The 104,169-nt window shown below is 51.1% G+C and overlaps 3 protein-coding genes and 1 long non-coding RNA gene across 5 annotated transcripts; 2 read left to right on the forward strand and 2 right to left on the reverse strand.

The window, feature by feature from the left end:
- The first annotated feature begins 27,864 nt into the window (after positions 1-27,864).
- On the forward strand, positions 27,865-36,263 carry LOC122378458 (malonate--CoA ligase ACSF3, mitochondrial-like). The gene is made up of 9 exons (XM_043359553.1): positions 27,865-27,938; positions 30,641-30,946; positions 31,213-31,512; positions 31,912-32,068; positions 32,463-32,663; positions 32,816-32,961; positions 33,145-33,278; positions 33,543-33,824; positions 35,153-36,263. Exons 2-9 carry the CDS (start codon positions 30,643-30,645, stop codon positions 35,357-35,359), a joined length of 1,731 nt encoding a protein of 576 aa, XP_043215488.1. The 5' UTR covers positions 27,865-27,938; positions 30,641-30,642; the 3' UTR covers positions 35,360-36,263.
- Positions 36,264-36,863: 600 nt separating this feature from the next.
- On the forward strand, positions 36,864-56,871 carry LOC122378459 (protein TAMALIN-like). Its single transcript, XM_043359554.1, has 6 exons — positions 36,864-37,291; positions 51,358-51,477; positions 53,149-53,251; positions 53,972-54,099; positions 54,497-54,596; positions 54,923-56,871. The coding sequence occupies exons 1-6, from the start codon at positions 37,193-37,195 to the stop codon at positions 55,531-55,533; spliced, it is 1,161 nt and encodes a 386-aa protein (XP_043215489.1). The 5' UTR covers positions 36,864-37,192; the 3' UTR covers positions 55,534-56,871.
- Positions 56,872-57,072: 201 nt separating this feature from the next.
- LOC122378410 (protein bassoon-like) lies at positions 57,073-98,899 on the reverse strand. Of its 2 annotated transcripts, XM_043359432.1 has the most exons (22): positions 98,250-98,899; positions 91,098-91,210; positions 73,477-74,533; positions 71,977-72,791; positions 71,463-71,539; positions 70,820-70,840; positions 70,205-70,517; positions 69,722-69,874; positions 69,406-69,496; positions 68,917-69,086; positions 68,454-68,591; positions 67,801-67,935; positions 67,268-67,432; positions 66,701-66,754; positions 65,768-66,286; positions 65,297-65,446; positions 64,684-65,048; positions 61,782-61,915; positions 61,281-61,445; positions 59,622-59,788; positions 58,312-58,452; positions 57,073-57,989 (listed from the first exon to the last, which is right to left on the reverse strand). In XM_043359432.1, the coding sequence occupies exons 2-22, from the start codon at positions 91,200-91,202 to the stop codon at positions 57,855-57,857; spliced, it is 5,070 nt and encodes a 1,689-aa protein (XP_043215367.1). In that variant the 5' UTR covers positions 91,203-91,210; positions 98,250-98,899; the 3' UTR covers positions 57,073-57,854. The 2 variants fall into 2 exon arrangements, with proteins under 2 accessions (XP_043215367.1, XP_043215368.1); XM_043359433.1 differs by lacking the exon at positions 70,820-70,840.
- LOC122378411 lies at positions 75,412-90,924 on the reverse strand. Its single transcript, XR_006256020.1, has 3 exons — positions 90,913-90,924; positions 81,719-81,720; positions 75,412-76,167 (listed from the first exon to the last, which is right to left on the reverse strand). It is a non-coding gene; the product is annotated as an uncharacterized LOC122378411 (long non-coding RNA).
- Positions 98,900-104,169: the final 5,270 nt, after the last annotated feature.

Below are 104,169 nucleotides of genomic sequence, written 5' to 3' on the forward strand. Positions count from 1 at the left end.
CCCTGCACGTGCGGAAGGGCGAGAGGGTACTTCCAACGGGCTTGTGCAAAGCACCCTTCTAACCGGCCGCTAGCGGTGTGCCAAATTTGAACGCAATCGGCCCGGCCGTTCCTGAGATCTGGAAGCGGCATTCTGCACGTGCGCACGTGCAAGCGGGGTCCAAACTGACTTTTGCACGGCACCCTACTAACTGGTCCCCAACCCTGTACCAAATTTGAGCGCAATCGGCCCAGCCGTTCTCGAGATCTGGGAGCGCCCCCTGCACGTGCGCACGTGCAGTAGCACCCCAACCTTAACACACGCAGATGAGTTATCTGATGGAGACCTAACTGTGTACCGAGTTTCAATTCAATCGGCCCAACCGTTGTGCCGTTATTGAGGTTGCAATTTTGGGGGTTCTTAAAAAATGTCCAACTTTACCACGCGCCACGTGCGGTGGTTGGCAAGAACGCATGGTGGCCATCACACCAAAGAACTTTTACGTCCAAGTGACATTCAGTAAAGAAGACCGCTTGTCAATCGGATGTCCCGTTCCTAAGATATTAGCTTTTGAAGAGCGTCCCCACGGCCAGCCGGCCGGCCGGCCGGCCGCTCATACTCAGGATTTTCCCTTAATTCAGTATGAACTCGCTCGCTCGCTGCGCTCGCTCGCTCGTAAAAAATTTTGGACAATGTGTGAAATTTTTGACCCCAGGTCAATGTCAGGTCAGGTCACCAGGTCAAGTTAACTGACCAAGCCTAAAAAAAAGTTTGCAATCATGTCCAGCCTGCAGTGTACGTCAAAAAGGTTTTAAATTTGGTGGATTGCATGCTGTTATGAGCGCCTACAATTTGCATATCTCGAATTTTTTATATCCGTGACCTAAGGTCAGGTCAGTGGCGTGACCTTTCCATTACGCGAGGACAAGTCAATGGAGAAAAATGAAAAGGCCTCTAGATCCGTGTGTACGCATTGGAACAGTCCAAATATTTCAGAATCACAATAATTTGGACCACCCGTGATGAACTAGGTGTCATTTTTGCTGATGGCCTCTAGAAAGGTCATCCGAGGTCATTTGAGGCTACAAACAGATTTTTGCCAATAACTCGCGATTGGAAAGAGATAGAACGCTGGGGATGGTCTCATTGTGTTTGCTTTGCCAAGACGCATCGACTGATATGCAACATGACCTTTTCCGGTCAGGTTATGACCTTGACCTGAGGTCAAATTTTTACGTTGACCTTTCAAGGTCAAAGTATATTTCATTCGACGCGTCTCGGCGAGAGGAACACGATTCTGGCAATAGAAATGTCGTGGCTTTTTGTAGTCGAAAGTTATTGTCGAAAACCAATTTTCGTAAAAACAGCTATTTTTGGAGTTTTTGCCCTCTGGAGGCTAAACCGTTGACCTGAGGTCAATTTTGTTAATGACCTTATCAAAAGAAGATTTCAAAAGCTATCGATTGCTGTTCCATGCGTTTTTCTAGCTACCATAGTTTCTGAGATAACGGCATGTTTTCTGAAAAATATAATGACAATTGGCAAATTTTGACCTTTGATGACCTCTGGTGACCCCAATATTGCTCTGAGATGAAAAATGACTGAAATACTTTCAAACGTACGTATTGAGAGCTATCGACTGCTTTTTACCGCGTCTTTCTAGCCCTCTTAGTTTTTGAGTTAGAGGTGGGTGGTAACATATAGCCCCCCCCCCCCAACTAGGGCGAAGTTGGCTGAGACCGCCACTGGGGCGCGGGTTAATTCAGTATGAACTCGCTCGCTCGCTGCGCTCGCTCGCTCGTAATAAAATGCATATCGTTTGCAGGGTTGTGCTTGACTCATGAGTCGAGTCAGAAATTTGACTCAACTCTGACTCAAATGAGTCAGATTTGAGTCGAGTCGGATGAAATGTTGACCTGTTGAGTTGAGTCAGAGTTGAGTCGGACAAAAATATTAAGGCGTTGAGTTGAGTCAGAGTTGAGTCAGTAAAATAACTTTTGACATCGAGTTGAATCAAACATTTAGGAACATGAGTCAGCTGACTCAATTTTACAGAAACAATACATATATAAGCTTTTCATTCCCCCCGCTTAACAACTTAGCCCTGGCCCTGCTGCCGTATTTTTTTTCACCCCCCCCCCGCTCAACAACGTTTTTATCTGAGTCAATTTTGAGTCAACTCACTTGACTCAACAAAAAATTGAGTCAAGTTTGAGTCGACTCGTATTTTCATTGAGCCGCTTGAGTCATAAGTCGAGTCAAGGGAAAAATCAGCTCCTTGTTTGAGTCAGAGTTGAGTCAGGGCTTTCTGAAGTTGAATGATGATCGAGTCAGCAAATTTTTTGAGTCGAGCACAACCCTGATCATTTGTTTAGGGTGAATTCATACTTGCAGAAAGCGTAGTTGCTCGTGAACAGCAAACGTAAAACGTGTCGTGATCGAAGTGATCGAAGAAAGTTTGCTTGTGGCGTGCTACTGTCCCAAAATCAGCCGGATTTTTCCTTGTGTAGAGTTCGTGGAATAAGCGTTTCCTTATCAATGACAAACGTGCAAGTTAAGACGAATTCGAGTCCGAAAGCAGACAACATTGAAAAAGCTGATGTTCCAAGTTCAAGGTTCCATAGGCTGCACGTATCACTTCTCCCTTCCCTCCACACTCACACGGTTCCATGAGCGTCTCGCCGCGTTCCGGGGCAGAAGAACACAGGGTCAGAGCACGTCCGGCGGCGCGGGGTCGCCGCTGGAACGTGCACGGGCACGCCTCGCAGCCGTGCACGGCGCACGAGTACGGCTCGAGGGCGTGCAGAGACATGCCGAGGTGCGAAAACCGTAACAAATAGATTGTTAAGATTCATACCAAAATGCATAGCTTCTCAGGTTCATAACCAGCCAGACTTAAGCTCCAGCTCCTATCTCTATACCAGAGGACACAGAGATATTCTCTCGGGAGGGCGTGGGACAGGGACACGCCGGTGAGAATGCCGCCTGCGGGGCCGCTCGGTGTGCGCCGTATCCGTCCGACGGCTGGCCGCCATCGATTCCGAGCAGGCGGCCGCCGGCTGTGGTAAGGCCCTGCGCGGCGCCCCGACGAATCGATGCCGATGGCTCGACATCAGCGTCCGCCATCAGCCGACACCGCGCGCGTCAGCCCCCACCTGACCGGCGCACCATGGCGCCCGGATGACGCCCGGATGACGTGGGATGACGTGGGATGACCTAGGATGGCATTGGATGATACGGGATGACGTGGGATGGTGCTGGATGACGTACGATGGTGCTGGATGACGTACGATGGTGCTGGATGACGTGTAGGACTGAGAGGACGTCAGGATGACGCATAGGATGACGCTAGATGACGCTTGGAAGACGCTAGTGGTTAAACTTCAGGATTCCTACACCGGGCGACATATGGTATGAGAAGGTGTTGAAATGACGTTGAGTGAGCCGTGACGTTGGATAGCGTCAGAATGATAGGATGAAGCGAGATAAGTGATAACGTTGTTACGACGCGGTACGGACAAGGTGACGATCCGAGCGACGCATGAAATAGCGTTTCATTGAATCCTATACATATATGTATAAGCAAAACTTGAAACTACACAACAGCTTGCAAGACAACTTCAAAATGGCATAAAGGATGTCAAGATGGACTTGCATGCATTTATAGGCGAGTAGAGCTGCAGAACCCGCTAAGGCGAACTTTGGGTGCGCTGCCGTCCAGATTAGGGTAAGGCTGTCGGAGACTCGGGGTGGTGTAACGTCGTGAAAATTCTGGATGATGCCAAAATACCGCACACAAAACGAAATGCTGTGCCTATAAGCGCTACACGATGAACGCAGAATGCTCACGTTGCGCAGTGATGTGCCCTTTTATTGAATCACGTCTTTTACGGACCAAACTAAACACACAATGCCAGACAATGCAAATATATTACCACGACAATCGTATGATGAAATTCCGGAGCTGCGGGGAAGCCCTGTGAGGCTCTGTTTCATGGACAGTCTTTGACTCATGTGAAATTCCAAATGCTTCGGTCACACCATGCCCTCAGAGGCATCCCAGGAACGGTGAAAGGTGAAATCACACCAACGCCTCTCGCAACGTCACTCGCTGCAACGTCCATCATCACACACACACGTCACCACGTCTTCCATTGACGTTTCCCAGACACCTGTGACATCACACCACATTTGGTGACGTTCACAGTGACGTGAGCCCCCTGTGACGCCTGCACGATCCGTAGTTCAGTTCCGGGTGGCCCCCGGCATGCTGGTGACAGTTGGGTCGATTCCAGCCAGATCCGGCCATATCCGGTGTCACCGGCAGCGCTCGATGGGGACCGTGAGCTGACCGGTGACCAGTGAACGTTGACCGGTGAACGGTGACCAATGATCGGTAAGGTCAGTGGTGAACGATCATTGATTGGGACGTGATGATGGGAGCACAGAGGCTATTGCAATGGAACGATGGCAAACAATGAGCACGCCGACACAAACTTCGCTGCGATGGGTCCCTAGAGTTGATCGCAGAATTGTCCTGCAGTTTGATTCAAAACAAACATGATATCGAGGCGAAGTTGTTGGTTGCATAGCATGTGGTACGGTCCACGGTGTCCTTTGCGGCGTACCTACCTAGCTTAGCTCCCGACTAGAAAAAAAAAACAGCAGCGTTGACCCGTTAATTCATAGACGATCATAGACTAGCAACTCATAGACGCTCCCAAAACACCTTGATCTTTATCAGTGTTTTATTCACTCTGCACCGACAAATAAAACATTTATCTTAAATTCCCGTGGCGTATCTTGACAGTATTTGATAATTATTCAGCATGGTCCTCTTTCTCTTTCTTTGTCTCTATTTACGTGACTGATGATTTTATGGCTGCTTTCTTGCTCTCTGTTCGGCTTTTAGCTACTGAATCTCAACTCTCCGAGACCCTGCATTCCTGATCATCCAACTCTACGATTCAAACAAACACTGAAACGCGCCCTTAACCCGCGCCCCGCTGGAGGGGGGGGGGCAGAATCTGCCCCCCCCTCCCGTTTTTCGCCAATAACTTCTAAACGCGTTACGCCAGCGATGTCAAACTTTCAGTACCTTATCATACATCAATTTGACACGTTCCCTGAAAATTTGAACGAAATCCGTCGGAAAATTTTTGAGAAATTGACGTTTTAGTGACGTCATGTTCGCCATTTTCGCCTCAAAAACGGCAAAATCTCAAACGCCGCTAACATCTTCATTTTTAAAGGAATCAAGACGTAACAAAAAAGGTTATACGTGATTTCACGTTGTCTATCAAATGGCTATCTCGGTTTTTTGAAAATTTTGGATTTTGGCCCAAAATTTTTCAAAAAACTGATTTTTTTGGGAAAATAGTTATAAAATCCAAAATTTTGAGTGTATCGAAAAAAACCGGAATATATGTCAGAGAAGTGGTCAATGTGCATCTACATACCTATTTTCAGAAGAATCGGTTCAAAAATGTGGGAGTTATTCAAAATTTTATGACGTCACGACACACAAAATTTTTGAGAAATGATTTTTTTTGGAAGTTCTAGACCTCGTACGGAAACAAAAATAGCACCATTCGATTCGTCGTGAAAAACTGCATCAGATATTTTGGGCCTTAACAACCAACTTCAAAACTTGACCTCACTTGACCTGACCTTGACCTGACCTCGACCTGAAATTCATCCAGAGGTGGTCCATATCACTTATTGAGTGTGCCTATTGAATTCTATGAGTAAAATGAACCATAAAACATGTGTCGCACATGCCCTTTTCTATATTTTGTTTTTGGTGACCTGACCTGACCTGACCTGACCTTGACCTTGACCTTTGAATGACATTGTATGCAACGAATATTGTCTTGGTAGTCTAAGAACACGTTTTGGGCAATCAGTCTCAGTCCATTCTTCGGCAACTACGGTGCAAGGCCGATACTGTAGAAAGTTGCATTTTGTACCTTTGACCTGACCTTGACCTGACCTCTGACCTACTTAAGCAAAAAATTTTGGGCTCTTAAGATCCGCCTTGTTGAGAGCTTTCGATTGCCGTTTTCCCCGTCTTTCTACGACCATCGGTTCGGAAGTTAGACAGGGGGGGGCAGAATCTGCCCCCCCCCCCCCAGCAGGGCGCGTATGGCTGAATAGCCCAGCGGGGCGCGGGTTAAGCATCGTGCTCCTTGTCCTGACGCTCTTCTCCCTGATACCTATTCCTTATCCTTCACCTCTCTGCTCCTTACGTCTCTTACTCCCGGCAATTTCTGATCGACCGGCACGGCATAATGGCTGCAGCAGGCAGGTGTCGCCCGAGCACAGCTCGAACGGCGACTAATGATCGGCTGACTGGTGCCAGTGGATAATGATTAGGCCGCGGAGAAACTGAGAGAAACTGAGGATGGAGAAAAGAGACGAACGGGATAATGCGCAGGAGTGGGTTGGTTAAGTGGCCGGAAGATTTGTATCAGTGCCTAAACTAAAAAAGCGTTTGTTCGGTGCTCCCATTTGAGCATGTTGGCGACGGACAAGTCCGCGAAAAAAATACATGTAAACGAAGGTAAACGGGCATAATACAAGGCTACATTTGATGTTTGGACATGCTCAGCTAATGCGAGCATTGAAAGTACCAATAGCAGTAGCGGCGGAACACCTTCAATTAAGGGGGGGGGGGGCACTGCCGACTTTTGGTCCCATTCTTCCCATGCAACGCCCATAGGGTTAATGTTAAAATGACAAAATCAAAGGGGGCACGGTGCCCCGGTACCCTCCCCGTTCCGCCGCCTATGACCAATAGCTAGTCAAAGCAGTGCGCAAACAACACAAATTCAATAACGGGTCACGGAAGAATCGAATCAGAACAAGTCGATCCCAGAGCGACCGGCAGTCAGTTTACGAACGAAAATAAACAATGAACGGAGGAAGCCACAGTAAGCAGAGCGCAAGACAGATCCACCAAGGCCAGTTGAATGGGTGATGTAGCGGACCAAGACAAGGTTAGGGAACATACCTACGCATGGTATGTTCAAATTATGTTCGCAACAGTAAAAAAAACCTTCCTGTCAACGCGGCTGCGGCTAGCAACTGCAACTAGTGCAACTTTATTTGTCATCAGTTCTTACTTGCACAGACATAAGACAAAATGCTTTAATATCAGCTTTAGCAATGGCAGTTCCACTTTATGTCTAAGCCTGGAAGCTGGCTGAATAGAACCGTCTATGCATGCTGCCGTAACAGTATGACATTGGTGCTGTTTTGCAGGGCAAGCTGAAGCGCTAAACGGTATGGATTTCTGTGTGCGCACTGCGCAGTCTGAATACACAGCATCCGAACGACGAGAGAAGTAGGATGTTCAGACCAAATGAACGTAATACGACCTCGGAACCCGTTATGACATTCGTACCTGAAAACCGTTTATTTTTATCACTGGATACCGTCTGGTCAACGATTTACGGACCAATCTGATCACGAAGGCCATGCACGATGCCCGATCCATTATCGCTTTTTACGGTTGTCGTCCATTGTTCCATTGGTCTACCATATACAAGTAAATATACACCATATACATATAAGTTGCGTTGCCGTTTGAAGCAATGATACAAGATGCATTACGTCGCATTGATGGTGTGGATAGGAAAATAGCAACGCCGTAGAAATGTCATGGTTTTACAATTTTTGTTCAAAGTCATGTCCGATGCTCTGTGCAGCGTGCATTTATTTCAAAGGCCACATGTCCCTGAAAGATGCTCGCCAGTCTAAACATGAAGATCTATAGGCTATTGCGCAGTAGTGGTGGTTCAGGCAGATGCGTGGCGCCTGACTGCAGGTGATTTTCCATTGTAACGTCTGTGCAATATTAGCCGGGACGATATCGAATCGACGACAGCCGCAGCTCACCACTTCACTTGCAAAGATCTACTGATGTATACATACATACATAGTTATTCTGGTATGTAGGCATCTACTGCAAACAAAAAAATAAATGACACATTTTCTAACTCTAAACTCGCTAAACAATAAAAGCATGAACGATTGACCTAGGCAATGAACATAAAAGTGGATTGGAGGAGTGTGCTGTCCTTGCATTCGAATTTCGATTATCAGATTCCTTTTTTACTCATGCTATGATCACGATGCAAGCGTATCGTGACTGACCTTCTGCCATTCATGTAGCACCTTTTATTTCTGTTAGAAAGGCAATAAGGTAATCTATGCAACAACAGCTGAGAGTAGAATCCAGCCTTGGATCGTTCAGAAGGAAGGAAGTCTGGGAGCGGATGTGACAGAGCTAATCCCACAGCTCGGAGCGGCCTGTCGAACGAACAGAGGTGACTGGAGGTCACGCAGCCCGGGGCGACTGACCGGCGCTGCGCTGCGGGTCGGTCCGACCCTGGGCGGGCCGTGGGCCCGTGCAGACCCGCCGGCCGGCCCGGCGCCGCTGGCAGCCGCCGGGGCTGAATTATTTGGACGGCCCGCGGCACCGACCGGGCCACGGACCAGCGGCCGGCCAGCCGTACGGCCCACCGCTTTCTAATCAGCTTCCTGTGCCGGGCCGGAAGCCGAGTCCGTCTCGCGTGGCTCTCTCGCCGAGAGACGGCTGACTGGGCTGGCCGGGAAGGTTCGTTTCGGGGGCGTCTCATTAGCGTGCTGGCGGCCGAAGCGGCGCCGTGCGAACGGGGCGGGCGCGGGGAGCGGGCCGACAGGGGACCGCCCGGCCCGCAGAGCCGAGATCTGACGCAGGGCGCGCCCGCCCGGCGGCCGCGCCGCCCGACACGAGCCGGCCAGGCAATTCCCCACAATCAGGCGAGTCCAAGTGACGGCCGTCGGGGGAGGCCGCATGCCGCCGACGCCAAATGTTACGAGTACACTCTCTGACAACACACCACCACCATCGGTGAATTTCCGAGACGGAAAATAATCCCTCGCCCAACATCTCCACCAATCTATCAGCGATCGAAACATGTCCGAAAATCTGCACAGTGGCCGCACGGTGACCGCTGCGGGCCGTCCGTCTGCGGTCGGTCCGGTCGCGGTGTCGGAGGCTGTACCGGGGGCAGGCGGCTGGGCCGGAGCTGACGCGGCACCGCGCCGCGCCGGCCGGCAGCCGCCCCGGGTCGGCCGGCGCCTGGCGACCGCGGTCACAAACAAGTCCTACGGCCGGCCGCGCCACGCCGCCGTGCTGCTCTCACCTGCCGGAGCAGCGGCCACAGCGGAGCAGCGCCCCTCCCTGCCGATATCCCGAGCGGGACACAACAATATAGCGGGCACCGTGGGACATCTACCGTCCTCCGGGCGTAGATATCGTCCGCACGATGGGAAATAACGGCGTAATGTCTGTTTAGCTGGATAACGTTCCCTGAGCGAGCGTGCGATTCTCTCGCTAGGACGTAACGTTCCCTCTGGGGTTACAGCGTCCCTCTCAGAGAGGCGTAACGTATTTTCGGTGGGTGTAACGTCCTCTCAGCGAAGCATAACGTCTTTGGGCGAATATTTCGTCCTGTCGACGTCCGCCGTCCGGCGTCACGACACGGCCCGTTAGCGACGCTGTCGGCCGTGAGCTCTCCGTCACGTGATCTCACCATGGCCGTGAGCACGGGGTCACGTGATCGTGACACGAATGCCAAACGACATGGTTGTCCTCTCGGTCCGATTAACACCGTGCCCGTGCAAATGCGTGCAAACGAAAATACCTGGGGGCTGGGTCCCATGATGTTCTGAGAGGACACAACACCAGTTAACAGGGCTAAGTAGGCTTAACTCTGCGGGCTCATGGGTGTTTGGACTCCCAAAGCCCCGGCTCGGGGTTGCCCGTTGGCCGTTATTGATGACGATTTACCAAGTTTTAACCCGCGCCCAGATGGGGTCTGCCGAGCAACGCGGTCTGATGGGGGGGGGGGCCATTTTGCCCCCCCCCCCTCAGATCTCGAGAACCACGCAACATAGCGACAAGCGGTAAACGGTGTTGGATAGCCCCAACGGGGAACTACCTTGTGACCCAATTTCATTGACCTCGGTCAAACCGATGACGTCACAGGTCAGGTCAAAGGTCGAATTTTCACCGTTTACAGGCATTTCAAGAAATGCGTTGTAAAATCGAGTAAAATGCATTTCATTGAAAATCATCGGTGGGGAAATGTTCTTCAAACACATATTTTGCTATTTGAGGTCACTGATACCAGGTCAGGTCACAGAGGTCAGGTCACTGGGGGGTCACAATATGAAAGTGTCGTGTGATACATGTTTTATGGTCCATTTTACATGACAAATGCGATTATGTGGGTCAGACAGACTTTAGGGCCAGCTTAGGTCACGTTTTGGTCAAGGTCAGGTCAAGGTCAGGTCAAGGTCAGGTCAAATTAGGTCAAATTTCAAAGTTGATATTTTTGCATAAAATGGGTATCGATTCGATGCAGCTCGTCACGGGGAGTTCAATGGTGGTCTCCGTTTTGCGCTACGAGGTCTAGAATTGCTAAAAAAATGAGTTCAAAAATTTGACGTCATCAATTTTTAACAGTTTTTTTGCTATAACTTGGCCAAAAAAAGAGGTATCGATCTAAAATTTGGTATGTATATCGAAGAGCGTAGGGACTATCACATATATTCCGGTTTTTTCGAAATTCGAAAATTTTTTGGAAATTTTTTGAGTTTTTCTAAAAAAAATCACTTTTTTATTTTTGGGGGTCAAAATCCCAAAATTTCGAAAATCCGAGATAGCAGTTTTGTAGCGCCGTCTTTTCTCTACACAACCACATAAAGAACTTTAAAATTGCTTGTTAACTGTAGAATTGGTGAGCGTTTCAAGATGTCATGTTTTTTGCTCATTTTTGCTCGAACATGACCTCAGTTTGACCTCAATAACTCCTGACCTGAGGTGACCTGTGACTTGAAATTTTGTCCGAAGGTGTCAAATTGATGCCCGGTAAGGTACCCAAAATTTGGCGGCGCTGCGCGCCGCCGTTTTCTCGCTATTTAAGAAAAACCACAGGGGGGGGCCAAAATGGCCCCCCCCCCCATCAGGGCGCGGGTTAAGATACTTGGCCAAGATTCTGATGTAAAACATATGCACACAGGGAGCTGATAGGCAATAACTGTTGCTGCACGTCACGATTTCTTATCTCACCGATCAGCCTCGGTTTCTTTTTACTAATATGAGAACACAAGTCCAATTTATTTTATTAATACGTTAATACCAATTCGTTTTCTTGATTATTATTTTCTTAATATTCAATTTCTTAATGTATTGTAAGTTTGTAACTAATAAAGCCACCCTTAACATACACATCTTCTTCTCAACCATGTCAAACTGGATGATCTTCCGAACTTAATGCCTAACTACTCGGCTGAACAACCGAGCAACCGATCGGTAGGTAAATCTATTTCTGTAACAGCGATGTCGCGAAACTGCTGAACGGCTTGGTCCAATCAAAGACGTCTCAAAGACAAAGAGCGCCAAGGTTTCAGTCGACTCATCGTCTATACGCGGTCCCATCGCAGATAGGGCTTATCAGGCTCACAAAACGACTACGGGCATATATTACCTCCAAGCTCGTCACACGTCACAGCAAGGATCTGTGGTCCGAGGGGCCTGATCTGACCCACTAGAAACGTGAATTATAACGGATCATCTCACCGCACCGTAACGGATTCACGAATTTAGTGTGACGGATTAGTCCCACGCACAGATGAGTCGCCATTCTGTCCCGGTGGCCGTAACGGATCAGCCTTGGTCCCATAACGGGTTGTTTGTGACGAATGATCGCGCGGATAGGATTAAGCCGCATATTCAACGTAAGCTTGGTTTTCATCGTCATGCACTGGTTCAGCAGACATTGGATGGGACAGCAGACTGTTTGCAGGCGGCCTGCCGTGCCTTTCTTACAAAGATCATGATCACATCACGGCAAAGATTCAGCTTTGTCGGAATGATAAGTTCCTTATGTCGTAAATGCACTTCTTGTTACACATGGGTATATTTAAGGTTATGGATATTTGCACTTACTGATCGTAACTATGATTTTCGGCTACTATACGGAAGCAAACTTGATCAATATATTCCATACGCCATCCATCGTTTCTTTTCTTTAGACAATTCAAAAGTGTTCTCGACTCCACTGACCGCGGTGCCGCGGTGCCCCGGACGGTCCCCGTCCCTCGGCCGTCTCAGTTTCGGGTCACAGCACACGGTGATCGCCCTGGGGGCTATATCGGCACCGGCAACAGAGCGTGCTCATCTCCTGGGACCGCCACCGCCCCGCCACCGCCGCCCAGCCGCCGACGCCGCCCGACCCCAGACTGATGACGCACTGACAAAAAAAAAGAACGGCAGCAAAAACTGAAAAGGAGTCAGAGAGAAGTACCTGCGTGTGATTGGCCGGTAGGAACAAAGGGAGGATGGGTGGAACGATTCAGAGGCGTGTAGACGTCATCCTTGTGGGGAACATGTTGGGAAATATCGACGTCATCATCAAAACTTGTCACCGTCGGTAGACGTAGAGGCGGTTCCGAGATTTGGCACGGCGCGGCGCGCCAAAAGGTGACGTCGTCGGCCGTTCGTTTGAGCTCTGCGTGTGTAGACTCGAGATAACGGCTGCAGCGGCTCGCTTGCTATGCATTACAGCGCTTCGGGGAAAGAACCTTGGAATCGCACTGCCCTGCGCTGGTGCACGAACCTGTGAAAGATTGGACTCACATTCAAAGAATCGGATGTAGACCTATATCTACATATACTACGCCCTTCACGGGTGTGAAAGGCCTGTCCCGATGTCAAATGTTCCCGAACTCGGAATGAATTAAAAAAAAACGGCATTGAAAACTGGAAAATGGCAGTCGAACCGTGATAAAAAAACACCACTAAAGCCTTTCCAATACGGGAACTTTCTGAAGGATTGCATCCCTTTCGTCGCCCACCGTCGACCTTGACTGGCCGCCACCGGTCTGGCACTGGGCGAGACATCCGCTGCAGCTGTGGGCCCGGGGCGTGGGACGGTAGCGCTCTGACGCAACTGGCCACCTTCCCACGTTCCCCGGGCCGGTTTGCGCCGAGCTCATGACGGCTTTGTGCCGCTCGCTGCTCGCAAACCGCGTATACACCGAGCGGTGCATTTCCACCCGGCGGCGACCGGTTGCGTCATCAGAGTTCTGCCGTCTGTCGTCCGTTAGCCCGGTCACCGCCTGGACACGTCCGTCCGTCCGTCCGTCCGTCCGTCCGTCCATCGGAACATCGTCCACCGGCCGCCGGCACACGGAGACACCGACACTGCCCCATGTGACCGTCCATATGGGTCGAGCTCCCGTCCGTCCGTCGCCCGTACGTCAGTCTATCCGTGCGTCCATCCGCCCGCCACAGCGCCGCCCGCCGTCCGGCCACCGCCCCGCAGCCGCCCAAATGGGTCACCGGCCACCGCTACCCGTCCGTCCGCCGCCGCCGCCGGTGCTCCCACGTGTCACAGTTGATCCCGCCGACACCGCCAGGGGTCAGGCGGTGGACGGGTGCCGCAGGGGGCGGGGGACGGGGTGGGGTCACAGGTGTCAGGTAATCACGCAGTGAACAGTCAACCAGGCAGCGGCGCTAGAGTATCTGTTTGGCCACCAGAACACACGACACAGGGAGGTTCAAAAGTCCGAGAACGTTTTACAGAAGCCTATTGTAGAAGCCTATTTACGGTTTATTAGAAGCAAGCGACTAACGCCTAGCGAGAGGTTATTTCCTCTTAAGCTCCATTCTAAAAACTTTTGCTAGAACAGTACGACCAAAATAATGATCAGACGGAATGACGTGTGACGGTATAGGACACATGAATGTCAGACAGATACACGTCCAAACGGTAAGAGGAAACAAAGTTTCAAGTAAGTTATTACCACTGGATAGTGTAGAGCTGAGTCACTTTGTATTTCCTGTTTTCAGAAGACGGATTGACCAAGCCAGGGTCTGTGCCAAGCAAAATTTGTTGCACAGACCCATCCATTTGCGAAATCCAGGACTGTCGGAAACATGAAGCAAAAAGCTGACAAAGTTTAGCGTTCCCCCGGGGACGTATGTACAACCAACGAAACCCAAGACGGACAACAGAACCGGGCCCAAATACAGAACCCTGTGGTGGCCCGTAAGCCAAAAATACCATACCATACCAATTACCATACCAGTTTTTTTGGCACAGTTCCATGGCCATAGCCCATGACAGCTCATCCTACTCACTCAATTTAACTGACTGCGAATGCTCTAGGTAAATCAGTCGCGGAACATTCCCGCCAGAAGGGCCTTGGAGTTGGGCATGTATCGAGCGTCGGGGCGACTCGACTCGACTTTTAAGCCTCTGCATCAAGAAATCGACGCTCTATAAAACCAATTGAGCTATAAGACGAAATGTTTATGCTGTTTATGAAAAACCTGAAGCGTAAGGAACGAATTATTTATTGTCCGTTACTTTTTAGAACCATTAGCTGTCTCGTCACCGTATAGCGCCTAAATGTCCTCTACTGTCGATGGGGTGACGACCATCCATCTCGACAACCGACCCGCTATTACGTGATAAGTGGTCAGTGATCTCTTTAGATGCAAGTCACTATCATAATTTTACAATGGTACTAAGAAATGCTCATATTCATTAATCGACAGTCGCCCTCGGGAAATAGTTTTAAGAAGCCACACACTGGAGAGAACGCTGGGGCCAAGCTGACTGATACGACTCCAATGATTCCGAACGAGTCGCGGCAGGCCATGGGAGGGACTCTGGCCAGGCCAGGTCGACAGGCAGGAGGGCTGTTCGGGTCGCTGTCTTGCATCCCTGCCATCTGGCCGGAAGTGGGAGCCGGCCCGGCCTTGGCCGCGATGTAAATCTACGAAGCCGCTGCCACGTCGGCAGCCCCGTAATGACCGGCCGACGCAGGCTGTGTGACGCCGTCGGGACCGCCAACAACATACCGCTCGCGGACGCAGTTGGAAAGCGTCGCCTTTTCTTTCCAAGGTCGGTGCAATCGTCTAGCTTTTCCTCGTGTCCCGCCGTGCGTCGGCCGGCCGGCACGGGGCTCTCCGCTCCCGGCAGTCGCGCCGCCGGTGTCAAAACCCGCCGCTAGATGGCAGGCGTATCAGTCGCCGGCGGCTGACGTCAGCAGACTAGCGGCCGCCTGCCGTTCCCGAGGCGGCAACCCGCAATACACGTTTGCCGTGCGGGATGGGCTACCACGTGTGTTTTGCCGAGCCGAGCCCGTATCAAAGATGCTCGAATCGGAAAGTGTATTGGGCCTGAGCCGAGGAGCCATTCCAAGCATCTGTTTGACAAGGACAGGGCGAAATCAGCGCGTCAGATGACCTATAACCAGACGCCGTATCGCAGGCGGGGCGTCGTCCTCTTTGTCTCCGCTGGCGGCGGACAGACGGACGGCGGAGCATCCTCTCCGCGCGCGACCGTCTGTCCCGTCTGTCCGTCCGGGTCCAACGAGCAGGACAGGCTAACGGAACGTAATACCGTGCTGCCAGAGCTGTGACCGAGACTCCGAGAGGGTGACTTCACCAAGATCCATAATGATATGAAGCCAAAGAGTGCGCTCAATCTGCTTTGGGGACGAATTCCCCCGTTCGCACTGAAGCTCTGCATACTGGCTTCATCCGCGACAAAGTCCGAGATGCTTGGAGTTTGGTTGTTGGGACTTCTCTTGGCCGATGAAAAAGTTTAGTCACCTTGAGCTACGAGAGTCACGGCCTCATGGACGTGCTCGTGTTTGATGATCCCGTATAACACGCCGAGTCTCTGGCAAATAAAGCACGAGGTTCGCTCATGCAGGCATTTGTGCTAGGGAAACATGAGCGCTCGCCTGATATGCTGATAGCTGATACCCGATAAACTGTGTCATTTGTCAACTAGCTTGGTGCTCCATTTTCAAGGTGAAGCTTGGGACAAAGTATGCTGGCATCGGACACAAATGCAGCAGCCAAAACGAGTCTATAATGTTTAAGTTTATGCAGTAGCGGCGGAACACCTTCAATTAGGGGGGGGGGCACTGCCGACTTTTGGGCTCATTCTTTCCATGCAACGCCCATAGGGCTAATATTAAAATGCCAAAATCAAAGGGGGGCACGGTGCTCCGGTGCCCTCCCCGTTCCGCCGCCTATGAGTTTATGTAGCATCGCTAGCCGAGGCCGTGGATAGGCCGTGTCCGGCTATAATGGGCACGTTAATCTTTGTCAGTACAAGGAATTGCGCGATCGCACGGTAGGGGTCGGGGTCTACGTAACAAGCTCTGCTTATGCGTGGGCTCCAGCTCTGTCAATCCATCCATTCAAACATTCGAGCTAAATTTATAAAAAGTGGAATCATGTAAGTTTTTAAGGGGCTAAGAGCAACAATGCGTCATATAAAGAGAAGAACAAAGCAACTCTGAAAGGCAGGACCGAGGAGAAGTTGTTTACATAGAGAAGTTGTTTGTATACTGCTTGCTGGGGAAAAAGTAATAAGGAGCCACCTATAGGCACTGAAGAGAGCGGCTGGGGCCAAGCTGACTGACACGACTCCAATGATTACGAACGAGTCGGGGCCGGCCAGGAGGGACTCTGCGTCGCCACTCTGCCAGGCCAGGTAGGTACGCTAGTAGCAAGCAAGTTCACATGAAAGCAAACAGTCCGATAACAATATCCTGACTTGTAAGAAAAAAACGCACATCATTCACAATATTGTTGGCATAATGGTCTCCGGAGCACGAAAGATCCTTTTTACTTTATCATTTGTTAAAAGTATCTCAACCGTGCCTAGCCGGTTATCCCGTGTTAAGGCCTGGCTATGCTATGCGTTTTCTGCGTGCGTTTTTTTTGCGAGTTTGCGTGTTTTGCGTAGTATCGTTCTGAAAAAAAGGTTATCATTAATTCAACTTCTTTAATATTTATATAAAAGTTAATAAAACGTTTATGTCAATTAAAAGTTTATATGAAAAACATATAACAAAAACGTAATGTCGTTTCATTCTAGAACGATATTCCACAAATCACGCAAACTCGCAAAAAACGCACGCAGAAAACGCATCGTGTAGCCAGGCCTTTAAAGGCCAATAGGTATGCAAGAGCACACGGAACGGAGAGCGCCGTAACTGCTTTCGCCAACAAGAGTCCGTACTGCAGACGAGTTTACGGCCGACGTTCAAAGCAAAATCCGTTTATAATATGCATTTGCTTGTTCTCGTATCTGCGATACTTGAAAAAAGTGCATCTTCCAAGCTATAATTATCTTGAGGAACAAACCACACACAATATTCATAAACAATATGTCCAACACAAAGTGAACTAGAACAATTAATTAAATAAAGCGACGAGAGAATTGACGTCCTAAGTCCATCGGCCTGAGCGACGGCCGCTCCGATCGATCCCTTCATTATTGGCTGTCAGACCAAGACAGGATGCGAGAAGGGTCCGGTTTCCCCAATGTTACAGGCAACAGGAAAGGGCTTCCTACTTGTAGGGCTTCGGTTCATACGAGAAAGGAATCAATTTTCTTACGAGCTGAGAAACGTATCGTTCTGAAAGCCGAGTTAAAGAAAAATCACAATTATCGTCGTTAAAAGGACAACCGAAGCGTTAGCCAACTGTTAGCAGCGTTGTGCCTAAAACAGCCAAGGATTTAAACATTTCAAAAACATTTTCATGGCATGCACATACAAAGCACTCTAGTCGCCGAGAAGAATCATGGGATAAGAGGACCACTCAATAGCCGTTTTCACGACGGGCTATCCGGCGAATGCACCTAATTTGACCAAATGTGCACCTTATCTCTTTTACAGCAAATATCTTTATTTTATGAATTTATTTTAGTGTTTTAATCGATGGTGCTCTCTGATAATATGACAAAGTAGGCATATAAGCACTAGCTACTAAAAGACACACTGAACCTAATTTGACCAAATCTGCACCTAATCTGCACCAGATGTGCACCAAATGTGTACCAGATGGCCGTCGTGAAAACGGCTAATATAAATTACGACGGTTAAATGGGCCTGTCTGGGCGCTGCTGCCCTTGGCGTTTTATCCATCGACAACAGGCAAAAGCACTTAGCAGCCTTTCTTATTCGAGGTCTCCAAACAAAAGTAAACTATGAGCTATACAAATGTGAGCCATGAGTCATAAGTTGAAATCGTAGCAAAATCAATGCGTAGTGAGTTGATTTTCGAATCAAAAGCCATCCAGGCATGGCTCTACAATAAACTTATCTTCATGATACCGAAGATGTTTTCGATTTGAAAACTGCAGGCAATGACTTTTGAAGCTTCCGAAATATCACAAAAATGCTCGCTTAAGAATGGGAGAGCATCCTGGATAACAGAAACCTTTAATTCCGCTGCTGAACCGATAAACCGATCGTCATTTGTATTTAACACTTGCAAAAATGAAAGCATTATAAAACAGCCAGTGAAATGTGCAATGTGCATGTTCCACGCCATTTTTGGCATTACGGTCTCCAAAGCGTCTACCTGCCACGATCTGCGCTGCTACCGGAAAGTAACACCACGTTGCTCGGAATCTCCCCCCCCCCCCTCCCCTCGTCGAACTGACCAGTCGGCCACCCACGGCAGCTGTGCTGTCGGCCAGAGTCCGATCACAGCACCACCGGTGCGGGCTTGGCACCGTCTCGGAGCCGTCAATAGAGGGGCCACCGGACACGGTCTGGCAGGCGGGCCGCCACCATTCGATAGCGTTCGTCTGACACCGGACGGCTCAGTGATCCGCCTAGCCCCTCCCAACGGACGGGAGCGGCTTCAGGGGGTGATGCATGAGATCAAAGACGGATCGTTACATCGTACGGATGGGACGAACATGGATGCACTTGTAAAGAAATAAAACAATTATAGCAGAGCAAAATCTGGCCAGAAATACGTAGTCTCTGCACTGGTCAACTTGGTGAACATTTTTATGTGCTCTGGTGGCCCCATCACTCCCATGAATTAGTTAATGACTCATGCCGCATATATCCGAAGTCATTCTCCTCAACGGGACGGGTTGTGTGTCGTGAATCGCCGTCACAGCTCCATATAAAATCGGCTTATGAGAGCCGTTGCGCAAGGCATCAGACACATGTGTAAGCTCTACAGGGTGTCCCATAAGTTCCTTCTCACCTATATTTTTCTTTTAGAGGCTCTCTCATTTAAAGCCAAGCTTAATTTATTTTGTAACTGAGCTTTTGGGGTTGCCATGGCAACTGTGAATATGCTCCACGGTAACTAATTCGTCTAGACAAAATATTTTTTTGCTAGAGAGTTCACTTCCTGTGGAGACGGCTTACGCCGCAACATAGAGGTCTCCGATACGGGTACGTCTCGGTATTTAGTCCGCACGTGGGCCATTCGCGACGGTTGAGGGTGATTGAGGCCATCCAGTCTGTAGCCAATGTCTGTCGCTAACTGGACGCACAGTCAGCAAGTGACGCCGATGATTTGTCGGGAGTCAATCGCTGCAAGTTTATGCTCTTTTTTGTCAGCTCTCAGGAGTGAGCCATGTGGCCAAAACTGTGTCGCGCCAAAGTGGCCTTCAAAAAGGTCTTAGCGTTAGAAAGTTGGTAAGCAGGCTTTTCAGGATGGATTACCAGCTGTCTAAGAGTATCATTTTGGGGTACATAACTCACGGTCACGTGGGCTTAAACTTAACGGAGGACGCAAAACAGTCGAAAATGTCTTAAAATGGCCAAACATTTGTTTCGTTATGCCTGAGGCTAAAAAACTGGAGGGCCGATGACATCAATGTGGTCATCTGGACTACCTAGTCCGTGGTCGAGATAAAACACCCGTCCAAACCCCAAAACGGTCCCATATGGGCGACGGAAAAGGCCTTCGTGTCAGCCCGCTTTATTCCTATGCAAAAGGCCAGGGTCACGGTAATGTGGGGTAATAAGCGTCCAGACGCTGAACAGGTTGCGATTGGTACTCCAGAAACAGTGTTGGGACGCAGAATGCTTCACCAAGAAGATCTAGGAGGAGTTTCAGCCTTCTAGCTTAACTCGAACCGCAATTATGAACACATTTTTGGAGGAGAAAATGGCATCCGGGAGGTCGTAGGCCCATCTTCAAGCAAGACAGTGCATCAGTGCAGAGGTCAAGCAAAGCTTAAAAGCAGTGCCAGGAGACTGTGATAGGCGTCTGTGGCAAGATCACATCCCAGGCAACTCATCGGATCCCAATTTCAGAAAAATGTGTTGGAAATATTGAAATCGAGGCTCGTCGAAGCGAAGCGCTGTTCCAGCCTCGAGGAGCTCACGGCGCATGTCAAGTCAGTCTGGGCTAACTTCAAGCCTGCTATGCTGCCAAACATGCCGGTTGGCATGCCGCAGCATGTATTCATGTGTTTGCCTATGAAATGGGGAGCACATTGAGGGGTCATAAACATATCAAAACGCAATGTACTGCGTTTTACATGCAAATATAAGGTGAGAACGAACTTATGGGACACCCTGTAAACCGGGGTTCAGACACCATGTCCGTCTAGTCCAGTCGACTTCTTGCCTCCCGCATGTGCAGACGGTAAGTGTGGCGGGCCACAGCCAGCTATGCGGTACTCTTAGATAGATCTCTGATTATCTGAGCTTTTCTAGTTCCGTACGCTATAGCCCGACGGGCCGACGGCAGAAGCTAGCGCAGAAAAACAGACTTTTGAGCCCTTTATCGGTTATCCCTGGAGCTGAGATGAATGAGCCTGAACTTGAGACACTCAGGAGGGCGATCTTTTCAAGTTCTAATTCAACTGATCTATCAGTCGACAATACATACTCAACATATGGTGGCTGGTGCGGAACTTTCAGGGGCTGCTTTTGCTCAAAGCAGTCACACAATTCAATCAAGTGTGTCTTGCTCTGTGAGCTATGTGCATTGTTTCAGCACAAGGTTTATCCTTGCTCTTTTTTACCGTTCCCATCACATCCTCTACTGTCATTTCTTAGTGGTACCGGATATTAATTTACCCGTTCCGAGTATTGTGCAATCGCACTGTGCACCGTTGCAGGCTGAGCCGGTGACCGAGCGGACTGCAGCGGTCACAGAGCGCTGCATCCACTGCGTACCTACTTACAGAAGACTCACAAACGACAATAGGCGTCACGGGACGAGCCGCCACGCGGAGGGACTGGAGAAATCGTCACGCCGGGACGACTCGGCTGCACAGTGGAGCGCTGCTGGGCTAAAGGATGAGGCTGGGAGAGAGAGAGAGAGAGAGAGAGAGAGAGAGAGAGAGAGAGAGAGAGAGAGAGAGAGAGAGAGAGAGAGAGAGAGAGAGAGAGAGAGAGAGAGAGAGACTCTACGTCTACACATAGGAAGTCACGCCCATAAAAGGCACGGCGGAAGACCATTGAAAGTGTTTGAATCAGCTGATAGAAACAGGGAGAGGCGGAGAGAGTGGACCGAATGAGGTAGCCATGTACAAATGTCGTTACAATTTCTTATCCACGTACCTACATAATGCAGAGGCTGATCCGGTAGCAGTGCAGTATGCAGCACACTATACATATATAGGTAGTGTTTAGCCGTGTTTACGCAGCCGTGTTTACATTTGTTTATGTATGTCATTCAGACAAGGCGCTTTGAGTTAAGCTTTTGCTTTTGCGCCTGTCCTATTTTTGTACAATTTCAGCCCGTATTTTTTGTTTAATAAACTTGGTTATGATGATGATGATGATGATGAGGTAGTGTGCTGTTTGTAGCGGCTTGACGTCAGTTTTGGTTTAGTGACGACGGAAAACGTCCAGGCGTCGGGAGACGGGAAATGCCTCGATGTTCGTTCCATGGTTGCGTCATATCCGGTGTTGCATTATAGGCACTTTCTGTCTGGTGACGTCTCTTGCAGTTGCTTCCCGAGCTGTTTGTACTGATTCATTCTAACTCAGAGTTGAAAAAGGGAGCTATTTTTCGTCGTTCATGACTGATACCTATTTATCACACCGTAACATGTATCATATATTTCAGGTCTATTACTTCGCCTGTAAGTGGAGATTGCTCTGTTGACAATCAAGCAAATAAAAAATAAATAAATATCGCGCGCAGCACTGCTGCAAATCGCTACTGCTGTTCCATTCGTCTCACGATCTGCGATGTCATCTCGTATTCACGACTGTCGCCGATGCAGGCTATTCAGCTGCCACCAGCCCAGCCAATATCACTGACATCCACGCCGCGATTAGCCCAGCACCCTCCCAAACTCTTCGACCGTCTATGCTCAGCCTAGCCCAGCCCTCCCAACCCGACTCGATCCGACCCTACCCAGTGCCTACCACCCAGTACCCATTCCCTAACCCAGCCCTGCCAGTCCCGACCCGTCCGTCCCTGCCCAATGTCCGCAGCCCAGCCCAGCCCTACCGACCCGACCCTGTCCAGCCCCCCCCCCCCCTCCCCCCGAGCCGTTCCTACCCACTTCCAAGCCCAGCCTTCTGACCCCTCCCGATGCAGGGAGCGGCTGCCGGGCTCAGGGCGCGGGTCATATTCCACGCCAATCCTCCAGTATAGCCGCGTGACCCCGGCCAAAACCGGCGGCGGCTCCCCAGCGCAGAGCGGCGGCGGCGGGGCCGTCCTCGCCCGGCTCTGTTGCGTCATTTATCGCGGTCTGCCACGTATTAGCTGCTGCCGCTGTCCCCACCGTTATAACATCGCCGCTAACGCCGCAGCATCGGCCACCTCCGCGCCCCCTGTGGGTTCAGATCGCAGCGCCACCGAGGCCGACGGCAACCGCAATGCACCACTCAGCATTGTATGCAAAAGGTCAAGGAGCTTTAGTAAGATCTGAAGAGACAAGGAATTTTTAAGAGTGCTAGAACCGTGCCATCCTAAATGAACATTCAATTTATGCTTTTTAGCCGACTTCGTAACCTCTGTCCCGTCCACTTTGCCCGCGCCTACCGTCCGTAACGAAAATCTTCCAGCTCTTTTATTAGCGGAGCGAAACGCATTCAAATTGGTTATAGAAGGCGTGTACGATGTAACGATAGCCACTCAATGGATGAATGAGAACGCTTGCATACGCTTCCAAACGGTTGTAAAAAAATAACATTTAAAAAGCGTAAGAATAACCCAGGTTAGTTACAAACCTCTAATCTGGGAAGAAGTGCCTTTCCGTCAATCACCGAAAATGGCGACGGGCCGGAAACTCCGGTGAGGCTCACGCGTGTGGCTCATTCGATTCGAACGTCCGCGAAGACAACTATAATTGGCAACCATAAACAGGGGCTGACGCTAGTTGCTAAGGCCTACAACGTGGGGTGGCCACTTTGTCCCGGTCTCCCCTATCTGACCTCATTTGGTCGCTGTACTGACGCGTCCATTCGTGAAGTGTCATGTGTCACATTTAACGTCTCCCTAATGCCCATTTATGCGACAATGTAGCTCTATTCGCTCCAGAGTTTTAGTTGAGCCGATTTGTCGAAAATGTCATAAAAGGCGAAGCTTCGCCTTCAATGACCTGTGACGACCTGACCTTTGATCTGTCCTCAAAATTAAAAAAAGCAATTTATAGGTATAATTCTTGATTCTAATTTGAGCGCCGTCTATTCACGTGCTACTACATGCAGTAGGTGAAAGAGGGGAATGTTCATTTACACTCCCACCCCATGAGACCCCCAACAGGGCGTGAAAATCCAGGAGGCCCATCGGCCATTGCGATCGGGCGTCAGCGTGGGTTAACCCGCGCACCGACGGGGGTCTGCGCCAACTTCGCACCGACGGGGGGGGGGGGCGGATGACCGCCCCCCCCCCTGAGATCTCGAGAATGAAGCAAGATAGCGACAAGCGGTAAACGGCATCGGATACACACGGTCAAGATCTACAATTTTTACTAAGGTCATTTTCAGGTCAGGTCAAAGATGACGTCACAGGGGTCGAAAAATTCAAAATGGCGGCGCTAGATATGGAGAGTTTTTCTCGAATAACTTTCGAATTAGTCAAGATAGGAGCAAACTAAGGGCATCATCGTGATCCTCTCGTCAATCCGCATCGAATGATATATATGTTGACCTCGAAAGGTCAAGGTCAAAGGTTGACCTCAGGTCACGTGACCTCGAGGTCATCATGTATATCATTCGATGCGTCTTGACGAGCTGAACACAATGAGACCATCCACGCGGCTGTATCTTGTTCCTGTACGGAGTTATTGGCCAAAAACCTTTGGTGACCTTTGATGACGTCACATGACCTCACAGCTGCCCAACAGCAAAACAGACCTCAAAGTAGTGAAGGTTGATCGTATATGAAGTCATGTATGGTATATGGGGCCATTCCGACCCGTTTTAGTGGTAAAAATAGGGAGTTGATTTTTCCCCCATTGACTTATAATGGGGAGGTCGCGAAATTGACCTGACCTTAGGTCACCGATATCAAAATTCCGAGATATACAAATTGTAGCTACTAATGACCTTATAACATCCTGCGACTTTCAAAGGCCTCCGACATCTACTGTAGCTCTGGCACGGTGACAAAGTTGCAAAAAAGTGACTTGAGGTTGGGTCATTCAAAGTGACCTGGTGACCTGACCTTAAAAGGTAGGAGGTTCAAACTTGCACACCATGTGTAAAATTGATGAGGGAATAGTCGTACCAAATTTCGCGGCGCCGTCAGTCTTTTCACTTTTATGAGCGACAGCCTGCACGACCCATGGCCCCACGATTACGCAGGAGTTCAGTCCCGTTCAGACTCTTTGTCGCTCTTTCATGGTCCAGTGCCGCCGGCAATTATTGCCAGGTGAGGTCCAAAGAGCAAACTTACCTCTCAATGTCCAGAGACGGGCCATGGTTGAACTCGTCCTTGTCCGTGATGAGCGTTTCTTGCGTTTGTCGGCGCCGTCCCTAAACAGGATCATTGCCGGTTCTTGATCTTTCATTTTCTGGCATTGGCATGCCTCGGTTGACACGCGAGCCGAGCCGTAGAAGAATATCGAGGATCGGGTTCAGGTTGATGCAGGTCTAGGTCAAGGTTGGTGTCCAATGTTCAGTCTGTTAGCACTTATGCTACATCACTCACTACCGAGCGACTGTCCTGCTGCTGCACCTGGTCCCTGGTCCCTGGATGTCACTGCACGGACACACCAGCAAACACCCATCACCCACGCCACGCAACACACACCACGCACAACACACAACTTCACAACGTTCACAACAAACGTAAACGTTATGAGCGCGGAAGGAATTCGAGCCTTCCGCGCAGAAGGGTCGCCTCGGGCGCATCCGCCAACGGCCGAGACACCCCTCTCCCGGCCCCGCCCCTTCCCTCCCGGCATCGTCCCCTTGCTCCCCACTCCCCCCCCCCTGACCGCGTGAGTGGCGTTGCGCCCAAGACCCTATAGGTAGGTGTCTAATGTCTATGCGATAGCATATTGCTCCTATAGGAGCAATTGCATGAGCAATTGCCTATACTGAGCAGCGAGCAAGGATCAAAACAGTGCGTCAACCACTTTGACGAGAAGTCCCAAGAACTGGAAAAATGATAAATTCAACTTTTTCAAATGTGAATTTTGTAAGAATGGGAAAACTGATGCCGCGCTAAGCGGTGCCTTATACATGAGTTATACGTACAGCATGGAAGTTCAAGTGAGGTGCGGTGCCCACCATCGGGCCTTGCCCGCACCCGGTTCACGGATCGGATATTAACCCGCGCCGGGCCGGGGGGGGGGGTGTTTGAACACCCCCCCTGCGGTTTTTCGCAGATATCTCAAAAACGGAGGTGCGGAGCGCCGCCGTTTTTGGCACACCTGTTCGTGCATCTTTTCCGCACATGTTGTGAAAATTTAAGACCCAGGTCGCCTTAGGTCAGGTCACCAGGTCACGCCAAGTGACCTCACCTCAGAAAAATAGGAATGCTCGTCATAGCTACACCGATTGATCGATTGCCTTGAAACTTTCAGCGATTGATAAGAGCAACTATATCTACAAAATGTTTATCTCGGAATTTTGATATCGGTGACCTAAGGTCAGGTCAATTTTGCGGCCTCTCCATTATAAGTCAATGGGAGAAAATTGAAAAGCGTCTGTTTTGCACGAACGCTATTCTAGACACTCTCAAACATCGAGATATAGGTACAATTGACACACTGAACCGGAAAATGGCAACTGTGACCCCTCGTTATGTCCCCGAGGTCATCTCAGGTCACGAACAGAATCTATCAGTTTTTCGCTAATAACTTCTGATAGAGGCGTGCTAGAGCGCTGAAAATGCCTTAGATGTGTTCGGCTCGACGTTGCGGATCGACTGATATGCAGCATGACCTTTTCCGGTCAGGTCATGACCTTGACCTGAGGTCAAATTTTCAAGCTGACCTTTCAAGGTCAAATTATAGTTCATTCGATGCGTCTCGACGAGAGGAACACGATGCTGGCAAAAGTAATGTCATGGCTTTTTTGAGTCAAAAGTTATTGCCAAAAAAAACACTTTTCGTAAAAACAGCTATTTTTGAAGTTTTTGCCCTCTGGAGGCTAAACCGTTGACCTGAGGTCAAATCTGAGAACATTACTCAGAACGGTCTGTAAAAGGGCTATCGAATGCGCTTTTCCGCGGCGCTGTAGCTCTATCGGTTCCCGAGATAGCCGTTGGCAGTTTCCAAAATGTTGAAATAGTCAACATTTTACCTTTGGTGACCTCTGGTGACCTGACCTTTGACCTGACCCAAAAAATGACCGAAGTGTTTTCGTCCTTATTTTAGACGTTCTTTCGATTGCCGCTTACCGCGTGTCTCTACGTGGCCCAGGAGCCGAGTTAGACGGGGGGGGTGTTCAGACACCCCCCCCCCCCGGCCCGGCGCGGAATCTCAGAGCACCGGCCCGGCGCGGGTTAAATTTAAATCGCAATGTCGTGTCGTGGGCGTCCCATACATATACTTATGTACCTAGGCATCGCAGATTTATTAGATTGCGGGTTGCGAGACGGTACCCCCAACTCCCAAGTCCCCGGTCTAGCGTGGTTCTCTCTCTCTCTCTCTCTCTCTCTCTCTCTATCTCTCTCTCTCTCTCTCTCTCTCTCTCTCTCTCTCTCTCTCTCTCTCTCTCTCTCTCTCTCTCTCTCTCCCTCTCTCGACTCTTTCGCCAGTTGCCAGCTATATTGCCAGCAGCTGCATACAGTAATCCACGGCCGCGAACTCGCTGCCACCGAGTTTCGAAACGGACGCATTAGGACCACAAGGAGGGTAACGAGTAACGACACGGAGACTCCACTAGGACAAACGGTCATGGTGAACAGGGAGCGGGAGGGGGGGTATGGCTCTCCATTTTTCAACCATTTTTTTAAAGTAGGTAAGTTTTATACATTTAATTTGCAACTTGTAACTTAGAAGTAGGTTAGACTCAAACTTGAAAGACTGAGTTATGGCGTCTTCATTCCTAGACTTCGGCATAAAAGGCACTGAGTCACTAGAGCTGGGCGCACCGTAACGAGCTTTGATAGGAACGCTAAGCTTTTGAGTTTCACATCCAAATTCTCCCGAACTATTCGGAATTGTTCAAACAGACGGCTCAGGCTGCATGGGGTCGGGACCTGCGCACGTGCGCAGCATTAGCTCTAGCTCTACCCAAGGCCAAGGCTATGTAAACCTACTTAGGTCCTTGGTTCCACACAAGTCAGCTTCTTCTATACCCATCCTAACCTCTGTCATGCCTGATGTTGGCTGTAACTCTGTCAACCCTTTCTTTCATTCATGACAATGCTACGGTGAATAAATGAATAAAAAACAGAACTTTTTAACTAGAATTTCTTTTTTTACTTATAAAAACTCTCTCTCTCTCTCTCTCTGAATCCTGTAGCTTATGTAGTAGGCATTAAGTTGTAAAGTAAAACAAGCATTATTCAACTCACCACATTTTATATTTTGGTTGCGGTGAGCCTGAAACCTGCTGCGTGAGAATTGTATTTGCCGCGCATATTTATACGACAGCGCTTAGAAATTGATGAACGAATGACAATTCAATTGAAGTGTTGGGCCAAATAAGCATAGTATTTATCGAATTTAAGTTTTAACCATAAAAAGGTAAGCATTATGTCCTATGTATCGAAATTATTACGCATGTATCTGCTCCCTTGCCTCGAAACTAAATTTGAATTCATGATGGCTTGATTTTATTTTTTAATGATGGCCTCAGGTCTGTAACTACGGTTCTGCGACACCTGAGCGAGCGTCATTTCAGCGAACGACATTTGAGCGAAACATTTTCAGCGACTATCAATTTAAGCGATTGACCTTTTCAGCGATTGTCAAGTCCGCGAATTCAATCACAGCGATTATCAACTTTGGCGAGGACCAGAATCAGCGAAACCAGATTGAGCGAGTATATGGTGGTCAATGGGAGACCAATTGAGCGATGCAGTTACAGCGAAACCGAACGCGACAAAAGTCAATCATTTGCTACTTCTCGGAAATTCTTGCCCTTGGAATACCCGTTTGGTAGGTGTCATGCTTCAAGCTGCACGCGGCAAAATATTAATTTGCTTTTAACCCTCGCCCGCACATGCCATTTTCCCATCCTAGAACGCACATGGGGGGGGAGGCTGCCACCCCCCCCCCGCGCCATTTCGTTCCTGTTGGAGATAGAGCTTAGCGCTAAAGACCAAAAAGATTCTTTGGGAAGAGACGAATCCAATGATACCCAGTTTTACCTTCTCAGGTCAGTCATTGACCTTCCAGGTCAGGTCAAACTAAAAAATGTTGCTGTTTTGGGTCACCGTTGGATATCAAGTGTGCTGCTTATCAAATACCGATGACGATGCTGTTTTCTGGTGCCAAGCCAGCTAGAACCTCTTAGTCACACTAACCGACCAGAATTTTGCTGCTGAGGTCATTTCAGGTCAAGTTAGGTCAAGGTCAATTATATGTGTTTGTATGTCTGTGTGTGTCTGTGTGTATACTGATGTGTGCACCGATTGTTTTTGGGTCCATATTACATGAAATCATGATCTGAGAAGCTTTTACCAAAAATGCAGTCAAAAAACTTCAAAAAAGTAAATTCAGCTTGCCTAAAACGCAATTATCTTAGATGACCTAGGTTGACCTTGACCCTGACCTTGACCCCTGTACATCGTCGAACAACATGTTCCATGATAGGTGGGAGGTAAGACTGGCAAAAAAGGCCGAAATCAGGGTGTCAAAAGCTCATAAGGCCCATGGCAAACGCAATATGTTGAGAATTGGCCATTTGGGTCATGATATGACCTGACAAACAAGGTCATATCTCCCTCCGAAACAAAAAATCACAGAAACTTGAAATTTACAGTGGACATCAAGAAAGGATAGAGGAGCAGCTATACGAAAAATCAGCCTTCTAGCTCTAAAAATGTTGAGTGCAGAGCAGAAAGACTACCTGGGGGGGGGGGGGGCTGCAACCACCCCCCCCCCCCCATGTGCGGGCGAGGGTTAAGTCCTTGGCTTTCCTACATTTCTTCCTTCTCAGCTTGTGGTCAATAGTTTTGAGCAGCTGGACGAACTTCGGGAACAAAGTGATTTGAAAATTATTGCACCGCTTTACGCATCATTTGAAGACACATACATCGGACGACCAACAAGGGGTGGGAGGGGAAGGAGGCGGGCAAAATTTGAATTGAAAATGTGGAATGTGAGAGATAGGACGACGGAAGGAATGCCAAGGACCAATAATAAACTCGAGAGATGGCACAGGAAAGTCCAGTCTATGTTTCAGGGACCTCACCCAAATACCTGGAAATTTGTACGGTGCTTGGGGCAAGAACAAAATTTACAACATGGGAACTGATCCAAATTCAAGCGGGGGAATTTCGTGAAAAACAGCGCAAGCGATATGAATCTCTGAACAAATGTTTGGTCACCATGATTGGCAAAGAGCAGGGGAGTGAAATTGAACCGTTGAATTTTTTTTTTTTAGAAATGTAGCATTAAATTTGGAACTCAATGTCTGACCTTAGAACGTGACATCCGCCATCCAGTTCCAGATAACCATGAGAAACTCCGAAAACTTTCGTACGCAAGGTTACTTTACTATTATACGTATGCGCTGGCAAAAGTAAAAAAAAAAAAAAAATGCACCGTAATAGGACGATGAAGTGTTTCGCTGAACTGACAGTCGCTCACATTGTAGTCGACGAAATAATTATCGCTGAAACATAGCTTTCGCTAAAATTGATAATCGTTATATTTGATAATGGCTTTACTTGATAATCGCTGAATTGCCATTCGCTGAAAATGGTTCGCTCAAATGACGTTCGCTCGAATGACACTCGCTAAAGTCGCTCGCACCGGTAACTACCCCCATCTGGCAATTTTTGTGTTGGTAAAAGCTGTCTATGGTTTGCTTATGCTGATTTCATTTTATTAGGCATCTTTATTAAACTTATTCTACATTTTATGGCTTCTCCAATGACACCAAATGACACTTCATAAAGGAGATACGTAATGAAAATTTATTGCCAAGGAGTAAGGAGTGACAGAAGATATAGGTATTTACCATAATTTTGTCAGGTTGCTTTCAAAGTGCCTGTGGTTCCAGGCTAGAAATATTGGTAATATTTTCCTGATTCATGCAGCATAAAAATATCAACCGTAGTAGGTAGGTAGCTCTAATTTTTTAAAGGCATTATATTAATATTTACATTAAAGTTACTCTAGCAGTTAATGTATCTCACCGTTGGTTATTTCCTTTTCTATTTTTCAACATTGCACCATGAAAACACCCAACCTCTCTCGTCTCTCCCCTCTCTCCCCAGCCATGTCAGTCTGCGTGCTGCACTCGCTCCCTGCCTGCCTGCCGGGGCTATCTGTCTCCCGGTACCTGTACACGCGCCGGCTGCATGCCGGGCTCCTGGAGGCGGCGCGGTCGCACGGCGAGCGGACGGCGCTGGTGGACCCGTCCGGCCGTCACACGTACCGCCAGCTGCTGGCGCGCGCCGCGGCGCTGGCCGGCCGGCTGCGGCGCGCCGCTCCCGAGCCCGGCTCCCGGGTGGCCGTGCTGGCGCCGCCCGGTCACCAGTTCGTCTCGGCCCAGTGGGCCGTCTGGATGGCAGGACATGTAGGTGAGGCGGAGGATAGGGATACTGTGGGGCGTCGTAGGAATGACGTCGGCTTAAGCTAGAGATTGTTGTGAAATGTGAACAATGAATTGTAGGAAAGCAGCATTATAAGGAATGTCTTGTTGTAGGAAATATTCCAGACAGCATGCAAACTACTGCACTCACTTGTTGTCGAGATTCCTGTTTCATCATTCACCTGAGATGAGAACTCAGCCCAGTGTGTCCCACCCGGTCCATCCCTACCCTCCCTCCACCACCCCTGCCGGCAGCTGTACCGCTGTGCGGCGCCCACCCGACCTCTCAGCACCGCTACTACCTCGACGACTCCCAGTCGGCGGCCGTGGTCGGCACTGAGGAGACGGCGGCGCAGCTGGAGACAGCCGTGGCCGACTCCCGCCTGCCGCTGCTGCTGGCTGACGGCGAGACGACGGCAGAGGGAGGAGCGGAGGGAGAGGGAGGAGCGGAGGGAGAGGGAGGAGCGGAGAGAGAGGGGGAGGAGGTGGGGAGCAGGGAGGACCACCAGCCGGCGGTGATTCTGTACACCAGCGGCACCACCGGACCGCCCAAAGGTGAGGGCGGGAGAGGGGGGAGGCGGGGGGCCTGGAGGGATGAAGGCAGTTGACTAAGGGGTGTTTAGGTGGGGAGTGATTGTGGTTTTTTTTCGTTGCCGACGGAAATTTGGGCTGTCACCGACCTGGGATTCACATGGCAAGGCATTCTGCATTACCACATGGGAATGCCAAAAGCAGCTCTCCAATGTCAACGTTCATTTATGAAAAGGGTTCTTTTCACAAATGACGTTTTGCGAAATATCCGTTTTTATCCAACGGCTTTTTTATAGGCATGCCATTCGCCTAAAAATAATGTCGACCTACACTTACGGGAACATGTCTCCGCTGGGACACCAACACGCCCACCTTCCCAGCGGCCCCACCCCCGCTCTGACCACCTCTCCCCCTCCCCTCCAGGTGTGGTGCTCACCCACGGTAACCTACTGAGCCAGACGCGCGACATGGTCTCCGCCTGGCAGTGGCAGCCGTCAGACGTGATTCTCCACACGCTGCCACTGCACCACACACACGGACTCATCAACGCGCTGGCTTGTCCGCTCTACGTCGGCGCCAAGTGAGTGGGGTGGGGAGTGGGAGAGGGAGGACGGAGAGGATGGGGAATTGGGGAGGTAGGTAGCTGGTGGGAGCCTGAAGGTGTTGCGGGGGGAGGGGAGGGAGAAAGGAAGTATAGGAAAGGGAGTGCGAGTTTGATCAATCTTTAGTTTTGTCAGCTTAAGGTAGAGAGTAACAGTGTTCTACAGTGTATTCTAGAAGTCACACTGTTCATCTTTTGCTTAGCTTGCAAATGTTGGATATGAAAAACGCCTTTCATAGCAGTGTGCCTGCCGTTAGTGACCAGTGGCTGATCGCGTGTTTAATTCCAACCACTCGTATTTCATTCTTAAATGTGTGTCCCAACTCGACATCCCCGCCCACCCTACGCTCCTGACCCGCCCCTTCTGCCCCAGGTGTGTGATGCTGCCGTCGTTTGACGCCGAGAAGGTGTGGTACCACCTGCTGGACACGGTCTCCGACCCCGCCGAACAGGTGAACGTGTTCACTGCCGTACCAACCATCTACGCCAAGCTGCTCGAACACTACGACAGCAAGAGCAGGAACAACTTCGCCTACCAGTCATTTGTCAAGGACGTCTGCAAGTCGAAAATCAGGTCAGATATGGTGCTTCATGCTAGCAACGCAAATACAAGTGTGAACGTAAGTGAGGTAATGCAAGATTGGAGACTTGATGTAGATTGTAGAATATGGTACTGTAGAAACAGGGTAGGTGATTTTTTTGTGAATTCCGTTTGGTCCCCTGCAGAGTGATGATCAGCGGCTCGGCGGCGCTAGCCCGTCCCATTCTGGACCGGTGGGAGGCGGCCACCGGCCACCGGCTGCTCGAGCGGTACGGCATGACCGAGACCGGCATGGTGCTCACCAACCCGCTGCACGGACACCGGGTGCCAGGTCAGTAGCCTCTGCGCGGGGACAGGGTGCCCGGTCAGTAGCCTCTGCGCGGGGGCAGGGTGGGTTACCGACCCGCTGCACGGACACAGGGTGCCAGGTCAGTAGCCTCTGCGAGGAACCATACCTTCATGCCACCCATACCTTCAGTCTATACTCTCTAACCCTCCTCCCCTCCTCCGTCAGGTGCGGTGGGCCGCCCGTTCCCCTCAGTCTCCGTCCGTGTAGCCCGGTTTGAACCGGGCGTCTCCGGGTACACCACACTGGCCGAGGCGGACGGCAGCGGCGCCTGCACCGTGACGCCAGGATGTGAGGACCAGGTGAGTGAGACGAGGGTTCGAGAGAGCGATGAAAGGGCGCATTCTGTCAGGTAGATGAGTTTGGGTTAACGTATTGGCTCAGTTGAACACTTGGCATTGTGTTGGTGGTTGCCATCCGCCCGGTGTTTTCATGACGTCAGGTGGGCAGGGGACATGCTCGCCACAAGTATTATTACGGAAATTCTGAGCTAGGACGTGGGTGAGCCGCTGTTTGTCCCCCCCCCCCCACACACACACATCACTTACCCCGCCCTTCCCCTTCAGGAGGGTGAGCTGCTGGTGCGCGGCCCGTCGCTGTTCTCGGGCTACTGGCGCCGTCCCGAGGTCACGGCCCGCGAGTTTACGGCCGACGGCTGGTTCCGGACGGGCGACACGGCGCGTCTCTCCGACGGCGTGTTCTCCATCCTCGGCCGCACCTCTGTGGATATCATAAAGACGGGCGGCTTCAAGATCAGCGCGCTGGACGTGGAGCGGCGGCTGCTGGAGCACCCGGAGGTGCAGGATGTGGCTGTGGTCGGCCTGCCCGACCTCACATGGGGACAGAAGGTGAGGGAGATATGGGATGTGGAAAATGGTCGGCCTAGGGAATGGTTGGAAAGATGGGATGCGTTGCGTGTTGTCCAGGCTAATTGCTCTGGAGTCTGGACTCAGGAGCCTTGTGATATTAACGAACTTGCGAAATATTGGCTATGGAACGATACAGTCAAATGTGAATGCTATTACATTTTAGAACGTAGTTTTTAGACGCCTCAGAGATTTTCTTGAAGCATTTTATTTTAGAAAGTTTTTTTTTGGGGGGGTTAGGCCCTTTCGGTCCAATGAGACCATTTCAGAGCCGGGAGGATAATAGGATATAGGGGGAGACATTGGTCTGGGCAGGCACCCTAGTGAGTCGCCGGGGCTGAGCCCGTCCAGAGGACAGGCCACCCAGCCCCATAGTACTCACTGCACCCGGCTACGGGGTCCTCGGGAGCAGCGGTGCCGCTCCAAGGGAGCAGCCCGCATGAGATAAAGTTGCCTGTCCAGCCCGGAGGGGGTTGCGGCGTGGAGGAGAAGGATTTCAGTATCCTGAGGATAGAAGCACGGAACGGTGATTACGGAGCGAGCGAAGCGAGCGTAGTCTTTCCTTAGATTAACGGAAATTTCTGAGTATGAGCGGCCGGCCGGCCGGCCGGCCGGCCGGCCGGCCGTGCGGACGCTTTTGCGAGGCTTATATCTCAGCAACCACTTGACCGATTTACATGCGGTAAATTTTGTAGGGTAGCTTCATTCCTTCTACCAAGTATTGGACTATTCCCGATGCATGTGGGTGACCCCTTATGCACGTGCCACGTGCAAAACGAAGAGATGTCAGTTTTGTAATTGTTGCAATATCTCGGTAACTACTTGGCCGATTGCGCTGAAAGTTGGCATGTAGGTAGGCACCCACTAGGCCCTGCATATCCATGTGCCAGAGTTGGGGTGCTGCTGCACGTGCGCACGTGCAGGGGTCGTTTCCAGATCTCGAGAACGGCTCGACCGATTGCGCTCAAATTTGGTACACAGTTAGGGACTGGTTAGTAGGGTGCCGTGCACAAGTCAGTTGGGACCCATTTTGCACGTGCGCACGTGCAGGGTGCCGCTTCCAGATCTCGAGAACGGCTGGGCCGATTGTGCCCAAATTTGGCACATCGCTAGAGACCGGTTAGTAGGGTACCGTGCCCAAGTCAGTTGGAGGTACCCCCTCGCAATTTCGCACGTGCAAGGCCCACCCTCTCGCTCGCTCCGTTAGTCGCCCCAAAAGGCGTTATACTGGTGATTAGAAAGGGCTTGTCCATCGACTTAAAAGCGGCATTCAATCCGCTCACTGACCCTCTCCTGTTTCTGTTCGTCAGGTGGCGGCGGTGGTTGTGAGCTCCGCCGAGCTGGACCTGGCCGGACTGAAGCAGTGGTGCGGGGACCAGCTGCCGCCCTACGCCGCGCCCACCGTGCTCAAAGTCCTACCGCAGATGCCTCGCAACGCCATGGGCAAGGTGAACAAGAAACAGCTCGTCAAAGACCTGTTCCCGGAGCCTGGGACGGCGCCGGCGGCGGGCGCGTAGTTCCGCGAACGGCCGGTAGGCGGCGCTGCGGGCGGTGATACGGTGGTTCACGGGTTATACGGCGTTATTTGACAGATTGACTGAGATTTCAGGTAGTTATTGGGATTCTTCTCTGACATTCAGGGCAGTTCTGTGATTTTAAACACGTGATAAGTTGTTGCTACAGATATAGATGCGGTTGTAGATGCGGTAGATGTTATCCTGAGCTCGGGGGAATATAATTCGCCGCAGTTCCCCCGGGACATTGACCAAAGTGGTCGCATATCAGCGTGAGTTATGGCCTATTACTGGTTCAGCATACCAATGACCATGATTGGGGGTCCTCGACACAAGCTGGATAGGTTCAGACTAGTTCAGAGTACAGTACGAACTTTGCTAAGGATATATACAGGGGCTGAGCACAAGTTCTCTATACACCGAAGCTCAACTGTATCGGCATTGACGCTCTACGGCAGATTGTAGATCGGCAGAAGCACGAAGCAATTGACGGAACGAATTGCATTGCAAAAAGTGAGAACGGAAGAAGCAATTGACCCATGCGACCCATGCTAGTAGATGCTCATCTCATGAAATACGGTATCTAGATCAGTATTTACCAAGTATTGATAGAATTAGTCGCGCTATAAACTAAGCGTCTGGGGTCTTCTTTGGCGAGATAGATTTGGAAATGAAGTAACAGAACTGCAGGATATTTTTTGATATTTGTGAATATTTAGTGGTAGGTTTTACATGACAACGCGTCAGCTTTGGTGCTATTCGGAAAGCTGCTCGGCGTGTGCGCAATGCGCATCATGAGTGTTAGTCTGTACAACCGTTGTACTTTCCGAGACCTTTAACCTTAGTCCTTTCGACGTTGACCTATGAGAAAAAGGTTTACGAAAAAATACAGTATTACAGAACAGCATCAGCTTCTTGATTTAGCTTGTGCTTTGGTCGATAATATTTAAAGGAATGGATTCTGGCTGTGACTGGCTGCGTATTCAGGTGTAGTCTTTGCGGTTTGGGGCGCTCCGAGACACTGCCAGAAATAAGACAGACTTCGTTCAGTTCAGTGAGCCATGGCCCATGGAGATAAAAGCGGTTTTTCTGATATTCAGATGGTAGAAGCAGTCAATGTATGAAAAGCTAATCCTGTTTTGAGTCCACGACTTTGCATAGGTATGCGAGTGTGTCTTGGAGCAGACGCGGGCTCGAGAAGAGGCTGAGCAATTTTGGGAGTTATAACGATTTGCCGATACAGTAGATCAGTGTCGATTGAAAATGAATTAATCTAGTGATCATGGTCCAGATAAGGCGTATATCTACAAAAGTCACTCGCGAGTTTTGTTCAGGCCACGGAATAAGCAATACAAAGTCCAAATTCCTGGTCCGTCTCCAGCCCCAGTCCCCCCTGCAGGTGTCGGCACCGTCGGCCCTGCCCAGTTCCCCCGTCCGTCGCTAGATGTCGGGTCGGTCGGCGGCGGCCGGCCGGAGTATCGATCGCCCGTCTGCGGCGGCCCGGCCTGGCTGGGGAGCGAGTCGGTCGCGGACGGTCGGTGTCGGAGGAGGGAGCGGTGACAGAGTGGATTGGTGTGACTGGGTGAACAGAGACTGAGCTCGGGGTGGGAGCGACAGGGCGTGGTGACTGGAAAGGAAGAGTGAGGGGTGTTGGTGGGTCGTGGGCCTGCACGGCACGGAGTGGTCGGTGGCCGGTTAGGGCGTGCACCACTGAATAATGACTGGAGAGGTGTGATCACTCAGCATACAGCCTGGATCAATGCTAAGGGCGCGGCACGGGTCAGGTCGTGACCTAAGGTGACCTCTGCGCCGCAGGTCACGCCCTGAAGAGACCCGATGCAGGCCGGCGAAGGAGTGCTCTCGCCAAAGGCGGGCCGCCGGCTGCCGGGGAAGGCGCATGAGAAGCCGCCGGACGGCCGCCACGAGGAGGCACAGGTGAGCTGGCAGTAGGACGACTATCACCCCGGGACGTGGTGCCTGCGCTCTGCAGGGAAAAGCGTTTTGCTGACTTCCAACAGCATTGATGCATTTGTTCATTGTCATCTTTTATTTCTTAATGAACGTTTTGGTCCATTTAATTTACCGTTCTATCAGAAATGTCATTTGTTTCGTTTATCGGAATTCCATTCATGCTCCCAAATTTCCCGACAGTCGACGCAGGTCGCCATTTACACAATGTGCGACCGTTCACTGTATTCGGCTGCCGTCATTGGTACGGCGATGGAGCCCTGTCAGTGTTGTGGACATGAGTCAGCCATTTCCAATGCACCCTCCACTTATGGTCCCGCTGCCCCTGGTCACGTGCTTTTGTCACGGCCGGCTCGGTGGCTGAGATTCAGCGCTGTTGCTATGGCAACCGTATCAGGAAAATGGGATCGAAAATTGGAATCCGCGGTAATTTGCGATCTCATTTGTTTTACCGAGACAGGCTAGAAGATGTATATTGGTTTGATTAATAGTCAGTTCGCTTGGGTAAGACGATAGGACATTAGGAATAGCGAACGGTATGGCGAATGTATTTATTTTCAAAATCTACTTTCTCGGCGTACCTTCTTGCCTCTTGGACCCATTTTTGTATTAGATCTCCTATACCAGCAGTGATGAAAACTGGATAAAAGGATGCTTGCGATAACTTTTTGTGACCGGTTTGGTAGTTATATAGGTTTGTCCAAATCTGATGCCGGAGCGATAATACGGCGTCCCGTTTCGTAGTTCCACGCCTTCCGCCGTTTAATTCATTACTAACGATGGATGCTAATCTCTGCAATCATAGTGAGATCGAGACTATTACCATTCACCATCAGATTATATTCCAGGATGGTTTCCGTGACCGCTGCATGCAATCCTCAGATTAAAAGGCGATTTGTCCCGTGACTGGAGACTTTCCTCCCCCGTTTAGTTCAGCAGTTCGCGTACCGGCCTTTCTGATAGGTGAACTTCAACATGAGCTTCGCATTTTCTCCTAGCAGAGGAACCTTTGTTTGCTCGCCTGTTATTCGTTCCTCAGCTCATTGATGATGTGTGTTCAGCGCTCATTCAAGCGTTCCAGTCTCCCGGCGGTTGTGGTGTATACAGCTGCATTGCGGCACAGTATCTTCAGCCTACATGTATTGCGGCACAGTATCTTCGGCTCACAGATGCATTGCGGCACAGCCTAACAGTCTTCTCTAGGGCGGCGGCAAACCGTATGTTGATGTAGGCGGGAGCTATGCCTGAAGAGAACTTGGAATGCATTTACATATGTTGATATTACATCCTACAGATGGTGAGAAATTGGGCATTATAGTTCTACCCTCAAACTGTATCGTCTTCTTATTGTCGAATGCTTTATTGTTACGATCCTAAGTTAATATTCGTGTAGGAAGAATAAAGAGGCCAGACTTCAGAATAAGTCGGCGATGGCTTTGCATTAACCTTTTTTGCATTGCCCAGTGGTATAGGCATACCGCTTACCAGTTCAGTTTAACACGTGACACGACTACTTCTACTAAGCAGACTACTCCGGTTTGGAGCAATGAGTGAGCGCCGTAGGGCGTAGCGTAGCAGCTCACTTTTGCTTTCACACACGTTTATATCTAAATTCTTTTGATAGTTTATTCCTGAAATAGTGGTTTCTCTTGTTGTTGGTCGAACAATGAAGAGGTAAGAAGTCGAGGTCTAACTTACCTTGTTTGAGATAGCTAATTACAATGATATCGCATTATTCGCTGAATATACTCGTATATTATGGCGTGGTTTACGGCAAACTTGTGCTTCTTCTTACCACACACCGTGAAACTCCCAACATAGAAGGCTCACTCGAACGCCATTGAGCAATCCAAAGCCTCCCTCGCGTAGTTCTGAATTCTGTCTGGTGTCCCCTGCCGTGACATTCGGCCGGTCTGACAGCGCCGTAAGGTCAGCTGATCGCTCCATCACCACCGGTCACCATATCTGCATGGTGTGACCCCGCTCTGAGGAGTGTTCCCGAGGTCACAGACCGGCTCCGGACGGGCCGCACAGTGGGTGAAAGTGTGACCGGGACGGTCAGATCCGGCCTCTGTCCAATGCCGCCGGGTTGGTGTGTAGGTGTGGGAGCTAATGGACCATTCAAAGGCGACGGTATTGTGACCATTGGGTGCGCATTGTGTCCATTGAGGGTCTGTGAAGTGTGATGAAATTTATTGGAACGGGAAGATGTTGAACGTGTGAACGGAACGGTTACGTATTCGATTTAGTCACTGACCAAGTAACTGTCCCGGTGGCTGCCAAGTGCTAGTGGCTATTTCATTGATACCCCTGATCAGATTTGTATTGGTTTACAATATCGATTGCCAAACGTGTCTTTTTAGCAAACCGACCTTAGGCTCAACTCAGTTGAATTTCTTTGTATAAGTCACAACTGTTTATATAAACAGTTGTGACTTAAATTGAATGACATGAATATTCGACACACCACCAAACATCCATGAAATCGATCAGGTGGAACTGTTTGATTCATGCGCCAAAATCCACCGGCTCACAGTCGTGGCGTTTCCCTAGCGCTCACCTGGCCCTGAATTTTCCTCGTTTGAGCCGGAAAGCATGACAAAAACCGTGAATAGACTGAGGTAAGCTTACCGTCGCTGTCGCAAGCTATTTTAGACGTGTTCCAGCTCGTCCAAGCGTATCCCATCTTCACCAAACCAAGGCAACGATGAGCGCCAAAACCAATCGGTCACCGCACGCCGGCCATTTTTCAATCGCGCTTCTCCGGTATCCCGCTACGATCCGTCCGCGGTAATTATGGAAACTGCTGGGAGCGGTAATTAATGAAGTTGAGTTGTGATAGCAGAACGGCGGGGGACGTGACTGGACACCTGTGGGTCCTGTGGAGTAGGTAGGTGCGCGCGACAGGCGGTTCTCGACTGGCTGAGCGTGTTTTCCGACACAGGAGAGGTGCCGTGTCACACTCACATGCCTCACGCTCCCGGCGTACCGTGAGGCTATGCCAGGACAGATCGATTAACTCGAAATTCATAGGTGTGGAGTAAAAATGGACTCCAGGCCACGGTCGTCGGGAAATGGGCTGACCTCAGGTGACCTGGCGATATCTGTCTGTGACCTATGACCTGACCTGCCCGGGCTAGTGGCCACCTCGTCAGCGGACTTTCACCAGGGCTAACTAGCAGTGGCTTATTGATTAAGTGGCCTGATGTATTTATCACGATTATGGTAATACCGGTGATTATAGGTACTTTCATCATGAGTAGTTTTCTTTGATGTAATAATGCCATCTTTTCATATACCTTCTTGCCGTTGAGTCCTACCGCTTTCCGAGTGTGTGGATTTCTATACATGCTAATAATTGTTTTTATTATTAATAGTTTTTGTCAGATTTTTTTTTAATTTGATTCATAACATAGAAATATGGACATTGTTATCCCCCGTAATATTTAACTTTGCGTACATTTTTAATACTTAAATTTAGAATGACTTTCTTCTAAGGTGTTGTTTGTTTATTAGGAAAAACCTTTAGTACCTAAAATCTCGTCCCATTTTTTTTTTTTGCTTTAGCGATTTCCCAATCTCGCTTATCACTAAGTGCCCACGCCCCTGTCAATTTTCTTGTTTCTCTGGTGTCGTTAATGTTATCCTCTAGTCAGCTGTCCCTCGCTCGCGTGAGGTGGCTCGAATCTTTCGATCACGTTCGGCCTTCTCAGGCCGGCCTAGGGGGCGGGGCTAGGACAACTGTCAGCTGACATAGAGAAGGGCCGACCTCAATTACACTGGTCATATTGTCAGTCTGGGACGGACATCACGTGACTCACTGGTAATTGGACACCGTCACATCCAAAGGAAAACAGGCCGATGTCAGAAAGGCGATATGGCGTGACAGGGACATCGATCTGTTCGTATCAGACTTTTGAAGATTTTCATCAGATATGGAATGCAATAGGATTGATACTATTGCTAGAGGTTGCATGATAAGTTCATTTCATTTCATTCGACGTTAATGGCGTTTCCCAAAGAGTTTTTTGTTATTGCAGGGCTTAACCCCTATGAAAACTTATGCTTCAAAGTTCAATGTTTGGAAGGCTGATTGGATTGATTCTATGGAAACATTGAAGGGTACCTACCTAAGCTTTCATTTTTTGTTTTTGTTTTTGTAAACATATACGTCCTCCCGATAATACTCCAGTCAAAACATGCGCGCTGCACGGCATTTAAATCCGGAACATTTTTGTGTGAACACAATGAATAACATTATTTCGATGAAACTCCGTTGCTGGGCCGATACCGGTCTTCAGACCCGGTGTCTCTTCATTGTTATGGCCGACACTAACGTGTTTCCAGGTCATTAAGTCCTGGGCCGTCACCAGGCTGACACAGGACTTATTCTTATGTCAAATATGGTCAGACAGTCGGACGGCCGCCAAAGAAGCTCGGTAAAACATAGCGAGGCTGGAAATAAATTAATGGGACCATGTCGGTCTGGGGACATTTATGTAATAATATGTCAGGAGACTGTGCGCAACATGGAATCTATCATTCTCCATTATTTGTGGGGAAGAAAGAAAGGACGTCTTTCAGATTCTTACGTTTCTAAGACAGTGGCATACAAAACGTCTCAGATGAGCACTCGCACTGTGTGGTTTCAAACTGTTCTAAGCAGTTTTAAATGGCGCTTAATTCGGACCAATACCCCTCACTACCCATATCCTTCCAAGCACCTCCCATTGAGTCATTGACTAACATGGGTTCATTCACCTCAGAAGACCACCACCACATGTCTTCCTCTCCTCCTATGATGAATGTCGTGCCTCTCCCCGACACACGACTGCGCCTTTACCACGAGACACGACTCTGAAACATTAGTCTGATGACTGATGGTCAGTGGGTGCGCGGTGCGCGTCCCTCCCGCTGGGTGACAGCGGTGGGTGTCGGATGAGCGTCACCCGGGGATGACGACCGTCATCCAGAGATGACGACCGTCACGGAGAGTTTGAGCCAGTCATCAGGCAGCTCGGAGGCGGGCCTCACACATCGACGTCTTGGTTGTCATTGTCCTCAGAGAGACCACCGATACGTAACGTGACGTGTCGCGCGGCATGTGACAATGGTGAAGTTCATGTGTCGGGTATGTTAGAATTGTTATGTCATCGGGTTAGGAATGTTATATGCGGGGTCATGACTGGCGTCTTTGATACGCCACACCTCTTCCTGCGTTCCTTGTTGTTATGTCGTTCATGCTGCTAGACTCGCAAAGCAATAAACAATATCTTCAAATGCACTCAGTTGCACAGTATGGCCGTAAATGTGCCCATCTATACGGATCCGGATGTCAAAATCCTGGAACATGATGAATGCTTAACATCGTTTTCCACTTATTTGTGCCGGCACACAATACGCATTGCCCAGTCACCAGTTGGGCGATGAATTGCAAGTTGCATTTTTCATTGTGAGCCTATCGCCAGACTCAGTCGCACCTATATGTCGCCGTTGATGTGTATTCGGAATGGCTACATTCAAGATCCCAGCTTGCTTCGTCGACTTTAAGTCAAATGGACACAGTGGATTCTGAACATGCTATGTTGGCGGGGCATCCAATCACATTTCCCCAGCCGCTCCAGACGACTGTTTTGAAGCAGCCTGTCTGCCGACCAATCGGTCAGTCTGTCTCAGCTTCCTCGCTGTGTCGGTCTGTCAGCATATTTGCCCGGGTGTCTGTCCATCTATCCCGCTTCATCACTGCAGCCCGGCCGTCAGTTTCAGTAGGATTCCACTTCGTTCTCTGTCTTCTCTAACCCGGCTCTCTGTCGCCGCCGCGCTGCTTGGACCCCCTGTCGTCTCTTATCCGGCCCCCTGTCGTCTCTTATCCGGCTCCCCGTCGTCCTTAGCCCGTCCTTGTCCGTTTTATGTTCGCGACTGCAGTGCGGGTGCCGTCCGCAGCCGTTCGGTCGGTCGGGCGGCGGCTGGCGGCTGGCGACTGGCGACTGGTGGCTGCCTCGTGTCTGGGTCAGGCTGGGCGGCTGAGATGTACTGTGGCGCTCTCAGATCGATTGCGGCTGCTGCAGCGGCTCTCAGGGACGTCTGTCACATTTCGGCTTCCTACTGTCATCTGCCAGACGACTGCCAACCATATGGTCATGTTATGCCGGGCTTGACCAGCCCGCTGAAGCGTTAACCGTCGCGCACAGCGGGCTTCTATTCCCAAACACATATCGTCCTACGCAAACCCAAAAACTACCATCACATTTTAACACTTGTACTCACTGATTTTATCATCTTTCCCATTGCCAGTTGTTACTTGCTTCGTTACGCTTCTTTACATCCCTCTTCACTTTTCCGTCTGTCTTTGTTCCTCGCTATGCCTCTGCTCTCATCCAGACTCTCTCTTGCTCTCCCACTCCCTCCCTCCCTCCCTCCCCTCTCCTCCTCTCCTCCCCTCTACTCCTCCATCACTCCCAGCCGGCGGTGGCGGCGGCCAGCGTTCATGGCGGTGCCCGGAGATCGATCGGCATTTGTCCGCGATGGGAACGGAACCGGCCGGTATAAAACGATGCCGAGAGTCGCCGCCAGCAGAGCGATAAGAGAGGTGTCCGCGGGTGAGAGATGAAGGCGCAGACTGTGATAGCCGCTGATGGAGAGCTAGTTGATGCGCCGCAGCGCTGCATGCAGCGAGCGCTGCAATGCTCGTGGCCCGTGGGAAAAGTGCAAGAAAAAGTGGAAATGTTCGTGGAAGTTTGCATGGTGCAATTAAACAACATGCTTTGATGTGGCGACGTTCTTTGGCGTTCTCACATCGGTCAGACCTTCTCATGGGAAAGGATGTTCGGATTCGTGCAGTGGTTCAGCTCACATGGGAATTATGCTTTGTACCGTTATGACAGCAAATGCTAGAGCAAGCAAATGCAACAAAGGTAGTTCATGTTATCTATGGCCTTGGCTGTTCTACGCGAGCATTCGCCAAAAAAGTTCCATCGGTTCTAACTTCTATCTACCTATAACCAGCTGCTTTGGCTGCCGTTTTCCCGGAAATCAATCGACGCTTCTCAACGTCGTGATAAAACCCTCACCATCGTGCCACTACGATCCACCTCTGCCTGCACTTATTCTCACCTCACCCGGCCTATTTACCTACCCATTCACTCCCACCTCCGCCTGGGCCGGCTCGTGACCGGATGGCAGGCCGTCGTCGTCACACGGTCAACGGAAACGACCGAAAAGGTAAACGAACACAGACGGAAACGGAAGGAAACCGACGGGAATGAACGGAACGGCGGAGTGGCGGACGGCGCAAACTTGTCGAGACGGTCGCGTGCCACCCAGTTAGCATTCGGTATCATTCATTGGCTTGTTCGTGGAACTTTTGTTGGCACGCAGTGCGCAATGTGGGCATTGTTGAGGATAGGCGATAAGGAAAGTTTCTGGAATGTTTGTCTGGAACGGAAGTGTGTCACTCGAGACTGATGTCCGCCTCTGCGAATGGCAGTAGATTTTCTGATGATCGGTCACGATTTACCCTATGCAAGTGGCCGCCGTACGGCAAATATTGCTGAGTCTCATTGAACGACGACTGAAAAAATACGACTCGAAGGAGTCGTAAATTACAATCGTGAATGATTCCAGAGGGCTCTGTTATTCAATACTTCTCAAGGGATACCTCAGCAGCTTTCTCTTATTGTTTACTGATTTCGGCGCCGATTTAATTGATACGGCTCTCTGGTCAGCCCACTGTGACTTTCTCCCCAGTCCTGCCTGTATAATTATTGGCATAAGGTGCCGACGGCAGGAGGATGGCACATTATCAGCCCGTTCGACGATTCCGCTCAGACTAAATATTTGCACCGCGTTCTAGCGAGATGTGAAGACGATTCCAGTCGGGATGGTGTGCTAAGGAAAATGAATCTAGCACATAATGTCTATGCTGTTCTTCATCATGCTATCGTTTACCTTAGCTCACTGTTCAATTAAAAGGTCATCCTTTTGGAAACTGTTATTTCCACATACCTATGCTGCAGTAAACGTATGCAGACATGTGTGTTCGCTCACGAATGTTGCTTGGTTATCATAAATAGTATTGCCGCAAAGTGCAGTGTTTATTTTGAGCTTGAACTGAGAACCGTTTAAATTTAATCGCAACTGCTAATAAATAAGTTCTTATTCCCATTGAGATATATCTTATTCCACCCGCTTAAAAAAACATCTCGGTGATGTGGCTGCCACCGTAGATTTGCACCTTGTCTTCTGAGAAGTTACCTGGCCCTGGAGTTGACCTTCCTGCGCGCTCTGCTGGCGCTGCGTGCTCCACCCCTAACCCGAGCGCTCCTGCCTCTGTGCCGCGACACTCTGCTCTTACTCCTCACACTCTTCGACCTCCCTCTGCCCGAGCGTCGCCCTTGAGACGGCCTCCTGCTCTTCGATCTGGCCCTGTGACAGGTTGTTCCGCTCCTTCTGCGACTCTTGCTTCTGTCAGCGCGGCGGAAAAGTTGGTGCGATTTATCTCGTGGTAGTTTGTATCGCACGCTGTGAGACCGAACTCTGACGCGGGAACTTCGGGATTTGCTGCGCCGGAGCTGAGAGAACGCCTTGCTGTTCATTCGCCGTCGCCAGCTGCCCGGCGCTGGGATGTCATCAATGTTCTCTGGGTCGGGTTGTTCATTGGCTTGAGATTTGTTTGTAGAGAAGTTACCAGCCTTTGATCGAGACATGTCAATGGTGAAATATGCTTAATGCGAAGAAATACGGAAAATTTACAGAAATAAAACAAGATGTGAGTTAGTTAATGTTTTACATAGGTTATTTTAGCGCCGTTACAGTGTTATTCGTATAAATTTCTTCTGAAATGCAGAACGGGAAGAGATTTTAGATAATCAAACCACCATTAGTGCTGTTGTTTTTGGCCTCACCTTCTAGGCCTTCTAGGCCATTAAAGGAAATAGTTCACTTTCACGAAATTATTTTTTTTGCAATGGATTTATGATTTTTTATGTTCAAAATGATCAGCAAAGAAAATAAAACCTCTTTATAACAAAAGATTATTTTCTATATTTTGATATAGGAAGAACTTTTCAGTTTCTGTAAGGCACACGCGATCCAGTATGAAAAGAGCATGGGTCCCGAAAATTCTTCAGAAACTAGAGAACTTATCGCGGCCACCGGCATTTGGGCGATCTGCTCGTGCTTTTGTTACTGGAGCGCCTCTTTCCCCGAGATTGCGCCGGCCGCCTGCCATGGACGAAAAATACACGACTTTGAAATCCGGCTGATCGTGGGAAAATACCGCCGCAGGTCTCGGCTATATGCAGGAATTCACCGGGATGTATAGTATATACCACTGCCTCGATGTATAGGCTATAGTCTGCAAGCTGGCTTTGGTGCAAACTGCAAACATGTCAAACATGGTATAGGGCGGATTGTCGATTGATGTAAGCGAATCAGACGTTCAATTGACAATTTCCGATTCTTATTCGATAATTACGGCCAATTATATTTTATTTTAGGAAGTGTTATTAGGAGCGGAGCAATAAAATCTCATTTCTCCCCTGTCTCTTTACTAGAGATGTCAATCGGATACCAACATTTTGGTATACCGATACCAAACCAATACCAACTTGGTATTTGGTATTTCAATCCTCCTATATTTGGTATTTTGTTGGTATTATGAACCCTCACTAATATATAAGAGGCTGATAAATTGGTATAAATTTGGTATTTGCCTCATGTTCCTAGGTTGGTTCGGTTTCGGTATTTCCTCACGGTTTTGGTTGGTATTTGGTTTGGTATCGGTATTCCGATTTTCTGTAATTGACATCACTACTCTTTACCTATCTCTCAAATCCCTTGCTCACTCATCTTTCCTCTCCATAGGCGGCGGAACGGGGAGGGCACCGGGGCACCGTCCCCCCCTTTGATTTGGCATTTTAACATTAGCCCTATGGGCGTTGCATGGAAAGAATGGGACCAAAAGTTGGCAGTGCCCCCCCCCCCCTTAATTGAAGGTGTTCCGCCGCTACTGTTCCTCTCTGTAGGTATCAGTCTCCTTGCCGTCCTCCCTGAAGTCTCTGTTAGTCTTTTCCTTCATACTTATCCTCCTTTCTCTCACCACCCTCTCTCTCTCTCTCTCTCTCTCTCTCTCTCTCTCTCTCTCTCTCTCTCTCTCTCTCTCAGTCTCTTTTCTCTCTCAGTCTCTTTTTCTCTCTCAGTCTCTTTTTCTCTCTCAGTCTCTTTTTCTTTTTCTCTCTCAGTCTCTTTTTCTCTCTCAGTCTCTTTTTCTCTCTCAGTCTCTTTTTCTCTCTCAGTCTCTTTTCTCTCTCAGTCTCTTTTCTCTCTCAGTCTCTTTTTCTCTCTCAGTCTCTTTTTCTCTCTCAGTCTCTCTCTCTCAGTCTCTCTCTCTCTCTCAGTCTCTCTCTCTCTCAGTCTCTCTCTCTCTCTCTCTCCTCTCTCTCTCTCTCTCTCTCTCTCTCTCTCTCTCTCTCTCTCTCTCTCTCTCTCTCTCTCTCTCTCTACCCGTCCGTCTGTCCATCTCTTTGTCCGTCTCTCCGTTCGTCCGTCCGCCCTTCCGTCTCTCAGTCCGTCCATCCATCCGTCCGTTTCTCCATTCTCCGTCCGTCCGTCCATCCGTCTCTCCGTATGTTCGTCCGTCCGTCTATCTGTCTCCCCAGACCCCATCCGCCCGCCCGCCCGCCCAAGGCCCTAAAACAAACGAGTCCTCAAATTAATAGGTTAGGGGCATATGCCCCCCGGACAGGAGCCTGAGGGGCATTCAGTACAAGTATGCCCCCCCCCCATTCAGACTTACACTTCTTACGCCTATAACGAGGAACTAAATAAAAATTGATTAGAAGAAAACAGACAAGTCGCATTACCTGTTTTTAAATGCAATACATTTTCATCGCACGTGCTAAGTGTCGAAAATATAGCGCGTTATAACTTTCGCCGTCCATATCAAGGCCATAACATATGACAGCCTCATGTTCTGCCTGGTGACTCGCTCATTTGCTACATATGGCATGTCGCTGTTGGCAGATGCACTTTTTTCCATTGAAATGACACTCGACGGCTTCCCCTAGCTCTTTATTACGAATTGAATGTTTCCACCTGATGATAGAGATCATGAAACTACAAGTTTAAGTTGGACGCTCGACATATTCGAACGTAAACAATTTCGCTCTCCTTGTCTTGTTAGGTCACTATGAGGCACTTAATCATGCTTGCATGGTAGTCTAATCGCAATTTGTCATTAATGTCTCCGAGTAGTGGGAAGCAGTGCCATTCAGAATAGATTAGACACGCATGCTTTAGGAGGGTCTCACATCAATCACAGATAAATGCCGAACACCTCGGCGTTATCAAAATATGGTTCTGCCATAAAGTTTTCTCCAATGCCTTCGTAGTGGTGTTGTTCAATTCAAATATATTTTGAGATGTAGGTAAAGTTTGCGCTGTAAGCTATCGGGCAGGCCTAAGCCGTTTAATTATTCCTCAGTTGTTCAAAGGTCAGATTCGCATGATAACTAGTATTTCTTACCAACATCAGATTCATTTTCTATATCCGTCGGGAATAAGTTCTGCCCCATTACCCGTTTCACTAATGCTCGCTATTTACCGGCATGCCTGCACATTAGGCACCCCAGTCGGGTATTTCCGGGTTCCCCGCTGCGCCCCTCTCCCTACAGAGGACAGGAGAACCCTCCGCTGTAGCCGGCCGGCGGGTAGCGCCCCGCTCTGGTGATCTTGGCACGTCGCCTGTTTGCGTTAGCGCCGTGTACACCTGCTCTCAGTCTGAACGGCGCTGCCGCCGGCCAGGTGATCGCTACCCGAACCGCTCTGTTGGCGGCTCGTCGGCCATTAGGGTGTTCTTTGAGTGATAGGGGCAGAGTTAGGTGTGATAATTGGGAAGCTTACAGAGAGGGGAAGTGACGATGAGAGAGTATTCAAACGAATGCGTTAGCTCAGCTGGGTGCTAAATGCATGTGAAGTCATGATGAGTTGGCATAACGAATTACGCAAGACGCGCTATGTCTTCCCTGCGAATACCTATACCTACCTATGGTCTGAATTGAAAATGAATGCTTTCACAGTTTGGCTCAACAATACAAGTGAATTACTGGCATTGCCAGCGCCATTTTTCACAATGTCTGACATTCTTAAGAACACAATGCGTGAGTGTGATCTATTGCATCTTCATACATTACATTGCCACATCTTACCTGCTTATGAGACGCGCCCAACATTTACATTTGAACCTGCAGGCTGCAGATCGTCCATTGTGCAACACCGACCCGAGTTTGACATTTACGCCGATACCCGGTCCGGCCTTTCACCGTGACCCTCAGCGTCCCCTCCCCTCCCCACACTTTGACTTGGCACTGCAGCCCGCCTGCACCCCTGTCACGACCGACCGGAGGGGGAGGGGGGGGGGGGGGGCGTTGGTACAGCCGCTGAAACGGCCGGTTATGGCAGCAGTGACATTTGGTAACCTCTATAACCTTTCCAACCCCCTTTCTGTCCGGTCAGCAGCCGCCGAAGGTAATAGGTGTTACTCAGGGTACATTGAGTGAGTGTTACTAGTATTACTAGGGTTAGTTGAGTGTTGGCAAACCGCTGGACTGAGGTCACACTTGTGGTTGGGACTGGGTTACTGGCTGTATCATCAACAGATATGACTGTTGGGGCCGACCCAACACCGTTTGGTTTGCCCACTGCCCACTGGCGGTTGTTTGAGGAGCTGGGCAGATGCGAAACCCCTGATCAGGAGGCGAGACATGTTCCCGGATGTCGGCTTTGGCAAGACTGGAACACCACGTCGGATTGTGTAGCTCGCCAACATCGGTTGCATTTGTCGTGTTCCATGGACGGGTGAGCGCTTAGAAGTGATGATGATTCGTTTCGACTGTGAGCGACTCAATCCGATCGATGCAAGTGATCTGAATCGATCGTCATGACGTTTAATGTTTTGCGAGCGTAAGATGTCGCATTGTCGCATGCTTCCAAGAATATTAGTTTATATAAGTGAACATAATAGCATTGGGATGTGAGAAGGCTTCATTTTTTTCACATACCTTATTGAACGCATTTTCGCCTCCCACATTATTGACTTACCTATCCGCTCTCAATTATATAGACGAGTCTGACATAGCACATGCTACCACTGCCAGCTATTGGATACCTGTCGCTCCTTCTTATCGACTTTTCTCTGCTCGGGAATGTGTCATTCTCACACCTCGGCATACGGCCTTGGAGCTGCCTTCCGGCAGAATTACCCCTCCGCGCAGTGACGAAAAAACGAGCTAAATTTAGCGGACACAGCGCAGAAGGAATCTGTAGACGCTGCTGTCTGCTGATGCCCATTATTGCGCCATTTAACGGATACGAAGAGAAGCGAATTCATCACTTTCCACGCTTCGTGAATGTTCTTTGATGATTGTTTTGAGTGATTGGTTTCGTGATCGTCTTTCGCGCCTTTCATACATTTTTAGTTCATTGTTTTCCATTCGTTTCGCAGCCATTTCGTGTTTATTTCCATGGTTATTTCTCGGTCATTTTCCCGAGTCCGGGTCGGCCGATGGGCCCTGAATGGGGGAGATATGGAGCGAAGGTGATCGGAGGTCAGGGCTGCTAGATTACCGGCCGGTGAGCGCCGCGCCGATGGCGTTGACAGGCTATGAACGAGGGGGACACGGCCGGCTGACACTTATTCAGATGCCAAGTGCCGAGTTTGTTACAGCCACTTGACAGTTCAACATTTTATATTTCGCATACCTTCTTCAATTTTGTTTTTCTAGATAATCTATGACGGCTATCGAAACTGCACGCATGCTTTTATGAGTTTACCGTATAAAATATATTTTATTGCATGAGTCCCATGACCGCCAAGCGTCACCCCTCAGTCACCGCCCCCGCCATGACCCCCCCCCCCCCTCCTCCTCCTCTCTGTGACAGGCGTCCCTATTGGAGCGGGTGCGGCCGGACAATCGTTACCCCGAGCCCTCAGCTCCACCGTAATACCCCCCCCCCCCTCCTCCTCTCTGTGACAGGCGTCCCTACTGGAGCGGGTGCGGCCCGACAAGGTGACCCTGACCCGACCCGAGGAGGACCGGCGCCGACGCACTATTCTCATCGAGAAGGCGCACGGCTCGTTCGGCTTTACAATACAGGTGAGATTGGTGAGCGGGCATCGAGAAACTCACCCTATCATCACACTGGTCAACTGTGCCAGCTGGGTGTTATTGCTATTATAGTCAACCTAACGCTGTCCGTAAGGTGACGTTATCACAACAATAGTCGCCGGTAAGCCCGTCGGCGCGTTTTACCAAGTTCCCAAAAGTTTAGAAATGAGGCTGTGTCGTGTGTTTCGCACGAGCGGTTAACATTTCCGCCGTGGTTATGATCTCACGGCGGTTTTCGTGAGCGCTGGCCGTGATCCAACCCTGAACCCGTGCCCCTGTGGTTCGGGACGGATGTGACGTCATCAGATGGACGTGATAAGTGTGACGGGATGTGACGGGAGTGACGTCATGAATTTGACGTGAGGCTAGTTCGCTGAAGTGTTGTGACGAGGGTAAGCGTAACCCTTGGAGACAGCATAACCGTGCATAGAAAAACTGCTGACTCGTCGAGATGGCACCCGATCACCATCTTTCCTCTGTTGCCTGATTCTGATCCTGTTTGTGTCATATCGAGTGTCATGCTTATTGGTTATGTACATACATTGTACAGTAATCCGTATCTGTCCCGGGTATTGACATTTGACATGTCTTAACACATATGGCTTCCGTTTTCCGAGCACACGGACGGATTCTTTGCCCGTCTTTCTACAGCGAGTTCTCCCCCAGCGAAATGTCCCTAGCCTAGCACCGAGGACCCTGTTGGGGGTCACAGGGCGGTCGCTGTGACTGGAATGCAGCCTCTCGGGCGGCGGGCCAAGTGGGGTGGCGTTTGGGGGGGGGGGATCGCGAACTCCCCATCCCCGGAGTGTCACCGACTGCCGTCAGTTGGCTGGGACGAGCTACCTTGCAACCTAGTGAACTGAAGCATTTGCTTCCGACGGTGTTACGGACGCCGAGCATTGAACAATGAATGCTGAATAGACTCACCTGATATTATTTGGGATTGATCGTAAAATGTAGTAAATGCGGATGCATTTCACCCATGTTGTTGTGTATTTTTTAATTTTATCCATTGCACAAATGTACAACATTGGTAACAATACAAATCAGCGCCCGACTACCTCCTGTCCTGCTTGCCGTTGAAGGTCATGTCGGCTTTTCCTTCTATGCTGAACAATTTTAGAAGCATAAAACCCACTAATTGTTTCAACCGGTTTATTAGCTGGATCATTGTGGCGAAAGTGTAATGCGTATCCAATAATTGTTGCTCATTCACAACCTTTTGTAGGTATCGTTTACTGGAAGGCTCGCCTACCTTTAATTGTTGCGCTTTAATGTAATATCGTGGCATATCATATGTACCGGTTATAATTTTCCCCTAGCGCTTTCCTGCACATTTTTTTTTATTCCGTTTTTACTAGACGTGACTGTTCCTAATCATTGGCATACCCGGCCTGCTGTATAAGCGAATGATCGAGTTCGGACAGCAACATCCAAAGAAGGCGGCTCGAAAACTTATCCAAAGCTGAAGCGAGAAACAACGACCTTCCTCATGGAACAATGGGTGAATCGGATTCGCGGTAACTTTTTGAAATCACCTGATCGTTGGTCTCTAATACGAGTACAATAATAGTCTACCTCTAATAGATAGTTGTACTATTCACTCCGCGGGAACCGTATCAATTCTTCAACTGACTGAGTCTGCCTGTGTGTTCACAGAGCTACGGAATCCAGTACCGGCGCGATTCGGAGGTAGAAATCATCACGTACATCGACCATGTGGAGGCCACCGGTCCGGCGGCCAAGGCCGGAATGAGGGAAGGTGAGCCCCTGCAGCTGACAGATACCCCAGCCAGTGGGCGGGGCGGCACAGAATGACCTCATGTCGACGAGCTGAATGATAAGACTGCAGCCAGGTGCATGACACACCTATGTCGCTATTTATCTGCACTTTATCCTCATAGGCGGCTATACGCGTCAGATATTTTACCGATTCAGTGTCGGGTTTTTATCATCGCCAGCCAGACAGGTTTCATTCTAAGGCATTTCCGATTGCGGCCGGGAGAAAAACGGTCTGCCTTGGTTCCGTGAAGGATCTAATGGCGTGATCGATAATCACCGACCGATGGGTGGATTATTTCACGGCTGATCGGCGCCCGGCCGGCCTCCGGTGAATGACAGATCTGCTCGAAACTGAATGGGCGATACACAATGGCTGCCGTTCTTATGAGTCGTTCTGGCCCGCTTTTAAAAAGCTGAACTGACTAAACTTTCAGCATGAGCTCATTCAGCATTCAATCTCTCGACTCACAATAGGATCGAAAAAATAACAGATTTCGCAACATCATTCTGAAGGCTCCCTGTCCAACTATGTCTGTGGAGTAGCTTCAGCAATATATATATATATATATATATATATATATATATATATATATATATATATATATATATATATATATATATATCACTCTTCTCGACCTATTTGGCTTACATTCTTAACTGAGCGCAGGTCAGTCATCCCTAACCATTTATTTGTTTTCAGGCGACGTGATTCTGTCGATAAACGGCCAGGACATGGAGCAGTACGACCACCAGGAGCTGGTAGCGTTCATCAAACAGTGTCCCGACCGGCTCCGAATGGTGGTGCTGTTCGAGGACTGCGTCAGAAAGGTGGGGACGGCGGCCGGAGCGCAGCTGGGAATCGTGATTTTTGTCGGGATTCAGTGCAGGTCTGCAGTGCACAGGGTCTTTGATTTACGGACGTAGAAGAATTGGTAACGGTAAACGAGGAAAGGTATTTTCCGCATCCGTGACCTATTTGTGGTGATGCATTGTTGTTTCCTATTTTTGGTATTCTGCGAAAATACAATACCGCTTTGCATTTGGAACAAAAATGTCAACCTCCTGTTCCCATGAGAACTTCATGTTCGATTCTTGTCCTACTGCCTCTGACCAAACGCACTGCGAGGCGACTTTGGTTACTCCGTGACCTCAGGTGTGTCCTGAGTTGACCTATGCTGAGCTCTGAAGCACCCCGAGCTGACCACTTTAACCCCTCTGACCTCAGGTCAGCCTGCACATGCGGTACATCCAGCTGCAGCGACAGCTCACCGATCGGATGTACGCCCTGGAGCAGCTCTGCGAGCAGGAGAAACACTTCATAGCCAGTGAGTGGTCGACGCGACGGCGCAGTCACTGGTGTACCGGATAATCGTGGCTGGCTTATGATGCAAATCGTTCGGCCTTTAGTGCACAATCTCTGTATTATTATTATTATTTTTTTTTGTTACAGATACGGCCGTCGTGCTTTGGAATAGTGTGTCATACTGATTGAGGAAATTAGAAATAAAGGATTGAGTCGACTGAAAAGTCACATTTTTTTTCTCGTGTGCATCTCACATGTCACTGAACTTCAGAATGATCTGTCCTCACAATTGCCAACCCTGCCCCACCGACCACCTCTGACTATATTATCCTCCCTCCTCCCCCGCAGATCTGCGCTCGCAGGGCCGGCGGATCCCGGCGTTCTACCCTGCCCAGGCAGGGTACAGCGGCCGCCACCCTTTGCCGCAGCCCCCGCACGGCCCGCCCCCAGCTACGCCGAGGCGATCGGACGGCGTCCACAGCCCCAGCCTCGCTACCTGTGCTACCACCGCGCGGCGCCGGGCCGGCCGGCCGAGCTGCGCTGGACCGACCCGCGCCGGCCCGAGCTGCGACACCACTACGAGCAGTGGCGCGGCCGCGGCAAATCCTGGGACAACCTGGCCGCCGAGGCGTCGCCCGGACGCGGTGGTAGCGGCGCCGGCGGCGGCTGCGAGCGCCGCTGGCGACCCGACGACCGTCAGTTCCTGCTCGATGGCGGCTTCCCGGCGCTGCACCGAGCGCGGGCCAAGGCGGCTAAATCGGCAGAGAGTCTGCTGGCGCCGGGATCAGAGTTTGACACGAGCTGCTTCAGCTGTGACTGTCTGCGCACCTTCCCCGGCGACCCGGCCCGGCGGGCGTTCAGTAAACCCAAATCCGTGGAGAATCTGCTGCTGGCTGCGCGCGGCGGTTCGGATTCTCTACGCAGGGAGAAGGGCAAGGAGAAGCGCCGCTCGAGTCTGAAACTGGGCAGGAAGGGCTCGAGGTCGGCGCTTGTATCGTCAGAGGACACAAGTGAGAGATCTGAGCGACCCTGACGGCGAGAGTCGGACGCCGGGGAGGCTGGAGGCTGCTGAGGGACGGGTAGGGGAGACTGATTAGGTCGGTGGGGTGGCTGAAATCTCGGATGCAATGAAGGAAAGGAGCGACAGACAGAAGAGTCTTTCTGTGGGTGACTGCGGGTTCGAAACTCCTGGGATTGTTGGTAACAGTTGAACTTTGAATGCATGTCACGTTGGTGACCTTTTGGAGAGGACGGAAAGGCTGGCGAAATCGCATGTCTCCAAGAACGGAAACGGATGACGTGCTGGATTTCAGGGCGGTAGTCCATGCTTCCAAACGGCGTACATAATGCCATGCGTCTTCGATGAAGTCATTGTGCCCTCAACGAGCAGCTAGCTGGGCGAAATGGCCATATTGGCCGAGTTTTACCGACCAATGTCCTCGATGTCCCCAACCCCTCGATGCAGATTTTGCCCATGTGGTGTCGCCAACGGTACGGTTTGTAGCAGTGGGTACAAGTGTACCTACTTGATATACAATTCAGTCCGCGTCGTCGACCGCTGCTGCCGTCGCGGCATGCCAAAGTTACTGCTCCGAACCTTTAAATCTCAATGTCGTTTCCATATCTACGGCGTCGTGCGTTTTACGGAGTGTGTGACTTGGTTTTATTGTCTTATTTCAGCGAGTAAGTGATGAGTCTGTTGGCATAGGCGACATACACCTGCCATAAAGGGGTCACGTGTTCCACGAAATGTATGCGACGAGATGCAAGTGAGAGCTAGTCAGGTCATGTATTAGAGCTATCTGAACGGCTGGGAGGGTGCGATGTGTGTACTGCCGACCTCTATAGGGCCGCAACGGTGAGCCAATCGAACAAACCCTGTGGTCGCGCGTTGTCAGTCGCTGGACAGCGCTGATTGCCGTCAGCGGGGCCTGCTGAGTGCTGATGACTGCTGATGCTGAGATGCTGATCCATTGGGAGAGATGGGAATGTATTGTACCCGCCATGGTAAGAAAATGAAAATGGATTGGAGCGAGGGTGGGTCCGTATCAAAGCGGGTTTTCCTCCGTGAAACCGTTTCCAGTGTCAAACCAGCCCAGCTCCTACTGTCGGGATGAAGATCTGGTCCGAATGTGTCTCCCCGCCGCCCCCCCCCCCCGTTTATGTGCGTGGGTGCGACGTTGGGACGGTTGGTGTCTGTACAGGAATGTTCCCGAGGAGCTTTATATAACCTAAGTTATTTATTGTATCGTGTAGTGCTGATGATGCTAAACAATAAACCATCATTGATATCGGAATGAGGGCGTTTCAGGCGGGCGCTTGGTGTGGTGGGCTAGTGGCAAGGGCCGTTGTATGTTCACAACGACAGAAGTACAACTTCAGTTTCATGAGTTCAACTCCACTGGAGATCTTCATTTTAATGCGTAAAGATAACGACCAGCAGAGCAGAGCCATCGGTTAAGTGCAACCATATTTGGTCGAAGATATAAATACTTAAGTAAAAGAGAGCTGTTTATTTCTTTCCTTAAAACACCAAACACTGAGTTACCTCCGCCGAGGGCACGGCAGCCCGGCAGACATAAAACTTCACACAAGCAAACTACGCTCTCAGCACACTTAACAAATGTAACAAAGCAGCAAGAGCTACATAAAATTGGCACATGTGAAAATATAAGGCACCACTGATTCATCAAAGCCGATCCAGGGCGTCGCTTCATCTCTGCAGGTTCGTCAAATCGCCAGTTGCGGCGCGGACGGGCACAACTCAAACATCTCGCGCGACCGGGGCCGTCCAAAGCCCGGCTTCCGCAGCATCGCACCACACCCGCACAGAAAACGAGCCCAGACTGAGTCCAGCATGTTATACCGGCTAGCGCGAAGACTAGACCGGGCCAGCCGACTGTCAGGGGGGGGGGGGGCGGCGGTGGGCAGTCACGTCCTGCCCTCCGCCGCCTTTCACTCACAAGAATGAAGACGTCGCTCCATATCACACAGCACTTCGGAGCACACACGAACACTCGAGGAAGGGGAATGTGATTCGAAAGTTGATCCCACGAGGACGGAAAGGACGGCACAGAGTATAAATTACGCTCACGGCCGGCGCACGGGTCCATATCACATCAGAGAACGCTGCGCCACACATTTGGACAGTCGTAATCACTCAGCTACCGTTAACGGAATGTTTGAAGTCGGTCACCTACTGTGAACCAAACGCACACTTCGATCACTACAAATACAGCTTTGTTGCTTGCGCATCGACACATTTAGCTTAACAATACGATCACTTCTTCTTAACCGCCTTCTCTACCAGCTTCTCCGCCTTCTTTTGTAGCTTATCCTTCTCCTTCTTCTCCTTCTCGGCTTGTTTCTTGTCTCGCGCGATCTGCGATTTCAGCTCCTTCAGTTTCCTCTTAACCTGCGCCAGAAATCCACCATCAGAGCCCGAACGACCAGTCCATTCCATTTATCACAAGCCCAGGCAATAGTCGTAACGGGTACAATGGTCATGTAACTGTCATCCATTATACCAGGCAATAAACCAAGACATAGCACAAACGTTCCAAGAACATAAAACGGTCAAAGTTCACTATCATTCCTTACAAAAGGACCCAATAAAGCGAGCATCTCTAGAGACCATACCGTCCATGCTACAAGGAAACATACGAGGCATTTCGACCGATCACCAACAGCAGCATTCCTGTATAAACCACATGACCTATTTGGTGACCTTGACCCACCTTGACCTTGTCGTCGCCTTCGAGGCCGAGCTGTTTGAACTGTTTGGAGTCGAGGGTGAGCAGGTGGGCGCCGGTGATGTTTTGTTCCATGAATGTGGTGATGTGCTGCTCCAGACCGAGCGCCAGCAGCCACTGGCCCACCTGGATGGGCAGAATGAAGAGGTCAGAAGTCAGAGAGGTCAGACGAAGAGAGCAGAGAGGTCAGAACGGGGCTACAAGTGGCAGAGGAAGGGTTCATATTAAGGCCACAGGTCAGACGGGGTCAGGGGTGGACAAATGTGCTGAGTTGGGGTAGCACGGGCGCAGCAAAGCCGCCGCCGCCCTAGCGGTGACCTTGACCTCCGCCGTCTGTTGCGGCTCTAAAGCCAAGCCGGCGTGGAATTGGGAAAGCTCGTGCTACCCCAACTCGGCACAATTATCCACCCCTGGACGGGTTTAGCTTAGAGGCGAGCATAGACTGGCAACAAATGGATTGTGCTAAATCAATGCAGGGATAACACTTAGGTAGTTGAGGTCAGGCGGCTTAGAAGGGTGGTCAGACAGAGCACATTGGAGTCAAACCGAGCACCTGAGCGCATCTGATACGCTGCACCTCCTAGCTTACCCGAGGACACGCCACAAAATAAATGCAGCAATGGCAGCCGATTCTCTGAACGTCAGTCCATGGATTGTCTGCCGCTGGCTTACCGTATCTCATCTGCTCTGCAATTATTCCAGAGCACGCAACGCCGCTGTCCAATTATTCCAAACACGAACGTCCGCTATTGTCCGGACATCGACACCAGAAAATATCAGAGTCGGTCTAGCCTCAGACGGCTGTCGAGTAGTGTCAGAGTAAGGTGGATGGGTCTCAAACTATTAACTCGGTGACTGCATCCGTTTCAGGCGTGCCTGGGTAAATCGGAGTGTCCGGGGAGAGACACTGCTGAGTGGATAGACTATGAATAGCACCACACTATTGGTAAACGGTCCATTCTGAGGCGGACAGCTTTGTTGGGATCCCAAGCTACGGCCCAAACTCATGGGGAGGGCATAGAGAGGGTGTCACATCAAGTGCAATTTCTTATGAGGATACCGCTTGAAACGCTACAAAAAGCCTGAGCTCGGATCCCGTTTGAACAAGAACTCCTCAAAAGCGCCTGGGTTGAATAAAGGACAAGACCAAAAATGAGACGATAACAATAGGATTAAAGGCACAAGCCATCACATAAAAGTAGCTTCTCGTCCAGGTCACTACATTTATCAACCAAGGAAATAACTACCAAGAGTGAGGTATTCCACCTCCCTCCTTCCACGATTGGATCACCCACCTGCTCTTTGGTCCAGTCGTGCACGGGCCCTCCCTGCCAGATATGTGATCCGCTGCGCTTCTCAGCAGTAAGACCGGACGGCGCGGCGGCCGCCGAGACGCCGGCAGACGGGGAGAACGCCGCCGCGTGCAGGTGGGACGAGGACGGCCGCGGCGGTGACGCCTCCTCTGCAGGGGACAGGGGGAGGGTTAGAGTGAGTCAATCACGGTTACAGATACAGAGCAGCAAATAAAAACGTCAGTATGTATATAAACGGCAGTGCATGCGACCGCGTTCGAACATCGGCTGAAACACCGGCGCACAACAGACTTACCCTAGCCTATGTTTACCAACAGTTGTATGCTAAGCATTCTTCCGGGCCCTGTACCCGCGCCCGGCTGGGGGTCCTGGATTTCCACGCCCTGCTGGGGGGGGGGGGTGTTTGAACACCCCCCCCCCTTCTAACTCGGCTCCTGGGCCACGTAGCGATACGCGGAAGGCGGCGTTCGAAAGAGCGTCAAAAATAATGAGGAAATCACTTCAGTCAATTTTTTGGTCAGGTCAAAGGTCAGGTCACCAGAGGTCATTGAAGGCAAAATTTCGCCGATTTCCAGGTCGAATGTCAACAATTTCCAAGAAGCCAACGCATAACTCGGGAACCAATAGAGCTATAGCGCCGCGGAAAAGCGCATTCGATAGCCCTATTAACGCCCTTTCTGAGTAATTTTCTCAGATTTGACCTAACGTCAACGGTTTTGCCTGCAGGGGGCAAAAACTGCAAAAATAGCCGATTTTTTTCGGAAAAAAGTTTTTCTGCAATAACTTTTGACCCAAGCCTTGTACGAGCTTACTTTTACCGGCATCGTGTTCCTCTCGTCAGGACGCATCGAATGAACTATAACTTGACCTTGAAAGGTCAACTTGAAAATTTGACCTCAGGTCAAGGTCATGACCTGACCGGAAAGGGTCATGTTGCATATCAGTCGATCCGTATCATCGAGCTGAACACATCTAAGGCGTTTTCATCGCTCTAGCATGCCTCTATCAAAAGTTATTTGCGAAAAACTGTTAAATACCATTCGTGACCTAAGATGACCTCAGGGCATAAACAGGGGTCATGGACACCATTTCCATGTTCAGTGTGTCTAAACCACTTGTAATTCAGTGTTAAGGAGTGTTTATAATGTCTTTCGTCCAAAAGAGGCGCATTTCAATTTTCTCCCATTGACTTATAATGGGGAGGTCGCAAAATTGACCTGACCTTAGGTCATCGATATCAAAATTCTGAGATATAAATTTTGTACATGCTATTGCTCTTAGCAATCGCTGAAAGTTTCAAAGCGATCGGTCACTCGGTGTAGCTATGACAGACATTGAAACTTTTTATGAGGTGAGGTCACTTCAAGTGACCTGGTGACCTGACCTTGAATGACCTTGGTCTTAAATTTTCACAACATGTGTAGAATTGATGTATGATAAGGTGTACCAAAAACGCGCCGCCGTTTTTGAGATATTCGCGAAAAACCACAAGGGGGTGTTCAAACACCCCCCAGCAGGGCGCGGGTTAAGGCACACCGCTACCAGGCATTGGCGCTCTGTTTCCATGGCAACACACGCTAATGTCTGGTAGCGGCGTGCCGTGAACAAGGCCCAAGTCCCCTCACCACACCCGTCCCTCACCTCTGTTATCGTTGGGCGGCAGGTTGGTGTCGAGCGGCCTCTTGCTGAGCAGGACCACGCCGCCGGCGTCGGGCTGTTTTCGAGATCCGGCGTCCCTGGCGGCCGGCCGGGACGGCGGCAGCTCTCCGGGAGGGTACTGCTGACCCTGCCACACCGAAGACGCGCCTGTGGGTGTGGGGTGGTAGTGTTAGAGTGATGTGACGACTGACGATCACAGGGGGGATTGGAGGCAATAAAGAGACACATTAAGAGCAACGGAAGGAACAGAAACATACGAGGTAGAGATGAGCTAGAAACAGACAGATAAGCAGAGGGCCACACCCTGAAAACACGGAATGGCATTTCGCTTTGAACACCCAGCATGCACTTATTGCCACATGAGGCGGATGAGCGCAAACCTACAATTCAGACCTAAAAGGGCTTTCAGTTCCAGACGGCCTACCTCCCCTTCCCTCTCCCCATACCATCCTGCTCATCATACAACTCGATTCGTTTGCTCACCTGGTTTACTGGGTGAGTACTGTCCCGAGGTCCTGGAGTCGTGCACCACGTTCCTCAGCTCATCCATCAGCCCTCGGGGCATCTTCTGGTCACCGCTTGAAGGACTGCCCGCCTGGGGGTCCGACGGGTCATCCCTAGGGGAAGGGGAGGGGCGGTCAGATAGGTGGACGGGCGAAAGGAGATTGATAAGAAGAGGAAATAAAAAGGCCAAGATGGACGAGCTCAGAGTTGGCTCAGTGATTTGAAATGGTTACCAAATAACTGTTAGGAAGGTCAGAAAAGCTGCTATAGCACGATTTAATCCGTATGAAGAGCGAAACGCACCCTGTGAGAAAATCACGGTCGCGGTGAGGCGCGACCCGCGCTGCCGAGGTGCACGATCGAGCTGAACGCGGCCTGTGTCGCCGCCATGGTGGCGCAAGGCTCGTCACACCACGCAGCGGCAGCGAGGACCAAGGCTATCCGGCCTTGACCGAGGCCGGCGCCGTGATGAAACCTCCCCAGCCGCACGCACCGGCGCGGCGAGGTGGCATGGTGTGGCAATCTACTACGCACAGCCAGTGCCCGACCCTCGGGACAGAGCGGTGGCGAAACCGGGTCAGCGTGGGACGACACAGCTCGTCGCACCTACAGCTGTGCCGCGCGGCGCGCGCGCGCGCTCTCTTCCACATTAACATTATGCACTTAATTGTATTAATTGCACGGCCTTGGATCGGAACAGGTTTGCTTCATTGTAACACTGTATAACGTATGATTCTGCCGCGTGACGCGTGCGTTTCTTCGACGTTCGTTTAGAATATGTAGTTTATTGATAACTATTCATGCGGTAAGCAATGCATTGGATTGGAACAGTCTTATTCTCTGGTAGGTATAGCGCTGTATAGCTAAGATAGAAAATAAGTGCAAACCTGGAATACGGATCGTATTATTTATTGTACGTGTCTAATGGATTACGACGTATTCAACGATAGATACGTACGTAATGACGTATTGCAGGACCGACATCTAGGTACAGACTGCAGGTTGTACAGTACTTCAGAGTTAAATATGCAAGGGTCAAACCTCGTGTGGGTCGCAGCAATGTTTAATATGGACTACATGGTCACATATAGGGTGAGATATGCATTAGGTCTCTGGTGTGTGTCACGGAATGTTCAGTATCTTACGTGGTTTCACGGGCTTATCCTAAAACAGAAAACATACCTAATGCAAGTTGTATTATTTGTCGGTTGTTTTATGTACGTTTCAAAAATGGCAATGTACCATTGCGATAAACAATACGGGCCTTCTGGTACAATAAACAATGATGAGGTACCAGGTCGCATTGTTTATTGTGATGATTGCAACTGTTAACAAAATTTTGACCAAGTGTGACCTGATATCATATCTGGTATTCTGTAGGTATGTAAAGCTGTCGTTTTATGGTTTCATGAGTTAGCACAATTGTTTCGAATGTGATTCGATTCGCGAGCAAGGAAGGATTCTTTCGCACACTCATATAGTTCATAGTTGTATCTGTTCGGTCAGGTCAGGCGTATTATTTGTATATGTTTTACCGCGGACCTTCGGATAGTGTGAAAGTGCGCGGGCCGTGACGTCACACTGCGTGTGACGGTACAAATACGCGCGCGTGGCGTAGGTCGGGGCTCTCGGCTCTGGCTCGCTCCTGCTCACGCTCGCGGGCACTCGCCCGACTCGACTCGGCCGGGACAGTGCTTTTGCTCGACCTCGCCACGCTGCGATGTGAGTACCGGTGGGACACCGGTCCAGTCAGGACCTGTTGTGCCCGAGTGACGCGAAAGTGTTTTCGTCACTGCGCGTGTAGCGGGTAACATTGCGCCTGTCTGCCTATTGCCTAGTAACTGTGCTTTTGCTGTACTTGAATCTAATATAACTATTCTATTTTATCATGTCTATAATAGCCTGTAATGTAATAAAGGTACCTGTTCCAAGGCAAAGCAAATTCTTTGTAGTTGGTAACTTTTATGTCTGAAAGAGACGATTGCTTGAAGAGGTGGTGCTAAAAATAAACTTTCATACTCCTAGACAAACGACCTGCTCAGCAGACACTTCACGCGTGAAGCCAAGCTGGCAAAGTAAAACAATAAAATTCACACTGGTGGCTCGTCCGGGATGTAATCTTAATCAGTTCGATTAAGAGACCTGGAGATGCCCTTACTGGCTTTTGGTTGTTTATCAGCCTTGTTTATTATTTTGTTTATGGTCATTGCTTCCGGCTCCGAACTGTAATCACCTTCAGTCTGGGCTCGGCCATCAGTGAAAGTGATTGAGGACGGTATGTGCAAAACACCACTTATAAAATTCACAACCCTACGATTGCCTCGAGCCTACTCTAGCTCAAAATGAGCCGTTTAAAGGGACCCTCCCACCTTAAAAAAGTTTATGAATTGGCATGAAAGTGATGTCGCTCGGTTCAGAAAGAGCGAGAACGAATATCTACCAAATTTCACCGAAAAATATTCACCGGTTTTCAAGATATTAGACTTTTACTTTTGTTTACTTTTTGGGATCTCCGCTGTTCCTAGCGACTTTATTTAAAAGTGCGGCATTTGTTGCGCGCAACGCAGCATATACCACCACGTGCTACAAAACGTTTTAGTCAAACATTTAACGGACGTTCGAAAGCCTGATGACGTCATCAGATTCCCGTAATGGTTAAGAGATAGGGACCACGCTGGTCCCACCCTGCAAGTAAAGGGAAGAAATTTCTTGAACACCATAAAGCTGCGGGGGTTGCGACCAGGATAAATGGTGGTTTCTGAGCCTGGCCGCAAACTTGGCTATCTCAACTCAAAACTAATGTTAAGGTGGGAGGGTCCCTTTAAACAGTGTCAATCAATCCCAACCTTCCCTCCTGCCCCCGACAGTGCCCCGCTCTCACCTCAGTCCGCCGGGCGGCACGGGCGGTCCGGCTGCCCGCGGACTCGGCAGCGGCGCCGGAGGCTCCCGGTACGGAATCTCGGGCCGGCCGCCACCGCGCGGCGGGCTCAGGGACTCGAGCTGCGCCGGCCCGCCGTGGGGCGGCGCTGGCATCGGCGCCCGGCCGGCCGGCCGCGGCGGCGACTGCTGGCTGGCGGAGGGAGGGATGGGAATGCCGAGCGGCTGGAGGCCCGAGTCGCGCCGGCCGGCCGGCGGCAGCTGCGGCACCGGGCCCTGGTGCTGGTGACGGAGCGAGCTGCGAGGCGTGGCGTTCACCAGGATGTCCGGGTACTCGACACCCTGGCCCGACTCGTTGAAACTCTGCTCCTGGAGGACACGGGAGAGAAACTATTCAGATGGAATGGAGGCTGACAAAGGACATTACCTCCCATATCATCCCACACAAAGATTTGGTTACCAAAGCAGATCAGAACGGGTCTGCTGGTTGATGCTGCATAGGACCAATCATTTGCAAACTTTATCGTACTATGAGGACAAAATAGACGCCTCCGTCGCCCAATGTAGCGTTCGCGTTTCTCACCACTGCCTCAGCCAGTCATCCCGTCCCCACTGACCATACTGCCGCTGCTGCTGTTGCTGGTGTTGCGTTTCAGGTTGGGCGGGTGTCGCTGCGACAGGCCTCCCTTGCTGGCCAGCTGCGCTCTGCTCCGGCTGACAGAGGTGTCCAGCAGCTCGTGGGGTGGCACGGCCCGGTCCAGCTCCTCCTGGAGGTGACGGAGGTGACGGGTGGTCAGCACAGCATACAGACCGGCGATGGGTGCACCGGTGCATGGATTTTGTCGCTGATGGTAATTAAATAGTATAAATCATACTATAGATGTAGATGCCGTAAGTGAGTGCTTCACTGCGATAACGGTAAATGTTTAGCTCCGAGTTAAACAATGGATCCCAAGGTTTTAGGATGCAATATTGATTAAAAAATCCCTTCAACGTCTGAAAATTTAGCAAATCAAACAATCAAGGAACCCTTGAAAGACTGCTGGCTGCCCCATTATCTACCCTCCAGCAGCGCCCCTGGCACTGACCCTGGTGTCTGGGCGGCGCTGTCTGTGCCCGGCCGGCGGCGGCGGGCCCGTCTCCCCGTCAGACAGTTCAGAGGTGTCCAGCCGCTCCAGCGGGGCGCTGGGCGGCGACGGACGGCGCACGGCCGGCGGCCAGCGTCCGGGCGGCGCGGCCGGCAGCTGCACCGGCAGCCCGGCGTCCCGCTGCGTGTCGGCTAGCTGCCGCTCCAGCAGCTGCAGCCGGTCGTGCAGCTGCTGCACCGCCTGCTCGTACTCCCTCTCTCTGCCCATCTGGCGCTCCTCCCGCTGCAGTAGGCCCTGCTCTCTCCGCTGCAGCTCGCCTATCAGCCGCTTGGCCGTCTGATACTTGCGCTCCAGCTGCTCGGTGGCCTGCCGCTGCGCCAGCAGCGAGTTGTGGTGGTTGGCGGCCTCCAGACGAGCCGCCTCCAGGCCCTGCTCGTACGGAGCCAGACGTTCCAGCGCCTCACTGAGCTGTCGCCGCTCCTCCTGGGAGCTGGACAGAGACGACTCCAGCTCCACGATCTAGGGGAGGGGTCCGGTCAGGTCAGTTAAATGAGCGAGAGACTACTACAGCTCCACAATCTGAACGGAGGGGTTTGGCCAGGTCAGAGAGCCGAGCGACATAACTAGGTGTCGGCCAGAAGGAAATATTAGGTATTTTAGTGGGTTAGCAAGTCACTTGAACAGGACATTCAAATGCTTAGAAAAATACAAACAAGGTGATGTCATTGATGCCAGTAGCATCTTTCATTCCAATCTCATGGAAGTAAACATTCCCATGAAACAACGATAGTAGGTATCTTCCAGAAGTCAAGTCAACACGCGGACAACAGCCCTTTTACATCATCCATCGGAATTTCAACAAGGCGGGCACTGGGCACAACAGAACATGGTAATCCTCACATGACATCACGAGACACATCGGCGCGAACTCACCCGCATTTTTAACTTTGCGATTTCACCTTCGTAGTAATGCTGCTTCTCCAGAGCCTGAAAACAAACCACGCAAGTAAAAACGGAGCTGATGCCATTTAACACACCAGGGCTCAATCGTATAAACGCCGTGGAATGGATATGGCAGCACTGGCTGAAGTTCAGCTGCAGAAAACGGCTATCAAATGCGAAATGGTTTTCACGCATTTCAGTCCATCGTATGTTGACCGTCCAAATAATCATTTCGTTGACTTGGATAACCGTTTGTCGGCACTGGTATCACTGTTAATGTTACCAATTGCCGTGAATAGAATAGTACGGCATTTTATAAGATTGGGCCCTGTAGCGGTATCAAACTCATAACACAAGCGATAAATATGTGCAATTAGTGTAAATTTAGCAAATCACTTCGTCTTTCCCAAACATGAGCAAGATCTGCAACCGTTATTTGCTTTGTGGCAGCATGCTTAATTTCTTGCAGCTTCACCCAAGCATCAATAATTATCTTTCCACCTCGATTACACTGGCAGCTAGAGTTTAACAGCTGGAGTTCGGTCACCCACTGCCCACCTGTTGCAGTTTGGCCTGGAGCTCGATCTCCGTCGGACTCGGTTCGGCCGACTCCACCGGAGCGGACTGTGGCGCTGAGGTCACTTCCGTGACCTCTGTGACCTCTGTGGTGACCTCAGTGACCTCCGTCTCGGCCACCAGAGAACCGTCACGGTTGGTAGCCTCCTACCCGAACGAGACACGCTCGGTCAGGTGAAGAATTGTACGAGCTCATTGTACGCAATGTGTGTGAACTGTACACAAAGCAAAAATCACAAGCGTGGCAAAGTCAGATAAAATGTTGTCTGGTAGCTTGTGATTCACAGTACCATCCCTTCTATCCACGTTTGCACGATAAGGCCTTTACCAAGCAGAAAAAGATAAAGAAACAGACACAACCGCCTCTTATATGAATCGCAGCTCGGCTGGAAGGTGAGGTAAGCTCACACTATGTAAAGGACCTTAGCAGTGGTTTTCACACATTGCAATACAACACAAACGTTACCTGATAGGTCGGCGGGTGCCCATGTGTAATCAGAGGAAATATTAATCACCTGATAGGACGGCGGGTGCCCGTGGGTGATTTGCTCCAGTAGTCGCTGCTGCTGATCGTAATCCCTCTGCAGAGCCTTGTGTCGCTCCTCCCGGTCCTTGTCAGCGCGGAGCGACTGGCGGATCAACTGGGCCACCTGGTGGGGGTCACAGGTCAGGTCAGAGGTCAGGTCAAAGGTCACAGGGACTGACGGATCAACTGGGCCACCTGAAGGAGGTCACAGGTCAGAGCAGAGGTCATGTCAGAGATCACAGGGACTGGCAGATCAACTGGGCCACCTGGCGGGGGTCAGAAGTCAGGTCAGAGGTCAGGTCAGGTCAGAGGACAGGTAAGCGGGACTACCGGATCAGCTGGGCCACCTGGCGGGGGTCACAGGTCAGAGGTCAGGTCAGAGGTCACAGAGACTGACGGATCAACTGGGCCACCTGGCGGGGGTCAGAAGTCAGGTCAGAGGTAAAAAAGAGTGCTTCCTTCTTACATGCAGAAATGTTATGTCATCGCGTGTATTTGGTGGTTAGAAATAAAGTCACACACATAAAAAGAAACACACAGTGTATTGAGATAAACTGAAGTTGACAGTTGACACCACGATGGGAACTTATGAACTAACACGTCAACCAGCGCTTCACGCCTCAAACTCCTCCCACCCCTCACCTCGCTGTTTTCCGGGTCCTTCTCGCGTCCGATCATGAACTTGACGTGTCCGGCCGCGTTCCGTAGCACGGAGGCCGCGTAAGCCTGGGTGACGCCCACCAGAGACTTGCCGTCCACCTCAATAATCTGATCGTTGACCTAAGGTGGGCAAGGCAAAGGGGAAAGCTCAGTGGTCGGGTCAGGTTTAAGTTTGGTCAGTCGGAACAAAAGAGTGCCGTGATATATTTTGGAATCGTTGCTATATGGGGATGCGAAATTCTAACTTTCTCTTAATAGCTATGGCTTCCGACAGCTTTCAGTTGTCGATCACACGAAAATATTACAAATTGAATAAATTGAACTGTCACTTGATGAAACTTTAAAAGCATTATAAGAAGCTGCTCAGCTGAATGACCTCAAATCAACTTTTAATTTTTCGAGGCACTAAAAGCTCCGTCTATTGTCCCTGTGGGCCTGAACCCACCTGAATCCTGCCATCCTTGTGCGCCGCGCCGGCCTCGGTGATGGTTTTCACAAAGATTCCGAGCTTCTCCAGCCCGGCGTCGGCGCCCACCCCCATGCCGATGATACTCAGACCGAGTCCCTCCGGTCCCTTGTCGAACTCCACCTCGAACACGTTCATCTTCTCCACACCTGGCGGGGCAAAAAAGAAACGACGCTTGATGTTGAGCATCCACGGTGCCAAAGAGATAACACAACAGTAGGAAAAGCCGACTGCCGAAGGCCGGAGGGCCAGAGAGAAGGTCATGTACTTATTTGTGATACGTTCAGCAGGCATAGAAGCACTACATGGCTATAATCTATCATCATCGTAATACAAGATTGAACTACTGAACAGGTCCCATTCCACGAGTTTCGACAATCAAGAGGCAGCCATGACTCCGTATTTATTCGTGTGCTGCCTATATAGGATTATCGCGGAGGTGTCACGGCCATGCTGTTTCGTACTCACGTTTCTCGAGCTCGTACTCTGCCGAGGCGGCCACCGGGTCGACATCCTCGTTCCTGCGGTCGTACTCGCTAGACGTAAACGTGCTGTAGATCTGTGGACAGACGAAGACGAAACTTTGTATTACGACACCTCAGTAAGAAGGCTGATAGGATGAAGCAAGACAAACCACAAACAGCCTAGGGAAACTATGCATAAATAACCAGCTAAATAAAAAAAGATTTCCTCAAGCTACATACCTAGTCAGTGTTTACGGCTGTCCCATTCCCATCCCGTCCGCCACGACCGATTGACGATTCTGTCTCCTTCTCTAACTCACCCTGACCGGGTCTCGGCTGAAGAACACCTTGGAGGGCGGCTTGAACACCTTGGTGGGCACCAGCTCCGGTTCGGGCTCCTCCCCGGAGAGGGGCAGTCCCTCCTCCCAGTAGTGGCCGTCCTCCAGGAAATGCACGCCGTCCTTCACCAGAACCTGGGGGAAGCAGATTGGGAGGGGATGTGACCCTTGATGAAAACGATCACACGACGATGATTCGGTTAGGCTTTTATACTTGCATTTATATCAAGCTTACAGCCTGCAGGGTATCTGAATGCAATAACAATCGCGCTGCCAGGAAAAAGTTTCGATCCCTAGTACAACAAAAGTAAACAGCATTTACTTTTTCAAACCAAGCAATCTGGCACGAAGGCAAAATTCAAAATAACGACGCAAAACTTATTCATCGCAGTTCATGAAGTTAATAACTTTATAGCATTTGAGTTTTGAGATTTATCTGAAATGCGAATCCATCTGGCTACCGACCTCCTCAAAATAGACGACTCTGGGTGACTCATCATCATAGACAATTTCCAGTGTCAGCTCTTCGGAGACCAGTCGCTCCTGTCGCTGGCTGCCGGTGATGACGTCAGCTGGCGGTGATTGGTCGCACTCGGCCGGCGAGTGCTGCTCAGCCTCCCATTGGTCAGAGCCCAGCAGCCGCTCACGCGATTGGTCGTCGGTGTCAATGGCTGATGCTGATTGGCCATTGAGGTGGATTCTGTTTTCCAATTGGTTGGCCGCCGCCAGGAGTCGTTCTGCCTCCTGAGCTTGGGACTCGGAGAGGAGCTCCTTTGAGCTGGAAAATGTAAACAATCATAATTCTGTGCGGTAATTTTCATACAGGAATAATAGGAAAATTGCAAATGGCGAACAAGCATCTAAATAAGTCAAAATTTCATAGAATGGAAATGACGGCACATAGAACAACGTGATGTGATACTGATTTCCTTAGAGAGAAATGTGACTTGTTAGAGGTCAATGTCGGTTTTCTTAGAAGTATAAATGACTAGCACAAGTTAAGGCTTTAAAGGGTCAACTGGAGTATGACGAGGAGATAGTACATGGGTCAAAGAAATAATCTGGTCAAATAGCACTTACTGTTCCCTCCTATCGGCGATTCTGCGGGGAGGAAACAGTGAGCGGTTAGTGGCCGTACCGTATGCGTATCGCATTTTACCGAAGTTAGGAGCGACACTGGTTAGATGCAAGCCGGCGGCGGGTTAGAGACATGCCATTCGACAAGTTAAGTATGCCGTCCGGGGTAGTCTTGTAGTTGGTAGTAGATATTTTGCATGCGATTTTAAAACTTATGCCCGGAAAATGCAAAGGTCGCACGTAACATACTCAAAACAATGACGTAGTACCTATCCAAGCAAATCTTATCATACAGTCGGCATAGGCAACGAGCAATCAATTGATGACGAATTATAATAGAGGACTGGGCTTTGCACACCAGCATCGTAAGACTGTGTGTGATCTTTTCAACGATACGATATCTGTTGCGAAAGCATTGCAGCTCTTTGCACATACAGGCCTGAGCATACATAACGATGTAACACCGGTGTAAGTCATTCTTCATTGCAGCAAAATGCAGCTCAAAATAAATCGTTAAAAATACCAGCACCGCAAGCATATTGTTACCACGAAAAAAGCATACAGTTGGCAGTTTTTACATAGCCGAATTAGAATCCAACCAACCTCGAGTCGGGCCGGTCAGCCCATGCAGCGGAGTCAAACTCACCGAGAGCTGAGAAACTGGTCCGCCTCGGCCAGAGTCATTGACTCTGGGCCGTCACATGATTCGGGGGAAGAGTCAAACTGAAACAGCCAAACGCGCACACGATCAAAATTTCATCAATAAGAGCAAAAACATAGAGCAAGATGATATACATAGATGCACACTACGGCGAAAAAAATCGTCCGAAAGTTCACGTTCATGCAACCCCATATGCTCTAAGCGATAAAACATCCTGTCGGATGACGTCATCAAGTACATGACACCCGCACAAGTATCGATAAATTTATAGCACAGTACACTTTTAGACGTGGCAGGTAATGGGTGAAGTGGAGGACAACGCCATCATTGAGTGCCACTGACGTGTTATCAGCAACGCTTCTTTATAGCGCGATCAGTGAGATCAGCGACCCCTGATATCATATTTCCAATCTGACAGGGTATTCAGGGTATTCTATCTAAGCTGCACTCAAAATAACAACACAAAGCGCGACACACGCACACACGCACACATCCTCACCTGCAGCTGTTCGATGTCGCCGCTGTTGCCCTCCTCCACGGCGCGATCCTGTTCCCGTCCGATCCCCCACAGCCCCTCCCGTCCACCCTGCCCCGGCGGGGGCGGCGGTGGAGGGGAGACCTCCCTCTCCGGTCCCGACACCAGGCGATCCAGCTGCCGCAGCGCCGCCGACGCCACATCTCTCGACGGCACCTGATCGAGCGAGTCCTCCGAGCTGGACTCTGTGGCCGGCAGGAGCGGAGGAGGAGGAGGGGAGTCCTGGGAGGACGGCTCGGCCGGAGGAGCGCGTAGGCTGTCCGGTTTGGGAGGACGCGCCGGAGCCGGAGGGAACAGCTGGGGTGTTGGCATCTGTTCCACAGGAAGACCGAGTTCGAGCCATCGGCGCGTCTCGCTGACTAATCCAGCCGGCGGGGAGCCCAGCTGAGAGCTGAACGACTCCCGCGGCGGAGCGGGGCCCGACCTGTCCGCCGACCCGAGCGAGGGTGACAGCGACTCGGGACTCGTCTCGGGCGACGCCGGGGTGTCTGCAGCGCGCGGGGTCTGCGGGCTGAGCAGAGCCGGCGGCGGCGGCGGCGGCGGCGGCTCGTGAGTCGGCCTCTGGGAGTGACTCCGCGGAGGGCTCGACTCCCCGGGAGTGATGTCGCGGGTCTGACGCGGCGGGGAGGCCTCCGGGGAGTGTCCGACGCCGGTCCGGGACTGCGGAGGGGACGGCTCTGGGGCCGGGGCAGCGCTGGGCTCCGGGCGGTACTTCTGCTGGGGAGCCGACGGACTTCGCTCCACGTACGGCTTCTCAGCGGGACGGACATAGCTGCGACCTGCGAATACACAGTAAAAGTCTGTCAAACTGAGAGCAATGATCTGATAATGATTGAGAACACTCATAGAGGCTGGATGATTTTCATTACCGACACATTATCCGACGCCATCCACTGCCTTTGTTATTTTCACATTATCCCACAGTTTGACTAAATCACACGCTCCAGAATTGGCGTACCAGCCATACCGTATCAACCGTAATGGAGCGTGCGACGATTTCCGGTCTCCATGACACATCTACCGTAACACACCGACTACCCACGCGGTACCTCTGACCATTGCCTGTCGCTGGTCAGTCTCGTCCAGTCAGAACACCTTCCGTGAGATACTGCCACTCAGACAGTCACACGGGATGGACAGACGTGAGCCTCCGCCGGCGCTCTTCCGTTAACGCCAATAACAACACTCTGTGTGAGTGAGCGCATCAAACCGTGACCTGTACCCACGGCCGGAGCCCGGAGATGACAAACACATTATTCGGCAGCCACGTGGCCGAGACGTAGTGCCTATCTAAGCGTTTGTTTGAATAACTTCTAGCTGAAAATGTTGGCAAAACCTTATCTATAAATCAAATCAGCGACATTTTCTTTTGGCAGATTATTGGATAATATGAATAATCAAAGAAAAATGAGAGGAAAAAATACAAATGCGTAAAAATATGTAGGATTGCTGACTCGATCCTACCTGCGTTGGGGCTGGTGGCGCTGCCCACGGCCGCCGTGCCCGGCTCGGACAGCCTCCGCTGCTCCTGGCGCTCCGGAGAGGCCGCCTCCCGCTCGCCGCGGCGCGTGGTAAAGTGCGAGATCCAGTTCTTCTGGCGGTTCACCAGCTCCCGGCTGGAGAGCGCCCGCCGCTCGCCGGAGGACGCCGAGCCCTGGTCGTCGGCACAGCTCGGTCCGCGGGTGGGGATCTCGTCCAGACCACGTGACACAGACGGCGGCCCGCTCACCGGACGGGTGACCCGTGGGGAGCTGGTCACGTGACTACGGATGGTCACACCGTCTGGCACGGTGTCTTTGGAGCTGGAGGGTGATTTTGTGGGCGTGTCTATCTTGCTGTTTGAGTCCGAGTCGGAGTTCAGTTTTGAGACGCTGTTGAACGACTTCTTCACGTCTGTCGTTCCGTTGATCACGTGACTGCGATCCTTCACCACGCCGTTGGTCACGTGAGCGCGGGTGTGGCCGTTGCCGTTGGCCGCCCGTTCCCTGTTAGCCAGTCTCTCTGCCGGCCCCAGCTGCCGCCCCCCGGAGCCGATCCGACCGATCTGCGATCGGAAACAGGCGCTCGGCGGCGGCTCCGACTCGCCCCTGGCCCGGCCCGAGCTGCCCGAGCTGCCCTCACTCAGCCGCCGGCCGTCCGACGGCGGCGACGGCGAGCGCGAGCTGAGGCGCGACGCGGCCGACGCCGAGCGCGAGGAGGCGCCTCCCCCCTGCGCGGCCGGCCGGGAGCGCTCCTTGGCGCTCTGGCGCCGCTCCACGGGCCGCTCGGTCATGCTCTCAAACATGGCGCGCGCGCTGTTGAAGCGGGCCAGGTGGCTCTCGGAGCGGACCAGCGCCGCGTCGCGCTCCAGACTCTTGTCGCGGCGCGGCGCCGAGCTGGTGGCCGTCCGGCCGCGCTGGAAGATGGTGGCCATCTCGGTGACTTTGTGCGATCCGGCGCCGACGGAGGAGCCGCTGCCGGCCGGACTGACGGCGCTGGTCGAGCTGGGGTGCTTGGTGCGCCATTCCGGCTCACGAACGGGCTGTGGGCAGACAGAGGAGGGATTGAGAGTTACTGATAGTCCTGACACAATCGATATCGAACGGGTTGCGAGCACAAACGCCCAAGAGTCAAGACAGGAGAGTGGGGGTACTGATAGCTCGAACAGTGGACGTAACTCGTACTTACAGTGCTGTGAGCGGGAGCAGATAAGCTGAGTATATAATGCCACTGAGGGCCCAAATAGGAAGCGTATGTGTTTCGGGTTGCATGTGCGAGGCATGCACCATGATACCTACGCCGAAAATGTCAGCACTACTCATTGCCAAACCTCTTGCAAAACTATTTAATAAATCTCTTAGGCTAGGAAAATTTCCCTCTCAATGGAAAAAAGCTTGCATAACTCCAATATTCAAGCAGAAAGGTTCAAATTCAGACCCAACTAACTACAGACCCATCAGTCTTCTTCCCTCCCTATCAAAAATATTAGAAAAAATAGTGTTTGCAAAAATATACACACACTTAATCGAAAATAATCTTTTTACTGAAAAACAAAGTGGTTATCGGCCGGGTCATAGCACTCAAATTCAACTTCTTTATCTGACACATCAACTGTATTCCGCCCTGGATGACAACAAAAATTTCACTGCAATTTTCCTTGATATTTCTAAATATTTTGATAAAATTTGGCATGAAGCACTTCTTGCAAAATGTGAAATTCAATACGGTATATCCGGCACACTGTTATCATGGTTAACTTGTTACCTTTCAGACAGAACCCAAGTAGTACGCATAGGCAACAGTTTTTCTCATCCACAAAAAATTATGGCAGGCTGCCCTCAAGGCTCGGTTCTTGGGCCTCTGCTCGCCCTGATGTACCTTAATGACCTATCAAACAAAACAACAAACGAAACTCTTTTCTATGCAGACGATACTTCTTTATATTCCTCCTATCCACAGAACAGCAAAACACATTTACAATCCCTACAAAACGACTTAGACAATATCAGTAAATATGGATCAGAATGGGCTATTACTTTTAGTGCACAAAAAACAGTATTGCAAACATTTACAAACAAACAGAATAACTCAAATCCAGAATTAAAGTTTAACGGACAAAGAATACCAAGTTCAACAAGTCACAAACATCTCGGCCTCACCTTTTCAACTGACCTACATTTCCACGAACATGTAAATTCGATCATCAAGACAGTGAACTATCATTTAGGACCAGTTTACCCTATTGCGAAATTCTTACCGAGACGTGTGCTGAATGACTTGATTACGACATACATTAGACCACACTTCGACTATTGCGACATTATTTACGATGGACACTTGACCTTGTTCGACTCAGCGAGACTGCAAACTTTACAAAATCGCTGCGCAAGACTGGTGACTGGGGCCCTATTTCGAACATCTACTGACGCTCTACTTAAAGATTTAGGCTGGGAACGACTGGCAGACAGACGACGCATACACAGACTGATATTTTTCCATCGACTATTCTACAACGACCCTCCCCTCCCCTCATACCTGACAAACCTCATAACAAACACGAGACAAAGAGCTACGGGACTAAGACTACGCCAAGCCCAACTTCTCTCAGTCCCTACTACCCGTTTAACATCCTTCCGTAAGTCCTTTATCCCTACCACCATTCGGCAATGGAATCTTCTTCCTGAAACCCTTCGCAATACCCCATCCCGCCGTGAATTCACTCGTCAAGTCTGGCAGCGATTTGGGGCACCGGAGCCACCAACACTGCATTCAGTAGGGACCAAAATGGCCAACACATACCACACCAGACTACGAGTCGGTCTATCACATCTACATGCACATCTATATCAGTACCAACTTGCACAAAGCCCAGCATGCGCATGTGGACATCACCAAGAAGACACTGCACACTACATACTCCGGTGCCCCCTATATACACACCAAAGATCACTCCTCCTTAACGCGGCGCGAACAATCATACCAAACTTCGAAAACCTTTCCTACAAACGCAAGCTTAGTGCAATCCTATTCGGCCATGATCTTACTGAGAACCAGGGAATCAGCATAACACATCATCTCCATGCATACATTGTACATACTCAACGCTTCAACACACACACACAGCAATAACACACACACACACACTACACAACATCGTACCCGATTGCTGCTGCCCGGGGCCCGGACACCTGGTGACTATGTCCGGAGGGCTGCTCGGCGGGCTGCTGGCGGGGCCGTCGTGACCTGTGGCCAGGTGGTTTTATTTTGCACTTAATTATCGTGTTAATATTTCCTTTTTTGTGTGTTTATTTGTGTTTATGTTTTGTGGGAAAGGCGCTTTGATTTAAGCATCTTGCTTTTGCGCCGATCCAAGATTATTTTCTCCGACGTTTTTTGTCCTTGGTTACCAAAATACACAACTGAACTGAACTGAACTGAATGTAGTCACGCAGAGACGAGATCTTTAGGTACAGGTTTGGGTGGAGTGCGGGACCGTTCGACCGTAGTGCAGAGGCAATAATTCCCGATCAACTGATACCCTGGATCAGTGAGCTACCAGCAAGGTCATATCTGTAATACCCCAGGCATGCACACTGCACAGCCCGAACTGGGGCAAATATTGCCAATGCCACGGAGTACAGCGAATTCGGCGTAGTGCTATGTACTTCGCGGCTCAGAGCTTTTCCTTTGAGCTCCTGCAGCTCTGCTCGTGCCGTGCACAAATGAAAACACCTGTCATACTCCACAGGGACATTTTTGGCGGGCGTCAAGGCCCACTTTCCCCGTCCTTCAGTCGAGCACTCGTGATGTCAAAACAAAATAATCTGAATCATAAACATGGTGAAGTTATTCAGGTAACAGGGACATAGCAGCACATCAACGACGAATGTGGTCAACAACACAATCCGATTCAACAAACGAGCAGTCAGTAAACGTGTGCGGAAAGTCGGTTCCAAAAATAAGTTAATTTTTAAAATGCCGGATGCACAGCTGGCGTGTCAGCTTGGCTTCACAGGCCGTTCACATAATTGCTAAACACGGGCCGTGGAACGTCGCGAGCGACATCAAACAAGCCGCTAAAACTATGACGGGAAAATGGATAAATGGCATCAAACAATAGCTGACTTTCCAAACACAAACAAATGAATGGTATGCTCTATCACAGCATTGAAAAGATGTCACGATTGTATAGGGATATACGCCATTGTGTAATGGACCATTACACACACTATTAATGATTATTATTACACGCTGGAATGAGAAGGTTGAAGAAAAACGTTCATATATCATCCAACACTGAATGTAAATTCGTCGCCAATGGAGCACCGAGTGATCAATGATTATTGATTATAGCTGTTAACCGGCATGCTCTGTACGACAAACTGCAAGGTCTAACCAGACATTTGCTCTCAAAACATCTCTGGCACCTCGGTCATCATCTACCTAAACATCATCCACCTGTTGCCGCTGGGCGCTGCACGGATTGATCCCATCTATCCGAGCCATCCATCCGAAACGAGGTCTTCCCAGTTCCTTTCCTGCCAGCAGCGAGCAGCGAACCATGACTGATGACCACTGACCAGTGACCAGAGACCACTGACCGCTGACCACTGACCAGACGGGAACCAGTGACCACTCACAGCTGACTTTCGACTATTGACCAGTGACCGCTTAATCGGCAGATCAATGACCAATGACAGACGGCCAGTGATCCCCCATTACTGACCAGCATTCATCCAACTACAGGCGACTGTCAACCAATGACCAGTGGCCACTGACCAGTGCCTACTGACCCGCGACCGCCCTCCCAAAATAAGCAGCAGCGGCAGCGGCGGCGGTTGAGAAGGCCGAGCCTCGGGGATGTTGCCGGCCGCAACGGCTTCGGTTTTATTCCGTTCTTCTTGTTCCATTGTGTTTCATCATTATTATTGTTGCTAAATACATTGAGTACTTTTCGTTTAGCAAGCGGCGCCATGATTTAAGTGCGTAGCACTTTTGCGCCAATTGCCTACTTTATTTGTTATATTCATCTGTTTGTTATTGAATAAATGGCCTCTCTCTCTCTCTCTCTCTCTCTCTCTCTCTCTCTCTCTCTCTCTCTCTCTCTCTCTCTCTCTCTCTCTCTCTCTCTCCTCTCTCTCTCTCCTCTCTCTCTCTCTCTCTCTCTCTCTCTCTCTCTCTCTCTCTCTCTCTCTCTCTCTCTCTCCCCAGTTCAGCGCCACTCGTAGTTGCGGCGCCCGCCACGGGCGGCGCTGGTCCGGCGAGCGGCGGTGACCCGACCGCTCGCCGGGTCAGTCTGGGCGCGTGCTCTCTCTCTCTCTCTCTCTCTCTCTCTCTCTCTCTCTCTCTCTCTCTCTCTCTCTCTCTCTCTCTCTCTCTCTCTCCCCAGTTCAGCGCCACCGCCATTATGTTTATTGTTTTGAACAATACATGTTCGTTCCGCCCGTGTCGGGCGCCAGCAACGTTGGTTTTCTGAAACTGACGGTTATATCCCAGCTCAGTCGAGGTCTGCCGGTCAGCCAAGACTCAGCCGTGCTGCCATCTGGGTAAGGTCGCCGCACCACCTCCGCCGCGCCGTGCAGTGCCGCCGGTGCGCTATAACCGCCTCTGGCGCACCGTCAATCGCCTCCCGTCAGGCACTGTTATCCTCCTCAGCAGCGGCGGCGGTTGAGAAGGCCGAGCCTCGGGGATGTTGCCGGCCGCAACGGCTTCGGTTAGATTGGAGCACGGCGGTCAGGGGCGGAGCCAGGTGTGGATAGGAGAGGAGAGCCCAGAGCTGAGCAGCAAAGAGAAGGGGCGACGAAATGGGACGGTATCGTGCGTACTGAGAAACAGAATAGGACAGAATGGCTGAATAGACACGTCGAAAAAGTGCGGGACTGGATGGAAAAAGACGGCCACGGTACTCGGAAGTGACAGGATTGGCTTCATTTAAGGATAATATTGATAGGCGACAGCATGATGGTAAGTCTTGGGGCCGACCGAGATGGGCGCTGCACGATACAACAATTTCAAATGGCATGTCCTCGAGATCGATAGACTACGACACGATCATATCAGCAGCGCCCCACCGAAGGAGCCGCCAAAACAAGTCGCCACCGATCGTCCCCAGACAAAGCCACCAGTGCTCCGACCTCTCCATCGTGACTGGCCAGTCTGCCCGACACGACAGAGCGGTACCAGACACGTCCGCCATTGTCATTCCGACCGGTCATGCCCGCCCGTTCCTGCATCTGCCTGCCGGAGCGCACCAATCCACTCTCTCTCGGCTGCAGACTGAAACGGCGAGCCCACAGGCCACAGCGCCCAAGATAGCTCGGCGGCGGTCATCCACCAGGCACCTGGTGGTTGACAATGGGACGATTTTGGACGCTGCAGCCTAGGGGAGGCCGTGAACGAACGTCCCCTGAGGGTCAAGGGACGACCGTGATCGTTCACTGAGGGACAACCGTGATCAAGCGCATCCTGATGGACAGCTGTGAGCCGAAGAACTACCGTGACTGTCTACCAGGAGGTCACAGTGAAATGTGTGGACGACCGGAAGCGTCCATCAAGGGTGCCAGTAACCGTCCACTGCGGACGCCGTGGACACCTTAGCGCGCCCTTCGAAGGGCGTCCGTGGTCGTCCGTGACCGTCCCCGCCCGTTGAGGCACGACCGTGCGCGTCCGCTCTGCCGGATGACGAGGCTCGACCGTTGCTCTCTCGGGACAAAAACAGAGCGCCGGCTGCTCGCCGGTCGGCCGCCCTCGGTCGGCGAAAACATCCCGTCTGTCCGGCGCAGCGCCGAGCGGCAGCCGTGAAGCGCTGGGCGCTGAAGAGAGCCGGGACTGGGAGAAGGTGCTGATATCAGCGCCGGGTCAGCGGTCAGCGCTGGGTCAGCACTCAGCAAGCAGCTGTAAGCGGTGTGGCCGCGGGAGTGGGTGCTGAGAGTGTGGAGTTCTAAGTTGAGGTGGTTCGACATAGGCGATGCAATTGATTGTGTAAGACGGCATATTTCCTAATAGATCGAGAGCATCCGCTGCGAAACCACTCGTGGCGGTATCAGTTGCTTACGAGTGGTTGACGGTTGCTCGTATTGCTTACGAGTGGTTGCTCGTATTGACGCTCGTCATCGGCATATAAGGAGTGACGCACAGCCCTGGCCATCTTGAGACAAGTGGAACGATAATAAGTTATCAGTGTATCGGTACCGAACCCGTTCTGAGTGCAGCTTAAACCGATACCGTTAACATCCAAGGTGAAATCACCGGCCTCGGAATGATTGGACAACCGGATCGACCTCAAAGATACACTTCTTCCCCGTAAAAATGTGACATCATAGTCTGGGCGGCAAACAGAATACCTCAGAGGATTCAGCCCGTCCCGTTTCTTGACGCTATCTCCCAGCGCTTGTACCGGCGACAAGTCCGCACTGAGCAAATGAGCACACTCTGCTTCAGGCGAGAGCGACCTATACACACATGGCTAACCATTACACAACCCGGCTCCTCGAATTTCCTCCAGGAGCTGACCGTCGGCCGAACCGGTCGACATTCCTTTATAGCACTCCCTGCCGGTGTCACTGACGAAAACATCACAACATGCAGACTGCTCGGACGGGTAGGATGTGCCGGTTTCCTGAGCGGCCGGACGAGCGGACGGTCAGTCGGCTAGTTGCATGCTGTCTGCTGCCTGCCGTATGATTGACGCTGGACCTCTGACTGCTGACTGTACACTGTACAGGTACAGCTGACGTCGACTTTTCACTGCTGACGGCTGATTGCTGAGGGATGACTACTGAAACCCACTGCTGACTGTTGTCTGTTGGCCGCTGATTGTTGACTGCTGACTGCCGACGTATGACGATGACTGCTAACTTTTCCAGACCGCTGACTGAGGCCGGTTGACCGCTGACAGCTGGCAGGCAGCAGCTGACGAGCGATCCGATAAAGTCAATCCGGGAAAACGAACACAATCTCAGGCGACGACTGTAAGCAGCAGGCGGACAATGCTCACCGTCCTGACACCGACCAGGTGGCCGTCCCCGCCTACCCCTCTCCCTCCTCCCTCAACGAACGGTGAAACAGCGGGGGGTTGAAAGAACCGGACACAGACAGCAACACGGACAGTCGAGCTGGCGACGGTGGGCGGCGGACACTGGACTCTGGACTCTGGAGGACATTCCTGGCGGGGTGTCTAGTCCAGCTCCCGTTGCGTGCTGGAAGGCCACGCTGACAGGAACCCGACCACTCCCTGTACGGGTGCCAGTCAGGCCGGTGTGCCGGGTGCAGGTGAGACGGATGTCGAGCCTGTCTCGGGGCGACTGAAGGAGCGGTGGGCGCCCAGTGACCGACTGGGCACACCTGGTTTATCTGACCGACGCCTGTGGTCCTGTCACAACAGACAGGTCTCGGGTGTCGGTGGAGTGGGTGGGGCTGAACAGAACGCAACACCCCGGCCAGAAGCGGCATCAGTCATCGCCAAACACAAAGAGCCCAACAGTATGTGCGCGCCAGACGGACCTAAGAAAAGGAAGACGATACTTTCCGGGAAGTAACACGAGCCCAGTCAAGATCCACATTTTCCCCCAAAGCTCCCTCACAATTCGCACGAGGTAGAAAAGGAGATATGGATGTCTCTAATCACTTAAGGTGATTGTTTTGATTGCTTTTCATGGTCCATGCTCGCAACCTAAACATAAGCCCTAGGCCCCTATGTCATGAATTTAATGGCGTAAATAATTATAGCCTGCATCAATAACAAAAGAACAGTACGAAGAATAGAGTTGTGCACTCAGTGTGCACCCTAAATAGCCTCGGATTTGACCTGACGTTGACCTTTGACCTGACCCTTATGAGCCAACCCTTCTTCAGGAGCGTCAGCTAAGTTCATTGTGACGCCAATGACGGAGCCCTACGTAGCTTCAACAATCGGCGCACACAATCAAAGCCGAGGACATCCACAATGAATGGCGATAAGAAATGGGGCAAGTAATGATGGATCTTGGATAGATGTCAGTGGTTCCATTCATAACGCGGGTATTGTGAGATGGGTCAGCCAATGACTAGGTCACCTGACTACCCCATCATGCGACAGATCATATCTCGGCCAGTCACGTCAGCAGGGCTGGGTATCCCTCATCAGACCCATCAGCTGTGACACCGGGTGACCTGAGCGGATCACGCAGGGCGGAGAGCGACCCTCTTCCCCAATCTCCTAGATGGATTGAGATAGCCCACCGGGTACAAAAACAAGGGGCGGGTGCAGTCCGGTGGCTCGCTGTGTTCTTCAGGCGCGGCGGGGTGCCGCCCTCAGTACCGACTCGTGTCAGAGGCCGACACGGGGGGGGGGGGAGTCGGACTCCGTGGGAAGCCACGCACCTCCGCGTTCAGTCACGAACGGTGTATGCGAGGTCACGATATGCCGCGAGGTGTCCTCTGCGAGCGAGTGAGAGTGCGCGTTCCTCCAGTAACGACTCATGGGGTCGGCAGGGAAATGATATGCCGGGTAGAAGGATCCGGTGTCGCGACAGGAAATCACGACACACCGTCGACTGTCATGAAATAGTAGGGCAGGTGCTTCGTGAAAAGCCATGACATTTTAAGCAGAGGAAACCGATGCGTAAAATTGCATGCACATGCCATCCAGCTTATAGCATTTTATGGGGGAAAAAAAGACGTCAAAAATAGGTAACAGAGTTTTATTGTACTATCTTTCTAGTTGAGGTTTATTTGCCATTGGGTCTACAGTGCAGGGATATTTCTATCTCGCACTCCTCTGAGATGCAAAGATAAGAATTTGTTATCTCTGCATCTCTCTGAGATGCGAAGATAAGGTCTCGAGGGTCATAGCCAAAAATCAAGAGTTCAACTGATAATGGGTCAATAACCGAACGGCATTTTAATGGCTGTTTATGTATGAAACTTATGAAATAAAAACAAACTGCTCTAAATCTTTTTTATATAGATGAATACATTTAAATATAATATTTAATTAATTAAGAATAAACCTCAACATGGAAAGATATAGGATTCCTCATGGCTCACTCGTGGAAGATCGAATATCTTTTCCTCGCGTGTTACAGAAAAACCTCGCTCCTTCGTCGCTCGGTTTTTCAGTAACCCGCTTGGAAAAGATATCCTGATCTTCCACTCGGAGCCATGAAGAATCCTCTATATAATGCTCATCAACATTCAGCAGATGCATACATGAGACAAAACAAAAACTTCGAGCATGCCTGATATATGTAAATAGACCTTACAGCTTATAAGGGTATTTGCAGGGAACAATCTCAAGAAAACTGGAACACGAAAATGAAGACCGTAACAAGCATTTTTCGAGGTAAGTTCATATACCTTCTCCGAATGATAATGCGATACGGATGTTTGAACAGCTGATTCCCGACATCCCTGAACAGATAAGGCGGCTCGTAACCACGCAAACGGGCATCGCCCGGCTATGAAACCCACATCTAGGGGGAGATAGCTAAAGAAAGCAGCGCTGAACAGTAAACAAGTCACTATGGCCGAGGAATGCCACTCTACGACCGACTCCTCCGTGAAAAGTGATTGTTGTGTTACAAGGCCTCGTGACCGTAAGCGGCTAATGGCAGGCATCGCGTGCGTGGATTTGGGCAGCAGTAAGTCTAAAAAGGAAGAGCCTGCGTCAACTAGAAGGCGGGCGCTGACAACACATGGCTTTTATAAAATGCGGTCAGTCTCAAAGGGTGAAATTCTGCAGCCTCGGCGGGGGAGAGCTCAGGATGGCCGCTGTGCTGCTGATCCAGCTGACCAGAATGCCTCCCTCCATGGCGTTCCCCGAAATACTTTCTCTCACTTAGTGCGGCGCTGCAGAGTACATTTCACGGTATGCACCCCTGAGCGAACTGAGATGGTTCCAGCAAATTCTATCGCTAGTCCCAGGCATGCGAGTTCCCGGTCCCTCGGCTCACACCGTTACATTAGCATAGCGATAGGTAAATAAGTCCCTTCCTCCCCAGCACTAATCGCTGACAAAAGTGTCCATTCCATCTCCCTCCTGAACCGTAACTCCGTCCCATCCGCATCTTTACCTTTCCTTTCCCGTTTCACCACACCTCTCACACCTCTCACCCCGCATTCACCAAACGCAGACCGTCCGCCCCTCCCCTCTCGTTCGGGCCAACTCAGCACACCAGCTGCCTGCGTCAGCTCACCCCAGCTCTGCACGTGCTGGGTACAGTGCGGTACCGCCTGCCGCCATACGTCACCCACCAACAGTGCGCGCCCGGGAGCCAGGTGACGGTCCAGTGTTGCCTTTCCCCGGCGAGGCCGCGGTCGGGGCGGCGGCAGGGACAGTAGCGGGCGCAGATTTTCCTCGAGGTTTGGCTTCTGTTATACTGCAGCAGAAACGTGACCGATTTGGAGGCCCGAGTGGGGAGAGACGGCAAAGAATCCAACAGAAGGAAGAGCACATCCGGTCGACAGATTCAGACCGCCCTCGTATATTAACCCGCGCCCGGCTGGGGGTCCTGGATTTCCACGCCCTGCTGGGGGGGGGGGTGTTTGAACACCCCCCCCCCTTGTAACTCGGCTCCTGGGCCACGTAGCGATACGCGGAAGGCGGCGTTCGAAAGAGCGTCAAAAATAATGACGAAATCACTTCGGTCAATTTTTTGGTCAGGTCAAAGGTCAGGTCACCAGAGGTCATTGAAGGCAAAATTTCGCCGATTTCCAGGTCGAATGTCGAAAATTTCCAAGAAGCCAACGCATAACTCGAGAACCAATAGAGCTACAGCGCCGCGGAAAAGCGCATTCGATAGCCCTATTAAAGCCCTTTCTGAGTAATTCTCTCAGATTTGACCTAACGTCAACGGTTTTGCCTGCAGGGGGCAAAAACTGCAAAAATAGCCGATTTTTTTCGGAAACAGTTTTTCTGCAATAACTTTTGACCCAAGCCTTTTACGAGCTTACTTTTACCGGCATTGTGTTCCTCTCGTCAAGACGCATCGAATGAACTATAACTTGACCTTGAAAGGTCAACTTGAAAATTTGACCTCGGGTCAAGGTCATGACCTGACCGGAAAGGGTCATGTTGCATATCAGTCGATCCGTATCGTCGAGTTGAACACATCTAAGGCGTTTTCATCGCTTTAGCATGCCTCTATCAAAAGTTATTTGCGAAAAACTGTTAGATACCATTCGTGACCTAAGATGACCTCAGGGCATAAACAAGGGTCACGGACACCATTTTCATGTTCAGTGTGTCTAAACTACTTGTAATTCGGTGTTTGGGAGTGTTTATAATGTCTTTTGTCCAAAAGAGGCGCATTTCAATTTTCTCCCATTGACTTATAATGGGGAGGTCGCAAAATTGACCTGACCTTAGGTCATCGATATCAAAATTCTGAGATATACATACATTTTGTACATGCTATTGCTCTTAGCAATCGCTGAAAGTTTCAAAGCGATCGGTTACTCGGTGTAGCTATGACAGACATTGAAACTTTTTATGAGGTGAGGTCACTTCAAGTGACCTGGTGACCTGACCTTGAATGACCTTGGTCTGAAATTTTCACAACATGTGTAGAATTGATGTATGATAAGGTGTACCAAAAACTGCGGCGCTCCGCGCCGCCGTTTTTGAGATATTTGCGAAAAACCACAAGGGGGGGTGTTCAAACACCCCCCCCCCAGCAGGGCGCGGGTTAAGAAATAAGCCTTGTAGGGAGATATAAACATTCTATGAGAGAAAACCCGGGTGAAAACTTGGTTTTAATTCCAACCGGAATTTGACCTAGCCCCTCAAACGGGATTCCTGGGATGCACAGGCACGCCATAAAAGTTTCTACAGTTTATGACTTTTCCTCAGAGCCCGCTTTTTTTTTGCCTGCTGCCTAGTGGAGCTGTTCGACTGATGCACGTCAATACCAGTCTGCTCACAATCAGATCACTAACGGAACGTGATGTGGACCATTACGATTTACGCCCCTCACAAACGGCTGCAAAGATTACTGGGATGATGACCTAAGCCCGCACAGATTGACCCTGATTGAGCCCAATTGGACGGCCCTTCCTGTGAATTCTTCTTTCGCTTCGGGCTTATATGACAAAGGCGGTAGCTCTACAAGGTTCAGTGCCTGATGGGCGCAATGATTTGCCTGATTTAAAACAGCGCAGCATTTGTATCGCAAAAAAATAATTGTTTACATGCTTCCGACACCATTTCCTCAGTTGCTAATTTGATATACCTACGGGTACCTGATCAAACTTTAGCAAATGAAACTGTCCACAAAGCAGGTCCGTCAGCCGTAGCTCCTAAATACGAGCATGGAGCCCACATATTGCGTCTAAAGAAAAACTAGCGGTGACATTGAGTCACAATCCCACCCAGAGATTACATGGGAAATAACGTCATATAATGAATGGGACATTTGATCGCAGAAAAATACCTACTGGAGGAAAGTCAACCAGCCACGTAACAATGCATGTCTTGTTTAGCTACATCCGTATTCCATAATGTCAGAAACATTCTAAATGCATAATATGGTATCAACACGGTTCAGCTTACTGATAATGAACCGGCTATACGGTAAGTAATGAATTATTCATTCCGCACTACCTTTTTCTCTTCTGGCTACGTTTTCCTGTATCATCCAGTGCTAAAAAACCTACTGTTTTGTTTTCTCAAGATAATGAATAATGATTACCGGTTCCATTTTCCGACAATTTGACCCCATCCCTTTGCTAGTATCTGGACGTTTACTGAGACCTTCAGACAGACCAATTTAAATTCTCCAGTAATCCGGGACCCGGGTTCTTCGCAATCACGGCTTATTCTGACGCAACAAAACAAAGAACGATATTTTCCCCAAACAGCACGTGCGCACCCAACAGGCTTTGTCTACGACCCCAAAAACTCGCACCAGTCCATTTCCATAGCCGACATCCGTATACAATCTTTACGACATTTGTGAATCGCTTACGGGAGCTATCGCGACATCTAAGCTCCTTTTTATATACCTACGGCTCGTGGCCTGCCGCAAGAGCCCACTGTCCAGTCTGAAGGTATAGCAGCAGGAGGAACCACCAGCATCGCTAACCTTCACACACAACTCATCTGACTAAAAGCCTAAAAGGTTACGTGAACAACAAAATAGACTGCATTGAGTGTATAGAGGACTTTGCACGGCGTTCCGTGCACAGTCAACGGGCTATGTGGTCCAGGGTTATATATCGTGAGTGGCGTTAGTGAATGGCTATGTCTGCACGTTATGACTCTACTGCGCAAATAGCATACAATAGCTGAGCAGCAGGCCATAATAATGCGATATTTGTAAAGAATGGATATACATACATGTGGGAATAATGTGTTTGTGAGCACTGATCATTGCATATACTGCACATTTTAATGTAATTCCTTCGCTACCCGACAATTAGGTAAGTCGTGTGACCAAAGCAATGTAAGGAATAACGAGCTGCTTCGAACCGTTACTGAAAATTACAATCATCACATAACTAAGTTGCATGTGGTTAGCCATTAGGTACAATACATACTTGCGTCTAACCGCAACACTCGCATGTAAAAAGGGAATATGTATAAGTTTTATCTGTCAACGACACGAACTGTTGAATGTCATTCATCAAATACTTATCATAATTTTAAAAGGAACAGTCAGCAGTCTGTGTCGACGATTCTCACGATAAATTACGTTAACTTTACAAATGATCCACAAAACAAGTTTGTATGTGATGCAACTAAGTTTGTGCATGTAGTGAACAAGATCAACAATCGGCATAATTGTATCCAATCATCATAAACAGCGCAACGCATCACCGCAACCGCACTCATTTGCATACGAACTGGGCACGCTTCACAGCACCTAACAAATTCACAATTCCACCACACACCAATGCCCGCTAATCACCAATCCCTCCCTGTGTGTCCAGTTTCACGGTCAGTTAGCCAATGTCCATGCACCGCTACGTTCGGGGCTAGCAGACACGGTCGGCTCTGGCCCGCACCGTTCGGGCCGCTCGGCCCAGTTTGGCGCGGTGCTAGCAGCCGCGTCGGAGGTGCCTGAGGCAGCAGTGATCCGTCGTTCTTTGGAGGCGCCTCAGTGAACTTTGAAGGCGCCTCAGTGGTCTTTGGAGGCACCTCGGCTATCTTTGAAGGCGCCTCAGTGGTCTTTGGAGGCACCTCGGTTATCTTTGGAGGCGCGAGACGGCTGCGATTGAGATGGCCAGTGACGCGTGACGGCGCTGATCACGTGACTTGAGGTCGGTGATAGACAGAAGAGCACGTGACATGTGTGTGAAGTGGAGAACGGGACATAAGTGATGGCGTGTGTCAGTCAGGCGAACATAGAATGGTACGATTAGGTAGAGGTGGTGGAATAAGAGTTGAAGAAGAAGAATGTAGGGTCGCTTGTCTAATAAAATAAAATAGCATTCGCCCTCGAAACAATAATGTTGGGCGTTAGGCGTTTAACCGTCTGATCACCTGCCGTTGGTCGCTATTCGTTATATTCCGCTGTGCATCGGTTTCGGATTTCGCCTATCGAGTGTTGTGACATCTTTGTCGTCTGTTGTCCGTTATCTGTAAATTATAGAAGCACTCCGTCCCTAAGCCCAACAAAGTCGATATATGATACGATCGCCAGTATCAGTCGTCAATCGTTTATCGTCTGTGACCTTCTAGCGCCCATCGTCTCTATCGCTCTAAGCCAAGCCTTTGGTGGCATCGTCTCTCAACATGTCTGACGTCGCGACCTCAATTCCGGTGCCCGATATCAAACCACATCATCTATAACACTGGTTCAACACACTGCGATCTTGTACCTCCTTTTATAGCGTCCTTCCCAATTTCAATTCCACTCTCCAAGACACCCTGCATTGCAAATGAGCTACAGCAAAGGCGGACATCACTTTCCGCAGGACGCACGTAACTTCAGTGTTTTGTACGGTGCTACCGGCAACACGGTCGAAGCGGCCTGCACGTTTGAACCATCGATTGTCGCTCCTTTGCAGCACCGCCCCAGCCAAGGTCGGATCCTGAGCGGGGCAGGCGCACGGTGCAGGTGGCCCTCTGCAGTTTTACGTCAAAACTCTGAGCAACATTTTCCGGTGCTTGTTTGGGGACAAATGCGACGCAGGTCCTCAAAAGGAGGAGTCGCGCTTCAGTAACGTCACCTAAAGCCCACAGCTGTGGTCGAGACGCGTGTTAAGACGCTCCAAGGTTTCGTGTAGTCTAAAAACGCGTGGTAGGTACAAGGAAACAGCGCAGCGTTGCGTCACTTGCACATGTTTGCTGTCTGTTCGGTGTTCACTGGCTCTGTTCACACGGTCTAACCTGGAGCACCATACGCCCTGAGCTGCTATTGAGCGGTACCACACGACGCTTTTGGGTTTATGATGACGGGTCAGTGTGCCAGCAAAGTGGAGTAACAGAGCTAAGACCCAAGGCCTGAGGTTCTCGGTTGTTTCTCGGAGAACAGACCGAGTGCCCGATATCGACGACCCAGCCCCTGTTCCAGTTCCAGTCTGGAATTACCGCCGCCTCGATAGCCCCGATCTCGGCTCGGGCGGTGAGCCTCTCCATCGCACCGGCCCAGTTCTGTCCCAGACTCCTGACCAGCTCCGCCCCCAGCCGCTCCGGCGTCGGCTGGGTTTGCGTCGGTACTAGCCGAGCCAAGGAAGTGGATCAGACCCAAACAGCAATTCACTTAAGTTCCTTCATAAGGTCCTTCTTTTTCAGGAACATGCACCAGCCTGAGCCCATCGTTACGCGATCAACATAATTTGAATGTCATCTACTCTTCAGGTTGAATATTGTAGCTCGCTTTCATCAGAGCTGTGTCGTCCAGCCTCTGAACGCTCCCCTCTCTAGAACATTTAAGATAGGACCATAGGAGTCTATCTAGCGTCACAAACACTCAGAGAGTCGCCACAGTACAAGCCCGTCTTGCGAGCTGCCTCAGCCTATCGTGGCCACTACGTCCCGCCCCGCCCGCCCGCAGCCACCACAGCGCGCCTGTGAACGCCACGGAGCAGCGACCGGTCGACGGCCCGCCGCGCCGCCAGGACCGGTCCGGACCGCGACGGTCCGCCGGTCTCCGGTCCAGACGGTCTGGTCTGCACGGCCTCAGCGGACCGCCAGCTGCGGCCACAGAGCCGCACGGCAGCTCGGCAGACAGCCGTGTGTAGTGCAAAGCTCGGTATCCCCGCAGCTTACAGCGGATTGCAGAAGCTCGGATGGAGACGGCCGGGGCGATGGCCGGTAGAGTGGGGGAGGAGGATAGAGTAGAGGGAGGAGGGAGGAGAGTAGAGGGAGAAGGATAGATCGTAGAGGAAAGGAGGGTAGATGCATCAACCGGAGACAGAGCGGGTGATGTGGTAGGGAGTGACGTGGGACCGGAAAACGGAGGTCGCAGTCGGACGAGCAGGGAGACGACTAAGGACAACGATCGGAAGAGCTAAGGTTGGAACTTAGAACCACAGACGAAGCTTATTGGATCGATGCAATGTGTCAATGTCATTTTCCCTCCCTTGTGTGGCATGGTCATTTTCATATTTGCACGGGATATACCAGTAGCAAGTCAAATACCACTCACTATACATGTAAGCAAGCTTCCCGATATTCCACTCACCGAGGTCGGTGCGGCCTCGAAGGCGGACTTGATGGAGGAGAAGTCCCTGAGCCTGCCGGCGCCGGTGCCGTACACGGGCCGGCGCAGCGGGTCGGCGGACGCCATGGTCCTTCCTGCCGGGCAGGTTAGAGGTCAGGTCACAGGTCAGGACACAGTTTATAGGTCATCACAGGTCACCATACAGGTCAGGTCACAGATCAGCTTACAGGTCAGGTCACAGGTTACAGGTCAGGTCACAGCTCACCACACAGGTCAGGTCACAGATAAAGTTACAAGTCACGTCACACGTCAGTTCAAAGATAGTCAGGCCATAGGTCAGGCCACAGATCAGGACCCACGCCAGCTCACGGATCTGCACAATAACTGGTCACAGGTAAGTTTACAAGGCAGGCCACAGTTCTGGTCACAGTGCACAGGCCACGAGTATACCCGGGTTAGTCAGCTGCCTAGCTGGCGAAAATCAATGCCTATCGAGTACAGCGAAAGGATTGGTGACCGATTACAGCGAAATCTACCCTATCAGCTTGGCGAGTGCCGTGCAAATTTATCGTTTACAAGGAGAGCCCCAGTGATGCTGTCACTATCGCAAAAACCGTGTTGTCCCTAGTTTGAAATGAAAGCCGATAGACGATCGCAACTTATTACAAGCCAGAGCTGAAGACCAATAGGTACGACATGGCCATTGCTGAGAAGTTAAATACGTTCTCACATTAAAGATTACCCTCGTTATATGTCCCCACTCTTCGACCGACCAGTGCGTGGCGTGAGCTGAACGACCTCGGCTTCTAGGCGTTCACCTGTTTTGTTCTACAATATAACGCCACATCCGGGGTCACAAGACGCGGCGCAGGGGTCAATTGCGCGTGTGAATCGTTCTCAGGTCACTGGACCTCAGCGACCGGCAGGTTCTCACAGCATTCGGGGTCTGAGTATCGGACCTGGCCGCGAAGGCGGCGGTCGAATCGACCACGGGAGTCAGCCACGTCGAATCGTTGAGCAAAATAGTGCTAAAGAAACAGGACGCTGCACGCCATCATCCTTGCTGTTTGGATCCTAAAAAAAAACGACCACAATTTGAATTCAAATAACGCAAAGCCGTGAGTCTGACCTGCACCTCTCAAACAGTTTGGTGCCTCTTTGCGCCACCGTTGCCGTAATCGTAAGCGCCCTTTGTTTGACCGATAACCGCACTATCGATACGCGATAGCCCGGGCCTCACCGACTGCCTACACTTTCCCGGCGGAGCTCGAGTGGCGGATCTAACACCGAACCAGGAACGGAGCTGAGAGGCTCAGCCAAACCTTCCTTCCTACCCATCAAGGACGGGATGCGCTGCACGGATAACAATGTGGAGATATGGAGATAGAGATGGAGGAAATTGAGAGTAACAAGCACTGCCTGACACCATGATGAGGCAAATACTGCGTGATATAACAGTACCTAATGTCGATAGAAACATTAAGCTAGAGATGACGATATGCCTATCAAAAACACTCGATCTTTCACCTACACACGATATCGCAGACCAGACTTTATTACATCAACAGGCCACTTGACTTTTCTGACGTAGGCACCACCGGAGTCCGGAACTCTATACCTATAGGGATCACTCACCGGAAACACAATCTCAATCCAGTGAATCCCTCGCTCCTCGAACACTGAACAGAAAGGGCAGCATGCACAACTCGCACCCCTGTCCCACGTCACTCAGTGGTTACCCTATACCTACGGTCAGTACTCCACACCACTTGGTCAGCGCTCCCGGGTCACTGACCCGGCGACCGGGCGGCCGGCGGCGCGGTGACCTCTGTGACCCGGTGGGCGGGGCCAGGCACCACCCCGGCGACCCGGTCACGGCACTGTAGCCGCCGGCCAGGCCCGAAACAAAACGGCCAGACTGCCAGGAAGATGGATGAGCCGTTTGATAATAAATTCCATCAAAATGCTGACTACCTGACGGTGAGCCGTTAGGTTTTGAATCTTGTTATCGAGAATGAAATGTGGAGATAGTATCTGATCTGACAATGATGGATAGCTTCATGCCGGAAAAAGGTTTTAGTCATATTATCGCAATATGCCCGCAATAAACAAAATTTAGACAGACAGTGCATGCCCACACAACACTGACCTTTGTCTAATAGGTTTCCAAGAACTGCAAAGACGCATGACGTTTGACAATAAAACCAAAACCACGGCAGACAGCACCCGATTTGTCCCATATCACCCGACCCCGCAGGTCCGACAAAGGGTTACCCTGCAGCCGGTGGGATCCAAAGAGTAACACTCCGGTGACATGACTATGAGTGACCCTTCGGCCAGCGGGGTCACACCACAGTGACCTCTGTCACACAGCGGGAGTCATCAGTGGTGACACTGCGACGTGACAAACGACTCGAGACGTCATACGCAACCGTCCGTGAGAAAACCCACGTGAGAGTAAGTCTGACCAATAAGTGCTCTACAGACGGTACCAACGCCGCCCACCGCCCATTGCCACCTCTGCGCCGCCATGACGTCGCCATCGCGCCACTCACGCCACAGCCAGTACGGGCCGTACAACGGTGTATGGCGTCGACCGGTAGCCGGTCACGGCGAGGGAATGAGAGGCTACCGGCTGCCGCTGCCGCCTCCGCCCCGCCCCGGGCCTCGGGCTGGTGAGCCGTGCGAAGCTGGTGGCCCGCCGGGCTGAGTGGGACTGAGCTGAGCGCCGAGGCTCTTGAGGCATGACTGGAGTGTAACATGTGTGAAAAGCACGAGTTGCGCTAGAGTCGGGCGTGGCGTGCAAAGTCAAGCATTCAGTCTTTGAGCCCGTACCAGTCAAAGTGGAATCAGAAAACGGCTCACATAAGACGTCGGTGTACAACAGCATTGCAGCGGTACCCACTTCATCGAGCTAGAAACGCTCACTGATCTTCGACAGACAGCTTGACCTATCGCATGTAACATGTTCATCATTCTTCAGCCATCTATCTTATTCACAAGATAAATGGTGACTGATGATGGCGATGATTGCGGTTTTAGGGCGCCAAAACAGACTGAACCGATTAAATCATTCGAGAACGAGCCACGCAGTTACTCAGGTCTCAGACTTTGTCCTTGCTGAGAAGCGTTCAGTCTCTCACGGGTCATGTTGACTTTGCCCCGCTGTGTGAGGGTAATGAAGGGCTGTTTCCTCACCACAAGGATAAATAATGATTGATGATTGACCAAAAGAATCATTGATAGCCAGATACGTATGAACTCGATGTCATGGACGATCACAGTGTGTGGACGTGAGAACGGCGCAAGAGGAAATATGACTTTTGCGCCGATATTCCGGCAGCTTCGCACTCAAGTTCGGCTCAATGTCGATTCAGTCCCGCTTTACCTTAGTCAGCGGGGACATTTGGAACACTTGATACCCACTAAATGCCCGGGTCACGGACAATCGCTACCGTCATATGTGAGATATGAAGCTCACGTCATAGCTCTGATTTGAACGAAGCCCCAAACCGCCAACAATTGACCGTTCCTGATCACCGAGCCGATCGGAATGGTCGTTTCGCGTGAGCCGGCTCACTGTCGGGTTCGGCTCATCCAACTGAGCGCTCGAGCGGGCCGAATACGCCTTGGAACGCCCTCCAGCGGGCGCCCAACAGCGATTACCTGCCCGACAACCGGCGCTGACGAGCGTGCTGGTGAACCCGGCGCTTTGTCTTCCGACGGCGAGTAACCAGCCATTAGCCGCACTACAAGCCATCCGGAAACCCGATCATCGACTGCTAGCCTATTTGTATAGTTCGTAGCTGAGCGATGCAGAGTTCGAGGTTACGATGCATCTTGTGTAGCAACGCTTACGCTATGGACTACAAGCTAGGAAAGAAGTCTAACGAAGAACGCTTGAGCTGCTTAGGAAGAGCACTCGGGAGTGTTCCGAAAGTTTTACGGATCCAGCCCGCAACGAGACAAGACACCCCGTGGAGTTTTCAGGCGCAGCTACGCACGGCGAGTTTTAATGATCTGAGACGGGCTTCTCTCGGCGTTTGTTTTGCGTTTCTGTGCGGCGAATCGCTGGTGGGAGCGGAGGGCGGACGGTGTTATGATCCGGCCCTCCCGACCGCCAGCAGGGTGGTCCCCGCCCCCGGCCTAATGGAGTCCTAGACGGGAGGGCTCCACCCCACCGCAGGCAGCGGGCAGGTAAGGAACGGGTGCAGGGAGGGACCGGGAAGGGGAAGGCAAGAGAGGGCGATAGCTTGCGCTAAAGGCGGCGGAAGAGGCGAGGAGAGGAGGTCTAAAAAAATAAGAATGGGATATAGACGAAGAAGATCCCACACCATACGATACGAACCGAATGTCAGGCTTCAAGGACGGAAATGACGTCATGGTGTAATCCAGCTTTCCTGTCTTCGTCCCACACAGTTCTGACCTACGGGGACGAGCATTAGCCTTGATTTACCACAGGAAACACTCTGAGTGCGAGAGAAGGGAGAGGATTCCACCACAGACACGTCCGATCGACCGCGTCGGAAGAGGGTGTCGGGAGAGGGCCATAATCCCCACAGAAGGGACAATAACCGGTTCCAGTCTAGGTCAGTCATAGGTCAGGGGTCAGCCCATGAAGGTAACTGTTGAGACATTATCTAGTCACAAAGACCGGAGATTGACCGGAATGGGACGTTTATCCTAACAGTTCCCTAGGGGTCATTATCAAAGGTGAACGCATCCAGACACTCTGGTAATGAGAAATAACAGTCCTGTCACCGCCCTACGGCAGCGTCCACACAAACAACACATTACGCATTTCCCTCAGCTTATCTCACAGCCATGGGAACGCGGCTCAGAGCTCGAGCACTGAACGCGACGCGTCCACTTGACGGCCCGTCTGGCTATGTCTGCCAAGGCGCAGATGACGTCATTGGTACGTGACGTCACTGGACCGTTAGCCGGCCCAGATGTGTGATATCTGAGGACGGCCTTCCATGACGTGAGGCCGGACTGCGGGTGTCCCGATCGGCACGAGCTGTCGTGAAAGATACGTGAGAGGCGTGAGCGCGTGACAGGGAGGATTGTGACACTTTTTGGGAGCACCGTGACACGCTGACAACGTGTGACACCGGGTGACACTGCGACATAGTGACACAGTGTGAGGTGACACGAATTGACAGTGAAACGATCGAACTTCGTGCACGAGCGAGCCACGACAACATACTGCGGGACGGTTCCCAGGCGATGGCTATCGCACTCGCAGTTCCCCGAGTCTGTAGTCTACAATCTTGAGGAAACTCGACTGAAACCAAACCAATGCGCCTGGGAATCCACATCGCTCGCCGCGGAAGAGCCGATCAACTCGACCTGTGGTGTCTCATAAACAGGCGGACAATGTTGGCAAAGCGTATGTAGGCTAACCAGATAGGATCGGCCTTACGCTCGTGACTGGGAGCTTTGATGCCGGTGGGACGCTCGCGGTAGTCACAGGAGCAGCAGAGTCCGGCGGAGACGAGGGCGGAAACGGAGGACTGCTCCCTCCGTGAGCATGGTTCATGACTGTATGTTGCCACCACCATTCACCTGACTCATATCGTCGACGGGTTGGTTTTCCCCAGCCTGATCTCATGGCACACGCCATCAGCCCACAGTCATGTTCTCTGTTCAGTCAATGAGGTGCCATGATCAAACGTTCTTTGTTGTTGCCACTGCTCGGTCACAGCCGCAAATGTACTTCGGCGGATGAATATGACGGTACCGGGCCGTGCCATGCAGACTAGTTAGGCAGACTACAGAGCCTGCATCAGGTGATACCAGAGCGGTACTCATGTGCACTTACCACCCACTTATCACATATTAGCGAACCCTGAGTAGTTAGCATACCTGTGACATTCCACGCTACGAGTAAATCCGTTATCCGTGCATGGCACAGGAATGCAAGCCTTCCACCCCGAGAGACAAGCCAGCGCTGTACTGGGCATATACCGACTAAAGGGCAGAGCTCCTGGAACCTCTGCGGCACAGTGACCCACACTGGTCAGCGTCCATGGGCCGCCCATAACTGACTCGTTAACCGTTATTCCACAGAATCCTAATAAGGGAAATGGTCTGAGGGTGGGAACTGCACCGTTCACATAGATATTAAACAGTCGTTCGTTGTGATATTTTGTTTTGATGTCTCAGCAGACTTAGCTCTTAGGATGAACTGAAGTATGAACCAGCAGCATGTTAAAAAGTGTTCCTACTCTGTTTAGCATGCACCTGCCCTTGCTCCTCCGTTAGCGGGCGGCGCTCGGGTCCGGATTATCAGCTCACCCGGGCCGGCCGGTGGTATCCGCGGGCTATTCAGACCGGTTAGGAGCGTGGTGCGAGTCGCGAGGGTGCCATGACCCTGCCCAAGGTCACAGCCCAGCCCCCGACCTCACAGAGTCACCGTGTGTCAATGGTGGGGTCGGCTGGTCAGACAGAGTGACTGAGGTGACGAGAGCGAGCAGGCGGGGGCGGGGGCGGCGGCGGCGGCGCCGCGGAGGCCAAGGCCGGGCCCTCAGCCCAGTCAGCGTTCGTCTCCGGCCGCGCGGCGCACCTTTCAGTACGAGGTCAGGTGGTCGGCCGGGACGGGCCAGTCACCCACCCACCGCTGATGAGACAGGCGCCCATTGTCCCCGACCTGAGCTCCGTGACACAGCGACCTGCCGACCTGTGACGGCGCCCGGGGTCACGGACTGATACCCTCCCAGCGGTCCCCGGCCACCGCCTGTCAATGGATTCACGCTAATGAACGATAACAATCCTAGAACCATTACAAAAAGAATGGTCCCAGTCATTAAACTGACTCCAGCCACTAATCAGTGTCTGAACCGATTCAGATTCCGCAAATCAGCCATGGGAATTCTCTCAGTTGTGCGTCAATCGAACGTGCCCCTCCGCCTGGACACTCGACAGGTCGGGTCGCATGGCGGGCGGTTCTGAGAGCACGGTGACTACTCTCACGGAAGGCATGCGGCTCGACCCCACCGGAGGACTCTCGCTGGAGAAAGCTCGCGGCTGGCGCCGCGCTGACCGCTTGGCCATCGGACAGAGCGTCCCCCGACCGACCGACTCAACCCGACTGACCACAAACGTGGCGGTCTCCGGTCTGACCTGGAGCCCGCTGACCCAGCTCTGAGTTCCGGTCAGAGCATTACTCACCTGTTCACCTCTCGGTCACCTGCGCTGCATTCCCGACTTGATTTGAGATCCTCTCTTCTTCGAGCTAGAAGCTGAAGCCCCGCGGTGAGATCAACCGCAACAAAGCAACGTCGTGTGATCTCACGCCGAGATTATGTGGCTTCCTGGGGTGATCTGCTGCGCTACAAATGCCCTCGGGCGGTCCGTGGGAGGTCAGACGGATCACGCACCGGGTCAGACTCGCCCCGGGGCGCCGCGCTGGGCGGCGGAGCGTCCGCTGCCCCCCTGTGGAGCGTCCAGCCGCGCTGGACAGGCTCGCTCTCCCGCTGAGGACGCTGTGGATGGCGTCTGTGGACGCGGCCAGAGCCTGAGGTCGCCCGCGCGCCACCACAGATGGTATCGCCTCCTCCGCGACTCCCACACGCTCCTAAGAGACCGCTACGCGCCGCTCCCAGGCGTCCGGTCCCACACTGCGCCCACCACAGACGAACTCACTCTATCACTCCACTCCACTCACAAACTCCGCACTGAGCTCCCCTGTCCACTAGGGCAATCACAGCTGTCCGTTATCCCTAGCGGACGGAAACACCTATCACAGAAGCGTCCGGAGCGGCAGCCAGTGCGCGCTCCGCTAGAAACACTCCCCTCCCTCCGACTCTTCACCGGACACTGACAGCCGGTCGGCCGGCCGGCGCGGCGACCGGCAGTGCCGGGTGTAGGTATGTGCCAGGCGCGCTCCCAGGCGGCGCACCTGGGGGGTCGCTGCCGCCGCCACTGAGAGGCCGTGAGCGAGGGAAGGAGGGGAGGGGAGGGTTTGTTGAGATGCGCTGTGATGCGGGGACGCACGGATGAGGGACGGAGGTGGGGGGGGGGGGGGTGAATACAGTGAGTGGAGAGAGGAATGTGACCGGCACTGGGATCGGGATGGATGGGGAGGGGAGGGGGAGGAGCGGTCAGATAACACCGCTCTGTGTTCAAGGTACGGAGGGGAGGGAAGGCGAGGAGGTGGGCGGGATATAATCAGTGCACGGGTGAGGTGGGCATCGGTGGTATCGGGAACATGTTTGTGACATGCAAACAGACGCAATGGGAACAAGGTTAGGTCGCATTTGAGACATGGGAGTTTTATGCGGTGAGCTGTGAGATTCTGGAGCGCTTTGCCCACCCGAAAGGGCGTGGTATCGTTTATCGGAACTCGGCACATTAGGTACAAAATATCGATGCCGACTTCAGAAATCGCCTTACCACTAACGATAAACGTAGGTGTACATTGTTCACGTTGCTTTCCTGTCACAATGTCATGCTCTGCGTGAGTTGTAAGGGATTACCTAGCATGTTTAATGCAGTGACACATGTGGTTCGTTGGAATAAGGAGAACACCCCAATTGCATGTCAATGCAATTTGTAGCATGTCAATATCTGGCACCATGACTTCAGGGCTTATGCCTAAACGATAACCGATTTGAAGGCAAGCTGCCTAGTTTGTGCCTAAAAGCAGGCAGCTTTGTCCTGTAGGCTCTATAGTCAAAACGCAACAACGGGCAATGGTGTGATACCGGCTCAGTGCAGCTAAATTATCTGAACATTGAGAATTTAACGCATGCAACATTGAACTTATCACGTAATGGATGGTATGCCGGACCGAGGCAACATAATCCGCGAAGGATGCACCTCACCAGAACCGCAAGGAATGCGCGGCCATCTTGGAATGTGATATCAATCAGTAACACCCGCCGCCCGGCAACGCGCCACACGATGCTATCATAGATCACGTGACCATTATCATATATCACGTGACCGGCCAGCACCGAACGAGGTGTCCGGTTCCGCGAAGGAGCCTCGAGCGATCTCTGCGCTGATCGCGCTCCTCAACGGCGTCATTTCACGCCACAGGTACGTCAAAAATGGGCCACAGAAAAAGGTGTCGCCGATCCCGACTGATTGCGGCAAATTGAGCGCTATCTCGGCGACAACGACACTCAGTGAATGGATCGTTGTTACTTGTTACCTACTGTTACTTTTTGTGTTGGTGTTTATTTTCCACAAGTGAAAGGCGGCAAGTTGCAGCCCTCGGACGCTGCACCTGTCTGACCAATGACGTCATAGGAACCAGTGACGTCACAGGGCCGTTCACCCTCGCCGCTGGCCGCAGGCTATGTCTGACAGATGGTCGGCCGGTCTGCTGCAACAGCTGATTTACATTTTACCCGTCCCCTCCCCCTCACTCGCCTTACGAGCACGGGCTAAGTGAAGGGATGCAGACATAGTGGTTGCTGTCCGGCAGGTCACGAACAGCATTTGGCCGTGTTCCATGGCCATGGGCGGCGAAACAACTCCGGGCAACGAAGAGAGAAGGGACGGGTAACTTTCGGCTTCTCCCATCCAGTACAATAAGAATAACAGCTTCCCCGGAATAAACTTGGAAAGCCATGGTCACAGACCCGCCCGCCCCGATGAGTCCCCTAACGTTCCAGGCGCAAAGCGTCAAGCTCTGAACGCCGATATGGCTGTTGTTTCTTTTGTTCAGCAGATCCTCCTCATGCTGTCTCAGCGAGGAATGCTGTGGGCATTGATGCTTCTCGTGTGGTCAACAGCTTCCCAGTAATTGCGCTTGCCTGAAAAAATAGACATAACTTACTGAGTGATTTAAACGACCGCTTCACCTTTGTCTTCCAGGACGAGGAAACAGATCGACGAGACGGAGCAGAGCAAGCAATGGAGAGTGGCAGTGTTGGCCAGCTGTCCAGTGAACGTGACCACGCAAACCAGAAGCCGGAACCTCTCAAATCCACAAGACACATGCATTATAGTGTAACCTGTGGTAGCCCGGTGCACTTCCGTTCACTTTCCTTTTCCACGGTATGCTCGATGAAATAAGACTAGCTGTTATCGTGCCAATACGCTAAACGCCACTTAGGGAGCCCCTGAAAACGTTTTTAAGCAAATCGTTCAAAACTGCCCAAGTTTGATGACCTGACTTGTTCCGTCAGAGTTCGAGGACCGCGCCTCCTCGTGCTCGCGCAAACGATGTCAGCTTCATCTTCCGCCTCCTTGTTCACTGTTCAGTCCGTCTCGGCAGAATATGCTCCCGCACGAAGTCACCTACATCCAGTGCGGGGATTCTGCAGCACAGTGCACGCCGTGTCACATTCGAGGCCGTCCTCAGCGGTCAGCAGCTGTTCAACAATGGGCCGCCCCGTTTTAAAGGGACCCTCCCACCTTCAAAAAAGTTAATGAATTGGCATGAAAGTGATGTCGCTCGGTTCAGAAAGAGCGAAAACGAATATGTACCAAATTTCATCGAAAAATATTCACGGGTTTTCAAGATATTAGACTTTTACTTTTGTTTACTTTTTGGGATCTCCGCTGTTCCTAGCGACTTTATTTGAAAGTGCGGCATTTGTTGCGCGCAAAGCAGCATATACCACCGCGTGCTACCAAACGTTTTAGTAAAAGATTTAAAAACTGTTAGACCTCCGCTGACGTCACAAATTCTAAGGGGGCATACCAATGCATTAGCCCCTTAGAATCCGAAAACTGCAAGTTTGAAATTCCATATCTCCGAATTAAAGCATTTTTCGATGTTGTGAGTGCCCAAACCGGTATTTTCAGGCCATGGCCACCAATTTGGCTATCTCAACTCAAAACTAATGTTAAGGTGGGATGGTCACTTTAATCGTCCCGGAAGGCGATATTCGCACATCAATCCAGACGTGCGATGGTGCACGTTTCCATAAAATTGCATGGGTCACTTCCACAGCAGTTGGTTCGACTTTGTACGCATTCCCGAGAGAAATTCATGCCATTAACAATTTTGATCTGGCACAGAACTATATTTCTAACCGTTTCAACACCTACTTGATTGCTAAAACCTCACACTTCTCCACTTATCCGGTACTATCTGTCTCTACATAGATAACTCATTAACCCTCATACTCGATAGTCGCGCCAGAGCAGCAGACCCGCCACCCGTGAGCCCCTCCCCGCGGCCCGAGTGTCGCTGACCGGACCGCCGCCCGTTAAACCCGAGCGGAATCCTGCGGTGACCGGCTGCGTCACTGACGACGCCATGCACCGCGCACAGCGCCGTCGGAGCGTGCACGCTCGGTGTGACTGTGTGCACGACACGGGAGGAGGTGAACAGAGCGGAGCGTGGACGGGTGAGGTGGGATGGAATTGAGGGTGACACGGGTCTTGGCCACCGGCTCAGGTGTAGTTTACGACCGGCTCACCGACCGGCTGGAAACGTGATTAGAGTTACAGTCGCGCTTGTGCAAATATTTTAATTGTGCCTTGATACAAGATATCGCTAATTTACTGCAGGTGGGAAATTTGATCCAAGTTGATTTGGTAGTATGCAAGCTGGCCGCAATGTACGTACATAAGTTCATCAACAGAACGTTTCACGCTACGATGCGAAACAACATGATACGGTGAGGCATGGTAATAGTATTTCAAGGTGTTCCCTTTGGAGCTCCGTATAATCCATCTACAGCGCCCAGACACATGAATCGTAGCCCAATTACTAATGAATACATTAACCACCTCTCCATACCCCATCCAATTCTCTCTTCATCCTGCAGACGCCTCTACCACCAATAAATCGCCACTCACTTTTACGAACGATCCAATCGCCCCAGTCGACTACACCCATCCACCAAACTGCACGCCTCCTTCCCTGCAGAGGACCCCGCCCGCACGGGCGAGGGGCGGGTCCTCTTCCTGCACCGTGCCGAGAAAGGGTGGGAGGGGACGGGGCGCGACAGGGCGGGGTGGGATGGCGCCGCTCACGCAGAGTGAAAGCAGTGGTCAGTAGACGGGGCTTGCAGACTGCAGAGTGTAGGTACCGGCTGTTGGACGGTCATGTGCGTCGACGGACGCCGGAAGGGACAGACCCTGCGTGCAGAGCCCGTCTTACAGCGGGAGAGAGAGAGAGAGAGAGAGAGAGAGAGAGAGAGAGGGGGGGGGGGGAGGGAGGGAGAGAGAGGGGGGAGAGAGAGAGGGGGGCGGTTTCATGCGTTGGTGGGAGGGGAGGAACAAAGCTAGGTATCGCGCGCTTCTTTGTTCGGTGTGTCAGATGCACTGAGACATATTTTTGGTCTGTCTATAAACGTAAGGGAACCTTTCTCAAGAGACACACTTAGTTTTGCCACTCCTTGAACCAGATGCCAATACTTCCAGAACTAAGTCATAGGCTAGAATCAGTGCTATTGTCGAAAAATCAAGTGCGCCCACGAAGTCACCGAGTCACACGCAGTGCACAAGAGCACTGTTGGATACTCAGATAGGCAAGCCTTTTTTAACTGACGTCCTTGTAATGCCCCGAGACCAAACGATAAAACCGAGAAAATCGAGCTTAATTGCCTTGATTAGACGATTATGTTCTACAACATTGTAAGGTTTTACACATGTGTTACAAGGAATTTTATTCGTCATGTCAAAAGCCAAAAATCCAGGGTCATGGCTGAAATGGAACAGAACTGTTCCTCTAATTCACAGTCTTATTTAGCCTCCGCCGAAATCCAAGATACAAGCCGAGCCCGTTCTGAAACTCTGCATAGTCGTCCTAGTTCGAGATCCAGTCGCGACCCACCGGTCGGCGGTCGACTCCGCCACCGTGCCAGTTCGCGCCCCCCCCCCCCCCACTTGCTCAGTGCCGGTCCAGCGGTGCCGACAGATCCCCCCCCCCCCCCCCCCCACTGGCTCAGTCGCAGGTCCAGCGGTGCCGACTAGCCGGCCACCCGGTCGGTTATAGCACCGGTGGCCGATGTCGACCGAGAAACCGCAGCCCCGCGCTGTAACCGGTGCGTCGGTCGGGTTACCTGTGACCCTGTGACCAGTGTATGACGGTCAGGTCAGCCCCGTGACCTCGTGTGGCAGCTAGGTCGGCCGGTGACCTGAACTGTGACCCCAGGCTGCCAGTTGTGGTCAGCTTGTGACC

Source organism: Amphibalanus amphitrite, unplaced genomic scaffold, assembly GCF_019059575.1.
Source record: "Amphibalanus amphitrite isolate SeventyFive unplaced genomic scaffold, NRLGWU_Aamphi_draft 000059F_arrow, whole genome shotgun sequence".
Lineage (NCBI taxonomy): Eukaryota > Metazoa > Arthropoda > Thecostraca > Balanomorpha > Balanidae > Amphibalanus > Amphibalanus amphitrite.

Coding starts and splice junctions, on each gene's coding strand:
- LOC122378459 (XM_043359554.1), top strand. CDS start 37,193: ATGCAGGCCGGCGAAGGAGTGCTCTCGCCAAAGGCGGGCCGCCGGCTG. Junction 53,252..53,971: donor CAAGGCCGGAATGAGGGAAG/GTGAGCCCCTGC, acceptor ATTTGTTTTCAG/GCGACGTGATTCTGTCGATA. Junction 54,597..54,922: donor GGAGAAACACTTCATAGCCA/GTGAGTGGTCGA, acceptor CCTCCCCCGCAG/ATCTGCGCTCGCAGGGCCGG.
- LOC122378410 (XM_043359432.1), bottom strand. CDS start 91,202: ATGGCGTCCGCCGACCCGCTGCGCCGGCCCGTGTACGGCACCGGCGCC. Junction 61,916..64,683: donor GTGCCGCCCGGCGGACTGAG/GTGAGAGCGGGG, acceptor CCCTTCCCCTAG/GGATGACCCGTCGGACCCCC. Junction 57,990..58,311: donor AAGGCGACGACAAGGTCAAG/GTGGGTCAAGGT, acceptor TTTCTGGCGCAG/GTTAAGAGGAAACTGAAGGA.
- LOC122378458 (XM_043359553.1), top strand. CDS start 30,643: ATGTCAGTCTGCGTGCTGCACTCGCTCCCTGCCTGCCTGCCGGGGCTA. Junction 30,947..31,212: donor CTGGATGGCAGGACATGTAG/GTGAGGCGGAGG, acceptor CCCTGCCGGCAG/CTGTACCGCTGTGCGGCGCC. Junction 33,279..33,542: donor CGCCAGGATGTGAGGACCAG/GTGAGTGAGACG, acceptor CTTCCCCTTCAG/GAGGGTGAGCTGCTGGTGCG.